This window comes from Diadema antillarum, unplaced genomic scaffold, assembly GCF_040938485.1.
Source record: "Diadema antillarum isolate AM-2024a unplaced genomic scaffold, OU_Dant_1.0 seq00000998_RagTag, whole genome shotgun sequence".
NCBI classification, from domain to species: domain Eukaryota; kingdom Metazoa; phylum Echinodermata; class Echinoidea; order Diadematoida; family Diadematidae; genus Diadema; species Diadema antillarum.
Genome location: NW_027271836.1, coordinates 617028 through 761206, shown reverse-complemented (window position 1 = coordinate 761206; position 144179 = coordinate 617028). Strand labels below are relative to the sequence as shown.

Genomic DNA, 144179 nt, shown 5'->3' with positions numbered 1-144179 from the left:
TTTCACTCAACACTGCTTTGTTGTAATATGATTTATAATCATGGATTGCCCCTATTGATGTATTGATGATTTGTTGTTGTTGTCGTCGTAATGATTGTATTTTGTTCGTGTTTTACACATTGTATATGTAATTTATTTTGTCTCACTGTAATTTTATCAATGTAAATAAGACGCAATTCAGCCATTCGGCTGGAATCGAAGTTTGATTATCAATAAACCATTCATTCATATTCATTTATTAACTCAAGTGCAATTTGGTCTGTGGTTGCCAGGCATGTGATTTTAATGCCATTTATCTTTCTATTTATCTTTTTATCAAATGTTATTACAGTGAGGCTGGTTGGTGGATCAACCCCAAATGAAGGCCGAGTTGAGATATCGTGTAACGGACAGTGGGGCACGGTGTGTGACAGCTGGTGGGATATCAACGACGCGCACGCGGTGTGCAGAGATCTCGGCTACTCATCAGCTTTGAATTATTATTTGAGAGCTCGCTTTGGGCCGGGTTCTGGACCAATCTGGCTTCATTGGGTTTACTGTGAGGGAACGGAAAACTCTCTGGTTCATTGCTTTCGTTGGCCATGGAGATGTCATCAGGGCTGTAGTCACAGTGAAGACGCCGGAGTGAGGTGTGAAGGAGACCGTAAGTTTGATTCATTTATTCACGCATTTCATATCGTAACTTAGGCCAAGTAACAAAAATGGAAATAATAATGAAATAAAAATCAAGATGAAAAAAAAAATATATATATATATTTTGTAATGTATTACTTCCTTTCTTGACTTCCTGTGAGCAGGAAGAAATATAGAAGAATGTTCAAAGAGGATGAATTTAAGCATTGGTTATGCACTTTTTTGACTTAAGCAAGAAATTGATTCATTGTATTATAGAATTCACTAAAAGAAAATTATTTTAGGAAGACGAATAAGGAAAGCATTAAACATTTTCAAAGTGAGTTAATTATGATAATCAATGATATTTCTTTAAGATATAACAAGATACAAAATTATCATGTCAGTGGCTACTGCTTGAAAAACCTTTAATCAATTTTTGGGATTATCGCAAATAGCAGCATCCAAAATTACACGTGAAAAGTTACGCATTTTACCCCGTGAAGGATTGTCGCCTTTATTAAAGAGACTTTAAAATGCTGTGTGAGATGATAATGAAAAGATTATCCATTTCGTAGTCGGCGCCATTTCATACAAACACGTAGTATACGAGGGAGAGAGTATTATACAAGCGCCCTCAACTCTTTGGTATGAATTAGACATTATGAGTAATTAGACATTATGAGTAATCTACAATACAGAAAACAGCTCTTCGTATCATTTGTCACGAATCGTGGAGAGGTCATACTAATAATTTATTTCACAAAAATAATATTTTGAAAATTTATCATCTTTATCGTTTGCAATTAGGACAATTCATGTATAAACTCACTAACCATTCTCTCCCCCTTGTGTTTGATTCCATGTTTTTAAAGAATGAAACTGTTCATGACATGCACATCCAACCCGTCAATCCCATGAATATCATTTGCCTTTGACTAGGACGGTTTTTGCAAAATCTTTATTCTCCTTTTCTGGACCAAAATTCTGGAATTCTCTTGATAATAATATAAAAGAAGTTTTAAGTTTTAATATGTTTTCTTTCAAGTTAAAGAATTATTTAAAAACTTCGTATGCAGCATAATGATTCATTCTTTTTTTATACTTGTGATTTTCAAAACTGTTGTTGCTCGGTAATCTCACTACTCTTTGTTAATCAGTGAGCCCGTGCGTCTGTGCCTCCAGAGCTCTGGTTATAACCCATCGTTTCCCTCTCCTCTCCCCCTCCCTCCCCCCCCCCCCCCCTTGTCCACTTCGGACTTACTACCTTCCTCACTATCTTTCTATCCTCTCATCAATCCGTCCTTACAAGAGAGCCGCCTTGTGTTTGTCAATGTGCGTTGGTATGTGTGCTTGTGTATGTGTATTACTTTGTCTTTTTTTTTTACTACCGCTTAGGGAAATTGTTGTTGTTGTTTTTGCTAATGTCCTCGGCCTCCTTTTCGGAATCCATGATTTAGCTGTTACTAAGACTAAGTTGGTAAAGAGACTAACTTGTTAGACTGACAAGCCGGCTGACAAGTTAATAGACTTTGTTAGTATAATAAACTTGTAATAGGTCACCATCTTCATGAGATCTCGACCACGTGCGCGCATGGTGTTGACAAAATAAAAACAATCATTTAAGTCGACTTGGCGAGATAAGTTATGTCGCCATGACGACATGTAATTTTCTATAAGTCAACTTGGCAAGATACCTTATGTCACCATGACGACATGTAACTTTTTAGATGTCGACTTGGCAAGATATCTTATGTCACCATGACGACATGTAACATTTTAGATATCAGCTTGGGTAGATAACTTATGTCACCATGATGACATGTAACTTTTCAGATGTCGACTTGGCAAGATACGTTATGTAGGCATGGTTACTTGTTCATACTAAGGGCGACGAAACTTTATGCTAGCAATATTGATTTTGATATCAGAAACTGCGGTGGGCTGGGATAAGAATGACCTAATATGCTTTAAGAAGTTCTTAGGATCAAGTTTCAGACCCGGGTGTCAGAGTAATGGTCATGTCTTTTGGGGGGCACTTCCTAACTTTCTCCCTCATTATTCTGGGAAATATTTAGGAAGAAACTTATGAATATTTTCAGAATAACACCCCAGGACTCGTGCCCGGCATCACACTGGGCCTGGCGATCATTCTTGTACTTAAAGTATGTAGGCCTAGGGCAAGTTGTAGTTTCGCATAGCCTCGTATTATTATATTCACACATCTACAAACGCGCCCCAAAGATTTTACAACCTAAAACACATTATCTGAATATGTAAAATTCCTGCAGGAGTTGAATATTTCGGTTACACTTTTACCCATTGCGAAATAAGTCGATGGTTTGAATTGAAGCTCTGCGCTGCACTCAAACAGTTGGCCGCGGTATGGTAGTGTATATACACGTATACATGTACTATGATAGCATAGGTATACTCGGACCGTCCTGATATTCAGTCCTGAAGCTATTTTCCATCGACAACAGTCCTAAAACAAGATTAACAAATACTTGGTTTCGCGAACTCATGAGTAAATCAATTTTACGCCATGTGTCAAGTCCTCTTTATCAACCGTCCTTATATTGGAACACATAGGCGCCGGAAGTGGGGGGGGGGGGGGGGCGCCCCACCCCCCCCCCCCCCCAAGCTGTCCAGGGAACAAGAATATTGTACAACAAAATGATAAATAAATTTACAATTCTAGCAGTGCACAGGCAATAGACGAATTCCACAGTTATTACTGTTTTGCACGTAAATAACCATCAATTACCATCCTATTTAGTACCATATAGTTATGTATGAAACAGACATGAAGGCCTACTAGTATGTAATCCAAAAGGAATACGCTTATGTACAATGTACAACATGAAACGTCATCGGCCTAAATTGTTTAGAAATAGTTTTTTAAAAGACCTGTAATTGAACGAAAGCACAAATACCTGGATAATTATGATGATGAGGGATATCCTCAGTGACATCCGTACGATCAGGACCATTTGATTTACGGATATGAAATAAGTTAAAAAACAAATAAAATTGTCCAAATGGCTACCGGCATATACCTCAGTCATATTACATTGTTCTCTTAGCAGGTGTACAGTATGTTCCCCCCCCCCCCCCAAAAAAAAAAAAAAAAAAAAAAAAAAATACAATCAGAATTTCGCATTGATAACACCCAATAGGATTAAACTGTTTAAATGCTACTTCAGAGTCTTAAAATATACAATATCTTAGCTCTCAATCTGTTTGGTAAAGCGGTCACAGAGAAAAGTGGATTGTTGTAAAGCATGTCATGAGTCTGATTCTTCTTAAGCACTTCGACGATGCTCTTGTGTGAGATTACAATAGACAGAACTTGGAGGGAAGAGATTTCTGACATCCTCTACAAAACCCCTAATTTCTCTTAGACCACTGAAGCAAATCGAATGGGGTTTTCTGTAATACTAATGTGGGCAATGAGTTATAGTTTCATACCCTGAATTTGTATTTAGATTGATTGACTATTTTTAAAGATATCAATGCGGAGAGTCCCGTTGTAATTTTTTTTTTGGGGTACATACGGTAGAGTACGTCTTGACAATGTTACACGTCAGTTTCATATTGACAGAAAAAAATGGCATGTTTGTCATAAGACATAATACGTCGAGAGTTTACTTTCCTTGAACTAGGTGTGAATGGATGACTTTTATTGTTTAAGAGAGCAAGTATTAAGGAATTTGAGCATTTTTTACTCGTCAGTTGACCTATCTATACTTCATGGCAATACCCTGAGTGGTTATTTTAAAAATATGTGGAAAATCTTGTCATTTTACTATTTTCACTTGACCTTTGACCATCATGGCCAAAATCTTTCCCTATACGCGTAAACTGTGTAGTAATGATGGCATGCAAATACCGCGTTTGGTTTTAAGTTTTTGCATTGGGTAATCTCCAAGGTACGGAGGAACTGGGTAATAATATTTTAACAATAGATACTAGAATTTTAACATTTTACCTGACATTGATCCTTGACCTTTGGCCCCTCCCATGACCCCACCCCTACCCCCCCCCCCCAATAAATGAAAATAAATAAATCACAAGAGAATCATAGTCGCCGCAGTAAGTTTTGTCTGGAAATACATGTACTCACCTTCAAAAATTGCATGTAGATATGTGGGAAATAGTAATATTGTTTTAAGAATTTAACCATTATGTACATGATTTTGACCTTTCACTTTGAGCGTGTTTACACAAAAGTTTATAAGCTAAAGACAAATCTTCGTCCACTCACACATGCATCTTATGTCAAACAGTTTCATTACAAACGGTGTCCAAAAAATGATTACGGAATGAAGGACAGACAGAAGGACGGACGGACGACCAAAACAAATGCCTCAGGCTACACTTCGTAGGTTATGGCGGTGGCATACAAGTGTAAATCAAAGCTTGGGTAGTCTGAAAGACACCGTGAGGAATCCAAAGAAAACATATCATACAGTTTTCCCGTCGCACACTGATTTCCCACTTTTTTTTTTTCCTTCGTTTTGGATCTGTCGGAAAGCGGTGCATCATTACACATGAGTCAGGTGGTTCAAGCAACGCCATGCTGGGCAGGAATTTAGGCATGACAAATCTTCAGTTTTTCCGCAGAAACATATCAAAATAAAATCCAAAAAGTGGGGGGGGGTGGGGCAAAACGCATTTTTGCCCCCCCCCCCCAAAAAAAAAAAAAAATAATAAAAAAATAATAATAATAATAATAAATGAATAAACAAAGAAAATAAAATAAGTATGTATATATATATGAATAAAAGGGAAAAAATATGGCTACAAACGGCAGCTTTTGGACTGTAAAATGTCAAAATTTTCAAGCTCGCTCGCTTCGCTCGCTCGCATCCAGCAGTTGAGCCCGGTGCGCCCCCCCCCCCCCTTAATTTCTAAAGCGAAAAACATAGCTACGACGGTAGTTGTTGGACTCTAGAATGTCAAAATTTTCAAGCTCGCTCGCTTCGCTCGCTCGCATTTAATCGTTATGCCATTCTCCTAATGTTGCTGACAGTAATTGCCAGTAGTTGCGCCCAATGCTCCCACCCCTTAATTTCCAAAGCGAAAGATAAATATAGCTACAAACGGGAGTTTTGGGACTGTAAAATGTCAAAATTTTCAAGCTCGCTCTCTTCGCTCGCTCGCATTCAATCGTTATGCCACTCTCCTAATGTTGTTGCCAGTAATTGCCAGCAGTTGCGCCCGATGCCCCCCCCCCCCTTAATTTCCAACGCGAAAGATATAGCTACAAATGGGAGTTTTTGGACTGTAACATGTCAAAATTTTCAAGCTCGCTCGCTTCGCTCGCTCGCATTGAATCGTTATGCCACTCTCCTGACGTTGCTGCCAGTAATTGCCAGCAGTTGCGCCCGATGACCCCCCCCCCCTTAATTTCCAAAGCGAAAGATATAGCTACAAACGGGAGTTTCGGGATTGTAAAATGTCAAAATTCTCAAGCTCGCTCGCATTGAATCGTTATGCCATTCTCCTAATGTTGCTGCCAGTAATTACCAGCATTTGCGCCCGATGCGCCGCCCCATTAATTTCCAAAGTGAAAGATAAAGCTACAAACCCCAGTTTTGGGACTGTAGAATGTCAAAATTTTCAAGCTTGCTCGCTTCCCCTCGCATTGAATCGTTATGCCATTCTCCTAATGTTGCTGCCAATAATTGCCAGCAGTTGCGCCCGATGCGCCCCATTTATTTCCAAAGCGAAATACATGTATATAGCTACGATTAAAACTCCAGTTTTTGAACTGTAGAATATCAAAATTTTCAAGCTCGCTCGCTTCCCTCGCTCGCATTTTATTGTTATACCATTCACCTTATGTTGCTGACAGTATATAATTTGTCGATCGTTTCACACCGTCATTCCATAATCCATGTAAGGAAAACTTACAATGTTCCTCAATGACTGCGTTGTTGAATGTATCACATTCCGTAATGTATTGTAGTCCCATTATCACGCACACACGCACAAGCACACAGACCGTCAAAATTACTTTATAATGGTTCCCCCCATGTTTCGACCCACCGTACGCCACTTTTACATATATTCGATTATATATATATATATATATATATATATATATATATATATATATAATAAATGTGTGTGTGTGTGTGTGTGTGTGTATGCATGTGTATATTGTGTAACATATGCATGGTCTAATCTTGAGCCCCCTCCAATGTTTGCCCCCCCCCCCCCCCCCCCAATCCAAAACTGCTTCCGGCGCGCCTGTTGGAACACTTCCTTAGTGAAACACTCTTTTCCATCGGTATGATTACTTCTTCTTCTTCTTCTTCTTTGTCACTATAATTATGTACATTGTTTCTTTTATTTTTGTTAATATAGTTGGTGCATATACTTCATAGTGTTTAACGAACTGTCCTTATCAGATGAATGAAAGTCAATCTGTTAACATGTACCGGTTTGGATCATTTTTTTTAAGGAATTGGTAAAACTATTGAATTGAATATTGACGGTAATCGAAAGCTCTCCAAAATGAGCAAGGCCCAAATTTCCAGTGATAAATCTGAAATATGTCTAAGATAAATCCTCTGATGTTATTCAGACTCATTTCAGTTCGTTGGTTTCTATTTTCCTTTGTGTCTCATGTAAAGGAAGCGATAATGTTGTCGACGAGTCTCTTACTTCGGGTCTTGACTACCGTATCAATCGTTTTACACATTACAACGTTCGTAGTGAGCTGACGTTTACTCCAACGGCAGCTGACAATGAGGGCGTACTTCAGTGTCGTCTCATCGCCAGTGAACGGTCCCTAACCCTGGAAGTTCAACGTGAGTATGTACAGTTTTAGTCACGGTCAGTATCAGGGAGGCATTTCATGAAGACCCAAACACCCTTGTGCAGACAGTTAATTCTGAGTTAAAAAAAGTATGTGAGTGGATACGAGCAAATAAGCTGTCTTTAAATATCCAAAAAACTAAATATATGCTTTTCAGTAATACTTTAGATAATTTGAATATGGATATTTGTTTTGGTGATGCTGTTTTAGAAAGTGTTTCCCACATTAAGTTTCTCGGAATTACAGTCGATAATAAACTCTCCTGGAAATTTCATATCGAAAATGTCTGTAAGAAAATTTCACGTAACATAGGTGTTATTAATAGACTAAAATTTTCTATTCCTCAACATTCGCTGTTTACATTGTATTCATCCTTGATATTACCCTATTTAGATTATGGAATTTTAGTATGGGGAAACACTCATCAAATATTATTGGATAGGGTTTTACTGCTACAAAAGAAGGCTCTCCGCATTATTTGTAACACCGTTCCATATTCTCATACAGATCCTTTGTTTTTTCATAATAAGATTCTGAAAATTAAAGATTTGTTTTTGTTTCAACTCGGGCAATTTATGTATACTTATAATAATAACTGTCTTCCGTCTATTTTTAACTCCATGTTCATGCGCAACCGGACATACCATGGATATCCAACCAGACAGTCAAATGAATTTCATTTACCTTTATTAAGAACCGTGCTTGCTCAACAGACTTTCATTTATGTAGGTCCAAGATTCTGGAACTCCCTTCCCATGGACATAAAAAATGCACCATCATTGTTTTCTTTTAAAAAGAGATTGAAGAGTTTTCTTTTGAAGTCTTATAATGCAACCGAATAAACATAATTCTGCAATGTATCTTCTTTCATCATAGGCAGCGTTCTCTTGAGGCATCGACCATTTTTTACCGCGTTTAGTATTTTTGTATTCCCCACGTGCCCTCATGGTTACAGTCTGTTCCGCTGGAAAGCAGCTCAACACTGTTTCACTCTCGAAAACGCGTGACTATTTGTCTCTGTGGGCTTCGCCCCGTGGTGTATGCATCAAAATAAGTTAGGTTTTCTCTCTCTCTTTCTCTCTCTCTTCCTCTTCTCCCCATTTTCTGTTCCCTATTTTCACACTTTTGCTTTCTTTTCTTCTTTCTTTCTTTCTTTTTAACCCGACTTTCCCAGTTTCCCGCACTCTTTGTAGTTGTAAGTTTTTCACCCCCTTTACTTCCCCTCTTTCCCCCTTTTCCCTCAGAGGTACCCACATGTTACAAGCATAGTCTTTTGAGTGGGTACCTCCACTTTTTTTTTTCACTGAGTGTATAAATGTTTCTTTTTGTACTAAACATAAAGACATGAACATGTTGTTATCCCTGTCTGACTATGTATATTATCAAAGACTCGCATGCCAAATGTATCATACTGTTTTTTTTTTGTACATTCTGTTGGAAAAAGAGTGAAAGTAAAAGTTTGAAAGTTTGAAAAGGATATCTAAAAAGTCAATCATATCCGACAAGTTTTGAGAAATTATTTAGTCTGATTGGCTGATTTCTCTGAACTTGTCGGATATAATTGACTTGTCGGACATTTTTCCGACAAGTTCCTTCATGAAACGCCCCCAGGTCTATCGGGACCTGCTTGTAAGGCAAAAGGATGTCATGCTTCTGTGTACGGTCCTATTCAAATATTGTAGAAGGCTATTCTGGTTGATATGCAGACACAAGATGATGACGTCTCGAGATAAAATTCATGAGAAGATAAGATATGCACTTATTGATAGTAACCTTGATCCTTTTGCTATAAAAATAGAGAAGAGAAATATCCACGGATATTTCTGATAATAAACTCAAACAAAAATTGTGTGACAAGTACGATCCTTGGGAATATTAAGTATCATACTTAATACATAGCACCCCCAGTGCCCCAAAATAATATTGCCTGGTCGTTAGCTGATAAGAAAACTTTGGAATATATGTGTCATTTCTATGCCTGGTTAAGCATTATTATTTTACTCTCATTCCCCGTTTGAAAACATTATGTACACTTGCCTGTAACATTATAGTTGAGTTGAGTTGAGTTGAGTTGAGTTTATTAACAATATACATGTGAATATGATAACATGATAACATGAAATTCCACAGTGTAAGATACAATAACATGAATTTTTTTATGAGAATACGATGATTTTGTACAAGGTTCTTACAGCTTTGCAAGCATATATTTTACATACTTATATCTACCTTAGATGAGAATACATGTGTTATAATAGATTTAGTTTTGCTGTGATACATTTATCACTGAAAAAGGCAAAGAGAATGAATAAGTATGTAATGTAGACATATATGCATAGACAGAGGTTATGAAAAAAGTAATAGAAAAAAAAATAATAGAAAAACAGAAGATATTGTTAAAGGGAGAACCAAAAGTTAGCACAAGTGCTAGTCGGGAATGGTTCTCCCATTATACATGTATATTTAAGCTGCTTATTGCAAGGTCTACTCTTTTAAAGTAACTATACTATAGAAGTACATTAAACTGAACACTGAAATTTCTTTTCATCACTAAACTTCTTTTAACAAGTGATTTTTTAGGTTTCTTCGAAATGAAGATCTTGTTCTTTCCTCTTGAACATTGGGCAAACTATTCCAAAACTTTGATCCGACAAAAGATATAGAAAATGTACCATGTGTCGTTTTACATTTCGGGAGTCTAAGCATGGAATGATCTTTGCCTCTAGTCCTGTATGCATGATTCATTGGCTCATAATATTGTGTTACAGAATGTGGTAAATGTCCCGTGTGTAGATCATATACAAAGGTTGACACTGCAAGCTTATGCAGGTCAAAAACATCTAACACTCCTAGGCTGGTGAATAATGGCCTAGAACCTGTTCTTAAGGGGGAAAATGTAATTGCTCTCACGGCCATTTTTTGCGCTAAAAATATAGTAAGTCCTACTTTTTTTTAACATGTCATTTATTTTGTTGATGTTTCTGGATGATTGGTGAATAATTATGGCAATGAGTTATTAATCTGTCATCTTATCCTTGTCATGTGACAGACGCTCCAGCAGACAATATCATCTTGATCAAGATTGTTGACAACGAGGACGGGCAAGAAACTAATGGCCTCAGGATCACGTGTCACGTCGACCCACGTGACCAGCCATTTCCACCAATAGAAACTTACAAGATTGCAGTGAATGACGTCATCGAGTCAGCTTCAAACTCCCCTTCCTTGATCCTTGAGTCCATTCCGAGTGAATGCGTTGAAATCTCCTGCACTGGTATCAACGACATCGGAATGACGAACACAACAAAGACTTACTGTCCAAGAAGCGACGGTGAGACGATAACATTTTTCCATAGTGTTAAAGTCCATTTGAGTTCATGCACACATTCTCTCACCAAATCTACATAATAACCACTTTCTCTTACGTATTGTTAATTTACTAGACAGATTTTTTTTTTGAAGATTTATCCATCTTTATCATCTACATACACCAGTTCTGTTTTAATAATGATAAGGGTAGCACCTTTATCGTTGATTCTTCCAAGTTGATTAAGGAGACACATTAGTACATGTTGCCTTGTGAAATTAAAAAAAGAATGAACAATAATTCAGGTCGCGGCACTTTGAATAGATTCATTTTTCTTTTGACATCGTTATTTTGTATTTACCCTAAACCTTTCGATCAATTAGCTTAAATGTCAATCGACCTAATAGCGGTAATGCAAGAGAGTTATTTTTTTTTCCCCTTAGTGCTGGAAGGTAGCTTGAATTTACAATTGTTTGAAATCGTGAATAATATTTCTACTGCTCATAAGTTTTAATAGGGCGGGTATTCTCTTTAGATGCATTGCACCACTTCCCAATATTTGTATTTCTAAATTTGTCACGTACCGCCATTAATCATAACTCAAAGAAATAAACAAACAAGCAACAAAACACTTTTTTCTCTCATTTTTGTATGTCTAGTTCAAGCACCTCCAGCGAGTAACATCCTCTCCATCGAGACCCAGGAGATCAATGGAGAAGGAAGCCAGGTCATTCTCTTTATCACGTGTCATATTAGTCCCGAGGACCAGCCCTCCCCACACCTTCACACATACACCATCGGAGTCGACAACACCACTCTCTCCTCGTCCAGCAGTACCTCGGCTCTCTTCAGACCACGCCCACACAACAGGTGCATCAATGTCACGTGCTCGGGGACGAACGGGATTGGTTGGACCTACACCAGTCTAGAGTACTGCTCGACTTTCGGCTCGGAGAAAGGTTGATATACTTTTGATATATTGATTTTATTTACCACAAGGCTGTGATGTAGAAAGCGAAAGAACAAAAAAAGAAAGAAAAACAAACAAGTAAACAATCATGCAAAAAAACAAAACAAACAAACAAAGAAAAAAAACAACAACAACGTAAGATTTTAATGTGAGATTCCAAGTAACGGCTCGGTGAAAGGTTAATGTTCTTCTGATACGATTTTATTCACCAAAGGAATATGATGTAGAAAGCAAAACAGAAAAAAAAAAATCACGAACAAACAAAATAACAAACAATCAAATAAACCAAACAAAGAAACAAAAAATAAACCCGCAGAACTAGAAGGTTACACGTAGCGAGGTTGGCGGAGACAATTTTCTCCAGCGTTTTGATGCAAATCAATTTCAGTTCATATACTTATTTTTTTTTCTTTTTTTTCTAGTCGCAAATTTGTTCACGTGAACAAACAAAATACTGCCGTAGTAGAGTAGGATTTGTTTGTTTGTTTGTTTGTTTTTCTATTTGTTTAACAAAATAGTAAAGTTTTAATGTTAACATTCATTTTTAAATGAGTTTTAAAGTGTTAATTAGGTGTTTTGTCGTGTTTTGTTTTTTGATAGACAACGCAAAATTTTACAAGCTTATTTGTCGAGATTGCGCAATGTCATCCAAACTCAACAGTGTCTGGTTTAAAATCTTCCTGTGATTACCGAGGATTGGAGGGGGATGTTTCTCATAAGGAATACTATCGTTGATTTCTTGACAAAAGCAAACAAACAAAACAGCAATAAAATAAGCAACATTACATATTATTACAGAGTTAGGTTTTTATTTTGAACCAAATATAGATCTACCCGCTTGAATTCACTATTATATTTAAGCCTTGTCTACTCGTTCTACTCGAACACTTACGACTGATCCTAGATGTTTTCGTCTGGAGTGTATTCTCTTGAGATGAGATAATCTTATGTTAGACCATTTTCCTATTAGTTTATTTATCAATAAATCAAATCGTATGGTGGTACCAAACGATGCGGCAACGCTTTAGGAATAACTGCCTAAAGAGAAAAGTGTGTGCAAGAACAATGACTAAGAGAACAATATGACTTATGGGGGCTCTTTAATTATCAATGACGGACATCCACTTCTTTGTGTGTTGGTTAATTCAAAATGAATGCAAATCTATTAAAAATTTAATTAGTAGTCGGTTTGGAGTTAAGGGCTCTCATCTTCACGTTGCAAGATTAGTAAACTTATTCCCCCTCCCCAGAAAAAAAAACAAACAAAAAAACAATCAATCTCTTCTTTGCCTCTCACTAAATCTAATAAGGAAAAGTCCAAGATATTGAATGTGTTGATAACGAATATTCAAGAAGTCATCCTACTCAGATCTTAAAGCCAGTAACAAACTATAATGATGATTATGAAGGACCAACGCTTTTACATTTTCATTTACCATTCTTCTGAAGTTGTTTACTTGTTAAATTCTGATCCTTCGAATTTTGAGTAGGGGGTCTTAATATTGTTTATCAACGATATTCAGGATTTGAGAAGAATGGTAAGTACCTGACACAGTCTCCCAACCCCCACCCCCACCCCCACCTCCACCCCCCCCCCCCAAAAAAAAAAATGATTGGTTTTTTATGTTGTTGTTGTTTTTTTTTTTTCAATCTTAGGTCACGCGCCTCCAGCGAGTGACATCCTCTCCATCGAGACCCAGGAGATCAATGGAGAAGGAAGCCAGGTCATTCTCTTTATCACGTGTCACATTAGTCCCGAGGACCAGCCCTCCCCACACCTTCACACATACACCATCGGAGTCGACAACACCACTCTCTCCTCGTCCAGCAGTACCTCGGCTCTCTTCAGACCACGCCCACACAACAGGTGCATCAATGTCACGTGCTCGGGGACGAACGGGATTGGTTGGACCTACACCAGTCTAGAGTACTGCTCGACTTTCGGCTCGGAGAAAGGTTGGTATACTTTTGATATATTGATTTTATTTACCACAAGGCTGTGATGTAGAAAGCGAAAGAACAAAAAAAGAAAGAAAAACAAACAAGTAAACAATCAAGCAAAAAAAAAAACAAAAAACAAAACAAAGAAAAAAAAAAAACGTAAGATTTTAATGTGAGATTCCAAGTAACGGCTCGGTGAAAGGTTAATGTTCTTCTGATACGATTTTATTTACCAAAGGAATATGATGTAGAAAGCAAAAAAAAAAAAAAAAAAATCACGAACAAACAAAATAACAAACAATCAAATAAATCAAACAAAGAAACAAAAAATAAACCCGCAGAACTGGAAGGTTACACGTAGCGAGGTTGGCGGAGACAATTTTCTCCAGCGTTTTGATATCTCTTTATCCCTACATGATTTAGTTTTGATGAGACTGAAATTTTTATGCGTGAGTTCACTTATATTAAACTTCCACCCGTTTTTTTAATGAATTATTTCAACCGTTGTGATGACATTCATTCAAAATACACACATCATCAATCTAATATTCATCCATTTTGTTTCTGAAGACTTCATGCCCAGAAACAGTCGATAAAGTTTCCTGGATCCAATTCTTGGAACTCCAGAATTCCTGAAAATCTTAAGCTGCCTTTGCATAATTTCAAGAAAAAAAAATGATATGTTTTTGCCTCCTCTTTATTCTATGTTATAATAATTTAATTATCAGGCCTGAGAGGTTCTGGTTGAAACTATATGCATGAGGCGACTTCACTAGTTCTATTTTGAAATAGTGCTATAATGCTACGTAAGACAACGAAGAGACATAGTTTAACCAGAACGTCGAATAATGGTCTGGTATATTTGTTTCATATCCCTCCCAATTAATTGAAGAGTAACAGCAAAGAGCGTGGTTGACTGGTCTAAAGATTCGAAAGTTTCACAATGTGGAAGTGTATAACTGTATGCATTGACTGTGGGATGCCCTTTATCTCTCGAAGCGAAGACGCAGTGCGTTTGGTGAAAAATCGTACTGTAACATGATGTATTATGCATTAAAATACGCGCTTGGCAAATACCCATCGCCATTGCAGCATGGTAATATTTTTTTCCCCCAAGGGAAATATTTGGGCTACGATTTTCATGACATAAATAATGTTTTGTCGCTTTCGCTGGCCTCAACCAATCAGGGGTCAAGAAATAGTTTTTGAGGAATAAGATATATTGTAGGTAAGGTCATATTTTACCATACAGGTCCAATTACTTGTCTTCATCGAGGAGTTCTTCAAAAGTCGTCGACTACGTACGCCCTGTTTGTGACGGCGTTCCTCATTTTGATGGCTAACTGTGCGATCGTGGTGATAAAAAGAAGAAAAATCATAATCTACTACATTCTTTTTCTTTTCATTTCACCGTACCTTTTCTTCTTTTTCTTTGACTGTTTCTATCATGCCTTCTACATCCCCTTCAAGTGTTAAAAATTCACCCTTTAACCTCTTTGTCTCTACTTTCTTCTTCCCACTCTTCCCTTACTTCTTCTGTTCATTTTTATTCGTTGTTGACATCTTCGTCTTTTTCTTCTCCTGCGGCCGTTAGACTGTCAACCTTGTTTAAATTTATACACGAGTCGATCAGTACTTCAATGGAAATAATTACGAAGAAAAGCTAAGGGTGGCAGTTTCTGGTTTGAACATTTTATTACTGGATAGGGGATGTAACTGTGTCCCCAGGTAGAACCGAGTCTCCGTGAACGGTTTCTATCATGTAGAGTAACAACAGCATTTTGAAACGTTGGTCTTGTGAGTGTTTGAACAATGTTATGTCAATAACAACAACAACAACAACAACAACAACTACAACAATTGTAACCTTTACTTTTTGAATATATAATTTGTTAGTTTTGCTGATAAGGTTGTAATCACAAGTAAATTTTGAAACCCATAATTTTATGACATTAAATAACATGTGACCTGTATGCCTCCGCTCTAGTAATGATTAAGCCTGTATACTATGGAGATTTTTCCCTTGTCAAATATGTCTTTATACTCTTCTAATAGCCAAATTATTTCTATTTTGTTTTGTTACTCTTCTTATAGATGGACAGCACAAACCGGAATATCGGCCTCATAATCAAGTTTGTCATTTTGTTCGGCAAAAAACAACCACCCACCTGGCGAATGTGACAGTGGATGAGTGTAAAGGCAGTAGATAATTTACCTCTTTTATTAAGCAGATGACAACCAGAAATTGATATTACTTCTATTCTAATACGGTATATGTCGATTGCATGGTATGTGCACGGAAATAGGTAAGAACAAGTATTATCTTTAAGCGGATTTTTTTTTTTTATCTTGCTTTTTTTTTTTAGTCAGACCTTCTTCTCAGTACCTAAATAATTGGTGAAGGAAGAGAAGTCTAGTCTCCGACTCGAGGACAATTACGTGAAACCTTCATAGATGTGATTAACTGGTCTTTACTTTTAAAACAAACAATTTTCATTACATCCTATGTCCATTGTACGTCAAAATATAGGATCAAATCATATCCATTCTAATTATATAATATACCAAAGTGCGCACTCAAAATTCAAGTAAAATTCTCAAGCTGCTGGACATGAAAAGAAGACTATCGTGGCTTGGATATGTAACGTGTATCCACGTTCACACGCACAGACACACACCTTATGACTTGTGATCTAGTCATCCCTGAATCGCAGCATCACTGGGTTTAGTATGACAAGACTATCTCTCCGTAAAGACGTATGCGATGTTAACTGCGTGTGTACTGAATAAGGTATTATAATAATTGTATTCATGAGTAAAGATCTTCCCATCTTCCTATAGACCGTGTTCTCAGAACCTAAATCATTGTTGACAGAATAGTCTCTGACACAAGAAGACTTACGTGAATCCTTCATTGATATGATGTACTGGTTTTAAACCAGGACCATGTTTCATAAAGATGTTCGTAAAGTAACGAACAAAAACTGGTTTTCAGTTCAGATGTGCTATACTTATCAGAATATCAATAATTCAGCACAAGAACTGATCACCAGTCGTTAATAAGTCGTTCATAACTTTTCGAACAGCTTTATGGAACACCCCCTGGACATTTTCTTTGCTTCTATGTGTTCAAAGCATTTGATCAAATCATATCCTGTTTAGGCTTTATTGATGATATGATTACATCAGTCTTTATCCGGTAGTATAGGATTGTCATTGTGAAAGCATATCACTCAGTAAAGACTTCTTTTGAAGATCAATAACCACGTCTTTACAACACTTGTCTGATTTCATGATTGCATATTTGTCATTGTATCTTTTCTCCCTCTTTCTGAAAAGAAAACAGAATCTAAAATCAAAATCACAGTCAGTGACGGATAGTAGAACGTGTTTGTGAATAGGTAAGGATGTTTCTATTAAAGTCACGTGACGGATGAGCGGGAGAAGTACGCTGTGTAAAAATTGGCAAAAGTAAGATTGAGACACATGTATGTTTGTGTATGCATCATGTCCACGTGTGTAAGCATGAAATGGCGTGCTTATGTGCATAGGTATAGAATGGTGAACACAGACTACCCATGACTGTGTAAGGCAAACTGCCAGCGTTGGAGTTGAGTGTATCTGCGATGCTCATGACCTTGTAGTATGACCGTATAGAGAATGACAGGATGTTTGCAGAAAACAAGTTTGGAGGCAGAAGAAAAACACAATATGAGACTCCGCGTGAAATCGAGACGAATTTATATTAGTGAGTAGATGGATATGATTGTATGTTTGAAATGGATGGTGTAGTATCGTTAGAGATTAGGATGAGAGTTTAAACATTTTGCTAGATATCAAGAAATCACTCACAAAATATTACAGAGCATATTATTCTAACAGGAATTCTAAAATCATTTGATGAAAATCGGTTTATGGCTAAGATATCAACAACAAAAAAAATAAAATAAAACAAAGAGACCGTAATAAAAGGTTTGCCCCACCTTTTATTAGGATCAGTCTTTTTTGAATATCTCAGCCATATCCAAAACAATTTTTATCAAATAAAGTGGATTCCTTTTGGAATCACATATCTTTCATATTTCAAAAAGAGTTATTTCGTTATCTCACCAAAGAATGTTAGAGAGCAAACATAAGTATAGGTCTCAACCTATAAAAGTATATGAATGTATTTAAGACTATGTGTGTGTGTGTGTGTGTGTGTGTGTGTGTGTGTGTTTGTGTGTGTGTGTGTATACATAAATGACCCTACATCAGAAAACCAATAAAGAAGCCACAAGACATGGATTTTTTAGCGCGATCATGTTCTGGAAGAGTATCCAGACTTGAAACTTTAAATAATGCAAAACTCAACTCAAATATACTCTCCTAAGCTATCTAAACATTGGAAAGAAAGCACACACTCTGGAAAAGTGTGTTTCGAGAAAAGAGGTTCTGAAGTACAGCCTATTCAAGCGTTTAATCTTACCGTGAGCCGTGCTGTGTAAAACAAATATCGCAGTAGGGCAAAAAAAAAAAAAAAAAAAAAAATGATGTAAAACTTCATAGCAACGGCAATGAAGGGATTATCAAATCAACTTCTATTTTATCATGCTCGACTAATATGATTGACACATGTTGTTAATGTGTAGTACCAACTTTCGAAACAGTGCTATCAGCATCCTTTCAAAAGATGTAAGAATTGATCTTGAAAAAGTGTGTATAGATTTTTAAGAAATGAAAAAGGGGCTCTTCGGACACATCTAATCACACAATTCTGCTTGAAGTAAAAATAAAATAAACAAAACAAAAAGGAAACACACAAACGTTTCCAAAATAATATACAGTCTTCAAAGTCTTATTTCTTCATTTTCACTTCTATGTTTCATTAAAGCAGGCACCTATCCAGGACGGGGTCATAGATTTTCAAACGCAAAGAGCTTTATCAAAAAGGTATTGTTTTGTTGTTGTTGCAGTTGATGATGATGATGATGATTTTGGTTGGGGTTTTAATCTGAAATAAAACAAACTATTATGACAAACGCCCTCAACGACATGTTCTATAGAGCAAAATTCTATCGGAGGAGTCAGATTAGATGTCAACCTAATCACCATTAAGATTCAGGTCTTACAGAAATGCCTGAGATGGGATTGATCAGAGAAGGCCTATAATAGTGGAATATAATGCAGTATTGAAATTAAAAGAGTCTGAGGTTTTCCCACAATTCTAGATATCTCAACACTTGCTTATGATAAGTCACTCGTTCTTCAGCAAAATCGTGTCGGAGGAGGCCGCAGACGGAAGTCAACCTGCAATAAACCTCAAATAAAGTAATTTAACTAAAAGGTATTTGTAGTATTCCAGTATTAGAGTGTAATGAAGTGCTGCAAGTAAAATAATCTGAGGTTTTCCTACAAGTCGAAATATCTCAACAAGACGTGTCAATCTCTCGTTCTACAGTAAATTTGTGTCAGAGGAGGAAGACGGAAGTAAACTTGCAATGCAGTTCAATAATCTAAGTTCTACAAAACATTCAGTGGTGGTTTTGGTAGCATAATATACCATGGAAAGTAAAACAGTAAAATATTCCTACAAGAAGAGACATCCCAACAGGACGTCTTACAGTGCATGTGCCGGTAAGTTGTAACTGTGATGTAATATTGAGAACATCATGCATGAACATACGACCTGTTAAACTTGTAAAAGATGGAGTTATCAACACCTTATGCTAATCACATATTCCTAGGTTCTGGAATTCAAAGAGCATTACGAAGATTTAATAGAGGAAGTGCAGTAAAATTATTTTGAAATGGACTCGTCAGACTCCAACCGTCAAAAAAACAAACAAACAAAAAACACGGCAATTTACCCAAGCAGTGAAAACAAGAACAGCAAAAAGTGAGATCCTCTATCGATATAGCTTTACAGGGAATATCCATGAACACGTAATTGGATTTAGCCTGTTGCTTCATGTTGCCACATGTTCTTAACTTCATCACCAGCTTCCATTCCTTTGCCAGGAATGGTTTTTGACCTGTTAAAGTGGATTGTCTTTTACAAATTAATATGTATTATTACATTAGAATATCAAGTAATACGTGCATTGAAGATATGCCCCTCATGGCAAATATTGAAATAAAAGAAATGAAATAAAAATTGAAAAAAAATGATATCATTCATCACTGATAGTAATATGGAAGCTTGAATTTAAAGAGCAGACTTCCTTTGGTTGAAAGCAAGTGAATTTTGTTACTCTTTCTAATGGGTTCCTGTTGAATAGGTGAGTTTGTTGATGTTTCTTTGTTTGTTTGTTTCTTTCTTTATTTCGACTGACCTCTACGAAGTCATTGTTTATTTCTACTTCTATCTTCCGTGTAGATACCAGTCTCCTATCTTCAGTTACAGGGCAGTATATTTTCAAACAAAAGAGCTATTGAAAAACAATCGTCCTGGTTTTGTTTGGTTTGGTTTGGTTTTGTTTGGTTAAAAGCCATTTTGTAGTTCGACTTTGCGCATGAGCAAAAAAAAAATAAAAAAAAGTCATTTTATAACAGGCATTGCATCTGTGATGCCATGATTGCTCATGTAAACCTTAACAGTTCGTGCTAGCACATCCACCTGATAGCAGCAAATTGTTCATTAAAGCCCAGCATTTGGCAATAATAGTAGAAATAGTTTGCTCTGCATACAGTGCACACTATGAAATGATGCTTCCCTGATTGTTGATCGAGAGGCGGCTTCTCTGGTAACCAGTCTGGTCTATGCACATTTATTCTTTGTTTGAACATGAATTCCATAAATTGCTACGTCGGGCAACCGTATGCCTCATAACGCTTTGAAACAAAAATTACATGCCTCAACCAAATGAGCAAAAAGAAAGGTCATTTTCGGAAAGGTTCACGTGAGCTAATTACGAAAGTGCTGATACATGTACCCACAACAACTAAGATAAGCCCCAGTGCCGAATCTGATAAGCCACACTGATGAACTCCCTCAACGACCAGTTCTTCAGCAAAATCGTGTCTGAGGAGGGCAGACGGAAGTCAACCTGCAATCATGCAGTCCAGTATTACGTCTAAGGTCTCTAACTTTCACCGGTAGTATTGGTAGTATAACAAAAATCAAAGTAGAATATAATGGAGCATGGGAAGAAAAGAAGCTGAGATTTCTCTACAAGTCGAGATATCTCAACAGAGCGTATATACCACTCGTTCTACAGTAAAATCGCGTCAGAGGAGGCAGACGGAAGTCAACCTGCAATACAGTTCAATGATTTTTAGGGTCTTAAAGAACTTTCACAGGACATCGTACTATTAGAAGTATAACAGTATAGAAGTAAAATGTAATGGAGCATTAAAAGAAAAGATCCTGAGGTTTTTCTACAAGTCGAGATATCTCAACAGAGCGTATTTACCATTAGTTCTACAGTAAAATCGTGTCGGAGGAGGCAGACGGAAGTCAACCTAAAATACAGTTCAGTAAGTTTAGGGCCTTGAAGAACTTTCACAGGTGGTATTGGTAATACTGTATGTCCACTGAAAGTAAACGAATCTGAGATATTCCTACAAGTAGAGACATCTCAACAAGACGTCACAGTGCATGTGCCTGCTATAGTTGTAACTGTGGTAGAATATTGAGAACATCAGAACATAGTATTATACTAGTTTCTAAAAGATGGAGTTATCAACACCTCAATGATTATCACATATTCTTAGTGTCTGCTATATTCACAGATCATTACGAACTGTTAATAGAGGAAGTGCAGTGAAATAATTTCAAAACGGACTCGCAGGACCTCAAACGTCAACAAAAAACCGGAAATATGCCCAAGCAGTCAAAACAAGAACAGCAAAAAGTGAGATCATATAATTATCCATATAGCTTGACAGGAAATATCCATGAACAAATAACTGGATACATCATGATGCTATATAATACTCAGACCAGTATTTCCAATGCGCAATGCCGTGATTCCCATTTATATACATTGTAGTTCATTGATCAGTCTAAATTTGATATCTCAATTGTGAAAATTCGTCCATTCTCATGATTTAAACAATAAACACATGCTATCTTTGTCCGTTTCTCACTTATCATTATAACGGAAGTTCTTGGTACATCCTTGAATTCGTCTCTACGCCGTAGCAAATCTGTCATATTTTCTGTTTTTATTTATCTGAAGGTTTTTTTTTTTTTTTCAGCAATTCGATAACAATAGACATTGGTGTTCAAATATGCTTCAGAAGGGATTTGCAAAGACTCGTATATCTACGTAAATAGAATTTTAAACTCTAAAAGCTTGAACACAAGAAATCTGATTTTCACAGCATCCAAACCCAACTGAAGTAGAACAAGGAAATCAAGACATGTGTTTTGATCATGGGAAGCGAGAGACCAGCCTTCCAGCCCACCGCACGTTGCGCGGACGGATCTGGATCACGGAAGTTGTCTTTTCTCCATTTACAACTATACCAGACCGGGTGACGAATGATGTTTATAATCAAGTATTTCTTGAAATGTACAACACTCTCTCCTTCACATTCTCCAGGAGTGATATCAATTGTGAGTAGAGGCGAGTACAGAAGACTAACGAATGCTGAATTTTATCTTCCTCAAACATCTGGTATTTGCTATGCGAAATATTCATTCCTCTTTTAGAAGTCAACTAAATTAAGAAGAATTACTTTGTATCGATATCTTATACTGATTATAAGTTATTCATTTCTTTGTTTTCATTCGTCAGTTTATTGATATTTTATATCTATTTGTATTTTTGAATGCAATGTACTTAAGTTTTAATAGTATGTACTCACTATAGTATAGTTAATTATTTTCATTTTTATTTCATCCAGCAGGGTTCTCATGTTATCCAAGACTCACATCAGAATGATCGGCAACGGAGTGTTGGTTCAGGTCGGGATTCTTCTCATGAATATTTACCATAACGGTAAGGAGTATAAAAAACGTTAAATAGTCTGTTTATTATTTTGCACCATGGCATTATCCATTTTCGTGCAATTTATATACACTGACATGAATTTTACATTGCAGGCAGCTACAACGTGTGAAGCGGCGAAGAGATATGTGGGAAGTCGTGATGCAAATGGAATGTTATAAAATGTTATGAAAGACTGAAAATGACCATGTTTGGGTAAATTTTCATCTATTAATGTTGTGTATCATCAGGAGTCTGTATTTACCATTCCTTTCTTATCAAATTACTCAATGCAATTGCTCACTTCACTTATACATGTGTACTTTGTATTTAGGATAATGTAGAACCTAAAGTGTGCATACGAGTCTTTTGTATCTGTGTTAAATTCATTAAGTCATGACTCAGTATATCAATCCCCTTATAGATTTTCTTTTTGTTCTTTCAGTTGCAATGACAGTGAACCTCGAGGTACCCTTGACTCTCCGGGCTGGCCTTGAAGTCACAGCAGTGTGCTCAGGAAATGACATCCACGGCTCGGCTGCTCTGACCTGGTATTTGAACGGCGTCCAAATCACAGACGGCTTCACCACTACCAGCGAAATCATCCGAAGCGATGATTGGTGTACCTTCTTTGGGTTAGACTGACCGGTAAAAATTGTGAAAATGAATTTGAAGTACTTATGAGTTTGTGACGGACATAATCTGAATGCATGTGATTATTGGATATTATATTTAGCCTTGAAAATGTGACCGAATGGTTCATTAAATTGAAATTACTTACGTTAAAAGACAGACGATTTCTGCCATATTCATGTAAGGCTTATAATAAGGATTTTTGTCCCTGATAAAACGAGTATAGTTTCCAGGTCTGAAATGATCTCTGTACAAGCGAAAAAAATTCCTACTTTACAACAGCAGGATAGAATGTGTGACACATGTCGAGAAGCTTTATACAAATCATTTAGAAGACAATAAGGTCTTAGCACAGGGAGATATGCTTGGTGAAATGGAAATTTATCACACAGAATGTCGAAACGGAAAACAATGGAGTTGAGAAATCGGATGTCAACTTTTACCCACAAGTGCTGAAAATCAGGAAGGGTAGGATTTCAACACCATGTGAGATAAGTATTCTACTAAAATTATAGAGAAGGCACGGTGTTTGATCCCTTCATTTATCTTAACCGGGTTAAAATAACTCCTGAGGTAGGGTTTTCTGTCGATTACTAACTTTTTAACACCTAGAGGCAGTGTGTGCTGTGTGACGAATGAAATTCATAACATAACGTCCACTCTATACTGGATGCGGCGATAAGTGTGGAAACACATGTCCTGGTTATGCGGGTGAGTACCGGACGCAGGGGCGGATCCAAGAATTTTGTAAAGGGGGGGGGGGGGGGGGGGGGGCAAATGATATTTCTGGTGCCACTTCCGGGTTTCATTTCATTTTTTTTTTCTATTCATTTCTTTTATTCTTAACGAAAAAATAAAGGGGGGGGGGGGGGCGTGCGCCAGTTGCGCCCCCTCTGGATCCGCCACTGGGACGGGTGCACGCCACTTGATAATTTGACTACGTTCCAAAATACACAGTGGAACAGGCACATTGTATTATAAATACGGTACACTAAGCTTTGTGCGCGTATATCAAAGCAAAATGAGTATGATGAGAGGCGGTACCAATGGATAGGCCTATAGTTATTACGTGAGTATATACAGCTGACACACAATCACGGCTGGATTCAACTTTTAAAAGCAAATCTTGTTTCGCCTTATACTTCACTTTGCTTTGTCTTTCCCTACTTCTTATAGCCCGTTCATGGTAATGACTTTCCTCATCAAAAAGCCAAAGTACCAATGTCCTGTTAATCCCTGTTCAATGCCAAATACATGATGAAGTTTTTACCTCCTTTCCCACTGTGGCCAGGCCCTATTGGTATAGGGCAGAAAGCAAATGCTTGTTTTCCTGAAAAAAAAAATGGGCATGAAATCGTTTATTTGTATAGCAAGATATAGCAAGTATAGCAAGAACTGAATGAAGCTCGGTGTACCCACTTGACAGCTGCTTGATCTCCGGTCATGATTACTTCTTGTCATGGCCAAAATACGGTATTTTTGAGAATGCTTGAAAATATGGATTACAATAATAGTGATTTATTTTGTTTCGTTTGTATATGAGAGCCATGAATATCCCTTACGCCCTTATACATTATGATCATAATTTGAATATCATTCCTGTGTTTTGGAACTACGCGGTCGTCCTCCAAAACAACTGCATTAATTACAATAATTAATTTCATTAACAACGCCTCTATAATAGGAATTTTCTTGTTAGTTTTGTACGTTTTCATCATAATTTCATGTATTCACGTAAATTACATGTCAAGATGCCAACAGTTATATTTATAGACAATTTGTGGTTATCAACAATACCATAAACCTTCAGACTTGAGATTTCGGCAATGTATATTGCAGCCTGTCACAAATAACTCAGTAAAGTGCACCGTTTTCACCTTGTGCCGCCAGCACCGCCGTGGCTCCGGCGCGTGTGTGTATGTGCGGGGTGGGGGAGGGCACATCGGGGTTTCATGAGGTAACAAAAAAGAACACAAGAAAAAAAAAAATACGTGTGCAGAAAAGTAAAGGGGGGGGGGGGGCTGCTGGCTCATGACAGGGGTAGCAAAAGGTATTAACTTCAAGATTCTTCTTCTTTCATGTCTATCGTATACATTGTAAAAAAATTTCCACTGCCTATATCTCAAAAACATTCTTCTTTACCAATCACCACGAAATCTTCGTTCATAGAACTCACAAAGATTACAGCTTCACCTCGAATTAATTAGTTGAGGGGATTGTGCTTTCTCATACATGGGCCAAAAACTTTGGAACAGCCTTCCAATATCTTTTCGACCAGCACCTTCTATTGATGCTTTCAAAAAGAACCTCAAGACCTATGATTTGTGTATTTACATTGACAAAGAATGTTTACTTGTATATAGGCACCTATGAGTATAGTTTCTTTGTTTATTGTTCTTATATCTTCTGTGATACTCTGTTGTAACGTGATACATTTTTTTTTTTGTAGGACCTATACTCTTTTCCATAGAGCCAAGAGCATCGTTTTGGGGTAGAAATTATGTATTATAAGAGTCTCTCTATAAGGCCTATAATAAGAACGGCCCAAGTTCAAATTTGGCTGCAGATCGTTTTGTCATGAAAATCATGCACCTGCAACAAAGTATAGCCCGTATTGTTAATATAGATAATCATTCAAAGTTTAATTTTTAATTTGTTGGAGTGACATTCTCATTATTGAAATACAACAGAAATATAAGATGTAATCTGTCCTTTAAAAAAATATATTTCTCAATGTTCTTTCTTGTAAATAATGACAGTCTTAAAACTTTAATTATCATGATAGGGGAATGTGGGGGGGGGGGGCGGCACGGTGTTTATGCTGTGCATTGATCAAACTATAGAGGGCTCAATCTACATCACTAGGATCTAGTAATCATCCATTTCATAAATTCGGCATCACTTGCTGTTTGTTCATGGCTGGATGGTGAGTCGAACCTATGTTAAAGTGATTATTTGAAGCTGCATTTCATTGCTTTTAAATGACAATTAAGATAGGATTACTAGTGCATGTTCATTAATTCTTATAATGCTTACACTAATCAATCTTTACTCTTAGTGTAACATTTCAGTTGGCTTGCATTTGCCGGCTCCTGGCAGCTGCTAATGTCTGCGGGATTGCATCGCATTCCACTATCACAAAATACTAGTAGGTGTGAAATCACGCGCATAGTGTGTGCATGTTGCATAGTTTTGTGTGCGTAGTGTACATGTATGTGTGTTCGCTGAAAGCTTTGGCGAAAGAAATTCGGTTGGATAAACTTGTATCTACACCAAAGTTGATGACAAGTTTGGAGAAAGTGTAAGGTTACGACAGCCCGTGAATGTGCCAACTATTACTGGGATTAAAGGTTGCTGGAAATGCTATCGTGATCATGAGGGTAAGGTGTGATTAACACGTAAAGCTAAGGCCAATGTAAGAGGTAGAAACTAGGAGTAGAATGACCTAGCATTGATGATATCAGACTTAGACGTTACAGTTAAACTAACATTTATAGACGTAGACCTACACTAGGCCTACTACTACTAGACCATACCGTTTGCTGTTCCAGTTTGTGTGCCTGTTAAGAGACGCAAGACATTGTAAAATTCGTAAGTTTCAAGTCGCTTTGATTTGGTCTAAATCAATTTAAAAATATTAAAATCATTTCTTGTACTGTAGTGCTGTGATAGCTGCTAGTATACTGATAGTTTGATTATCATAAATAGTATTTTGATTAGCAGTACGGCATAGGCCTAATACCGGTTAGGTTAATCCTTCTTCCATAAGGTTTACTTTGTAAACAGCTTCTTCTTCTTCTCCTTCTTCTTCTTCTTCTTTTTCTTCTCGAGTCCTTTCTCTCCCCTTCTTCTTGGAAAGTACAGTCCACCATCAGGTGAACATGTAAAATAAGCCTATTGGTGTTCTATTGGCAGGTGTGGTGGATGTAACTAGTGACTTTAAAAACAGTTTTACATCGTATTCGTACTTTGTGCAGCTAAAAACAATGCTCTTCTATCAATGAAACAGGATGTTGTACATCTGCTTGAAGAGGTTTACAGAGGTGGTGGTGACTAGTTGCTCAGACAGAGTGTTTCCATAACCTGATAGCATCTGGGAAGGGGTAGGACAGACAAGAGTCCGTACAAAATTTATCTGGAAAATGCCTGGAGTGTCCACGGAGTGATGTTGGTACTCGGCATTCTAGGAATGTTTGATGTTTGATGTTTTGATGCCCATACTCTGGTCGATTACACGGTGTATCGTCAGCATCTTGCTCTGTGTCCTGCGTTCCTGTAGAAGTTGCCATTTGAGTTTGCTATAGCAGATAAGACTGTAAGAGATTATGAATTTGATTTGTTATTATGGTGTATTTATTCTCATTTCATGAGTTAGAGATGTTGGAATATTGAACGTTAACATTATGGCACTTTGGCAAGTGTTGAACAGACTTCTCTAACTAGTAGTTTGTGTAAGAGGCGTCGTTTGGTTGTCTCAGAAATGTTTGTAATTGGTTTGGTTTGTGATGTCGTTATTGTGCTGATCTGGTGAGATGTCACTACTAAACATCGACCTAAGACCCACGGGTTACTCACAACACCAACCCTCAGATTTGTGTCCGTGAATATGAAGATATTCACAAACGAATGAATACGATAAGCCTGCAAAAACAGACAAGCACAACATCGTATATGTGTGTATTTGAAGGGATTTGTTTCTTGGTTTCTAATGTTATGTGCATTTGCAGTTAAGTTTTTTATTACGAATATTTATTAACTGCGCCATCCCATAGGAAAGAAATCAGCCTGCCGCATACTGCTGCGGATGCCTTGCCGCAGATCTGCCGCAGACAGGCATCATTTTCACATGCAAATTACTCGTAGCTGCTGCCGCAGACTCTTCCAGGCCACTGAGGGAGACTGGAGAGTCTGCGGCAGATCTATGCGGCAGACTGTTAATGATGAATATTCATATAAGTACGATTTCAGGAAGAGCTTGTGGTAGATCTGCGGCAAGATTTCTACAGGTATGCAGTATTAAGTATTAAAGCGGCATTAGGCTGGGGCAAGTCAGCGGCAAGTCTGCAGCAGACGCCTATTAAATATGTATATAGATCTAGTAAATGACCTAACCTACATCGGCAAGTATGCACGAATTAGCTAGGGCTGCTGCAAGTAAGCGGCAGGTATGCAGCAGTCTAATGCTTAGACTCAGCTATAGTTCTACATACAATTGCAATGCATCACATGATTTGTATACCCACAAAAAATTGTTATGTTTTATGGCACGGTTACTAAAATAAATGTGGCAGATCTGCGGCAGATCTGCAGCAGGCTGATTCATAAGTACAATTTCAGGAAGAGGTTATGGCAGATCTGCGGCAAGATTTCTACACATGCAGGTATGCAGTATGCGAGAAGTCTGCCGCAAGTTCCTCTCTGTGGCAGCCTTCCCGCAGATCTGCCACAGACTGTTGAACCTGCCGCATACTAACAGTTAGTATGCGGCAGGTCTGCAGCAAAGCTTGGTTCTGCCGCATACCCCCGCTGCAGACTAAAAAGTATGCTGCAGACCTGCGGCAAGTCTGCCGGAGATCTGCGGCAGACTTTTCTTTTTCTTATGGGATGTGTTGATTAATCTGCCTAACGTACAATACAATATTAGGTTGCAATTCATGTGATTTTGATAAATGTCATTTATCTATCTATTTATCTTTTTATCTCATGTTTATTACAGTGAGGCTGGTTGGTGGATCAACCCAAAATGAAGGCCGAGTTGAGATATCGTGTAACGGGCAGTGGGGCACGGTGTGTGACATTGACTGGGATATGAGAGACGCGCACGTGGTGTGCAGAGATCTCGGCTACTCATCGGCCTCAGCTAGTTATAGGTCAGCGCACTTTGGGCAGGGATCTGGACCAATCTGGGTTGACTTGGCTTTCTGTGATGGAACGGAAAACTCTCTGGTTTATTGCCTTCGTTATCCATGGGGATGTCATGGGCCATACTGTAGTCACAGTGAAGACGCCGGAGTGAGGTGTGAAGGAGACCGTAAGTTTGATTCATTTATTCACGTATTTCATAATGTACTGAGTAACTCAGGCCAAGTTACAGAAATGAAAATAATAAAATAAAAATCTAAGATGAAAAAAAAAAAGATTTAAAATTGAATTAAAGAAGTTTCTCGCTCGAGTTTTGCTTCTTTCTTCATCTCTCTCCCTCTCTCCCTCCCTCTCTCTCTCTCTCTCTCTTTATCTTTAGCCAATTCATACAGTGTTGTATGTACGTCAAAATCAATGCACAATCTAGCGGGAGGCACAGTGCTTGTGTAGTGTAGTTCTGCATCGCCACGCAAATTTCAAACATGCACAAACTCTCCCTAAATATTTTACAAACGAAAGTCCCTACATCTGAGAATACAAAGTCTGGTAAAAGTTGGATATTTGCTGTTAATTTTGTCACTTTTAGACTCATTTAGAAATGACTGTACTTCGCTGCCGTGTACGTGTACACTACCGCACTGCGGCCAACTGTTGGAGTGCAGCTAGCGCAGAGCTTCAATTCAAACCATCGAGTTATTTTAGAATGGGTAAAAGTGTATCCGAAAAATTGAACTTCTCCAAGGTTTTTACAATTTCAGATGTGGTTTAGATTACAAAACATTTAGGGCGAGTTTGTAGATGTGTGAATAATATTATCATAATAAATATGAGGCGACACGAAACTACAACTTGTCCTACTTACTATACAACCACATGAATGATCGCCCGGCCCAATGTCGGGCACGAGTCCTGGGGTGGTATTCTGAAAATCTTCCTAAATTTCTTTCTAAATATTTTCCAGAATCCTAAGGCACAAAGTTATGAAGTGCTTAAAAAAGATAAGACCATTCAAATCTAACACCCGGGTCTGACACTTGATCCCAAGAAATTCTTACTGTAAATTGAGACATCCTTATCCCAGCCCACTGCAGTTTCTGATATCAAAATCAACATTACTAGTCGTCGCTTTTGAAAAAAAAGTAACCAGTGCAGTGACATTATTATGAAATTCAAGTGACAGCAGGTTAATAACAATTCGTGTTTTAATTTAACTGGAATACCCATGATACAGTCCTAAAACATGAACTTCTTACAAGGAAAGAAGCATTCAAAGAAAATGGCTGACTTTTTGTTTGCTTGTTTGTTTTGTACAAAAGTAAACAAACAAACAACAAGGGTTAGTTCTAGTCAGTGTATACAGCACACGTGTGTTAGGCTACGTTGACGGTATGTGGCCGGCTGACCGGCTGGATACATCCAGCTAACTACACGATCGACCAGCGGGCCGGCGGCCGAGGGCAGCGCGGCGGCAAACGCTTCCAACATGCCTAGTACATACATACGTCATTACGCCTGTTCGCTTTCCGTATGTAGGCTTACAGTACAGCGAGTACTGACTGAACGTTCATGGATTCTTTCAGAGAATTTTATGCACTCACATCAATTTGTATAGGAAAGCAAACACCCAACTTGCAGTCTCCATTACTTAGAGTAACAGAAGTAATTACTTACAATGTTATAATTCATACCAGAGAGAATTCTCTGCCTCGCATATTACGTGTTTGTATGAAATGGCGCCCACTACGAAATGTATAATCTTTTCATACTCACACAGCCTTTGAAAGTCTTTATAATGAAGGCGGCAATTCTTTATGGGGGAAACATGGGTAATCTTTCCTCTGTAATGTTGCATCCTTCTGTTTGCTATAGCCGCTGACATGATTCTTTGTATATCTTGCTATATCTTAGAAATAACATTGATTATCATGATAACGTACTTAGTACAGGTTTAAGGCTCTCCTTATTAGTCTTCCTAAAATTATTTTTTAAGTGCGTTCTAGAATACAATGAACCAATTTCTTCTTAAAGTCAGAAAAGTGCATATCCTTAGAATTCATCCTTATTTGAATATTCTATGTTTCTTCCTGCTTAGTTAAAGAAAGTAAAGAAAGAAATGTTTTCAGAATATCACTTAAGAAAAAAAAAAAATCTTGACATAGGTAGAAAAAATCTTCCCAGGAAGGTTTTCAGAATACCATCCCCAGTACATAATATTTTAAAACCAAGACAGCCTGGCTCTTAATACACCTGTACGAGTTTGTGGAACAACTTGTCCATTCACAACGTAATTGTTGATGCTTTCTAAACAGCTAGTAAATAGACACACTGTTATGACAATGCAAAGTGATCATACATTGCAAAACATATGGGAATTTCCGATTTTTCTCCTTTTTTATCTGAGGCTAAGAAAAGTAAATATCGATTTTTTTTTTTAATGTTTTCATATGTGATGTGAAAAAAATGGTGAATACTAAACAGCAACAACAGCAACAACAGTAACAATAACAAGACACCTGAATGGAAAAATCTGATGGGCGCTTGGATGAGAAACCTACCTTCTTCTTTTTTAGGCCTCATATTCATTGAGCATATAAAGGTGACAAATGTGTGGGTAGATTATTATACACTAGCACCAGATTTGTTGTTGTTGTTTCAACCAACACTTTTGTTACAAGTCGATTTGAGATACTATTTCCCCCTATTTCTTACTTTGAATACATTTTCGAGCAAATCTCGACAGTTCTGCAGTCATAAGAAAATAATGTTTGTCTTCAGAGATTTGAAGACACACTTGACAGCAATATCTCTTTTTTTATTTTCAAATTATTATAATTTGTCGAAGACACACCTATAAGGAGGTAACTATAACATCTTTTGTACTACGATATATATAACCCATTGTTTATGAGTGTCCTTAGTTCTGGCATGGCGCATTGATACATTTTTATTGCGTGATGAAGTGAACCACTATGTATAGTCTACGCCTATTGAGGTTAAGTTGAAGAAAGCTTCAGCCATGGTGTCTACCATGTAGAAGATCAAGTTGTTTCGTTTGAAACATCTGTCATTGTTTCTGGAAGTATAGTTTAGCACTACAAGAATTTGTAAAACCACAAACTAAATCATCCAGGGAACCTGGATGTTTATCATAACTTCTTGAATCCATTGCTGTCACACGCACACGTGCCATTCATTACTAGTAGGTCTACTTCCGTTCTGCTATTCAGGCCTGAAGCTATTTCCATCGACAACCGTCCTAAGACAGGATTGAGAAATACTTGGTTCAGATCAGTTTTACGTCATGTATGAAGACATCTTTATTACTCGTTCTTATAATGGAAGACTTTCTTAATTCTTCTTCTTTTTTTGTTACCGTGCATGACAAAGTTTGCATTGTTTATCATGTTCTTCTTTATGATATCGTTGGTTCATATACTTTTGTTCAAGGTACTGTCCTTGTCAGATGAATGAAAGTTAATCTGTAAATGTGTGCCGCTTTGAATCTTTTTTTATTCTTTTAATGGAAATGGATAAACTATTGAATTGAATATAATCGAAAGCTCTCTGAAATAAGCAAGGTCTAAACTTCCAATGATAAATGTACAATAATATGTCAAAGATAAATCTTCTGATGTTATTCAGACTCATTACAGTTCCTTGGTTTTTATTTTTCTGTGTTTCTCGTGTGAAGGAAGCGATAATGCAGTCAACGAGTCTGTTACTTCTGGTCTTGACTACCGTATCAATCGTTTTACATATTACAACGTTAGTAGCGAACTGACGTTCACTCCGACCACATCTGACAATGGGGGCGTACTTCAGTGTCGTCTCATCGGCAGTGAACGGTCCCGAACCTTGGATGTTCAACGTAAGTACAGCTTTAGTTCATTATCTGATCTATCGGGACCTGCATGCAAGTCAAAAGGATGTTATGCTCCTGTGTACGGTCGTATCCGAGTAATGTTGAAAGCTATTCTGGTTCAGATGCAGACACGAGATGATGACGTCACCACCTAAAATTCATGAGAAGATAAGAAATGCTCTAAGTGAGAGTAACCTTGATCCTTCTACTATTAAAGAAATAGAAGAGAAATATCCACATATATTTCTTATGATAAACGCAAACAAAAATTGTGTGAGAAATAAGATTGCTGGGAATTAGTATGAAGACACACATGGCACCCTCAGTACACCAAAATAATACTGACTGCTCGTTATCTGATAAGAAAACTTTGGAATATGTGTCACTCTTATGCCTGATAAGCATGTTTTACTCTCATTCGTTTGAAGATGAACAGTTGCCTGTTACGTCATGATGACTATTGTGACGACTTCATGATATACCCCGAAAGAAAATTATGTTAAAGTAAGTCCTGCTTTTTTGTTTTAACATGTCATATATTTTGTCGATGTTTCTGGATAAATTGTGAATATGAGAATGAGTTATAATCTGTCTACATTTTATCCTTGTCACGTGGCAGATGCTCCAGCAGACAATATCATCTTGATCAAGATTGTTGACGAGGACGGACAAGAAACTGATGGCCTCAGGATCACGTGTCACGTCCACCCACGTGACCAGCCATTTCCACCAATAGAAAATTACGAGATTGCAGTGAATGACGTCATCGAATCATCTTCAAGCTCCCCTTCCTTGATCCTTGAGTCAATTCCGAGTGAATGCTTTGAAATCTCCTGCACCGGTGTCAACGACATCGGAATGACGAACGCTTCAAAGACTTACTGTCCAAGAAGCGACGGTAAGACGATAAAACTTTCCATAATATTATTATGTTATGCAAAATTTCTTGAGACCACTGCAAAGAAAGGTCCATTTGAGTTCATACACACATTCTCTCACCAAATCTACATGATACTAGTAACCACTTTCTCTCTGACGTATTGTTATATTTACTAGACAGAAAGGTGTTTTTTTTTTTTAAGATTGATCCATCTCAATCATCTACATACAACAGTTCTAATTATTCTATTGATAATGATAAGGGCAACACCTTTATCGTTGATTCTTCCAAGTGAATTAAGTATACACATTAGTCATGTTGTAAACAATACAAAATACAATTTAAAAAGTCGTGGCACTATGGATATATTTATTTTTTTTTACATCATTATTTTGTTTTTACCCTAAACCTTTCGATCAAATAGTTTTAATGACAATTGACCTAATAGCGATAATGCAAGAGAGTTATTTTTTTTTCCTTTAGTACTGGAAGGTTGCTTGAATTCACAATTGTTTGAAGTTATGATAGGGCGGGCTTTCTCTTTACATGCCTTGCACCAGTTCCCAATATTTGTATTTCTAAATATGTCACGTACCGCAATTAATCATGAATAAAAAAAAACCAAATAAATAAACAAACAAACAAACAAACAACAAAACACATTATTTAATTTTTGTATGCTAAGGCCAGGCGCCCCCAGCGAGAAACATCCTCTCTATCGAGATCCAGGAGATCAATGGGGAAGGAAGCCAGGTCATTCTCGTTATCACGTGTCATATTAGTCCCGAGGACCAGTCCTCCCTACACCTTCACACATACACCATCGGAGTCGACAACACCACTCTCTCCTCGTCCAGCAGCGCCTCGGCTCTCTTTAGACCACGCCCACACAACAGGTGCATCAATGTCACGTGTTCGGGGACGAACGGGATTGGTTGGACCTCTACTAGTCTTGGGCATTGTTCGACTTTCGGCTCAAAGAGAGGTTAATCTACTTATCATATAAATACTGGACTCATTTTTATTCCACTCTGGACTGTAAACATGGTAAAACGGCAAGCGGAAAAAAAGGGTTATGTGGAATACTCTGTAGTATGGATGAAAGCTTCACTCTTGTATAACTATGAAAGAGTTGCGTTGGAATAAATGGGTGGCCCTAGTCGGTGTGCTGTCCACTGGGGTACATTAAAAAAAAAAAAAAAAAAATCACAAATACCACCGGTTAGTGAATATGTGCATGATGGTGCGTGATGAAGCTGTACACGGATATACGGGATGAAGTTGTACACATTATTTGTTACAAGGATTCCCATGATCCGAGCCGGGCCACCCTACTCACTCCACGGTTTCCCAGGCTAGAGGGGAGCTTTAATAATAACCATCATCCCTGCATGCTAGATTTTAAATATCATTGTAAAAATACATTTTTCTTTATTTGTATAAGCTGTAAGTACCTTGTTAGTAGGGCCTACCCAAACAATGTAACCGAAACAAATGTATTATTTTTTTCGTCGAAGATTTCACCTTCATTTTCTCACCCTTATCATATTGAATATAATTATAATAACATTATGTTTCATTATAACAATACATGACCGAGATAAATCACATGATAAATAGATGTGTGTGGAATTATGATCTATGGTCGTTTGCTTTCGAAAGTCCCTTCATTATGTTCTGTCATAATACTACGGTCATGATTTTGATCTTGCCATCCAGGTTCTGGTCCAGGTGTTCTCCAAAGGTCGTCGACTACGTACGTCCTGCTCGTCACGGCATTCTTCATGTCGATGATGACCTATGCCATCGTGGTGATGAAAAGAAGAAAAATCATAATCTTCTGAAGAGGTATATCTCTCTTCTTCTTCCTTTTCTACGACAATGTGCATCATCTTTTCCTCGCATTAATTTCTTTTTGTTTATACCGGCACTCCCCCTTTTTTTTACTTCCTCTTCAAGTTTTTTTTTTTGCAAATTATGTTAACCTTTAACCTCTTTGTCTCCATCTTCTTATTCCAATTCTTCTTCTGCTTCTCTTTTCATTCTTATTCATCGTTGGCATCTCCGTTTTCTTCGACTAATTTTAGTATTTAGTCTTGTTTAAATGTCCTTCATTGCCAATCATTAGATGCATCGAAGTAATCGCAAAAGAAATCTAGAGACGACATGTTTTTAAAATTCAACATCTTTATTTAATACTGGCTCATAGTGGCTCGACTGGTGAATAAGAGAAATTCGTGTCAACCTTAAACTACGTAACCGGTTTCTATCATGATGTAGAATAACAACACTATATTTCTCGCTAAAATAACCATGAAGAAATGAGTTGTATATTTCAATGCGACTTTCGTTCGGTTATTATTACAAATAAACATAAAAACCTATAACCTCCTGAGGTTTTAACTGTATATTTGAACACTAGAAAAGATAAAGATATTTTCCTATTTTCAAATGTATCTGTCTAATGATCTAATATATAGTCAAATTGTTTCTGTCCTTTCTTTGTTTACTTTTCCTATAGACAGAGAACATAAACTGGAATCGTGGTCGAATATTCACGGTTGCATTTCTTTCGACAAAGACAGTCAGCCCACTGACGGATGTGACAGTAGAGGAGTGCCAGTTCATAGACTCTTAGATCCTCATTTCAATCGAAATTCACATTTATTTAAATATTTATTTTTTCCTTCATATTACTGTCAACTCCACATCAGCAAATTGCACGAAAAGAAAATGATACTTCCACATCAGCATGCGAGATCTAAAAGCAGAAAGGTTGTCAAGATAATGAACAGAAAAACAAAATATTTCTCACATTTTTTTCTTTTTTTTGTGAATACGTAAGTGATGTCGACTGGATGTGGAGAGAAAAAAAAATTATGTACGTGAGATCTTCCATGTATTTTTTTTTTTGTTTGTTTGTTCAACATTTTCTGACGTTTTCCTTTTAATCAGGCCTCGGTAATGAAGGACAACTATATACAGTAAGGAGAGACGTTTATTCATTGGAATAACGACAGTTGAAACCTCCACATTTTTTTCCTGGTTTTAGACAGGACATTTCTTTGCTTCTGTAATGAAAGCATTGGATCAAAGTAGAATCGTTAAAGGGATCGTATAGTTTTGGTTGAGACATAACTTCAGGTTTATAACATTTTTGACTTTTTTTGTTAGATAATGAGAAACCTCTCATGAAATATGAAGGAGCATGTAATTCCATGATAAATTCAACATTTATTTGATGAAATTTGGTTTTGAAATAGCTGAGATATCCACAACAGAGCGATTGTAATAAAGTGTGGGACCCACATTTCATTACGATCGCTTAGTTTTACTTTGTTTTTGGATGTTTCAGTCATTCCAAACCCGATTTTCATCAAATAAACTTTGAATTCCTCTTAAAATGGTATGCTCTGTACTATTTCATAAGTGTTTTCTTGGTGTGTCACAAAAAGTAAAAATCTCAATTTTCATCTCGACCAATACTGTACCATCCCTATGCTTGGATATACAATAATAGATTCCTGTAAGTTGACTTTATCAAGAAATCAAACAAAAGAGCTATGGTTTGAGGGAGTGATACGAAGGAGGGTGAGTGACGGACGTGACATCGAGACGTTTGTGCGTTTGTATGTATGTGTGATATACGTATGTGTGATGATGTGCACATGTGTATGTTGGAAGCCGTGTGAGTTTAAACGTTGAAGTAGGCTTACTTTAAATACGTAACAATTCATGGGCAATGCCAACTGCTGCATTTCTATAAGGATGTCAGTTTATTGGTAGTGTTCAGACTTTGTAATTTGACGGCAGAGAATATTCTCTGAATTAATTAATTGAGAGAAATAAAGTGTGGAAGCAGAGGTAATATTAAAGAAGGTTCGGTGTGTGGTCCAGAAGAATGAATGGATGTTGATACATTTAGGTACATGAAGGACTGAACGTGTGTATGTGGGAGTCTATGTGTGTGTTTTATTTGTTAATTTGTAATTTTTTGTGCTACAATTAGCGCACTATTTATAGATATTGAGACTAAATTTTTCAATCGGTTGCGACAAAAAAGTAATACATCTTTGTGAACACCGTTTTGTTCTTTCGTAACACTATACAGCTATAATTCCATGTCAAAAGTTATTTCTTTTTAAAGCACGGAATTAACTTGCAAACTTTGTCTATAAACATAACTATGTAGAAAACGCAAAAGAAAGGAGGTAAAAGTAAATTTGTGCATATTCATCTAGACAGTTTGATTCTTGTCATAAGAAAAAAAAAGGAAATATTGATTTGCCATTACAAGCAGACAAAAGTGGAATGAGTCGGCCTTTCGAAATAACTCGATTTATTCGCTTTTATTCAAAGTTTGGATGATTGACCTCTAACACGAAATTTGATCCAGTCGATTTTGGTGGGTATTGAAAATTCAAAATCTACGGAACTCTATGTAATTCATCTCCTATTACAGTGAAACAAAATTAATACAAAGGAAATCACGCATGCGCGCACACACATGTTCGTATGAATTATCAGGAGCAAACTCAACAGAAACTCCTTTGAAATACAAGGCACATCTGGGAAAACATAATTATTTCGTGATTGTTAGATGAATGTTGAATTTTTCCGCAGATACTCAAAATGTACATTTAGTTGATTGTAATTATTCTCTTTCAATATCTTTTATCCTAATAATCTATTATAACAATAATCATTGGGTAGAAAAGTATAAATGCCTGTTAATTTCTCTTTCAATAAGAAATCAAACAGTATAATCGGACAAATTTAGGATCATACAAACATGACTCAAATATCATCCACAATACATTGCCTTTGACGTTTGTTTGAGAGGTGCAATGTAACACATGGCATCTCCGTGGGAGGTATATTTTCCCCCAAGTCCCGTAGCGCTCGGCGCGTGTAGGAAAGATTTCATTTCATTTCATTTCATTTCATTTCATTACATTTCATTTCATATATTTTCACTTAATAAAATATGAATACATAAAGATATGACAATAGTATAACAAGTATGATGTCAATGTGACAAAACAAGCAAACAACCAAACAAACGCCCAAAGTTATCACATGAAGGGGTTAATGAGAAGGCAATGGGCCTGATAAAAAAATCAACCCCTGGAAGTAGACACAGAGTTTTGTCTCTTCTTTTTATAAACTATAACTGATAAAAAAGTCGGCACTCGCACGCACACACACACACATATACACACACAATACAAAGACAAAACATACACCAGCTTCTGCAAGATGCCATTTTGAAAAACATACCCCTTTAATGCTAATTTCTTATCAATTCTGAATGATACTGATTACTTCGTGAATACCTTCCGTTGGAAATACGCGTGAAAGCTTTCATAAAACGTTTTACCGTCTTCTTACATTTCACATCAGTGTAAAATTTCAGATTTGAGGGCCTTGAAAAAATAAACTTTTTGCAGTAGGATGTTCGAATCAGCGGTGAATAAAATTTTCTACAATTTCTTGTGCCATAATTATGATTATCTTTGTTTTACTTGAAATAACCTACATAGCAAGGATGCGGATGAAATATCATTATAGCATAAGAACATGATACACAATACGGCATTCTGTAATACATTTATATCATACACACTTAAAATAGACAAAATATCGGCAAAGAAGGCGCCCTATATACGGTGAATGCAAGACTGTTTTAATAGCTCGCTTTTGTAATTTAGATGGCAGTCTCTGCACATTACATTTACTAGATTTCCCCCATGCTAAAATAGGTAATTCAAAGTGGCAAAATAAGGGTGTGATATGCAATAATGACAACAAAGATCTGTTGTATGACCATAGGCTGTTTAAAATCACGATACTCTTTGACATTTTGTTGCAGATGACACCAATGTGTTCCTCTCACGACAAACAGTCACTTTTTTTTTAACCCCAAGAAAATGTACATGAGAGGCAAGTTTTGTTCTATTTTCATTAACATGAATCGCAACATCATCGAAGGTAAAATAAAAGTCATCATTGCCAAGTCTATCCGCAGCAAAAGACATGGTAACATGTGTTATATCATGTTGTGCATGAATATATTTCATTTCATTCAAGGCCAGCTTGTCAGCAGCCAGTAAAATCCTGGAATCTTATTATTTTGCATGACGTCACTCCAGCTTTAACGATTTCGATCCTCGCCACATTAGTCACGTGATTGCATTGTGACCAAACAACTAAGTATTTCTGCAGCGCATTTCATTGAAGGTCAAAACAGTTTTTGAAGCACCAATGACTGTTCTCTCCACCCCCCTTCCAGATCTCGGCCGTCGACCGCGCGATCGCGACGAAAATTGGCACACACAATATTGCCTATGATGTATTCTACATAACCAAGAAGTTAAATTTTTTAACAAATTATCATTTATGCGAAATTATGTTAATTTATGCATAATCATCCATGAAATCAGACAATTTGGTATAAATCACTAAATAAAGCTCAAAATGGGCACATTTTTTGTGTAAATATTCTTTATAGTGTCCTGAGCAAATATAAGAGAAAAAAATTGTGCCATCAGAAAAACATTTCTGAAGTATTTTATTGTTTTTTTAATTTCTTATGTATTTCTCTGTTTTTTCGACTTTATGTTTTTCATTGTTTTTTCGATGAAACTTGTCCGCGACATTGTTCCGAACAAGAAAATATGTTATTAATTGATTTTGATTAATAAAACCCCCAAATAACCATGCTTTTATGAAATTTGCCTGTAAACACAGTTTGCATTGAAATTGTACACAAATTCACGTTTTTGAGCAATTTTTGGTCTGACATGCACGTACATATTTATGCGCAACTTCGGAACCGCGCGCCCGGGCATCGCAAATTTGGTGTCAAAAGATGCGGGAGACTCGAAAGTAAAAAGTCATGAAACGTCGCGGCAATAGCGTTTCGCGTTAGCGATACATCGCGCGGAACGTCGAGGGGGGGGGGGGGGACCTCGGAGCCCCCCCCCCCCCCTCCGGCCTAGTTAGGGTTAACTTCTGATACGCTTGCTCTTATATTTGGTGCTAATTTATTATTACAAAACCTATCTCGTTCGCCTGCAGGTATTTTTTTCTGATATTACACAACAAGATATAATTGTAATCTATGATTGTCAACAACAATGGTATTTCTCTGTGCTAATTTCTTCACATTAACATTGCATGACTTTGAAATTCAGCGTAATCATTATTGCAACATTTATACCAATTTCTCTTTTTTTCTGTCACTCTTCTTCATCTTATCAAAGACAGATACCAACAAACAGACTCTCAGATATTATGTCTTTCCCCTTTCAGTCTGTCTTCTCGTGCATGTGATCTTTAAATCTATCTACTTGATTATCTACCTATCTATCTGTCAGTCTACCTGTCTACATGCATCTATCAATCTATCAATCTGCCTGTCCATCTATCAATCTATCTGTCTATAAATGTACATATTTTCTACCTATATATCCATCAATCTGTTAATCAATCTATCGATTTATCTGTCTCACTATCTATCAATCTATCAATCTCCCTGTCTATCTATCTATCTATCAATCTGTCTATCTGTCTATTGGCATGTCTATCTACCTAATAACTGTCTATCTATCAATCTATCTATCGTTCTATATACCTGTCTATCTATCAATCTTTCAATCTCCCTGTCTATCTATCTATCTATCTATTCACCTATCTATCCATCTCTTTTATTATGTGATATTTCTTGAGCTAGGTATGTGCCTTTCCACAAAAATTTGTCACTGCCCAGTAGCTGGCTCAGCTCTTCGTTGGATCGCTGGTAAAAGTCTTTCAAGACGGATATCGTTTGTGGTAACATGTCCCCAACCTCTCGGAGCTTCGCCTTGTTGGAGTTTTGGGGCGTGGCTTCACAGATCTGAGCTGTGTGCTCCGGACTTAGATTCCCTACGAGGAAAAACATAACAAAACATTGAAGAAAAAAAAACAGTGAAAAAAAAATCGGTTAAATTTTGCTATTCCGAAGGTTCGACATGCCAAAAGTTCGGTAGTCCGAAAATGAAGTAAGGCTTATTAGTCCAGATATCATTTCATTTCGGACTATCGAACCGTCGGAGAAGGGGGGGGGGGGGGGCAAAAATTAATTAACTTTATTTCATTTTCGGGTAAACGAACCTTACTTATAGGGAACCTTTTGTTTCATTCATTTGAATAACAAATACTACAAGTGACGCCACAAATGTAAGAATTCTAATTCGCTTTTGGATGGACGAACATCTAGATACACAGATTTCATGTGTTTTGGAAAACGAGCCTAAGAAATAACGAACATCACCCAAAATGAAAATCTAATCCTCAGAAGAATGGGTATTTCTGTGTCTCGTAAAGATTGAGCAAATACACAGAGGAGATATTATTTTCCTTAGAAAGTTTAGGAGAATCATCGTTTCAACAATAAGATATGTCTTGCGCTATACCATCTTGCATGCAGCATGTAAAAGGAGATCGAAGGACAAATGATAATCCCGCTAAATAAACATTTTATCATTTTTTTATATATATACTGGAAAGTTTGACGCGTTCCTCTTCACACCCAAGAGCGTACACAAGGACGACTTTTCAGGAGTGCTGAATATACTCTGCTCACGTTTAATGCATGTGATATTAATCAAATCTGTAGAAAACGTCATATCATTGAAAAAATGGGTCAATGATGACGAGAAAGACACAGGAAATAAATGTTATAACATTAACAAGACTAAAACTTCACAGCGGCATGTAAATCCAAATTTACCTAGTGTAAGAAAGGAGAAGATATCGGTCAGTATCCCTGTACAGTTGATCTGCCAATCCTCCATCCTAACAATCTTCAGCTGCTCTCTCGGGAAGGCTCGCAACCAGTCCCGGGTGAAGACGGCGTAAAGGCCGATCAGGATTCGCTGCAAAAACAGATCACACAACTGATCATCTCTGTCATTATCACTTGGAAAATTTAGCAGCAGAACCCGACATATTCATCTATCAACTTGAGATATTTGAGAATGAACCTGGTAATAAACAAAGGAAATTATCAGAATGGATGTGATAATTTTATTGGTATAAATCTTTCTTCAAATATTTCTTGTTGTGAAGCGTGTGCAGCATCTTCGAGAAGAATGAACTCTTTCTGTATACTTGATGGCTCACTTGATAATAATAATAACAAGAAAAATGGCGCCTAACTCTTTTTACATTCAAACTGTTCACCTGGTACCAAAAAGCCATACAGTGTAAATTCTAATTTGGGTGGGTCACCATGGTAACTGTTCGCTTATCGTCTTCTCTCTCCTTCATATTCCATCACAGATTTCTTCTCAAGCTATTTTTTTTAAATTGCACTCAGGGTTGTTTTTCTCCATAATAGTATTGTTTGGGGGGCTTGTAAGGTAAACATTTCCGATCGGCCTCATGTCATTGCGATATTATAAAACATTTCCAACTTCTACTGGAGTATACACAAGATGAACATCTCAATAATTGTACACTGTCAAGTGACTTACTGCAAAGTTGCCATGATGAACCTGGTCCGGGCTGTAGGCGCATGCGCGGTAACTCAGTTTCTCTCTGCATGAGTTGAACTTACTTATTGCCATGGTAACCTCTTGATGGAAATGCTCTGGACTCTTTCTGGAGGAATCTTCAAAGTAGAGATAGCCGGAGTAAAGTCTGAAGAAATGAAGAAATTGATTGTAAAATTCCTAGACAATTGTAGAATAGGAATACTTCTGAGATATTCCACCGTGATATTGTGTTTGCACTCTGGTTATATTGAAATCCTCGGGTCCGTTGGTTTTCTTTCGTTTATTATATGCTTTTATGGCCAAAAAGTAAAGCAGAGATGATAACTTTGGGACCAGAATTTTTACTTCGTTGTAACGGGAGTGCACTGTATCAGACGCATATCTCATTATGAAAATGACTATTTTTAGTGTTAAGTAGCACTATAGTTACCTGTTCATTACTGTCATTGATATAATACTATTTTAAAATAATATCAAACAATACAATTACTGCAGACAGAGAAAACGCGCTCCTTGTATTTCAAGATTAATAAAAAAGAGAATAGTTTATGTAATTTTTTTTAAGCAAAATCTAGGAATAATAAAATGTTCAGTGTTTCTAAAATGGTACATTATGCTTGATTTCATTTGAATGTGATTGGTCTATAAAGTTTTTTTTTTCATTTTTTTTTTTTTTTGAGGAGGTATGTATTTCTATTCAAGGTTTCCTAGGTCATTGTTTTTGGCCAAAAAAAAAAAAAAACGTGTATTTTTTGTTATAGTTAAGAACAAATCCCCAAAGACCAAGTGAATTTGAAGTGTATACCGAATGCCATGCATGCACTGCAATAGTCTGAAATGCTATTAATGAGATGACCAGTGCACAATTAAGTTGAAAATATCAAATTATTTGAAGTTTTGATCGGTTCGATACGACGAATCACAGATGAAACATTTAGCATTCATAGATTACACGATTGGTCTTACTATCTTTTGTAAGTCTTCGAATAATTTGATCTATCGTCTGAGACTGTAGAAAAAAAAACCCTAAACTAAACTCAAATCAGGTAACCGAGAGGTATATTCTCGACTGCTGTGCCACCACAGAAAATGAATAATTTGATAGTTTGTTTATTTCTATGAGTATTCGACAACAAGACGACAAGAAACAGACAGATTAATAAACGCATGCAGTTTTATGTCGGTATTATTTCCTGATGTGGATGAAGTAAAAAAACAAAGAGATGAATACAGAATCAATTTTTACAGGGAAAATAAGTCCTACCTTGACACAGGTTCGCGAAGAATTACCAACAGCTTTGCATCAGGTTGTATAGCTCTCATGACGTCAGCAGTGACGTATTGCGGTCCTTGATAGCGATTTCTGAACCAAGTCTTCCAGTTTTGATTGTCCCAAAAAGTGCTTGGTGATCCGTCTCCTTAGTGAAGGCAAAGAAAAGAAGACAGTGAAGTCTTCAGAATAAGACTGATGGGCGGCACGTTTCTTACATGATTTTCAAAATGCACAGTGCAATTTTAAATGATTGTGTATTATCATATTTTACAAGCGAAGTCTTGCCGAAATTACATCACACGATATACACGCTGGCATATTCTCATTCTATCGTGCAAACTACTGCACTGCTACCTTTGCGTTTACAGGATTATGTTGATGTATCGATCAAATCAAGAAACGCTGTAGTGATTTCTACACCACCCCCCCCCATTATCATTTCTTGAAAAATAGAATAAAAATGTGTGATGTGTATATATACGAGTGATGTAGAAAGGAAATTTGAATTATACACTTCCTTTCCTTTGTAATGTTAAGGGTTCAGACAGCCATGCAATTAATAATACCTTACGAGATGAGAAAGGCATCTACAGTAATCAGTTTATCTCTCTGAGCTTTTCAAGTGCAAATGAAGTTTGACGCCCATGACTATCGTGATTATGACAATGCATCTAATCTGGTATTGTGTGTGTTCTGAGATTGTATATTTGACAGTGATGCGGGGCGTTGCTTGGGTACCATGTGCTACCCCTTGCTTTCAAACCATACAGTGACGTGTCAGATAATGTCATCGTTAAAAATATATAACACATTGATGTTTTCGTTTATAGACAGTCGGTTTTAAGATGAACCTTACACTTTATTCTTGGTACAATGTATTTGTTAAAAATAAAGAGCACATTTTTAGACGATTTCAGAGCCGGTTGTCTTAATTTCCAGAGTGGTATTTTTAAAATAAATCGTTTAACTTACACATCGACCCCAGCAAACTTGAGACATGTCAAAGTTCTTGAAAATTATCTGCGATTTTCCTCCATGTAATACTTACCGTATACAAGCCTTGTCTTCGTGGAGGGATCGTCGGTAAAACGTTGAACAAGTTGAGATGAGAGACTCGCGTAGCTTCCCAGAGATAAATCTATATAGTCGATGAAGACAAAAATCAAATTGTAAGTTGCATATATAGCATATTAATCGCAACAGGAATATCATGTATAGTTTTTGTTTTTTTTCGGCAGTCACATATTCCTTCTTTAAACAATGACCATGTCGAGAGAGAGAAAAAAAAACACTTTTACGATACTGCATTAAAATAAGGCATTGTGTGGTACTCTGAGATTGTGTTTAAAACAAAATCATTACTTCGTATCCCGGAGATGGATAGGGCAATGATTCAATGCTTTTGTGTTTATTAGTCGAAAGTTACTCTGATAATTTTGAATTGGCTTAAATGCGAGGTTGACTCTAAACTGTGAACAGAGATGAGTTACAGTATGACAACCATTGCACCTGTCTCGATCAACTCACGCTTTCTTCCCATCGTCCACCACTGCATGATCTCTTTCCTGGCGTAAACTACATCCGGGTGTTTTGTGATCTTTTCCCATAAGTCCGTTGTACCACTCTTTGGTGTTCCAAGGAGATAGAAGTATGGTAGACAGCGAAGGTTTGTCTTCTTCACATACCAGCATGAACTCTTGAAGCCGGGCAGGTAGCGTCTTGGCACACTTTGGAATACCTGCCGTTCAGAAAGAGAACGGAGCTAGGATTGGTTGATGCGAATCGGGGAAATTCACTTGACGATTGCGTCTCAGTGAACTGAAATCAGTGGAAACAAATGGTGTTCCAATCCGATAGTCCTTTATCGAAATCAAAGAGGTATCGGGGAAGTTTCGACAATTTAATTGAGTCATTCAACCTTGTATTAACCCCTTTATGGACAATGAGCTATATAGACATCACCTTGGTTGGATAATGACATCCGTTGGGTTTATTAACCCCCTGCATTGACATAGAAAACCCTGTAGCTTTACACTGTCCAGTGGCGGATCGGGGGGGGGGGGGGGGGGGGCAAGAGGCGCACGCCCCCTCCCCTTTATTTATCGTTAAAAACAAAAGAAATAAAAAGAAACAAAATGAAATGAAACCCGGAAGTGGCACATAAATAATAGTTACGCCCCCCCCCCCCCCTTTTACATGATTCCTGGATCCGCCCCTGCTGTCCAAAGTGCCTGGCACAGAAAGGGATAATGCGTACAGAGTGCGACCATGATTGAGATTCCTTTAAAGAGTATGGGACCGACATTGTATAGAAGAACGAAAAGTATTCCGAATAATGTCAAATGAAGATACTACATTTCTATATTTTGTTAAGGTGTATACAGCAATATAATACATACATATTTAGACATAGCGTAGAGGTTTCTTGGCAAGAATGCTTTGTTGAATTCTCCTCCTATCCGATATTGTGATCCAATCATTATTTCCGTCATCTGGGGGTTGTGTCCTTTCAAAGATAATTTACTTCGTTCTATCGAGTTGTTTCTCCTCCTAATATTCGCCTCGCCTTCAATAAGTCCTTTCAAGGTCTGCTGGCTGGTATTTCTGGGCCCAAGGTAGGTAAGCCTGTCGGGTCCGTGCTGGTATTCTGAAAGACCTGGTGAAACCAATTGAGACTGAACAGTGAATTACCAAGTTAATTATTATCCAAAGCCTACTGATACTCGATTTCTATTGCATTGATATGCTCATTTTTACGAATATAGGAACGTTCGATATTACTATTCTTTTTTATCGCTTAAATGTTCTTGTAAGTTTTCTTCAACGTTATTACTACTTAAAGGGATGACATAGTTTAGGTCAAAATGCAGCTTCAGGTTCCAAACTTTTGTTAGGTATAATGAGAAACTTCTTATGAAATACACACATATGTATAAAGAAGCATACAATTCTAAGAGGAATTCAGAGTTGTTGTTTTGTAAACATGGGTTTTGAAATGGCTGATATTTTATACACGTATTATTATGTATATATATATACATATATATATATATACATATATAACAAAGTGATAATGATAAAAGCTGGGACCACCTTTCGTTGGGTTTGTTTTGTTTTACTTTCTTTTTGGATATTTCAGCGATTTGAAAACCAATTTTCAAACAAACTTTGAATTCCTCTTTTAAGAATATTTTAGAACACAAAAGTTAAAAGCTGAATCCCTATCGCAACAGAAACTATACTATCCATTTAATGTATTTCATTATATAATATAACATGGATGTTATAATTGACTTTGTAAAGACAGAGAAAGAACGCCCGCATGGGTCATGACATAGATAACGAATCATTGATTAGTACAGTTTTCATAGACGATACAATAAGATAATTTACCAAGATTACATTGAGTCACAACCTTTCACAATCAGCATGTCGCGGGTTTTAACCAGTTATCATCAAGTTTGTGATAACAATGTCCGTTTATGAGAAAGTTATGGAAGGCAATGCGAGTGACGTCATAATGTCCTCACCTTTCCTGTAGGCTTTCCGAAGTTGAGGTATCAGGACCAGGCAGAAGGCTATTACACCGACCCCGACGCAGGTGGCGGGCTTCACTCTCTTAGGCATGGGGTCTGAGGATGTCAAGCAGTATCTGCTGTGACCTATAGAAATAGAAACATATTACGTATATCAGGGTATATCCTTGCATAGTAGACCATGGTATAACTTTACACAAAATGGAAACCAGCACTGCAACACTATTTAGCCGATAACAGTTATTGTTATCATTGAATTAAGATTTATTGTAAAGAGAGAGTTTTTTATGCGATTGGACCCAACTCTGACGTTTCGATCCGACATCGAGGTGAGAATAAAGTATTACACATCGCCTTGCATGGAGACTATAGTTGGGGTACAGTATGTTAGGTTCTATGAAAGAAGAACATGGAATAAACCTGAATTTAACTGAGCTGAACTGAATTGAATTGTATGGCATTCCGATAGTTTTAGATCGGTGTTCGAGGATCTGTAGGTCCTATACTTGCAACTTTTAAGACTGGGGTCGTTGAATGCCTTATTCTATAATCGTCATAATTGATTTAGCCTATACACCACCTAAAACCATGTATCAAGAAGTCTTCAAATCATAATTGGATCGAGGTTGAAATCAACACTATATGAGATAATAAAATTTCACCTCTTTGCATTGCTTACGTGCGTGCATAAAACAAAGGTGCAATCGAGAAAACAACAGGCTGCAAAAATGCACCTGAATCATGAAATACATAATTATTTGCATCATCAAGTTAATCCAATAGGCCCTTAATTATTGTTTGACTTATAACGCCTAAACACAATAGTCATATTTGATGACCCCCTAGCATTCCTTCCCACTCAGTAGCTTAATTACGTACACAGCCGAGACACACAGCATTATACTATCCTTGCCTTAAACGAGATCATTAAAAACTTTAAGACACATGCATGCATACCAGGCTTGTCCTGTTATCTTTTTACAAGTTGACTTGATAACTTTGAAAGACTGTGTGTACATCGAAGCGTCATCTTTGTGGGGAGGAGAGATTTAAGTCTTTTGGTTTGACCGATCTGGGCAGCTGATGGTCGGACTGTGACGGGCATGCCAAGGGTGCAGTCTGCGGCAACACTCCCATCAGCTGCTGGGGCTACGAGTCCACCTGTGTCTAGTCCATCCCTTATACATGAATGAGAACAGACCACGGGTTGTGTCCGCCGAGAAAGATACTCGACTCCTGTCCAGCGAAAATCAATAATGTCCCCTGTAGTCCCATTGTTCTGGACTTTTAGAAAAATCTTTACCGGCTTGGCTCATCCTGTTGTGTACCTTTTATGGAATGAGAGGCCGGGGGCCGCCACCATCCCCCCACACAAACTTTTCCCCCCATGATACATAGGAATGCATTATTATTTATTATTATTATTATTATTATTTATTCGGCAATTGCAAAACAATACAAGTGACAACAGAGAATTTAGGGTCTATCATTTGTCCCCCTCCCCCCTTTTTCCCCCTGGAAGTGACCCATCAGAAAAATGCGCTTTTACCTTTTTCTTTAATGTATTTTTCAATCAATTATTATTTTGTGTTTGCTTGTCAACTCTGCCCTAATTTGGCAAAATGAAGCAAGTGACATTTTTATGAATATTGACTATTTCATTGATTTGGCATATCTGAGGCATGCTCTATTTAACTGAAAAATCCAGAAGTTAAAATTTCGGCCCATTGGCAAAAGGGAGCAAGTAACATTCTTATGATGTGATTGTCACTTGCTTCCTTTTGCCAGGTTTTTCATGTTTGCTAAAAATCTGAAATACTTTGGCAAAAGGAAGCAAGCTATACAACCTCATGAGAATATTATGATTGCCACTTGCTTCCTTTTGCCAAATCATTTATATTTGCACACAGTTTAATATACTTTGGCAAAAGGAAACAAGTAACATCCTTGTATAATGATTGTCACTTGTCTTCTTTTACCAATATTTTCTGTGCTTGCTACAAATCTATAATACTTTGGCGAAAGGAAGCAAGTATAACATACTCATGATATGATTGTCACATGCTTCCTTTTGCCAAATTTTTCATATTTGCTACAAATCTATAATACTTCTGCAGAAGGAAGCAAGTTACATAACAATGAGGTTCTTTCTTATTCTTATTTTCTTCATACGTAGTATTTTGTACTCGATGTCACTCAAAATTCACTCCAATTCCACTCTAAATTCACTCTTTTCAGTTTCACTCCTCCAAAAGTGAATAATTATTTTCACTCGATTCTTTCAGAGTAGGTTACCATTAGAAACCCACACTTATTTTAGACTATGTCTATATACGAGCCTTAAAAAAGTCTCCCCTCCGCGAAGAAGAATAAGCAGAGAGGATAAGAATCTACTCCTATGCAGGTGGGGTGGATCCAGGAATTCTATAAAGGGGGAGGGTTTACAAAATTTCTTCTTTTTTTGTTTTGTTTTGTTTTAACAACATGAATTAATGAAATAAAGGGGACGCCCCTACCTGGATCCATCAGTGCCTAAATAGGGTAAGATATCAAAACGCCTAGTATAGACTGGTAATCATATTTTAAGAAGATTTTGTATGTGATTTATTAATATACCTTGTCGGAGAGGTTCTTCTGAAAACCTCCAAATCCCTGCACCTATAACCCCGCCTCTCCCATCAAAGGAAGAAAGAAAGAAAGAAAGAAAGAAAGAAAAGCAAAGATAGAAAGAAAGAAACAAACAAACAAAAAATGTCGATTTTTTTTTGTGTGTGTCTGTGTGTGTATGTGTGTATGTGTGTGTGTTTGTTTGTGGCCCAGCGGATAAGACAAGGGACTGTTGAACACAAGGTCGGGAATGGGGAGGGGGATAGTTTAGTGGTTGAACAAGTCACATATCTTCTGAAAGAAATTCAAATGAAGAACAAAAAATAAACTAAAATAAAAAAACAACAACATCATTGATTATGCAGCGAAAGTCTGCATTGAACGCACTTGAACATAAAATATTCACTTCAACTCCAGGTTCTCTTCTCAAAAAGTACAGAGTCACTAAAATATCTGCAATTTAGCTCTTTATTATTTTCATTCTAATAGAGGACATTGGACCTATATCAGCAGTAATTCTTGTTTAGCCAAATTAAGTTTCGACAAACTTAAAAGGCGTACATATGCAATTTCAACAATATCAGAAATAGACCATTGAGCAACACTTTGATGAATCAATAATGACAGATAAAATCGGGCTTTATCAGTTTATTTATCTTCCTGGATTTTGATAGATCTATAACCTAGTTGCTTTAAGGAGAACAAGCGTCTTACTAAACATATTAGGTTACTATACTTACTAGTAATTATGAATTGACATTCTAGGTCCTGCAGCCAGTAGCAGCTACCTTAACTATTATTGTGTTCTTATTCAAGTATTTAATTTTTTTTTTTTGAACCGAATACAGCACTGTAGTTTTTGTTTTCCTTTTTGGTGAACAATCGTAAGGTTCGAAAAGGGATTATCAACAGCGCCATCTGTAGGCATAATCAAGTAAATTATTAACAAGTGGTTGATCTTCATTCCGCTGCATCCCGCATAGACAGACACTGGTTGTGTGTTCAAAGCCGTACGTGATTCGCACAACCGCGCACCGGCCCGTACGAGAGAAGTAGGAAATTGTGCGAGGAAGAAGGGAAATTCGCTTCAATTTCATTACCGCTCATGCAAGCAATTTTGTGAGTCACGCTGACCTATCACTCCCTGTCTCGACGACATTTTTTGGCATTACGGAACAACCTTGCCTCAGCTTGAACTCAGGGGAGTCCCAATGTTTATAGCCAAATTAGTCGAAAAAGGATTGTGCAGACAGCAGCTCGGTTCTCCTGCAGCGAGCTACGGGAGGACAAATTCTGCAGCAGCCACTCAACTGACGGTCTGTAACCAGCAGACTGACCCTGATGTGCTTGAGCGAGCGATGGAGTAGAAGACGAAACCTGAGAAGGATTGTGCTTGTGGAACTTGGCTGAAGATTTGTGTGAGGAGAGGGAGGGAAGCCAACCAACTTTAAGAGGAAACCAAGTTTCCACAATATTTCTGCTTCGTTGGGAAACACAGGTTGACAAGCATGCCGGAGAAACACGACGATACAAGTGTTCGTGTGGCTGTGAGGTTAGTAATAGTATGAAACATAAAGGCAGTATTTTTTTTTTCAAGGTTCTATTGACCTGTAACACTAAACATTATGCACTTGTCAATTGTAGTCCCGGCCCCTGGGTACCCGGGGATGGCCGGGACTTGCATCCCACTTGCAATTTTGGGATGTTACACTACTCGGCCAAGTCCCGGCCAAGTCTCCGACAGGTCGGGCAAAATTTTCACAGAAATCTCCCGCTAAGTCCCCGGCAGGCCGGGCAAAATTGAAGTTGAAATCCCCGGCCAATTCCCCGACAGTCCGAGCAATATTTGTGCAGAAATCCCCGGCCAAGTCCCCGACAAATCGGGCATATTTGCGTAGAAATCCCCGGCCAAGTCCCGACCCTCAAGGCCTGGTCACACTGCCCAAAAGTAGCGTAAGTTTGCGTGAATCACACAAGAAATTTGGTTTTGCGTGCTTGTCCGTTGAGAATTTTCGCTGATTTACATGTACGCGATGAAAATCACCGATAAATTGCGCAAGAACTACGGAAATATCACTCAAAAATCACTAAACCACGCACTTTCAGCGCATAGGCACGCAAAGGCCCCAAATAGGGCGAATTCGTGGTTGTGCGCGACGACAGAGGTCCACGGAAAATCACGCATAATCTGCGCTTTTACCATATCACAATGAATTGCGTATGAATCGCACATGAACGTGATAGCGGCAACATTTTTCGCAAACGATCACTGATATTCCACTCATATTTCGCGCGTTTTTCGCGTAAGAACAACGCAAACTAAGCAAAAATTACGTAAAACAGCGCAATACTGCCTAAATTTTTACGCGAAGCCGAGTTTTGAGCTGCTCAAAAACCTGGCCTTTGAGGACCTGTCACACTGCCCAAAAGTCATGTAAACGCATGAATCACGTAAGAAATTTGAGCCTTATTTTACGCGATACATGCGCGATCTGCGCATTTCATGAGTTTGTCTACGACGATGAACCTTCGTACTGTAGTTGTCAGCCGCGTGCGCCGGATCGGCGCTTTACGCAATTCCAGGCTTTGAGGAGCTCAAAACTCGGCTTTGCGTAAAAGTTTATGCAGTATTGCGCTGTTTTACGTAATTTTTGCGTAGTTTGCGTGGTTCTTACGCGAACAATGCGCGAAATATGCGTGGAATATCAGCGATTGTTCGCAAAAATGTTGCCGCTATCGCCGCTCACCAACGACTCTCCACTGACGATTAGCAGACATAAATAATGACGCATGTTTCGCGCTTGTAACACCTACGTATCACTGAAAATCACTGAAAAAAAATATTGGCGTAGGCCTATGTATCTCTACACACAAATAAGCGCATACTTACGAAATATTGATCGATAATTCACTAATGTATCACTAACAACTCACGTATGATTGTGGTGCTATATTTTTGCGTGATCTTTCTGTAGTTCTTGCGCAATTCATCGGTGATTTTTCATTGCGTACCTGGTAAATCAGCGAAAATGGTCAAATTCTCGACGGACAAGTACACAAAACCAAATTTCTTAGTTACGTGATTTATGCGATTACGCAACTTTTGGGCAGTGTGACTGAGCCCGCCCGCATGGAATCGCGTAAAGCGCCGATCCGGCGCACATCCGCGGACAATACGATCGAAGGTTCCACGTCAGAAAAATTCATGAAATGCGCAAATCGCGCATGTTTCGCGCTAGGCTCTATTTCCTTACGTGATTCATGCGTTTACGCGACTTTTGGGCAATGTTACCGAGTCCTCAATAATAGCGGGGAATTGCTAGTCAAGCGAAATAATTTATGGTCACATTACCGTACTGGAAATGGTACAAGTCATGATCAACTCCCAAGCAAAATCTGGCTCAATCCCGGGCCAAAATTCCCGCCCCAAATGCCTGCCATTGTTGGTTGGAGCGAATTTCCCCCGACAAGCCCCGGTTTATTCCCCACCCACCGGGGCAAAATAAGTGAATCTCCCCCGACAAAACCCGGTCCATTCCCGAACCACCGGGGCAAAATAATTGAATTTCCCCCGACAACACCCCGGTACATCCCCGTCCCACCGGGGCAAATTAAGTGAATTTCCCCCTACAAAACCCGGTCTATTCCCGACCCACCTGGGCGAAAAAAATGCTGAAATCCCCGCCCAACTTGGTTGCAAGTCCCGGCCATCCCCGGGTACCCATGGGCCGGGACTACAATTGACAAGTGCATTACAACAGTTAACAACCTTAAGATTGCTGATTCGATTAGTGATTGGGTCAACGTCGTTACCATACCCGTGACTTCCCAAGTCACGAACAGATGGGTGGTGTGCCAACCAATGAATGTGTTTTCTTGTATGAGGCTGTGATTAGTGAACTCTTCCTGCTCCTTTGTACTGTTTCAAGGCCTAGCTAGGCCTAGAAAATATAATCGTGATATCACTATTATCAGTCTGGGAAAGCCGCTCACGGCCCGAGGCCTGCGCCTGCTCCCCCGTACGAGCACTGCCCGCCTCACGAGGCTTTCGGCCCGCCTCACAAAGAGCCTCAAGAAGCTCCCTATTCACTTTTTATTCATCTCACATCTGACATTATGTTGTCGCAACTTTGCACAGCGATTTTTTATTACACACACATGTCCACTACTCTTGCACTAGACCCTATCCATGATGAAAAGAAGAAAAAATTCTGTCTGTTTTTTTATTTTTTTTTATTGAGTTTTAATCAACCGATGAAGAGTGACCCATCAAAACACGGGCGCCAGCGTGTTCGCACAATGCAAGACTGCCACACCTAGCGGCCTGATCCGACTAAATATTTTTGGTGCTTTTTTCTGCGGCTCTCACCTTTCCGCGCACGAATCAGCCTCATAAAGCTGAAGTCTGACATCTTTTTACAAAAATTCATAACAGGAAAAATAAAATCAGTACTATTAAACCTGATAACGCGTGTGCTGACTTTTTTTTTTTTTTCAGTTACTGTAATACTGGTTATAGTTTGTAGAAAGAAGAGACAATACACTGACTGTATTTACTTTCCCCGGGGTTAGTTTTAAATAAGGCCCAGCGCCTTCTCATTAACCCCTTCACTTGATAACTTTGGTTGTTTGTTTGCTTGTTTGTCTATTTTGTCACTTTTCATGTTATATTTGTTATACTAATATTGTCACATTTTTATGTATGCATGTTTTATTAAGTGAAAATAAATGAAATGAAATGAAATGATCTTGTGCGTATATTCCAAATTACAATTCCACACTGATAGAGTAGGTGAGTACTCCAGTTTGTTAGCAAACTAATCACACTTTGTAGGTATGCCGAGTTCACTTTCTTCGCCAATTCCGTCTCCTAACCTTTGGGTGCTTTTTCTGGAATCATTCCACGACGCGACGTCACATCACATCATTATTCCACGTATCCAGCACATACAGACAGCGCACAAGCTGTGAGATTTTGAGAGCGAGCTTGCGCACTCACTATACTGTAGGATATCAGTATCCTTGGGTTCTTTTCGCAAGCTTGCTCTCAAAATCTCACAGCTTGCACACTGTCTGTTTGTGCTGGATACGTGATAATGATGTGATGAAAGAGCATATTTCTATTTCTAAGTGGAATTCAAAGTTTCAAGGGTTTATTTTATGAAAATAGATTTTGAAATGGCTGAGATATCCAAAACAAAATAAAGCGAATTGGTCCTACCTACATGCAATGAAAGGTTGTTTGGTCCTACAGCTGTACATGTAATGAAAGATGGGTCCCACCTTGCATTTAATAGGACCTCTTTGTTTTTTACTCTCGGCCATTTCAATACTTTCAATTCCTGTTAAGATTGAATGTTCTTTCATACAAGCTTACAAAGAAGTTTCTCATTCATATTTCAGAAAAAGTTTCAAATCTGAAGCTCCATCTTGACCAAAACAATAAAGATACGTCCCTTGTATGTCTGCTGGTTTGGACTAGGTGTGCAGACTGTCCTATCATGCCTCCAACTGAAGAAAGAGAGGAAACTTTTCAAATGTTATAAAATTCAGTGAAGCCCTTTAAAGTGATCTCCTAGTATTCTATTCCAATTTATGATGCGTTGAGGCTTTTATGAGAGATGTAATCTATTGCATAGGAGGGATGCAACTAGAAAAAAGCTCATGCGAAAGAATTTTTTTTTTTTTTTAAACCGATGGTCCTACATTTCCACGCTCCTTTAGACATGTATACAGTGTAAATTAAGAGATTTCTGACATCAGCGGAGCAGACCCAGGTCTGTGTGTTTAAAAGTCAGTCATGTGTTATATGGCTGGGGTTGTTATCAAACGCTGTCATGTTTACATATATGCATTTGGGATTGTCTGCTGTGTAGCCTTCTCTCCAGACTGTTGGAGGTTTTCTTCTGTGATATGAATGCCTATCAGTACTTTTTCAGAGCAGGATCTACAACATGGCAGTGTTGACATTTAGTGCAGTAATGAGGTTTACTGTAGTCTAGAGAGGGAACGTTAATAGTCTTCTCTCCAGACTGTCAAGAGGTTTCCTTCTGTGAATGCTACATGAAAGCCTATCAGTACTTTCAGAGCAGGATAGATAGTGTTGACGTAATGCAGTAATGAGGTTTAGTCTAGAGAGGGAACATTAATAGTCTTCTCTCCAGACTGTCAGAGGTTTTCTTCTGTGAATGCTACATGTACATCTGTACGTATGAGAGCCTATTGCACTTTCAGAGCAGGACCTGCTTGGCAGTGAAATCGTATGATTATGCAGTAATGAGGTTTAGTCTAGTAGAGGTGAGAGGGAATATTATAGATGTGGGTTGCAATGTTTAATCATGGAGCTACTTTAGCTCCATGGTTTAATCAAGACAAAAGCTTGAGTACCATGACTGAAAGGAGAGAATAATCTTCCCAGCTGGTCCGTAGCTGTGTAAAGAAGGCAGTGTGAGTGTTAGAGAGCCCTGGGGGTGTCTTAGGATGACTGTCAGTGACTCATACCCACTCCTGAGTCTACACACCAATCATGTGAAATGATGCATCCTATTTTCTTCATTCCCTTCCATCCCTAACTCCTTTTCTTATACATTTTTTTCCCCTTTGTGTGTGTGTGTGTGTATGTGGGGGGGGGGGGGGGGATGGGAGGATGAGCGGGGTGTTTTTAATAGCGAATGGATAGTCTTCATTTTCAGACATCATCTGTATATCAGTTGCAACATATCGTCGGCTGAGAATGAGAAGGGCGTTAAGTTGTCTCGAACACTATGGGTTTAGTGACAACTTAACGCCCTTATCATTCTCAACAGACGATATTTTCCCCCTGATCCATGAAGTACTGAGTACTGTAGAAGATGGGGATGTACAGTGTACAATGTATTACATGTATCTTAGTCTTCATTTTCAGACATTAAACAGTAACACCTGACTGCTGATGATGTTTTCCCTGTGGGGCAGTGCCAGGCAAACTCGTCAGGACTGTAAAATGACTGTACACCGTGGATCACAGTTCAATTTTGTATCAGACCAGGCATACCATGTACAAAATTTATTTCCCAACTCCTTAGGAAGCCTTCAAAGATTCCTCCTTTATAGAGAACTGTATGAATGCCATATATTTTAGTGAATCTAGTTTTTTATTTTTTGTTATTATAATTTTTTTTTTTTTTTTTTGCGAATCGGCTCTGAAATTGTCAAGTTCAAGTTACAACTGTATGAGAAAACTGTGAGATGTTTTCATGGGTTTTAGAATTTGCACTGGCCAGACATACAGGGTGAAGTGCAAAATGAGCAAAAATTGATGTAACACATAATTGTGTGTGTGTGTGTGTTTACGGTAAAATACATTGTAGTATGATTCCCGTTTTACTTTAATATCAAAAGATACAATGATAGATGATTGCAATTTATTTTGATAAACAAATAGTACCTACAGTATTGTAGGTTCTATGGTTCATATTCTTTTCTTTCATAAAGTCATTCATCCAGGCAGATTCAAAAAGAAATTCTACCAAAGTATCTGCATCATTTTGTGCCACAATTTCCGTACTGGTATGGTAGCGCTAGGATTAATTTTGGTAGTTTTCTAGAAACTCAAGTCTTTTGTTACAGTTATACCTTTTGTTGATTGTTTCTACCATGGAGGTCCATGTTTCTACCGTACTGTAGGCCTATTGTATATTGTGCAGGTTTTCACTTCATTTTGCATTTTACATGTTGGCCATTGGAAATCTTCCCATCTTTGTAGTCTCATTAAAACACTCGGCCTACACAGTAGAAGTGAATTTTGCTGGTACTCTGTATTTTGTCATCAGTCATAAAAATATCCTGGCATAACTATACTGTCATATGATTCAACAGAGCTATTGTATTCAGTGCACAATGACTTTTAAAAGATACTATGCACTTACATTGTACACATTAGTTTGGTATAGCTTGCTACATTGTACCATGCAGTTCAGTTGAGTGTACAGTGTAGGCCTATTGCACATGTATGTTATTTAGGATGGTCTGTATTCCTTGAGTGAACACGCCCCATGTACAAATGTACTTGTACATGTGTAGCTCTTTTGATAATGCAAGAAAGTAAAATTTGCACACATTATATTGTAGTTCAACCAAGCTCTCTGGCCAAGTGGGACCGTGGATTGGTGTCTGCTTGAGAGTAGGGGACTGGGGGGGGGGGGGGGGGGGGGGGGGTGAGCTTGGGTCTAGCTTTGAGCATCCCATCCCATGGGTTGTGCTCAGTCTAAATTATTTCAAATGATATTTTTACTCTCCCCATAGTGTAGATCATTGGCCTAGACCTTGGAAATGATCAAGTACAATTAATTCTTCAAGGAAATGAACTTGGGTTTTTGAAACATTCTGTTGCCTCGTGGTGTACAACACATACAGTACAGGTTGTATAGTCCTTCGAATGATTCGCTTTGTATCCTTACCACTCACAACATACTGTAGTAACTAGTATTTGAGTATCTGTTAGAGCATTTGAATATTTCAATCTGGTAAAGATGCAGATTTTGTCATGATAAACAAATACACTGCTGTACTATTGGTGGTACGCTGTGTGATAATGACTCGCACTCAAACTTTGCATCTAATATTTGGGACAAAGTTTGAATTTAACCACCCTTCATTAAACCTGTCTGTTGAGGACGGACTGACTTTGCTACACTGTATACAACACGCATTTCCCATAGACACCTGCCCAAGTACAATGTATAGTCGGACTCATCCTCAACGGGTTAAAGGGATCGTACAGTTTTGGTTGAGACTTTTTTAATAATTTCATGTTTCTAACATTTTTTGATGAGATAATGAGAAACCTCTTATGAAATATGAAAGAGCATGTAATTCTATGAGGAATTCAATGTTTATTTGATGAAACCTGGTTTTGAAATGGCTGAGATACCCAAAAAAGAATGATTTTAATAAAGTGTGGGACCCACACCTAATTACGATCACTTTGTTTTACTTTGTTTTTGGATGTTTTAGTCATTCCAAACCCGATTTTCATCAAATAAACTTTGAATTCCTCTTAAAATGGTATGCTCTGTACTACAACGTATATCATATAAAAGTGTTTTCTTGGTATCTCGCAAAAAGTTGAAAGCCCAATTCTCATCTCCACCAATACTGTACCATCCCTTTAAGAATGTCATGGTACAATGTATTTTGCACTTTGCGGTGTAATTTGCGTTGACATGATGAAATACAAATGTGTACTGCAGTACTCCTGTGTGTTTCACCATTGATGTGAATGCACTTACAACGTGTAGATTGAGATGTGGGAAAACCACCAGAAGGAAGCCTGTATACTGAGTTTAAGAGACTCAATCCAGAGATAGTTTTTAACCCATTGAGGACGAGTCTCGAGTATACTCGGGCAGATGTCTATGGGAAATGCGTGTTGTAGCAAAATCAGTCTGTCCTCAGTGGGTTAAAGTGGAGCTTTGACTTTGGCAACATGAACAGTTTCCTCATTCCCTCTATCCACTTTTAAGAGCGTGAGAAAAATTTGTGATCAGTAACATACTGTACCATGAGAAAAAAAGTTTTCATTTAGATGAAACAATTTTATTTACATTGTATGAATGTTATCACCTAGAATTATCATTAAGATCCCAAGTCAATAATTTCCTGTGTGGAGTTTGTTCAGCTATTCAAATCCATTGTTGCTTGAACACACACCAGTGGCGGATCTGGAGGGGGGGGGGGGGGGCGCAACTTGATCCAGAGGGGGCGCACTGGGTGCGCTCTCCCCTTTAAAAAAAATAAAATAAAATAAAAGGGAAAAAAAAAGGGATGGGGGCATGCATCCCCCCTTTGCTGCCTTTACAGATTTCCTGGATCCGCCCCTGCCTACCCCCACACACACAACCCCCCCCCCCCCCCCATTATGACTGATGAATGTTAATAAGTCTGAACTTGGAACAAAGTCATCACAAATAACCTCAAACACAGAGTGGGTCTCCACCCAAACTCATATCAAACCCCAGACACCTCAGTGGGGGAGATAATGCAACCACAATCCTGGTGATGTATCCGTGGAAACCTTCACATATGTAGTGGATGTTTTTGTTCACTTTAAACCCAGTCTATTTCATAAAATTATTCCTCTGGTATACGTGTACGTATTAAAAGAGGATCCCCTTTTGACTCAGAACTATGAATTTTCCAAACCTAGAACATCTTATTATGTGATTTTCATGCCAAGGAGATTGCTGGGAATTTTTCTCTGTACATTTATTTGTGCAAAATGTCAGGGTGGATTAGTGTCTACAAAGTGAGTGGGGGAAACAAAGGAAGGGGGGGGGGGGCAGTGTGAGTGGGCTGTGATTGATTCAATGTGACAGGAAGTAATCGGACAGAGAATGTCTAGAATAGTCTTCTTTCAGACTTTCTGATAAAACTGGTACTGTACTTCATACAATTGTATCCTATTGCGAGTCTAAATTTTCGCGAATCGGGAATTCCCAACGATTTTGCGTGTGGTTAAATTTGCAATTATGGAGTAGTTTACTGTACGGAGAAATCTGCGCGTACGTCACATCCACATTGGGATCAGAGTCAATATTTTCGGTTGTTTTTAATTTCGCGAATAGCACCGGACTTGCAAAATTCGTGAAAAATAAAAAACCTCACGAAATATTTGCCATATACAGTAGGTGGCATGCTATCACACAAAGTGAGGCAATTCTTCAAAGTGCAAAATTTGTGCAAACTACATTGTACATCTTACAGAGCTGTATTTTCTATTTTAATGCCTTGTTTTTAAAACTACAATGTGTGTTGAGCAAGTAAAGTATTAAAAAGGGGGAGGGAGAAGACTTTGAAAAAAAAAACGTACAGCTGTAGCAATGTTGTCTTAAGGTGTCACATTTTTAAAAAGTAACTACAGTCTGTACATGTGACACATGTACCATGATACAATACTGTAAAAGTGGATATTTTTGCGCAACTAATTTTCCGCGCTCGGCCCGGTAAGATGAGTTTCGCGTGTTTTTAATTCCACAGGATAAAGACAGTTAATACTGGAACATGTGGCATGCAAAAAATATGTAATATTTGCGTGCTTTTATTTTTGCACCTGTTTCTGGTAATTGTGAAATGTGCAAAAATTTCAACACTGAAAATGTCTACTTTTAGTTTGACAGTACTCCGATGCATTGTTGAGTGCCTTTGGTATTGGGCACGAAACCATGGACCCTCTTTTATACAATTTCACTATCAGGCAGAGGGCCTTTGTTGATTGCTCACACCACAATGCTTTTCAATAGCAAGCATACATTGTACATTAAAGGGATCGTACAGTTTTGGTTGAGACCTAATTTCAGGTTTCTAACATTTTTTGGTGAGATAATGAGAAACCTCTTATGAAATATGAAAGAGCATGTAGTTCTATGAGGAATTCAACATTTATTTGATGAAAATTGGTTTTGAAATGGCTGAGATATCCAAAAAAGAGTGATTCTTTTTAAGTGTGGGACCCACACTTTATCACGATCGCTTTGTTTTACTTTATTTTTGGATGTTTCAGTCATTCCAAATCCGATTTTCATCAAATAAACTTTGAATTCCTCTTAAAATGGTATGCTCTGTAGTATATCATAAGTGTTTTCTTGGTATCTCGCAAAAAGTTAAAAGCCCAATTCTCATCTCCACCAATACTGTATCATCCCTTTAAGTACATGGTGGAAGGGGGGGGGGGTGGGAAATGCACTCTGTGAATTATGGCAAACACATGTCCTGTGATCACACATGTGTTATTACAAGTTTGTGGTTTAGGAAAAAAACAACTTTTCTTTTGGATCATTGTTTGTCACCAGAATGAATGAAACTTTAAAGGAATAGTTGAGTATTGGTGGAGGTGAGAATTTGGCTTGTTGAGTATTGGTGGAGGTGAGAATTTGGCTTTTAACTTTTTTTGAGATACCAGGAAACCATGAAATAGTACAAAGGATACCATCTTACTATTGTAGGTGGAATTCAAAGTTTATTTGATGAAAATCGGTGTGGAATGGCTGAGACACCCAAAAAGAAAGTAAAACAAAGTGATCGTAATAAAAGCTGGGTCTCAGCTTTTATTAGGATCACTCTTTTTTGGATATCTCAACCATTTCAAAACCAATTTTCATCAAATAAATGCTGAATTCCTCTTAAAATTATATGCTCTATCATATTTCATAAAAAATTCTCATCTCACAAAAAAAAAAATGATAGAATTAGAAATCTAAAGTTAGGTCTCAACTGAAACTGTACAATTCCTTGCTTGTATGCTCTAGACCTATAGCTGTCTACTGTGTGGGGTCTGATTTTGAAGTGCTCATTTGTTGTGTGATTGCATAGTTTGTGTACGATGTCTTTATGTATAACATAGGGCCTGCAGCAGGGCTGCACACTAGCCCATTTTTTCAACTGGTCCAACCTGTCTGTTGGACCAGTAGGAATCCAGTTTTTCCATTTTTTACTGGCTCATTCCTGAAAAAGTTACTGGTCTGATAGTGATTTTTACTGGTCAGGAACCATTGGACCAGTGCCAGTGTGCAGCGTTGCTTGTATACTGGCTATTATTGTCTTAATATTATAGCAGTGTTCCTGTGTATTTTATAAACATTTGTCATAGGTATGTAAAATGCTTTCAAAAAGAAAAGCAACCTGGGGGTGTTTCATAACTTAGGTTCTTAAAGTTACAAATATAAGAGTGACTGGTGATCATTTATTGCGCTGAATTATTTACATTTTGATATCAGAATGTGTTCCATTCGTTCGTAAGTCATTCTTACAATGTGTGTATTCTTAAATTTAGGAACAGCTCTGTGAAACACCCCAATTACTACTGTATCATTACACAATGAATATCCAAATGATGTTGATACAAAAGAAAACAAGGAATGAAAACAGATTTTCTCTGTGAAGTACTGATTATCATATGGAGAGTTTTGTTTTGGAGGAAGAAAGGTACTCCACGAGGTAGCACTGTTGTATGCCAGACTAGAGTGTAGAAACAGGAAACTGTAATTGACAGATTAGCAGTGGTTAGACAGGGTTTCCTGGATGAGGGCTGAATACATACATGGGGCATTAAGAGGCCATTGTGATGTCATAATAACCTTGAATGTGATAGCAACCAGTATCTTACGAATGTACTGTGGCTATTTGATGGTACAATGTAGCAAGAATCATGGTTCACCTGTTGGTATGACACCTGTTGATTTTTTTAAAACATCTGGATGATGACAGGGTTACTGTACATTGCATTGAGTCCAATCAGGGGACAATACATTTACAATTATTTTAGTTAAAGATTTCATTTAAGTTTTATCTTTTATTGTGAAAACATACAATAAATAGAGATTGGTAACTCTGTATAGTGACATAATGTTGATAAAAGCTTTAATACTGGTACTGTGTACAATAGTTGTACCTGCAGAGTTGTTGTGACTGTTACACACATTGCTAAACAGCATTGCATGCTTAGTCTGACTGAGATAACTTCGCAAATTGTCAAGAATGATGTCATAAAGGAATATTTCCTGTCAAGCCAAGTATTATCAAGAAGTCCTTGACAGTGACCTTTAGTGACCCTTGTGTTGATGACTTCACAATACGCAGTGCATATGATCCTGTGATTGTGACGTGGACCACAGTGTGTGTCACTTTCACTAGACAGTGATTCAATCTTACGATCACCTGACACTCACTCAATGTGGTCTGTAATTTCTAGTAGATTACCAGCATTATCACTTAAAGTTGGACCAATTCCACAATGCCTAGCCTTGCTTTCAGCCTGAGTTAGCTGAGTTCTGGTTTTAACTCTTTATGTGCCACGGTGGAAACCCCCTGTGTGCCACGTTATTCTGAGACACGAAGGTAGTCATGCTTTGAGAAAGAATTCTGTTTTTCCAATTTGTATAACTTCTACAAATTTCTGTTAAGATGGGCATAATAGTAGGCAAAGTTAACGAGGAATGCCAAGCTTTGTTTCGATATAAATTGTATGACGAATCTATTTTCATTTTTTCTTTGAATGACCAGTTGCTACATTACTATAAAGGCATGACTTTTGCACATAGAACCGTGATAGAAACTTAGAATGTACGAGCAAATCTAGTTGGGAACACCGCTTGATAGTCAATCACCTCATAGAATGCATGCCGTATATGAGAGTCAAAAGCACGAGAAACGCTTTCATTGTGCTGCGGGATTAGCAGTGATTAGCGATTTATCGATCGGTCTTGGCGGCTTTGTTTGTTGAGCAGAATATGCGAAGTTGGCACGCCGTTGACTGAGTCGGACGTGCGAACGTGGCACATAAAGAGTTAAAGGGGAAAGGTGGTTCCTGGTAATCTCTCGTTGAGCAGGGCCTGTTAAAAGTTTTTTCTTTTTTTAATACCAAGTCTTGTCAGGAATTTCCTTGTCTCAGAATACTGTGAAATGAGGAATGTTCGCGTACATAATTTCGCAAGAGCCAAGATTCGCAAAATTAATGTATGCATGTGAACATTCTTGTCTACACTAGCTAGTATTACATGCATTGAATGTTTTTATAGGCAACTCGCAAAAATTTCATGGCGTGGGGAAAAAGGCTGTCGGCTCCAACTAGCGAAAATTCTATGCTGCGAAAATATTTTGTTTTACGGTATTAAACTGTAGATACAATTTGTACATTTTTTAGTTGGATTACCGGGCCAAACTGACTGGAAATGTATGACTTTAAGACTGATGTTGTTTGATGGGATGTTACGTGTGTATTACATGAAGAGTATACTTTAACTGTTTGGATTGACAGGGTGTACATTTTGTACATTAAATTGCCAAGTATACAGTGCGTAGCCCTCTTGCTCATTGTATGTAAAGAGGGAAGGAAATCAACTTTCCATTTGAGCATGAAATGCTTTAACATTTCACAACATGAACTGTGTTGTCATTCTGTGCATTCGATTCCTACAGATTGTACTATTGTGTTTTATCTACAGTTGTACTAATAAAGTTCTGTTGTACACGTGTATAAAAGATTGTTTTTAAAAGAAGCTTGCTAGTTTTGCTGTGAATTGTTGAGAAGTGAAAGTCACACATTTCAATAAATGCTCAATCATTGTGACATTGCAAAATCAAAACAAAACTTCATTGTCAAGTACAGTTTGTAAGATTACATTGTGTACCTTGAAGTTCATGGAGACCAGAGTTTTATTATGTGTAAAAGACTGTAGGGCCTACTGGTACAATGTAAAGCTGTATTAAATGCAGACACTCTCCTTTATACTTGCACAAAAGTAGTTTGAAATCACATGCCTGAGTACCAAGTAGTTTGGTTTACATTGCATGTTTCTTTCCCACTTTGAGCAGCTGTTACCAAGCCTGTAATAGTATCATGTGATATTTGATGGTCTCAATGACTTGAATACATGCCACATTCAATGTATAATAAGCTGAGGTGCTTTAAATACAGTGCAGTGTGATGTAAATAGTGGCTGACTAAACAGCCTTCATTTTACCGTCATGCATTAGACATGTCAGCCTCACCCTTGTGTGTCTCTAGAGCCAGCCAGCGAGGGAGCCCTATCAGCGTGGTTGGGTGTTGTCTTGGTTGTGTAGGAAGAATTAATTAGATCAACAATCACTCCAGTCTTCTCTCAACTCTCACTGTATTCATATTTAACTTCCACTCCACATTACAGTGCCACAATAGTGGCTGGGTTCCATCATTACAGCACACTTTTATCATCATTATAGAACTTTTTTGTGCTAAAATATTTAAACATATTTTCAGTACTTCAAGTTAATAATACTATATTGAGTTTGATTCATTCCATGCATGGCACACTGAAAGGCAACTTTACATCTGTAGCTCTCAGAAGAGTCTGGGAGTAAAAGATAACATGTCATATCACTTCATCAGATTACAGCCAGACTTGTTCTTCGGCAGTGGAAACAATGGAATTCTTTGTTTTTTCTTTCTTATGTAGATGACTCATGTAGAGTGTTGAAGTAGCAAGTCTGTACCGAAGTTTGACTATTATGAGCAGGAAAGCCCTGGAATCTTTGGATTGAAGAGGTGGAATTTGAATTTGCATAAATCTTGATACCTGTTTTGTTTAATTTGCAGTATACACACTTTTTTTTTTTTTTGGGGGGGGGGGGGGGGAGAGCAATCTCAACTTTACGAACCCTATTACATGTAACTCATTGAGAATGAGCTGATTTTGCTAAATGCGAAACATGCATTTCCCATAGACACCTGCCCTAGTATCGTATACTTTAGGACTGGTCTTCATTGGGTTAATGAAGCCCTTTAACAAACACCTTCAGAACCTTCTTACAAATGTAGGTCCTTCCAAGTTACAAAATGTACATGTAATAGAGATTATGTGTGTATCCTAGAAGGGAATTTTAGGAAGGAAATCTACATCATACAATCCAATGAAGGATAAAACTATTCCTGCTGACTTTGAACACATTGCGCCATAAGATTACATGGTCCTGCGAAGTACAGGGTGTGAGGTTAGAACTACAGTATACCATACACTCTAAGCATTGTACAGGGTTGTCTTGAGGATTTTGATGTTTGTCTAACATACTGTACTGGTACATTACCCTCTCAGAGTATGACATGGCATTGTCTATTCCTTGCATTTCCTTCCCCAAAGAGGATAAAATGAACATAAGCCAGACGTTAGAGAGGTGAGTGGCTGAGCATTCCTCTCACTGTCATAGTCTTGATCCGTTCCAACTACAGTACACGTACAGTGTGTATGACATATCTACATCTTAGATCTACAGACAAGGCATCAGGTGCAGTACTGTAGTTCTTGACGGAAGAATTCTCTTTCTTGAAATTGAATCACAATTTAATAGCAGAGATACAGAATATTCATTGAACAAAATGGAACATACCTGTAATTTTAACTCTATATACTTGTATATATATTATCCCAACATTGTCACAAAAATGAATTTTTTTTTCTACTAAACAGTCATAAAAAATGCATCAATACTCAAATAGGAAATTGCGATGTGATACTAGGAAAATTATTCCCTGGTCCCCGTTGCTGTCTTGCCTTGTATAGAGCTGATTGCTTCAACAGGGCTGTCTATGCTACAATTTTGTAGATACATGATATACTTTGTACTGTTTGGGCCCACAGGTCTGCTACATACACATTGTATTTCTTCCATTGTTGTGTGGAATTCTCTCCATTTAATCTCATTTAAATTGTAAGGAATGAATGAGATGGAACACTAGGATTAGACGAGAGGCATGCTTCATCTTGAGAAAGGCTCAAGATTTTATTTTTATCTCTCTTCAATTGATACTTTGGTTGCATTCACATTGATGAAGTATTGCGGTTAATTTCTCGAGAACCAAGATTTGCAAAATTAAGGTGCATGTGAAAGTTCTTGTCTGCACTATACGCATTGAATGTTAGAGGCAACTCGCAAAAATCTCTGCCACGAAAAAGGTCGTCGGCTCCCATTCGCAAAAATTTCATGCAGCAAAAATATTGTGTTTTGTAGTATTTTGAGCAGTATTTTGAAATGTGAACACAATTGAAGGGTGAAATGAATTATGAAATTTTGCAATATTCAGGGTGGTATTTCTCATTTCACACTCAATATATGAATGGAATATAAAGTCATGAATCTTGTCTACCACCAATTGTACAGCAGTGTGCATGACATTTCTGATGTGAGTTGTGACTCAACACGCTTTGTGTCTACAATCGTATGTATGGTGCATACAATAGTACCCAATACGATTCACACATTGTACTGTACTGTACTTGTGCCACAAATTATACCACATGGTATTTTGTGGATTAGAACAGTACTCAGTGGGTAGGTACAAAACAATATGACATGTACACACTGTACATGTGTACTATATCACCACATGGAACTTGTACCAGGTATTTTGCCAATGAGAATGGTGTTAACAGGTTTTTTAAGACGAGTCTCGAGTAGGCCTATACTCAGGCAGGTGTCTATGGGAAATGTGTATTGTAGCAGAGTCGTCCTGTCATCGAGGGTGTAATATTGTGTTTGAACACCACGCGGTACATCTGATGTGAATTCACCCATTAGTTGACACTTAGTAGACAATCTCCAAGCACCATTGGTTGTGTCAACCTCCAGCTAATCTCTTGTGTACACTGCCTTACAATGGAGACAAGATGTGTCGATACACCATAGAGATGTACATTGTGTAGAGTTGACACAGTGAAATGAGATTGGTTCAGTGAAGTTTTGTTAACTAGTCAACTGTCCATACACTTTGATGATACGATCTGAATTCATTTTCTTTTTCTTTTTTTGCATTAACTCATGAAGGCATTGTTAGATACTCTGTCAGATCTTTCTTAAACAAAGATTTAGTACAATATCTCATGTCATTTAAAGTCAATTTAGTCTGGTTATAATTGCCAACCGCATTTTCCATTGAGCACAAGGTGACTAAAGTTGCATCATGTACAGTAAGTTACATTGGTATGTCACATATTCCCTGTAGACACCTGCCTGCGTATGGCACTTGAGACTACCAGTCTTCAAGGGGTTTAATAAATAACAGGTGGAAAAGTCTTGGTGTAAATGATTAAAGGGTGTGTACAGTTCTGGTCGAGGTGTGGATTTAGCTTTTAACATTTTGTGTGATATTCAGAAACCACTCTATGAGATGTCAAAGAGCATGCAGTTCTAAGGGGTATCAAAAGTTTATTCGATGAAAATCGGTTTTGAAATGGCTGAGATATCCAAAAACAAGGTGAAACAAAGAGATCCTAATAAAGTTGGGGCATGTCGCCTTTTATTATTAGCACTTTTTTGGATATCTCATCCATTTGAAAACCAATTTTCATCAAATAAACGTTGAATCCTTCTTAAAACACTTTCGTATTTCATAAGAGGCTTTTCATTATCTCACTTAGGAATGTTCAAAACATGAATCCCTACCACAACCAGTACTGTACAGTCCCTTTAAGTGGAGGAAGTACAATACACATGTGGGCCAGTCTGTACATTAATGACAGGTGACCAGCAGTGTTTACATTGTACGTGAAGGAAATATCACCAAGTTCTATGGTGTCAATTCATCAAAATTACAATGTCTCTTTCTATACCCCTTTACAGTGTGTTGTCTGTATACCTTTTATGACCTTTTGATTGCTTGTTCCCCCCTGTGATGAACCCCTTGGTTTATGTATGTTCACCACTCAGACCCATACGTGACAGTAGGATTTTTATAAACTTACACGTAAATTTGTGTCTCCTGCGTGTAACCCCTATGACCATACATTGTTCAACACTATGAACCCTGTGTATTCCTGTATGAGCAGGGTTCGAAATTGGCGATGGTCCGCTGGCCATTGGCCACCCAAAATCACGTCGGACTAGCTAAAAATCATAAAATTCTGAAGTTACTAGTCCGTCTGGCTTGCCAAAATATTGCTTCAATGTCAAAATTGATTCTAAGTAGTCCGCCTGGCTAGTTAAAAAAAAAAAGTTAAGTGCGACCCCTGATGAGCCTGCATTGCATGTGTAAATCCCCCTTAGATGGCCCTTTTCAATACAGTATATTAATCTTTGATATCAAATTCTATGTTCAGCCCATTATCTCTGTGTATCATGTCATTGGCTCCTGAATCACTCTTTCCGGATCACTGACCACTTATCATATTCTTTGTCCATATCTGTAGGATCCGGCCTCAGCTGGCCAGAGAAAAGATCGACTCCTGCCGGGTGTGTACGGCCGTTGACCCCGATGAGCCACAGGTCACTTTGGGCCCTGACCGTATGTTCACCTATGACTATGTCTTTGACATGGACAGTCGCCAGGAATTTCTCTACCAGAAGACTGTACATCCACTCATTGAAGGGTGAGCTCTTGACACCAACCAAACAGGTGTAGCAGTGTGTGTGGGAATCAATTAGTTAACGAGAGTTCTATCACTAAAACCTGTTGGCTACAGTACCATGTACACGTAGGCCAACAATGTATGCGTACCCTGTATTGACACCCAAGATACAGTATGTATTTATAAAGTCTGCAGAGATGTCAACTGTTGCAAAGCATGTGCAGTGCGTATTTTGTCCTATAACAAAGATGTTTCCAAAAATGCTGCAAATTTAATAGAAAATGCTGGTAATCCCAAAGTCTGTCCACTAAATGTACTGTGTACATGTGTCTGTTGAAGGAAAATACTTTGGAAGGGAAGTGAAAAAAAAAAACACAACATCTTCCATTTTTAAAGACACAGCTTTCTAATTCTCAGAATATTGTAACAGATATATTTGCATCGCGATTCAAAACCCAATATGTCCTGCATGTACATTGTATATGAGTGTTACTATTAAAGATGCCTGTAGTTTGTAGAATAAATTAAGTCTTTAATGCCCTTTAGAAGTCGGTGTCCTACAAAGTGTGCTCCAAACTGCACCCATCAAGAGAGAGAGAGAGAGAGAGAGAGAGAGAGAGAGAGAGAGAGAGAGAGCAAAGCTGTTTGGTTAGCCCTCCTTTCTCCACACTGTCACACAAGATGACATTTCATAACAGGATGGCATTGAGGAAATGTCAGGTCAAAGTACAAGTTTGCTTTGGAGCTAGGAATGGAGGTATTCCTTTAAATTAGATTTCTCTTTTCTTTGAATGCTGTGGAAATATTTCACAGACTAATGGGTTCATTTGGGAGTGTAAATGTTGTAATGAGGCAATAAATCAAAATCTTGTTATAACCCCATTATTAAAGTTGCAGTGGATCCATTTCTGTTTATAATCTCTCAAAGGTGTTTAGGCCAAAGAATTGAAGTTTGAACTTCAAACAACCTTGCACTCATTATGTTGTGATACATTATTTACATTGAAATGTTTGTATGGTTTAATACTTCTCTCTGTGAAGTATGCCAAGTATTTTTCCCATTAGCTGACATTTGAATACTTTTCTGTTAAAATCAAGCGTCACAACGTTGCAAGGGTACAATTCTTTGGATTCTCAATATATGTTTGTTTTTTCCCACTTTGATTTTGGACATTGGTATTCATAACAGTCTTCTCATCCAGCTCTTTCGAAGGGTAGGTCATAACATTATCATTGTCTTTTCATCCAGGTGTTTTGAAGGATACAATGCCACAGTCTTTGCCTATGGCCAGACAGGAGCTGGTAAGACGTACTCCATGGGGACTGGTTTTGAGCCTGGTATCACTGATGACCAGAAAGGGATCATCCCTAGGGCTGTGAGACACCTGTTTACTGGTATCGAGGAGAGGCGGAGTCTGGCTGCTACCAAGAGTGAGCCACCACCAGAGTTCAAGATCTATGCAGAGTTTATGGAGGTGAGGATAGTCTACAACCACCACTGAATGTAGGGCAGATCCAGGAATTCCATAAAAAAGGAGGTGCCTTTACAAATAAAAGAGATGGGAGGTGCATGCACACCCATTTTTATGCCTCCGCCACGAAGTGGTGCCGGAGGCATTATGTTTTCGGGTTGTCCGTCCGTCTGTCCGTCCGTATGTCCGTACGTACGTCTGTACGTACGTCCGTACGTCCGTACGTCCGTCCGCTTTCGTTTACGCGATAACTTGAGTAATATTGACTTCAATTCTACCAAACTTGGTCCAAGTATAAAGTATGATAGGGCAATTAGTTGATTAGATTTTGGGTGAAATCCGCCAAAGGTCAAAGGTCAAAGGTCAAGGTCAAATCATGAAATTGTATCCGTTTACGCGATAACTCAAGACTGGATCGAGCAAATTTCACCAAACTTTGTGGGAGGATGATGTATGATGGGACAATTACTTGATTAGTTTTTTAGTGAAATCGGACTGAGGTCAAAGGTCAAAGATCAAGGTCAAATCCTGAAATTTATCTGTTTACGTGATAACTCAAAACTGGATGAAGCAGCTTTCACCAAATTTGGTCCAAGGATGATGAATGATGGGACAATTAGTTGAGTAGATTTTAGTGACATTGACAAGAGGTCAAAGGTCAAAAGGTCAAGGTCAAATGCTAAAAATGTTGCTATTTCCCCCAATATCTATGCAATGCCCGAAGGTATTTTCTTGAAACTTGGTGTAGACATGTACTACTGCATAAAGATTCTCCAGAGAGAGTTTCATGTCATAAGGTCAAAGGTCAAAAGGTCAAAGGTTAGGTGAAAATGTAATATCACTTTTCTCACAAATGGTTCAATGTATCTTCATGGAACGTGGTACATATGCATGTACTGACTGGCAGAGATTATCTAGGGAATTTAGGGGTCAAAGGTCAATAGTCATGGGGTCAAAGGTCAAGGTCAACTCCTCAATATTTTACTATTTCCCTCATATACTTGTATATGAAATGCTTGCATTATTAGTTTTCAAACTTAATATATACATGCATTACCTAATGGAGATTCTCCAGGAATTTTCCGCCAGAATGTCAAAGGTCAAAGGTTAAGGGTCAAAGGCCAGGTTTCAATGCCCCCCCCCCCAAAAAAAAAAAAAAAAAAAAAAATCTCTTTTGTACTGTAATTACACTCTTTCTTCATACCTTGGAAATTACTCAATGCATATACTTATAAAAGGGTCCGTCAAAATTCAAGTAAAAATTCTTAATTCCCCAAATATGTGTACCTGCACTCTTCGACAATTATAGCAAACCCAGTTCAAGGAAACTGTCATGGATCACACATTGTGAAGACATTGTACTATACGCCTATTGGGAGAATCATGCATTATGGCGGAGGCATCAGTCGCCGTAGCGACATTTCTAGTTTCTTTTTATTTCTTTGTTTTGACCCCCTGAAAAAGATGGGGCGCGCACTCAGTGTGCCCCCCTCTGGATCCGCCACTGAGATGGATGCATCCGAGGTCGAAGTCACAGTGCCATGTTAACCCGTTCCTTACGGGAATCTGGTAAACCAGGTTCCCGTGGGAGCAACTGATATACGGGAACCTGGTTTACCAGGTTCCCAAAATGAAGACAAGAGTGCCTGCTTTAGTGGCCAAATTTTTATGTTTCTTTGTGTTTTAATGCCCAGAAAAGTGGGTTTGATAAAAAGATCAGAGTTTATTCTATCAGCATTTGTTCTCTTTCTGTTTGGGAATTGCGTGTTTAAGAGATTTATGTACCTTTTCCTGATTTAATTTTTTGCTTGTTCTACTGTAAACTCGTACGAACACGTACATAGCGATCAAGGCTGAGATCAGTTAGAAATTTGGGTTCGCTGACCCCAGTCACCTCATTCAGGTACCTGGTTTTGTGTAGAACAAAAGATTCTGTGAGCTCATCAGCGCACGCTCTTTTCATACCTCGCACCCGATCGATATTTCCATTGTTCACTGGCACATATAGTTGACCGTGGAAAGGGGGATACAATGTACCGCTTGACTGCCTTCACACAGCTGGATTACCAACCTGTCTGCCCCTTTGTCGACGGGCAAAAAGAATCTCGTTTGAGGGCATTAAAGGCACTCAGAGAATTGCGGAAGCAACAGGTTAAATGTTTCTGTCCGTCATCAGTATCTGCACATTCACACATGCCCAATATCTTGTTTAATGGCATCCGTGTACAATTGTAGTTCAGAGGTCTTCCTTGTCTGTGACTATCAGGGTGGTCTACAAGGGGTTTCAGCATGTCACTGTAACATCCTCAACTCTTGTGCAACATCCTCAAAAGCCAGCAACATTTTGTGCAACATCGTCAAGAATTTGCAACAAGCTCAAAACAAACTGCATTCAAGGTTCATGTGAAAAACATGTGCAAAACACAAGAAACATCAAACTACCTGGTACTTAAATACCTGTGTGCAAAACATGAGAGAGAACATTGAATGTAAGCAGCACACAGAGAGATAGGCTATGAAATATTTAAGGCCAGGTTAAAAAGTAATCTCTTGAAGTAATGTATTTTCTGTTTGAATTTCCTGTATGCATGTCATTTTGTAATGCGCAGTAGAGTATATTATTATAGTAGCTGCGCAATATACATAAATGTCCTTTATTATTATTATTATTATTATTGCTTACTATGTGTACCTGATGTGCGCTCAATGTACAATACAATTTCTGCAATATTTTCAAATTCTGAGCTTGCTATAAATTATGTTCAAATCTCAAGTTGTGGACCACCTTGATGGTCAGGGTAATTTCAAAGAAATTACATCTGATATGATTCATTCCAAAGTCTTGAAACTTCCTACATGTGTAGTTATTTCATGAAGAAGTCAAATCATGATTGAACCTGACCATGCCTGATTTTGCTTTAATGTTCCCTTTTCTAACCTATTTCAATCCCATCCCTCCCTCAACCTACCTCAATCCCATCTCTCCCTCTAACTGCAGCTGTACAATGAGGAGATCCTGGACCTGTTTGACACAGCTAGGGACCTGGAGTCCAGTCGGGTAAGTCAGGGGGATTGCTGATTTCTGTGAATGTATATAGTTTGTGTGAAACAGAATGTGTGTCAAATCATTGCAGTATACAGTCAAACCTGCCTTAGCGGCCACCTGTCTATAGCGACCACCTGTCTATAGCAGCCACTGAAAAATCCCCCCGAGAGAAAACCCATGTTAAAGACCCTGTGTATAGCGATCACCTGTCTAACGCGGCCAGCGGCCACAAATTTTGTTTCCCGCTGTAGATTTTAACCTGTCTATAGTGGCCAAAAATCCAATGGAGCCGTAGCCGAGCCGATAAGTCAGTGTGCTTTTCTGCTTTGTAGCCGTGCGGGCAACGTTCAGTGATTGCCACCGCTGCATTCATCCCTCATGTAGTCATAACAATGCACTAGTGTAAAGCTTTCTTCATGACAAATTACACATACTGCTGTGCAACAATTTCATATACACCGGCATGGTTAAATGCATGAAACACACGGTGTGTGCATACGTACACACATGCATGTCAAGGATACAACGATGATACATGTGCTTGTAAGCAATGCACACAAAGTTGGATTACCTGTCTATAGCGGCCACCTGTCTATAACAGTCACTTTTTCTGTTTCCCTTGGGTGGCCGTTATAGACAGGTTTGACTGTATGCTCTTAGGGCTTCTATAAAAACAAAAATACAATCATTCTGACTCTTGTAATGAGGAATTTATGATGATCTATAGTGAAACAAAAATATGCACAGAATTTTGATATTTCACTTTGTGTAGTTTATACTACAAAAACAGGATGTCTGCCAGTGAATGACAAATCACTGTCTTCTTCCTATAAAAGCTGCTGATTATGATTTGACTTTATGACAGTTTCTAAGGTTTCTTGTGCAAGAAGTTGATTAAACAAATGTGATGAAATTTTATAAGAATAAGCAGTCATTTCATACTCGTACACTACAGTGGTTGTGTATCTCAGTATAATGTTGATTACCTTTTAATGGCAGTCTTGTGTAATGATTTGACAAATGGCCAGCTATAAACCAACATCATAAAATGTATGCAATATCCTGTGGTAGTCAACCAGAATATTTCAAACAGCAGACTGCTGACTATTAAGTAACTCTCATCTTACTTCCTCCAATCACAGAGCAAGAAATCTCACATCAAGATTCATGAAGATGCAGTGGGAGGGATCTATGTTGTTGGCGTGACAACGAGGACTGTGACATCAGAGCAAGAGGTAAGAAGAGGGCGTGGTCAGAGAGAGAGAGAGAGAGAGAGAGAGGGAGAGAGAGAGAGAGGGAGAGAGATAGGGGTGGATACCATGGGTGCGTTCGAGCGCTCTAAAGCGAACCAAAGCGAACTGAACTAAAGCGTACCGTGCCGTACCATGCCAATTTTGGTGCGTTTGAGCGCTCTGTGGAGAAAGCGTACCTCACGAGTTATTTTTAGAAAAGGTCATGCTTGTTTACAGCAAGAATGTCATTCACCTCTCGGTTGAACTACTTACAGCTGTCTCGAACAAAGAGAATGATGTTTTTGCATTGTGACGTATGCGCTTGATACGCGCATGCTTTACAACGAACTTTTGGTACGCTTTGGTACGCTTTTGGAGCACATCGGGAAGTGGTCCACTTTTGGCTCGGTACAGTACGGTACGGTACTCTTTAGGAGCGTTCGAACGCTCCTCTGGCATGGGTACGGTACGGTACAGTTCGCTTTAGGAGAGTGCTCGAACGCACCCCATGATATGACTTGTCTAGCGGTCAGGCTGCTGTTTAATAGTCTAACCCATTGAGGATGGACTCATTTTGCTATAACATGTTTTTCCCATAGACACCTGCCCAAATATTCTTGGGACTTGTCCTCAATGGGTTAATGTGATACGCAGCTTCTGTAACCCTAGCCCAATGCATTGTGTGTTTGGCATGAACAAAGTGGACATAAATAATAATGTCAGTTACATATGTATCATAGAAAATGATATCATGCCAGTCTGATTCAGAGAGAATGTGATTTCATATGATTTAGACTCGTCAGAAATCATATCACAAGTACAGTTTGTATGATAACAGACTAATTGTTAAATAGTGTCATGTAATATAACGTAAAATGACTTTCTAAATGGGTTATGTATTTGTAGTAGAGATGAATGTGCCTTCATTTAAGGGGAAAGAAACCCAAATAAAAGTGTATTGAGTGAATACAGCTGTATTTATAGAACACAATAAATTTTGAGGAAAATTGTCCTAAATTTTGAGGAAAATTGGACAATCTCTTCAAAAGTTAAGAATTTCTAAAGCATTGGTGCCGTCATTACTGGTTATATAATTCTGATATTCTTATCTTTACTCAATCAGTATATTTATGTGAGGAGAATTCCCCTTTAAGCTGTTAATGTATGTATGCAAATATCTTTATAAAAGACTTGCCTGACATAACAATTCCTTGTCTTGTCTTCCTTCCATCAGACCCTCCAGGCTCTACAGGCTGGGGCCTTGTCAAGAACCACAGCTAGCACCAAGATGAACTCTCAAAGCTCCCGTTCACATGCAATATTTACTCTACACATCAAGCAGCAGAGATTAATTACCATGGTAACAGCTTCTAAACAGTACCCCCTGTGGTGTCATGGTAGACTTGGGAATAGTCCGAGCTCTGCCTCAGGAGGCCTTGATAATTTGTATTTCATTACGTGACAGTGGTCTGGACTAAACTCTTAAATAAATCAAGTTCAAACACAAGTTGTGATCATGTTCTCTACATAGTTATCTACAATTTTTGTAGCTGCAAAGTATGAACTCACCATTGATTTTGATTGGCTTTGTCATGCTTCATTTACAGACTGAGTCTTCCAAGCTGTTGCACCATGTTTGTGGAATTAGTTTCCTGTTGATATCTAGTACTGTACGAGCTGAAATTTTCGCGGTGGTTTTATTTTCGCGATTTTCGCGAATCGCCTTTGAACCGCGAAAATAATAATGTCCAAATAACGAAGTTTAGTTAGAGCCTCGCAACCGCGAAATTAACAACACATGAAAATGACTTCAAGTAGCAATTCGCCAAAATATCTGTACGTGAAAATTTCAACTTGTACAGTATCTAGTTTTCAAATATTGGATTTTTTTAAAAGCTAACCTGAAAGCAATCCTTTCCACAAAAGCATGCAATATGTAACGGACACAAGTTTGTAATTGTCTACAGTTTATTACATTTTTTTCTCTCTAATATCCTCGCACTTCATAATGTGCCTTGTAATAGTTTTATCAGATAGATGTTGCAATATAGATGCGTTGTATTATCATTGTCACTATCATGGTGTGCCTTATATTCATGCAGTGCGCAATATTGAGTCATGTCTAATGACTCCATGGTAGTACCTCATTCTGAGTGATGTGTTTGATTCTTTCAGTCCAACGATGCTGAGGGGGAGGAGAAAGTGGTAGAGAAGGCGACGGACGGAGAAGTCATGCATGAGTTTGAAACGCTGACGGCTAAATTCCACTTTGTGGATCTCGCTGGTTCAGAGAGATTGAAGAGAACGGGAGCAACCGGAGACAGGGCCAAGGAGGGCATCTCAATAAACTGTGGGCTGGTAAGTAGACTATGGTATAGGTCCCAGGGGTAAACTGTAGGAGTTTGTGATGGAAGGCATCTCAATAAACTGTGGGCTGGTAAGTAGACTAGGTCACAGGGGTAAGCTGTAGAGCTCTACACAACATGTTAGGGATTGAGTAATGGATGGAATACTGGGTTATGGTAAACCTCCATAATTATCCTGCTATATCACTAGATACACACCAACACGTCTATGCCAGAAAACAGGTAAATTAATGCTGAGACCCCATGTGGTTTGCCACAGGTGACCAGCAGTAGTTAGGAAATGGTATCAACCTGGCACACTGCCGTAAATAAAGAAGAAGACAATGACTAGATACACAATGAAAAGTTATTTATTCTCAGAGCATTGTAGATTTGATAAATTCACGTAATATGTTTTTAACTTCATGCATCTTTTGCTTGATAGAATTTGAGTGTCCACATGTCATAAAAGCTTTAATGTGACTTTCACATTCTATTTTTAGCCTAGTGGCAATCATTCTGGAGCCCGCTGCACGCTATACGATCTGATCGGCTGTAGGACGTTAAAGGGATAGTGCAGTATTGGTGGAGATGAAAATAGGGCTTTTAACTTTTTGCGAGATACCAAGAAAACACTTACGAAATAGTACAGAGCATACCATTTTAAGAGGAATTCAGAGTTCATTTGATGAAAATCGGGTTTGGAATAACTGAAACATTGAAAAACAAAGTAAAACAAAGCGATCTTTAATAATGAAGTGTGTGTCCCACACTTTACTAGAATCACCCTGTTTTGGATATCTCAGCCATTTCAAAACCAATTTTCATTAAATAAACATTGAATTCCTCATGGAATTACATGCTCTTTCATATTTCATCATTAAAGAGGTTTCTCATTATCTCACCAAAAAAATTTTAGAAACCCAAAATTAGGTCTCAGCCAAAACTATACGATCCCTTTAAGACCAGAAGTTTGACACCATCAGTCTTGTCAGTTTCCAGTTGTGCTTTAATTCTCAATGGTAAAATGTACTGAAGACAAAACAGTCGTAAGCCTACTTGTAAGTTTAGGTCGTATAGTGTGCATTGGCTGGTCTTAAGACTGGGTCTTATGGTCTTAAGGTTGTATAGTTGTTAGTTGTACACTTGATTCTCTCTCTCACACAGCTTGCCTTGGGGAACGTGATCAGTGCTTTAGGAGACCCAGCCAAGAAATCTTCTCACGTTCCATACCGAGATTCTAAACTGACTCGTCTCCTTCAAGATTCACTGGGTGGGAACAGGTGAGGAGGAGTGGGATTAGGATTCTTGATATAAAACTTTGTTGTGTGATTGTCAATGGTAAACGCTATGATTTGATAGTAAGATGTTATGAATGGTGATGGGTGTGGGATTTTGGCAGTTTGACATAAAACTTTGCTGTATGATTATCAATGGGAAGATGCTATGATTTAATAGTAAGATGTTATGAATGGTGACAGGTGTGGGATTGAGGTTCTTGGCAGTATATCAGTACTGACATAAAACTTTGCTGTATGAGTAGCATTGGTAAGGTGTTCTCATTGGTAATGTTCTATCAATGGTAAGATGTTATCATTGGTAACATCTTATCAGTGGCAATATGCTATCAGTGGTAATGTCCTATACAGTTGAACCTCTCGTATCCGGACAAGTCGGGACCGGGGCTCATCCGGATAAAGGATTTGGCCGGATACGGGAGACTCAATGCTTTATACATGTACATATACATACACATGTACTGATGTAGCCCATTGTAGTACCACATGTAGTAATGTGTATACTGCAACCTCTTCATTGTTACACTCAGTAACAGACCCCAAAATAGAGGCTCGTGTTTGCAAGAATGAAATCATTTTCTTTTATAAATTCTTGGGATGATTTACCTAAATAATTATTAAGAAATGTATCAAGTATATGTAATTCATGTGTGTTTGTGTAGGAGTTCTCAAGGAGTTGGGAATCCCCCTTTCCTCCCGTAATCATTAAAAAAAAAATCACGGCGAGATTGTATCCGTATAATAGAGAGATCCGGATAAAGGGAGGCTGGATAAAAGAGGTTCAACTGTAACTGGTAATACTGTATGCTATCAATGGTAATGTTTCAACAATGCTAAAATGCTCTCAATGATATGATACTATCAGTGGTAATATTCCATCAATAATTCTACCAGTGGTAATATTCCATCAGTGGTAATTTTCTGTCAATGGTAAGATGCTATCATTGGTAATATAACATCAGTGGTAAGATGCTATTACTGGTAATATTACATCAATGGTAAGATGCTATTACTGGTAATATAACATCAATGGTAAAATGCTATTACTGGTAATATTACATCAATGGTAAGATGCTATTACTGGTAATATTCTATCAATAGTAATATGGTATGAATGGTAACATTCTGTCAATGGTAACATGCTGTATATTATCAGCGGTGCATGTAAGATGCTATCAATGATAATCCATCAATTATTTCACCAATGGTAATATTCCATCACTGGTTTTATTTTCTATCAATGGTGAGATGTTTTCATTGATGATATTCTGTCAATGCTATCAATAATTAGATGCAATCAATGTTTAAGTGATATCAGTGATAGTTAACATGTTGTCTCTGATATTTGTTTTCTTCAGCCGAACTCTAATGATAGCCTGCGTGAGTCCCTCAGACCCAGACTTTATGGAGACTCTCAACACCCTGCGCTATGCTAACAGAGCCAGGAATATCAAGAATGTTGTGGTAGCCAACCAGGATAAGACCAGTCGTCAGCTGGCTGTCCTCAGAGCTGAGATCAAGAGGCTGCAAGATGAACTCAACGACTACAAACAGGTCAGTTTTTCTTCTTACGCTGTTGAGAACGGACTGATTTTGCTACAACACGCATTTCCCATAGACACTTGCCCAACTTGAGTATACTCGGGACTTGTCCTCAACGGGTTAATAAGTATTATATTCCACATACTAAGAATGTTGCAATAGGATTGGTCCAGAGCTGATCACGTGATGAAGCGTAGTTTTGCCCATCACATCACCTGAGAAGAAAAGTTTGTTACACTCTATGTTGATAGTCCCTTTTGTTTCGCTGATCTCCACACAGTCTACACAGTCCTAACACAAGATGAGTACGTGTGAAATAAAAGTGCGTTGCACTGTGGACTATCATATGACCTAGGTCACTTGACAGTACACAGTGCAACGCACTTTCACTTCGGTGCCGGCGCGCAGCAAATTCATTGTTTTGTCATCTACGCGCACACGTAGCCGAGGCTATAGCCAAGGCTAAGCCATACTAAGGATACCTAAAGACAGCTAAAACTGTTTCAGATGTGGAATAAAATGGGAATTTCTAGGACCGTAGATGTGGAATATAAAGCAAATAATCAACTTTTAGTTTCAGGCAATGAGACAAACTATCACTTCCTCGGCGATCTGAATGTGTACGCTATCTTTCCTCAGCTGCGCTGCGGAAAGATAGCTACATCCAGGTCGCCTCGGAAGTGATAGTTTGTCCCATCACCTTCACCAACGTTGATTATTTGCTTACTATCCTCCATCGGGTGTATAGTCGTACTATTTGACAGGTCTGGTGTGATGTATTTACAGTGACTTTTTAAAAGTATTCCTACATCTTTAATACTTATGTGCAGCTATGAACATAATGCCATGTTGACCACTATTATTAGCTTTAAATCCTTGTGATTATTGAAATACTCAGCCTGAGGTTGTTGACATGGCTCAGTCTGACTTCATTTGAAGACAGTTCATGGCAGTGACATAATGACGTTGGAAGATACGTATCAAGCCCCCAGTATTCATAGGGGATAGCAGGAAAAGAAAACACCTACAACTGCACTACCTCCCCCCCCCAAAAAAAAAAAAAAAAAAAAAAAAAAAAAATGTAAAAGGAAAGGATTTCCTTCCTTCTTTAATTCATGTGTATGTGTTTTGTCAAAATCACTGCAACCACACTCTCTCCACCACAAATGCAAAAAGGAAGAATTATGTTTGATGTTTATCTGTTTTGTCACTCTACTAATGTGTGATGGTACAGGGTAAGAGGTCAATGAACTCTGATGGAGTGGAGGAGATCAATGACCTCTTCCATGAGAACACCATGCTTCAAGTAGAGAACACAAACCTGAGAGAAAGGATCAAGGCTTTACAGGAGACTATTGATGGACTGACGGCTAGGATTGCTTTACTGGTGGCTGAACAGGCCAGGTTTGGCATGTCGGCTTCTCCAGGTGAGAGCTACTTTGTTCTGTAAAAAGAGGAATATTCACATTCATTGTAATTTGTGACCGTGCATCTCAAAACAAACAAAAAGTCGCACACAGTGATTTTGTGTGAGGACTGAAAATAAGTGAAATGAGTCAACCGTGCCAATTTTTAGCTTTTCATATTTTCTGAAAGAGCAAGTCTTTTTCCATATCATATTAAAGTTTGGGATCATTAAAAAAAACAGGAACTTGTGTTTTCAGCAGTTTTTCTCGAACACTTTTTGGTGGAATAGTGTGATTAGTTGTTTCTCATAGAACCCTCTTCCCATTTCTCAAAAACCCTAGCCATACACTTCACTTTCGACTCCAATAACTTTAGAGACAATAATGCTACTGCATTGAAAGTTGGCATTTGTCATGTACAGAATGTGCTAATGAAGCATGCTTAATTTCAGCTTAATCTGATAACCCCTTCATTGTTGTTGCTCCAGTGGTCAACATCCTGTTTCTTTGTTCCATTCATCCCACAGCCAGTATAGCTTGGTAAAGATTAAGTGCTTGAATACACCCTGTACTTCAGAGCCTGTTTTCTCAGTTCACACTTTCCAGAGTGTGTCCTTTCTTACCAATACTTAGATAGGTTAGGAGGGTCCATTTGAATTGAGTTATACATCATTTTAAAGCTTAAAGTCTGCTCTTTCAGAATCTACTCTTAACTAAAAATCCATGTCTGGCGACTTTTTGTTTGTTTTGAGGTGCAGGGTCACATTTCGTGAACTTTGCCAGCGCCAACATTCTCAAAATTAAAATGCACGCGAACGTTCTTGCCTACGTACACAATATGCATTGGATGCCAGCAGCAATCTGCGAAAATTTCATGCAGCGATAAAGGCCGTCGGCTCCAATTCGCGAAATTTTCATGCCGTTAATAATATCGTGTTTTACAGTAATCAGAGCATTAGTCCAGCTGATATCAAACACAAGTTAGAATATCAATTATAAGTCTCTGAATACGCTTTTGTGATTGGCTAACATCTGACTTAAGTTTGATTATCTCTGACTTTTGTTTGATTGTAACAGTAATCTTTAGAGACAGATTTATCTTTACATATTTGTCTTTTTCTCTTAAGGCCGACATTTTTACCAGATTTCATTCAGTACTATTATTGTCATCATGGCACCGTGTGTTGAATTGGTTAAGCTCAAGTCTTTGAAAAGTTATAGTGCATCATTTGGTTTCTGTGAGCACAGAAAATCAAGTATAAAGTCTCACAATACGAAAGAATTCAACTGAGGTATTCCTGCTTTTAAAAACCTATATTTTTATATACTGAATGTATTGCCACAACTGATGTACTGATGATTTGTTGTTGTTGTCATAATGATTGTATTTCGTTCGTGTTTTGTATATGTAAGTTATTTTGTCTCACTGTATTTTTATCGATGTAAATCAGATGCAATTCAGCCATTTGGCTGCGAAGTTTCGTGATCAATAAACCATTCATTCAATTCAAAACCATTCATGCAATTCAATTGAATTCATTCATGTATTTGCCAAAACATATTTATGAAGAATGTGTCATGTTAAACCAGACATCACACACTACAACTGCTCATCTGAGAACATTTATGTATGGGTACCATAGAAAGATAAGTGAGATCTACTGTAAACTGTTTTATGACCTTTGACCTGACAGGACACACTGATGGTGAGATGGATGAGACGACCACCATGATGACAGGATACATCAAAGAGATAGAAGATCTCAGGTAGGACTACTTCATCTAAACTCTTTAGAGGGATCGTATAGGTTTGGTTGAGACCTAACTTCAGGTTTCTATTACATTTTTGGGTGAGATGATGAGAAACTTCTTGTGAAATATGAATGAGCAAGTAATTCCAAGAGGAATTCAACTTTTTTTTTGATGAAAATTGGTTTTGAAATGGCTGAGATACCCAAAACAAAGTAATCCTAATAAATGGTGGGACCCACCTTTTATTAGGATTGCTTTGTTTTTACTTTATTTTGGACGTCTCAGCCATTTGAAAACCGACTTTTATCAAATAAACGTTGAATTTCTATTACAATGGCATGGTCTCTACTACTTTGGAAGTGGTTTCTTGGTAGTATCGCGAAAAGTTAAAGGGCAATTCTCATCTCCACAAATACTATACCATCCCTTTAACACCCAGCTCACTGCTGCCCTTTGACTGTCTCTGTTTGCCTTCATTACACTCAAAGAAAATGTGCATGTAATCACTGAGAGGATGATGTTCACAATCGACCAATCAGATCACAGGAATACACTACATCATTTTATAGAAGACATTGCTATACAAGTTAACAATGTTAATTGGGTTCCAATACAGTTAACCCCTGGACAATTACCCCAGACCCTTCCCTGACCCTAACCCTAATCCTAATCCTGAACCCAATCCTAAACCTAATCCAAAGTCTAACTGTTAATCTAACCCAAACCCTAATTTTTACACTGAGGCAATCACTAACCGGTACGTATGTACACCGTAGCTCTGGAGTCATTGTCCGTGGGGGTAGTTGTGTTGATACAAATTTTAATTGGTTGATGTGTCACTTTAGTTTCCTGTGATCTCCAATGGAGTCCATGAGATTAAATGAGATATCTCCTTTCCTTCTTATCCCAGAGCCAAGCTGGTAGAGAGTGAGTCGATGAATTCAGCCCTACGAAGGAAGGCAGTGGACTCACCGGTCAGAGTCACCCCAAGACATACCCACAGTCCATCCCATGTCCCCCTCAGACCAAGCTCAGTCATCTTCAATGCACCCATGTGAGTATGGAACAACAGTCTAGTATGTAGTAGATTTTAGGTTGAATCTCCCTGTTATCTAAAACTCTCAAACGTGATTTCCCAATTTAAACTCAGACATCAAGCCTTTACCTCACTGGATCCCACTGGACATTATGTGAAGTCATTGTATGTTGAGAGCTCTTCAAATTAATGAATCCATCAAATTGTTTTAATTGCTACTGATTGACAAAGTCCGTATTTGATTTTACGACGACTTTGTATTCAACTCATCAAACTCTTATCCTTGAATTCTCTTTGGAGTCCAACATCAAGTCTTTACCTCATTAGATTCTGCTCTAACATTATGTGAAGTCATATCAATATACTTAGTATTAACTGATTGACAAATTGCACTACATCGACATTAATACATCAATGTAGGGCAATTTGTCTATCAGATGCGATGTAAATATATCTGGACCAAAGAATTTCATGAATGTGAACATATCAATGTAGTAGACTTGCATGTAATAAAATTTGTGTTCTCTTCGAAGTAATGAATCTGTCAAATTGTATTTATTGCTACTGATTGACAAAGTGCCCTTTGTTGACAAAAGCAACAGGATTTTTGCATTGCGATGCAGATCATGATAATTACAGATTTTTTTTGGTGTCCACACACAAGAATTAACAGTTTGTACATGGTATTACACAACTCGAGTTTCAAAAAGCATTAATTCAGTTGTGTGTGAATGGTACTTTTAATAGATGTATGAGTATTGAAAAAAAAAACAACTACCTGTGTTTTACATTTCAGTACCATGTAATAGTAGTTTGTGTGAACGATAGCAAATAAACATGAGTTTTGCATTGGGATGAGTAAAGATTTTTTCCTTTGCATGAATGCAGCTTTTGTTTCTTGATATTGACTCCCAGTTTCTTTGTCCCTCTCTCCAGATTTGAGAATGAGTTCCATGGTGATGAGGACACCAGAGTGGCCTCCGTCCTGGCTGATGCCAAGAAACAGGTGGAGAGCGATCAGGAGAAGATTAAACAGGTTGAGAAGAGGAGACATTCTCATGGGTACGTTGCCACATCTAGATCAGTCAGACTTGGTTTGTTTTTGTAAAGCTCCGATGAGCTCTCATCTTGTTTTTTTAGCTGCACATAGAAATTTCTGTAGAGGATTTTTACCTGCACACTGTACACCCAGCACTTGACAAGCACAAGGTACGATAATACGCCAGAGGCGGACTGTACCAGACTGGAAGAAGAAGAAGAAGAAGATCATCTCTAAGATACGGTAGCCGAGGATATGTCATGGTTTGGGAAGGCTGGTCCAACTTAGTTTTTGAGAATCTTCTGCCTGTAACAAGTTGTGTACCGCTTTATCAGTGATCTCTGTGTAAAGTACATACAAAGTACATACAAAGAATCTCAAGTGGAATTGAATGTTACCAATATGAGTACTGCAAAACATGATATATTCGCGTCATGAAAATTTCACGAATTGGAGCTGATGGCCTTTCTCGCAGCTTGAAATTTTTCATGATTGCCACTGGCATCCAATGCATATTGTGTAGGCAAGAACTTTCGTGTGCATTTTAATTTCGCAAATGTTGGCACTTGCGAAATTTGCGAAATTAAAATGCACGTGAACATTTCTCGTTTTACAGTACACTTTTGTTACCAATAAAGGTGCACTTCTGCTACTAATGATGGTACTCTTCTGTGCACATATTCACTGACGGGGAACTCTATTCTAGCAGGCCTGCGCTAGTTGTGGTTTTCGAATGTACCCATGTGGGCAGCAAATTAGAAGACTTCAGATCAATCAAGCCAATCTTTTTCTGGGCAGGCTACTGGGTCTGTAGTGACAGTAAAAGAAAATGCTGTGATGTATTTGCCATAATGTAACAATGAAGAAAAGATAAATTTTAGACATTTGAATTTTTATCTCAGGTATTTGAGATTAAAGCTGCCAAAATTAAAATGAAGGATATTTCATCATAACTTTTGAAATATTCTTTGTTGTGTATTAAACATGTGAGGTGATAAGGACATGATCTCATAATCAATCTATCTGATAAATAGACTTAATTCAAATGTTAAAAAGTAGCACCTTATTTCTTTTGCTATCAAACTCTTGTAATTTGATCATCCATCCAGTGGCAGCGAGAAGGACATAGAGTCTTGTGAAGAAGTGACTGATGAGAGTCATGACTCGGTGCAGGATGCTGAGATGGAAGGAGGGAAGGAAGAAAAGGAAGATGAGGAGAAGGAGGAACTCGATGCCGATGATGAAGACGATGATGACAAGGACTCCAGTAGTAGCAGTGACTCAGAATCTGATGAGGAAGGTGAGCTTGTTCTTGAATTCTTTGGTTTCAGTTTGTGACACAGCTTCACAAAACCCACCAAATGTCGCCAGACATGGATCTTGAATTAATGGCAGATTCTGAACAGGCAGACTTTAGTACTTAGAATTCAATTCAAATGGACTCTCCTAACCTATTTAGATATTGGAAAGAAAGTGCACACTTTGGAGAAGTGTGGTACTAACAAGAGAGACTCTGAAGTTTAAAGGGGAAGGCTAGTAACTGATCAGTGGGAATCAGTGGAAATGCTGGGATATGATTGTTCCAATCCTTATGAGATTCATTCAAGAGTTCATTTTATATCTATTGTTGTGTGAAAATGATTTGCTTCAGAATGGCCTCATATTCAAGTAATGTGCAGTTTAATGCTTCCAGGTTAGCGTCCCTGGTCAGTGACGGAGCATTAATCTGCACATTACTTGAATATGAGACCGTTCTGAAGCAAATCATTTTCACACAACAATAGATATACAATGAACTCTTGAATGAATCCCATAAGGATTGGAACAATCATCTCCCAGCATTTCCACTGATTCCCACTGATCAGTTACTAGCCATCACCTTTAAGGTCTATTTAAGCACTTAATCTTACCAAGCTGTGCTCTGTAGTGATTGGGACAAAAAACAGGATGTAGTGCTCCATAGGGACAACAATGAAGGGATTATCAGATTAAGCTAGAATTGAGCAGGCACTGGTAAGACATGCCATACATGACAAATACTGTGTTTCAAAGCAGTAGCATCATCCTTTCAAATGTTTCGAGAGTTGGAAGTGAGGTATGTGAAAGGGTTAGAAATGACCAGATATGATATTGTAAGTTAAAAACGATGAAAATGGGGCCCCAAGACATACAGTTTTGGACCTCATCACACTATTCTACAAATGTATTACAGAAAAATTGTTAAAATTCCACTTTCCATTGATTTATTTTGTAATCCCAAACTTTAGAAAAAGAGGGGGTAACATTTCTCTTTCAGTAAATAAGAGCCTTTTATGAAAAAATTTGATGTAAAAAAAAAAATGCCAACATGCAACGTGTACTCCATACCATTGCTTGGACATCCAATCCAAGAAGTCCTTGTTGACCGTGAATACTGATGATTCCCTTTAATACAGAGACGTCCCAGCTTCAAGAAAACCTGGCGGAGCTTTCGTGTGAGATCAACATCAAACAGAGACTGATAGAGGAGCTAGAACTGAGCCAGAAGAGACTCCATGCTATGAAGGCTCAGTATGAAGAGAAACTTTGCTCACTTCATGACAAGATCAGAGAGACAGAGAGTGAACGAGATAAGGTCCTGGAAAACTTGGGTGAGTAAGACCCTGGGTATTATGATTACTTCAGGAACACTTCTGAAGCACTCCTACTCTGTTTTAACCTATGAAGAACTGGCTTCTACAACACACATTTCCCATAGACACTCTAGCCCGAGTGTACTCTGGACTTGTATTCAACGGGTTACCGGGCACAGGCTCTGAAGCCCTCTAAACTCTGTATAAATGGACACCAACATTTAGAATGCTCCATATTAAAGTGGTATACAGTGCGTTCTGTGCATGTACGTGTAGTTTGTACAGTATGCCAGAAAATGTCTAACAAGTTTAACAATTCAGCTCATGAAAAAACATGTCGAAGTAATTTCGTTTAAAAAGAGTTGCCATACAGTTTGTACTATGTGTTACAAAAAAAAATATTTCCCACTTTTGATCCTTAATAGTTCACAAACTATATATCAAATAACACTGACATTGCTATGAGCAATAGCGGAATAGTGTACAATTTTGTTGGAGGTGATTTTCACAAGTGGTTGTGGGCTTTCCGTCCATCAAACTACAATATAATGTACTGAAATCAGAACGGTTGTAGGCATAGCTCTGTAGTCTGATCATACGTATAGTGTGCGATGTCGAGTCGTGTGACTGGTCATATGACTATGGTCGCATCTCTAGTTGTGCAACCGATGTGAGTGTATAGTGTGTGCTTGGCTTAAGACAGATTGTGGAATGAGATTTTTTTACCTTGGTCACTTTCTTATCCTTGTTCACCAGGGTCAATGGCTGAGTCAAGAACAAAGGACAAAGCAGATAAAATCAGGAAGGAATTTGAGATCAAACTAAAGAAGTTGTCAGAAGAGAAGGACCGCTTGCTGAAGGCTCAGAAGGAACACAGCAAGATTCTCAAGACTAAATCTCGTTTTGAGAAACAAATGAAAGGACTTCAGGATGAAGTCACCAAGATGAAAGAAACCAAGGTCAGAGGTCACTTTGTCTTGTCTGCATTCAGGTTATGATGAGTGTGGCCGAGAATGTGAAACTAGTGGTGATGCTTGTAGGCCTTGGCCCAAATTCATAAAAAGTTGATGTGATAGCAACTCTTGGTGAAATGTCAATTGTCATGGTAACGACAAGAATCCAGCTTCCTGATTGGCTGTTGCTATTGGAAGTTGTCATTCCAGCAAGATTTGCTATCCTTACATCTGTTATGAAATGGGACCCTGATGGTATGGGAAGACAAAGTTTGGGTTGAATCAAAGTTTATTCACTGCCCACCAGGGTACATTCAGGACTATGTAGTGCAGACCAGCTAGAATGTAATATGTTGGTCATCAGAAAATATGTGCAACGAAGCGTACTTTAGTGTACGCTTGCCGGTAATGTTCAACTCCAGTGGAGATTGTTCAACTGTTTGTGTGCTGCATATAAAACAGTACACAATTCATAACAGGGATTTTCAAGTACATGTATTTAAGTCGGGCCAGCTTCCTATGGCATGATATCCCCCCCCCCCCCCCCCACGTTACTTGGTCTTTAAGGATGCTACATTACTGATAGTCCAATTATAGATATTGATATCTGAAATGTCTTTTTTTTTAAAGATATCACAAGTTTAACAGTTTTGCTCTTTGTCATACAGCTTTCACTACATAATCAGGATGACCTGGAAGTACAATAGAGCTTTAAGACCTTTAAGAACTGTAAGAATTTTCCCCCAGATTGAGTGACACTCTCAACTTCAGGAGGTCAAAAAGTTTGTCATTGTCATGCAAGTTGAAGTTTCAAATAAGAAGTGCCCATGAAGAGTTTATAGTTTGGTTGACTGGTTATCCTGCTGAGTAGGAATCGGTCACTTTTGGTTCTTTCTCACTCTTTCACTCCCCCTCTCCCCCCTTTACATGTCTGTCTGTCTGCCTGTCTGTTATCAATCTGCTCTCTCACTCAATCCTCGTCCTCCCCCTTTCTCCATCTCTATGTCTATAATCATTCTCTCCTCCCTCACAATGTATGTTTGTCCATCTGCCCCTCTGTCTATCTATGATAATTCTCTTTCACCAAATCCTCCCCCTACAGGTGAAGCTCATGAAGCAGATTAGAGAAGAGCAGCAGAAGAGTCGTAGTCGAGACCAGCAGTCCTCCCGAGAGATCCAGAGACTAAAGAAGGAATCTAGGAGACAAGAGACTCAGATCAAATCTCTGGAGGCATCGGCCAAGCAGAGAGAGATTGTCTTGAAGAGGAAGCACGAAGCAGTGAGGATTTCTTTCTCTTCTCACCGACTTCCAAACCCTTTACTTGATTCTCAGTCTATTCTTCCTTACAACTCTCCCATCTCCATTAGTTCTACCTCAATGTCCAGCCCACCGCTGGCCGTTAACTGTCACTACAAGTATTGCCTTCCTTACACTCTCCCTGTGTCTCTTCCCTCCTCAGCTCTTCTCTTTCTAGGTTCTTCTTTCACCCACCGACAGTCCTTTCAAGGATTTCATACACATGGTGGTACTGCAAACCTGTCTTTCTCCTTTACTTTACCGTGGAAACTTTCAAACAACTCACAAAGAGTTTGAATGATTGCATTCCGGTGGTCGCTGAGTGAAAGATTGTTAGAGTAGGGCTGATACTGTAATCGTGTGTGTGCATGTTTTGTATCTAATGCTTGATAACAGATAACAACTTGACTCGTAAAGGATACGAATTCCAATTACTGCCAGTTGTTTCTTGCTGTGTACTGTGTGTCAATGTTTTATCTAGTAGCCTTGAATTACAAACCACTTCCTTGAATCTGGCTTCAAATGGAATATGTTACAGTATATCCATTTCAGTGCTAAGAAGAAAAAGACTTTGACGAAGGAAACTGCCCTGACAGTTTGCTTTGAGGTAAACATGGCTGAATGAGGAAGAGGATGGAATAATGACTTGTGTTCTTTACCTTGTTTCACTAATATGAAAACTATATCGAGCCCAACGATGAACTCAAAGTTGGAACAGATACACATTGTATCAAGTTGCGAGGGGGATTCATAAATTTCAGAGTGTATTGTAGAATATGCCATGGTGGGAGCAGGATATTGTTCCCAAATGATAAGTGAAATAGTTCCTAAATTTTGAGGATGGGTTGATCCCAAAATTCTCCCTAAGATCAGTTGTATACTGTAAAACAAGGAATGTTCGTATGCATTTTAATTTCGGGAATTTTGTGAGAGTCAAAATTCACAAAATTAAAGCACATGCGAAAGTTCTTGTGTACACCATGCATTGAATCTTAGAGCCAACTCATGAAAATTTCATGCCGCAAAGAAGGCCATCAGCTGCAATTTGCAAAAATTTCATGCCGCGAATATATCGTGTTTTACAGTGTAACATAGGATTGATTTTAGAGCCTGGTAAAACTGGTCCCTGGTGTTTCTCCGAGTTTTATCTTCTCTCTCTCTGTTTCAGCTTGAAGCCCTTCGTAAGAATCAGAAACCCATGTCAGACAAGGTCGCAGGCCGAGTAACCCGACCCACCAAGAAGCCCTCTAGTGCCCCGGCAGAGATAGGCCCATCGGGTCAAAGGTCACTGAGTCGACGAGGGATGGCCAAGGTGGACACGGGGAGACCAGCTAAGCATGGGAGGAAGAATACCAGTGAATATTCATCTCGCGCAGCAAGGCAGAAGTGGAACATGGTGGAGAGGAAGGTAGGAATGGACTAATCTTTTATTTGTCTTGGGCTGGACTTCACTCTGCCTATAAAGTTTGAAAAGTCCTTAATGCATACACTGGACACATTTGGAAATGGACATAGAACATTGATACAGAATGATGACATAGAACATTGGATATAGAAAGTGGACTTAGACAATGGGCATTGGACATAGAAATGGACTTAGAAAGTGGACATAGAATGTTGACTTAGAAATGGAGATGAAAAAGAAATGGATAATGTACAGCAGCAGGAATTATGTTCTGGAGATTAAACTGAATTCCCATTTTTTCTCTCTCTCTCAAGTCTGCACGTTTTGCTGTTTCCATTGTATCAGATTCACCTGAAAATGTTGATTTCCTGTATTTGTTTTTATGCCTCCGCAACGAAGTGGCCGGAGGCATTATGTTTTCGGGTCGTCCGTCCGTCCGTCCGTCCGTCCGTCCGTCCGTCCGTCCGTACGTCCGTACGTCCGTACGTCCGTCCGTCCCGTTTTGTTTTTGTCGATATCTCAAGAACCGTGTGGTGGTTTTACATCAAACTTGGTATGAGGGTATATCCTTAGGGGATAATACTTTGTGTGGATTTTAGGGTCACAGGGTCAAAGGTCAAAGGTCACAGGTTATTTTGTGAAAAAAAAATGAAATTTCATGTTTTTCTCCATATCTCGCAAATGGTTCAAGGTATCTTCATGGAACTTAGTATATATGCTTGTACCGATGGGCAGTGATTATCTAGGGAAGTTTGGGGTCATGGGTCAAAGGTCAGGGGGTCAAAGGTCGAGGTCAACTCCTCAAAATATCACTACTTTCCTTAAAATGCAATATGCCTGAAGGTTTTTTTTTTTTTTTTACTTGATGTATGGCATGTATTCCCCAATATATATTTTTGGGGAAGTTTCTTGCCTAAAGGTCAAAGGTCAAAAGGTAAAAGGTCAAGTGAAAGTGCTAAATTGCACTTTTTCCTCCATATCTCGAAAGTAACTCAAGGTATCATCATGAAACTTACATATTTATGCATGTTCAACCTAACAGTGATTCTCTTTGGAACTGTGAGGTCAAAGGTCAAAGACCAGGTTTAGATAATGCTATTTTCCCATTTGATACTGAAATTATACTTTTTCTCAATACCTAGAAAATTACTCAATGCATAAACTTATAAAAGGGTCAAAAGTCAAGTAAAAATCATCAATTCCCCAAATACCTGCACTCTTACATTTTAATCATTCATCCAATTGAACCTAGTTCTAGGAAAGTGAACATTCAGCACATTTGTGTCAAACCTGTCATTTTAATATTTTGCCAATTGTGTGAAACTGTCATCACACATTGTCAAGACATTGTACTATAGACCTATTAGGAGAACCATGCATTATGGCGGAGGCATATCAGTAGCCGTAGCGATATATCTAGTTTGTTTTTTGTATGGTAAAACCTCGTTATCAACCTTACAAAGGTGGATGTTTAAGATCCATGGAATGAAACTTGATATAAAATTCTGAGGACTTATATCACTTATTACAAAGTCAGTGATATTTTCATCTCATTTACTTTTTTGCTGCCCTCTTTCAGATCACAGACATCGTTGCTAGGAGACAAACCATCTCTCACATGGAGAGAGACATGGAAAGGTTCATCCATCACAGACACAAACTGAGTAAAAAAGTGGAGAAATATTTGACAAAGAGAGACCAAGCCGTGAAAGGAGGAAGCAAAGACCTGTCAGCTATCAAGGAGCTCGATGAACAGATTGATGGATTGAATGCTAATATTGAATACGTCCAGGAACAGATTACAGAGTGTCAGAGTGGGATCATGGAGGTGATGGAAGGAAAGGTAAGGAGTTGAAAATATTAAGATATATTGACTGGTATAAGGGGATAGGAATAGAAGAGATACAACATATATTTTAAAGATAAATTATACCAAGATCAAGATATATAGACAGGTATCAAGAGAAATGGAATAGAAGAGATAAACATGTAATATTATATTGGATGGCTGAATGCTGTAAATATTACATACATCCAGGAACAGATTACAGATTGGGATCATGGAAGTGATGAAAGGAAAGGTAAGGAGTGTGAAATATAAAGATGTATTGAGTGGTATCAGGTGTTATTGACTAGAAGAGATAAACATGCAATATATGTATGTTATATTGGATGGCTGTGAATGGGATACCAGGAAATATTGCATGAGTTAGGGCCAATATTGCATGAATTGAAGATGAGTGCAATATTGAACCTAACAAGTGCCTCATTCCCTGGTATTCCATGAATTAATGCTGTCAAAGTAATCATTACTATCTATAATCATTATGTACGTAGAGAAAGCATAAGCTGCACAAAAGTACCATACTTCTACTCGTCTTTAAAGTTGACTCAGCGCTGAAAAAGAAGTTAGGCCCTACACAACTGCATGAATTGAAATAAGATTTTGCGCACTAGTAGAAAGCGTTCGTGCAATCAGCAAGTGCTCGTGTAGCAGATGAGACAAGATACACTGTACAGTGTATTATTGAACAGCCAGTAACAATGGAAGTTTATGGGGAATGAATATACATTCGCCTGCGCATTTAACTCAATACACTCTCATATTGAATGGTAAAAATTGAGCAGACAACGACACATTTTTAATGCATGGGAGAGATAGACATGTACATTGTTGAGATATATTGACTCGTATCAAGAGATATGCAATAGGAGATATAAACATTATTTATGTCAAGATACTGTATCTTTGGCAGGTATTAATATATGAATATGAAGAGATCAGCATTTACTCACAAGAATGAAGAGATGTTTAGTGAAGGAGGGAAAGACAGGAAAAGATAAGTTGAGAACAAAAGAAAGGGAAAAAATGCAATACATATGAGTATGCAAGGAGTCAAAGGAAAAATCGTATTAGGAAATGGTTGCAATTGTAAGACTGACCAAATTTCTCTTCATAAACTTTTGTACTGTCCTAGGATGGTTTGTGGGTATGTATTCTGTTTGTCTGTAAAACATGTCTTCAGTGCATTGTACTGTCTGTACAGCTGTTTATACCACTGTTACCATGTTCTAGCAAGACAAATTATTTATTCAATGTATTCATGTTTGTAAAGTGTGTACAGTCAAATCTGTCTACAGTGGCCAACCTCCAGGGAGGTGGAAACAAGTGGCTGTTATAAACAGGGTGTTTGATATGACTTTCCGTTAGGGAATGGAACTTTTCAGTGGCCTTAAACAGCAGGTGGCCTCTAAGCCAGGTTTGACTGTATTTGTATGATAGATGTAATTGTTAGTTTGTGTTACATTTGTCTGCAATTCTAAGTTGTGTATATAAATTCTCCTTTAATTGAACTGAAGGAGAGACTTTACTTTGCTTCAATGATTTGCCTCAATGTTCACCTTGTTTCACAATTGTCTACCTTCATCATTCTCTCTGCAAACATGTTTTTTATCTCCTTTATTTCCCTCTTTATTCTCCCTACTTTAATCATCTGTCATTAAGTTTTCTCCTATCATTGATTTTTCTTGTCAGTCTCCAGTATGAAGTAAATTAATTGTTTTGTTGTCAGAAAGAGAGCCCTGTTTTACAAGCATAATTATTAGATGCTTTATATTATATGAGTATGGGTACCATATGTCCTGCAACTCTTTGCTCTGCTTCAGAAGGTCGGCTTCTAACACCCCACTCTGCTTTGCACTGTTTGAATGTAGTCTTATCATATAGTGCAGAACTCCTTTGCTAGATGTTTTCTGAGACTTGTCACATGAGGGAGCTGTTGCAAATTCCGCGATCTAGTGCACACTGTCAAAGAGAATATTTGGATGAATAAAAAAGTACCTTTTGTACAGGCTGGCAGATTGACATAAAAAAAAAAAGATGCTAGCAAAGTAGAAAAGTAGGAATATTACTAAACGTTATGGCGGGGGGGGGGGGGGGGGGGGGGCATGATTACCGCCTGTAAGTCATGCTATGTTACAGTGTGTCCATGAGACACTGGTTCTCTTTCTTGAAACTGTTATAACTGAGAGATTTAAGCCTGAGAGATAATTCTTGTTCTCATTATGTCAGCCATGTATCTGCTTTACTGAAGAAACAACAAAAAACTTCACATTAATTGATATAAAAAGGAAAAGAGAGGGAATTTCACTTTGCTGACAATCCATTTAATGTGATGTTCTTTTTTTTTTCTTAACTAACAAGGGGAATGCTTAGCTAGGTCGTGCAATTGAAATGAGAGTTATTTGTTGATAGAGGGCACTGTTTATTTTCTCTAAACAGGAAGAGATAGATGCTGTGGATGCAGCAGCCGTCATTGAGCAGTGTTCACTGAGGGAAGCCAAGTACATGTTGGAGCATTTCATCAACCTGGCCATCAACAAGGTACACTCACTCACTGTGTGCAGTTTTCTTAACTAGCATGCCATGGTTTCTTCTGGTAACAGAATACTAGTACAGAATGGACATAAATAATTGACATTTAGAATGGACATACAGATACATGCAGAATGTAAGTCATTCAGAATGGACATTCAGAGTGGACATTCAGAGTGGACATTCAGTATGTCATGTGTTGCTCTCAATGTATGTGTTTCTCAGTTATTAATGATGTAAAATAACATTAGCCATGTACATGCCATGTACGACGTACAGTGTATGTACACTTTTCTTCCCATAGAGTATTGTGGGTGGTTTTGTAAGGAAGTTGTAACTACTTAATGTTCCCAGTCTAAGTGAAATGCATACAAAGACTTCTATACCAGTAGGAACTTCAGTGCTTTCTCGCAATATGCCTGGTACAGATGTTTTATGACACATGTGAGTGGAGTGAAGTTTGCCATTATTTACCAAGTAGGGCATGATAACCTTCCTTGTTATCACAGGCATTTTATATCCAAAACTGTAGACTGCCCTCTAGAGGTGGTGAGTATATAACCTCTCTGAATACATATCACAAAATAATACTGTTGTGTGTTTGACGTACAGGGTCTGGAGGCAGCTCAAAAGGCCACCACAGTGAAGGAGCTACAGGCAAAGCTTCACCAGGAAGAGCAGAACAGCTTTGTGCAGCAGACTCTCCTACAACACATGATGGAAGGAAGACAGGGAGAGGACCCGGACTTGGATGGACTCTTTGACCATCCCAACATTGGTATGACTCTTTGACCATCCCAACATTGGTATGACTCTTGACCATTCTACATATTAGGCATGATCCTCACCCACCCTTTTGTAGGCATATCTCTTTGACCATCCCAATATAGGTATGACTGTTGACCATTCTACATATTAGGCATGATCCTCACCCACCCTTATGTAGGCATATCTCTTTGACTATCCCAACATAGGTATGACTCTTGATTATCCCAACATAGGTATGACTCTTTGACCATCCCAGCATTGGTATGACTTTTGGCCATCCCAACATAGGTATGACTCTTGACCACTCTACATTTTATGCATGACCCTCACCCATCCTTATATAGGCATATCTCTTTGACCATCCTATCATAGGTGTAACTCTTTGACCATCGTAACATTGTAGCTTTATTTCTATGACCATTCTACATTGTAACATAGGTTTGTCTCTTAGATGTCTCAGACATAAATATTACTTTTTTACCATGCTAACATAGGTATGACTCTTTGACCTGTCTATCATAAGTTTGATTTTTTGACCATCCTTACGTAGGTACTGTATATCACTCGTACCATCGTATGTACAAAATGTAACTGTGTCTGTAACCTTTAGACATGACTAATATATGACCTTCTTTTTTTCGCATTGCAGACAGTGGGAGTAGTACCAACAGCTCTAGGGCTCCCTCTCCAGTTGACATGAGGTAAGGCATACATTTTGGGGGTAATATTTTCTAATTTGCTGATATTTGATTCAGTCACAGAACTATGTCTCTGAAGGATTGCATAAACTACTAATTAGAGACAAATTGCAGCACATCAATGTTGGTTCACCACACAGCATCGAAAAGGCAAACATAATTCACAATCAAACTATTATGGTTAATACGTGTTTTTGTTTGTTTCTGTTTTTTTAAGTAGGGAACCATGTACTACAATATGTGTCATCACATTGAATTTTGAAAATTGGATGAGAATGTGCACATTTCTCACCGTGATACAATGTTGTCAGTTTGAGCTGTATTCGTAATGCCACACATTGCAATTCTCATGCACAAGTGAAAGGTAAGCATACACACATGCAGACTTTACACACTCTTTGTTATTAAGAAAGAATCATACACCATTTAGAGAGAGAGAGGGAGAGAGAGAGAGGGAGAGAGAGAGAGGGGGGGGGGGGGGGGTGAGAGAGTGTGCTTGACTGTGACTGAGAAAGAGTGAGTTGTGTCAGGTGTAATAACAGCTAGTCTTATGGGCTCCAAGATGAGGAAAGGAACTTTGTATCAAATGGATTTTTTTCGGAACCACTTGTTTGTGAAAAAAAAACAAACAAACAAACCAAGAGACAAACAAAACCCAACAATAATTCTTGTAAATGAAATCAAACAAAATCACCACTCAAATTAAGTCGTAATAAAGTTGAATAGGATAAGATAAAGATACCCAGACCTCCAAACCGTTCTGAATCAAAAGCTTGGTGATTTTATACCAAGTGATACTTATCCCATGCTTGTGCAGAACTTCAACTTAATCAAAAGTTTGATGAAATTTATAGTGGGTCTTTTATGTTTTACAGTCAGTAGTTTAGGTTTTTGCCATTTTTTCTTTGTCTACATAATATTATCATGTGTTTTACAGGCAAAATGGTGTCAAATACCAAACCTCAAAGTTACTGATTCATAGATCTCATTTAACTCTACTTTATACAGGTACCATACAAATCTAGTTTGGGGTTTCTTTTCCAAAGTTTCCATCAGTGTTGGTACTTTAATGTAGCAATGCCTATTACAATGCTTCTTATTTTTCTCTTATTTCACTCAATCCTCACATAAATTGATTACTACCTCATTGCTTTGATTTTTTATGACTCTGATTTGCATCCATTCATCCATCCAATGGTATTACTCTGTGTTCTGTCTGGTCTGCCATCATATCCGCTATCAGACCCATTTTGTTGTTTCTAGCATGTCTCATAGCTTTAGTCACCTGCTTCTTTACTTTCTGTTCTCATGTCATCCATTTAGTGAAGCAGAAAAATCAAAAGCTGATGAGAGTTTCTAACAAGAGGAAATTATCTGACACTCACAAATGAAAGTGAATCTTCCTTGAGTGGCTGAATGAAGCTGACCATTGAAATAGAAATGAAGATTTGATTGACTTGGAAGAAACATTGTTTCCATGATCTGCAGCATACCGTGTTTGTAGGAGAGCATAATTTTGGTCTTAGGTCTTAGGTCTTCCCAGTTCATGATAACATGAAGAAAACACACATCAGAACTTTAAAGTTGAGTGGATCATGCTAGATGTTTCAAACCGATCTTTTCAGTTTTGATCCTGTGCCTTTGTTGATGCGGAAAGCCTTCTTTTATGATTTCTAGTTTTGTCTTTTAATAGTACAAGTGAAGAGACGGTAATATCAACCATATCTAAGCACTGACACTGTGATTACTCTCTTATTTTGATGTCGGCATTTATTGAAAAAACGAGGGCAAATGCCATATCTATGACTGCTACACTTCATACTGACATTAGCAAACTTGGACCATGTAGTAAGTGCATGATGGAATTGTTTGATGTACATAGTTTGTTGTACTTTCCAGGAAACCTGTGTTATAAAGTGATACTGGATGGAGAATAATTCTAGCAGAGACTCCTTAGAGGTCAATCCATAGTGGAATTATACAACACACAGTACTGAGAAGTATTTGGGCATGAAATCATTTACCCATCTACTGAGTGTATGCATTAAGGAGGGACTTACCCCAAATATAGTAGTGGATTCAGTGAATGCAAAATATCAGAACACATGCCGAAGTTGGAGAAAAATCACAAACTGGATTAAAAAATTGTAATTTGTAATATTTTGGTGAAATTTGTATGCTGTAATTGCTGGATGAGTTTACAATAGTCTTTGATGTATCAGCTGACGATATCACAATAACATAAAGAATACACAGAATGACTCAAAATTTCTTCTTTTTTTTCTATACCTATTTTTTTTTTTACTGATGCCACCACCCTATTGGATTACAGAGACATTATGTTTTGGGCCGTTCATCCGTTAGTCTGTCTCTCTGTCCCAGATCTCAAAATAAAAAAAATTAGTGGACTAGGTTCTCTTGGTGCCAAGCCCAGGTATTCTACATGATGATGAGATGCATTGAGTAGATATTAGGAAAAACGTCTGAAGGTCAGAGGTCAGAGTCACTAAATTTGGCCAAAATGATCTTTTTCAGGTGTATCCTCATTTATGAATGTCCAGTGTCACTATGATATGATCGACAGGGGAGAAATATATAGACAGTTACTTGCCTGAAATCGAAGCAGCAAAATGCTAGATGTTATGAGTGAATATATATGTCTAGAAAAAGAAATAGAGGTCAGTTGTATAATAAACCATAAAGGAGTGTCCAGTAGTCATATAAGTATAAAACTTTGGTAGGAAAGTGAAAATATAGGCATTGTATTACTACATGAAATGGAAGTACTGTCAATGTTACAGGTCATTGTATGTTGGCTAGAAATGTAATTCTCCAACCATGACTTCAGCAAGGACTGTTCATCAGTGATATAGCATCTGGTAGAAAGGATAGCTAGGATTGAACAATCAATTACCTGAAAATAAAGGGTTGATGTCACAGTCACCTTTGAAATTAAGTTAAAGTGTTATTTCTAGCCATTATAGGTTATGTTTAAACTGTTCTAGTAGCATGATTTTGTCATTCTATGAAATGAAAAAATTAAACATTGTGTAACCTGTTGAAGACGAGTCCCGAGTATACTCGGACTTATGTCTGTGGAAAATCTGTGTTTTACAATGTAGCAAAATTAGCCTGTCCTTAATGGGTTAATACATGATTAAGTGCCATATTAGAATCACTGCCAAATTGATTAATTGTTTTATGTCTACAAGTGTTCAAAAACAGAAACAAAAAATAATAATGTAGTTGCTGCTAGTGGGTAGATAATATGTGTCAGGGATTTTTGTCAACACTGCTATCTGTACAAGAAAATGAATGTGAAAGAGGGTATATGTGACCGTGCACCTCAAAACGAACATAAAGTCGCACACACTGATTTTGCGTGAGGAAGAAAATAAGTGAAATGGGTCAACCTAGCCGAACTCGACTTTTTCATATTTTCTGAAAGAGCGGGTCTTCTTTTACATTATGCTAAAATTTGGTATCATAAAACGGGCAGGAAAGTGTGTTTTTATAGCAGTTTATCACGAACATTTTTGGTAGAACAGTGTCATTAGGTGTGTCTTTAGAATCCCTTTTTCATTTCTGAAAAACCTTGTCCACACTCTTCACTTTAAACTCTAATAACTTTTGAAAGGATAGTGCTACTGCTTTGAAAGTTGGCATTAATTATGGACAGAATGTGTCAATGAGGCATGCTTAATTTCAGTTTAATCTAATAATCCCTTCATTGCTGTTACTCTGGTGGTTTACTTCCTGTTTTTTGTCCCATGCATCGCACAGCCAGCACGGTTTGGTAAAGATTAAGCGCTTGAATAGACATTGTACTTCAGAGCCTCTTTTCTCAGTTCACACTTTTCCTGAGTTTGTGCTTTCTTTCCAATATTTAGATAGATTAGGAGAGTCCATTTGATTTGAGTTTTACATCATTTTAAAGCTTTAAGTCTGCTCTTTCAGAATATGGTCTTAACTAAAAATTCATGTCTGGCGACTTTGTGTTTGTTTTGAGGTGCACTGTCACATATTAGAGTTGGTTTTATAATAAAATAACACTGCCATGTCTTTGTTTCTGGAAGTGCTACAGTAATTTCAGAAGTTTTGGGGAACATGCAATACGTTATGTGCATGTGTGTGTGTGTGTGTGTGTGTGTGTGTGTGGTGTGTTATTTTGAATTATTGTTGGAAGACATTTGCCGTTTGGCCAAGTTGTCCAGTTTGTTTTGGGATAAGCTGGTGAGTACGTAGATGTAAATTAAGGTGAGGAGTGAGAAGGGTGTGGTCACCGCAGATTTACTGGGGAAAAAACAACAACAAAACCCTGAAAGATTCAGTTAATCCATAAAAGAATAAACTTGTATTGTATTTCAATTCAATTTATTGATTTTATAAGACCAGTACAGCTATTTTTTTTTAATGCATAATAATCAAATGTCATGGAAACATCTTAAGTGCTAGTGGCTTTAAGGTGATATTGTGATTCCATGGTATCACATTCTTCAAGCCACCTGGAAATGCAATGGGGCTACAATAAAACAATTGTTTTATGAATCCAGGAGGAAGCATGTTTCCTCCTCTTAGAATCGTGGCTATAGAAGGCAAACAAAATCAATGACACATTTTAGGTATTAAGCTAGCAAGGAAGGTACATAATGCACATTCAAACCTGTCTTAGTGGACACCTTCCTATAACAGCCACTCTTCTACTCCCATGGGTGGCTGCTATGGACAGGTTTGACTGTGGTTGTGAAGTCTTGGAGAAAATGCCATATGATAAGGAGTTTGATGCTTGGTGTAGAGATAACAGATGCAGTGAGAGAGAGAGAGAGAGAGAGAGAGAGAGAGAGAGAGAGAGAGAAAGTAAATGAAAGGATTTCGGAATGAGAGAAAAAGACATTTATCTGGTAGTCATGACAACAATGAAGAAAGTGAGATTTCAACATTTATAGATTGTGGTCACTCATATTATACTTTATGCTTCTAACTCACTTTGCTTTTTATTTTCTTTGTGCATATTGACCCGTCTGCATGACAACCCTCCATGGCAACCCTCCATGGCAACCTTCCATGGCAACCTTCCATGGCAACCAATATTGGCCTGTAACCTGTGACTGCATCACACTGCTGCAATCCATGGCTTGTGATATTTGGCTGCTCCCCGCACAGTGCCTTGACTGCCTCACTGAGTGTGCCTGATCACTCAACGATCCCATACACAGGACCAGCAAATTCAAGTACACCTGTCGTTCCCGTTCCCACTCAGACAAAGGCCAGGGACAAGGTAAGAAAAATTCCCAATGCTCAGGAAATACAGCAAGATTTCAGCAGCTACTTAACCCATTAGTCACTGTAGCACCAGAAAGCACCCGTCTTATTGCTCCCAAAAATGCCAGAAAATGACCGTCTGTGTATTCTTTTTTTTTTTTTTTAGTCTTATACTTTACCATTTAGAGTACGTGAAGTCATTTTCATATAGAATATATGATTATGTCAAGGCCAAAGGTCAACAAAAGTATGGTAGAATTTACTTCTGTGACACACACCATTCTCTTGGTAAAGTCATAATAGGCTTTCGAATAAACATAACTTTTAATATGATGGACAAAAATTATCATGCAGTGAGCTACATCATTTAGAAAGTTGTTGAAATGAGAGAGATATTGCTGTACCTTCCAGGGAACCAGAGGCCATTGTGAACGGAATCTTCAGTTGCTAAAGGGTTAAAGTATGTGACTATTCTGCCCTTGTGTCCCTTAAAGTGTACTCCCTTGATCCTATTAGAGCCAGGTTTTTGTAACCCATTTCACAGCTGGGGTGCGATTTGGCTGGACCACCTCCCCCATTATTTGTTTTTTCCTTTGTAAACATTTTTACCAGGTGTATAACAAACTGAAACTGGAAATCTGTTAAGTATATTTTTACTGTAGCAAACAATGCATGTTATTATGGCATCCCCTCCAGTGTTGCAGGTCCTGTGTTTGAGAGAGACACAAACCATGCACTTAAAAGATCTGGCTTGATTTATTCATCACAAAGAGCAGGGTGCATAATATCCTCATGACGAAATCTGCCCCTATTACATTCAACGGGACTCCATGGAAGACGAGCTACGTGGCTGTAGTGCAGCTGAATCATGGCTATCCAGCCATCTTACCAGATGAAAAGTGAAAACAAAACAAAGAAATACATCTTGAGAAGGGTTTTATTGCAAAATGAGCTAACTCCATTCTTGTCAAGTCAAGATATTTGTGAGTAAAAGCTGCTAAAAAGAAAGAAAGAAAAAAAATACAGGATGTTTTTAACCATAACTTCTAAAATATTCCTTGTTATGTTACAAGTGAGGTATCGCTGGAAAGGTTTTATTTTGCTCTATCTGATGATGGACTTACTATGAATGTTTAAAAATGGTGCCTAAACCATTCTGCAATAAAACTCTTCAAACATAACCCAGAGTAAAGAATACCAATGTACAAGTTGTATTTTCTGAACCTTGTCCACCACCAGGCACGTAGGAGGACAGCCACCCAGGAGGAGTTACTAGGGACCAAGGGACCAATGGAGTTCACTCCTGATCCTGGGATGGGGATGGTGGCTGAGTCTGATGAGACATCGTCCTCTACAGACACAGCCTCCATTGACCTTCCTCACATCCACCCTCAGAGTCACATTCCTATCAGGAAGGAACTCAGGTAAGATAGTAAAGAGTCAGTGTGACTATTGTGAAGAGCCAATCCACCTAAGTACAGTAGCACATAAATGTATCCCGTAGTCATTTAAAATCTTATGACATCCCTATCAGAAAGGAACTCAGGTAAGATAGTAGCGTGTGGTAAAGAGTCAGTGTGACTATTTTGAAGAGTCAATCCACATATGTACAGCAGCACATACAGTTATCCCATAATCATCTTAAAATCGCTTGACAACCCAATCTGAAAGGAACTTTGATAGGATAGTAGCATGTTATAAGAGTCACTGTAACTATTTTGAAGAGTCAATCCACACAAGTAAAGTACAGTTTGACATATCTCCAAGTCATCTTAAAATATCTTAACAAGCCCATCTGAAAGAAACTTGGGTCGGATAGTAACATGACATTAAGAGTCAGTGTGACTTTTGTGCAGAGTCAATCTACATTAATCTTCTTCTTCTTAATACAGCAGCACATATCTCCAAGTCGTCTTTAAGTATACCCTGACATCCCTTTCCGAAAAAGAGCTCAGGTAGGATAGCAGCATTTAGTGATTCTTGTCCTGAGTCATTGTGACTATTATGAAGAGTCAATCCACATAGAAACATTTCCTCATCCGATCACAACATGTTGCTGTACAAAAGGAAGCAAACTCATGGGAATGAAATTCGTAGCTTGATTATGATAAATTGATAGTTCAATTTCTTGTTATTTGCCTTTGTTAGAGAGTTATAAAAAAATATCATGTTTAGGAAAAATGATAATTCTGATCTGTAACTGCATGCAATTGTCAAGAGGCCTGTTACTGTGTAGGTAAAAATTGCCATGAAAAATGAGAAAACTTGTTTACTGATCCTTCTGTTGTCAGAGCGGAGCGTCTTTCACCGGCTTTGAGAAGAAAGAATATTGACAAGCTTCAAGCTAGCTCTAACCCTGGATCAGTGTAAGTACATCTCTAAAAACTCTTTATTCATTTTCAACTTTAGCAAAATTAGCTATCTTTCAAGTAGAGGATAGTGATTTACTTGTCAAATGCTTTTGCTTTTTTATTCATGTTTATATTTCCACCAATGAAAAAGACACGGACTCCATGTCGTAGTTGTGGATGAGGAGGCTGTGGGCACAAATTTCTGATTTTTATTGCCTGGTGTAAGTTATCTTAAAAACATTTTGTTATACACCAGCTCCATCCTTTTGGTACGGGATTATGTACTCAATGTAATCCTGTGAAAATCTGTAAAGATAGCATTCCCTGTTCACAACAGTTTACAGTCCTTCAAGACTCGATAAGAGGGGGAGACTGTGTATTGTGAATGTTTGCATCAAGATGTATTCAGGAATCCTTTTGAATTATGTGCAGTTTTATATGCAGCACACACGTAGCTGAAGAATCTTACGTCCAGTCCAACATTACGAATGATAATCTTGGCTGCATACACACCTGTATATATTCAGTGACCGGCAATTCTGTTTTACGGAGCAGGAGTGCAGGCCTGCAGATGAGTTCTTTTGATATATACGGCGAGCAGCGAGTAAAGATGAATTCTACAGGGCCAACCTTCTCTCTCTACGATGTATGCTACTGGGTCTTTAACCCGTTGAGGATGAGCTGGGTTTGTTTTGACATACGTTTCCCATAGACACCTGCCTGAGTATACTGAAGACTAGTCTTCAGCAGGTTAATATGACAACCCTTGTGCTGTGACTAAAATGATATGTTTTACTGTAGTTCACTTATTTGTGACTTTGTTGCAGTGACCACACCCCGGACCACACCCCACCCAGCTCACCCCCTCCCACCAGGGCAGGCAATGTCTTCTCCAGACTGGCTCAGACAAACTCACCAGCCACTCAAAAAGACAAGTGAGTCTACTTGATAACATATATTGAAAACATCATGTAAATTTAGCTTAGTTTGAGTTTTTGTTTGGAAGCCTTGCATACAGTCTACATCCAGTCTGAAAAGAGACTACACGTAGCTGCAGCTATTTGTTGTACAAATTGCAGTGGACTCCTAGATTTTGAGCCAAGAAGATTATTTGTGTAAACATACAAATAGAAAGATTTTTTTTCCTCTCTTTTTTTTTAATTTTTCAAAGCCAAGTGAATACCGTAAGTGATATGAATTGAAATTTAGCACATTGCTATCTTGATGCTTTACATGGATGTAATGAAAATCTAGTGCCTTTTTTGACAAATATTGAATTTTGCTGTATGTAAATGTGTCCGTTTTTATTTCAAGGGCAGTGATTGTAGCTGTGAGAGTGAAAGTGCAAAGTTGTGGAGATGTACTGATGATACTCTGTTCTTACACCAGTTGTGAAATAAAGTTGTAATTTTGATACTCTGTGTTTTTATGTACACCGCTTGTGAGACAAGGTATAGTGTGGATACTTTGTGTTTACTTTAATGTACAGTAGTTATCAGCAAGGTGTAATGGTGACACTTGGTGTTTGCTGACACCAGTTGTAAGACAAGATGTAGCGTTAGTGCTCTCTGTTTGCTAATGCTATTTGTGAGTCAAGGTATAGTGTGGATACTGTGTGGTTACTTACAATGTACAGTAGTTATCAGCAAGATGTAATGGTGACACTTGGTGTTTGCTTACGCCAGTTGTAAGGCAAGATGTAGTGTTGATGCTCTTTGTTTGCTAATACCATTTGTGAGTCAAGGTATAGTGTGGATACTCTGTGTTTACTTACAATGTACAGTAGTTATCAGCAAGGTGTAATAGTGACGCTCAGTGTTTGCTGACACCAGTTGTAAGCCAGTATGTAGTGTTGATGCTCTTTGTTTGCTAATGCCATTTGTGAGACAAGGTGTAATGATGATACTCTGTGTTTACTTACACCAGGGGTTCCATCATTCCAGTGATCAATAAACCCAGCACTCCCAGGGCCCCCCTGGTGTGTTCCTTCACTGCCGAGGGTCACAGTAAAGCTGTTCTCTCAGTCCAGGCTACAGAAGAATTACTCTTCAGTGGATCCAAAGGTAGGCTACAGTGTAGTCCAGACTAAAAGATTATTTCAATGGACTCGGATGTGGGCTAGAGTCTATTCCAGATTAAAGGGTTTTTTGCTGGATCCAAAGGTAGGCTAGGTCTAGTCCAGAACATGAGGCTCTTTATTAGATCCAGAGGTGGGCTAGAATCTTGTCCATACATAAGGACTCTAGTGGATCCAAAGGTAGGCTTAGGTCTCGTCCAGAGTAAAAGATTCTTTAGTGGACTCAAACATGGGCTATAGTCTAGTCCTGACTACAGGGCTCTTTACTGGATCCAAAGATGGGATACAGTGTAGACCAAATTAAAGGTCTCTTTAGTGGATCCAGAGGTATAGGCTAGAGTCTACTCTTGACCACAGAACTTTAATGTGTCCTGTAGGTAAAAAAACCTAACCTCTGTTTTCATCATTCATCGTCATCGTCTTCATCGTGGTTTAAGGTCCATTTTCCAGTCAGTATGATTGGACAGATCATTTCCCGAATGTATCTATTCCATAATATCCTGTCGGGTCAATACGTCTGATTTAAGACACCTTTTTGTGTTATTTGAAGGTTTCTTCCTACATCTTGCTGGGTCTCCTATACCATATGAATTTTCCCATCAGCTGGGAAATTTGCAATTCTCTAAAACCAGTGGGTCTTTCCTTTCTCAGTCACATATCCATTGAATCATATCAGTCATTTGAAATCTTCAGTCAGTTAAAAACACAGTGCCATAAAAAATTGCATAAAATGGCAAATTTTTTGTAGGAGTTGGTGTCTAGTACCGGTAGGCCTCTCTTCTGTACTTTCATACTGTCAAATGCTCATGTATCCCAGTCTGAGTATGCTCAGGTGTAGCTGAGGTGTAGTTTTTGGCGTAATAACTGCTGTAGTAATAACATTTTCTCTGATTGTTTTTAGATCGGACTGTGAAGATTTGGAAACTTGACTCGGCCAAAGAGTTGGCTACCCTCTCTGGACACACAAATAATGTCTGTGTTGTGAGGTACTGTGAGAGGCTACAGCTGGTGTTCAGTGTATCAACAGCTTTCATCCGTATCTGGGACATCAGGGATACATCAAAGTGTGTCACAACATTGAGGTAAGTACACCAGACTTTGTCACTCACCCGGTGTAGTATACACCCGCTGCTTGTGTAGTAACACTGCACTATTCATAATACTTACATTCATACCCTTTGTATCTTGGAACACTAAGATTTTGTTCAGTGTATCAATAGTATTCATATATGTCTGGGACACCATGGATACATCAAAGTGTGTAACAACACTGAGGTAAATACACCAGACTTTGTCATTCTCTGAGGTGTATACACCAGACTCTTGAGTAATAACACTACACTGCTTCATTTCACTCAAGACTTTCAACGAGAAGTGTAGAATAACACTGAATATTATACTGTCAAAGTACACTGATGTGACATTTCATCAGATTCAAGTAATGTACGGTGTACTCCTGAAAACCATTCATCACATCAAAAGGCAGACATGTACAGTAGGTATCAAGCCAAGTACACTCCTCCAGTCTATTTTTCTCCTCAGGTTGTTTTAGGTTTGTACTGGAATGATTCCCAACCTGGCATGGCTATCTGATTGTGCTGTCATCTTTCCATCTATTTACCTTGTGAAGAACCTTTCAATAGTAAGAAGAAGAAGGAGGAGGAAAAGAAGTAATCATCATCATCAATTGATTGTGAAGGAAGTGTAATCTTTATGTTATTATCAGGGACTCAAAATTGACTTTTCATAACAAGTTGCTGCCAACTTGCTATCCAACTGATCCTTTTAAAGGTCAAGGGCAATTACCCTCTGGGCAATTACCCCGGACCCTTCCCCTGGCCCTAATCCTCATCCTAACCCAAAGTTCTAACCATTAACCTAACCCTATTTAAAACCTAATATTTACTCTAACCTTATCACTAGCCAGTACTTAGCCGGGGGTTAATTGCCTTCGGGAAGTGATTGCCTAGATACACGCTTTAAAACTTGTGGTATTGAATACTTTTTAAAGTAATTGGTATAAATTATGAATGCTTCTCTCTGATTGGTCAACAGTTCATACAAATTATGAATGCTCCTCTCTGATTGGTCAACAGTTCATATAAATTATGAATGCTTCTCTCTGATTGGTCAACAGTTCCTCTGGTATGCAGCTTGATAGGACTGCAGGTAGCAGTGCTTCCCGTACCGTGGCCTTACCTCAGGGGGAGACTCAGATCAATGACATAGCAATCAATGAAGCTGGGACAAGACTCTACTCAGCAGCTGGTAACATCGTCAGAGTCTGGGATCTTAGCAGGTGGGTCACTAGGGGTGTGTCTTCTCTGGTGGGTCACTAGGGGTGTGTCTTCTCTGGTGGGTCACTAGGGGTGTGTCTTCTCTGGTGGGTCACTAGGGGTGTGTCTTCTCTAGTGGGTCACTAGGGGTGTGTCTCCTCTATTGGTTCATTGGGGGTGTGTCTTCTCTACTGGGTCACTTTGGATGTATCTGTCTTTTGTATCAGTGTAATTGTGTCTATATGTTGGGTCAGTTTAAGTCAGTGTGGGTTTGTCTGTCTGTTAGGTGGAGGTAGATTTGACACTCGGTCACCAGTGTTCTCAATTACATGGCATTGTTTGGTTGTCTTCCTAAATACTGCTACTCAATAACAGTCACTTCATCCTAAGTGTAAGATGATAGTATAATATTAGCTATGTCATGAATTTTGTCAACCTAACCCAACACTTTGTTTCACTCTAAATAACACCATTTCAGTACTAGATTTAGCTCTTCTACAGGTTAAGGAACAAATTCTTTGGAGTTTGTGAATCCAATCCATGCAGTACAGCTGTTTTATGATGCTGCTGGTTACTTTACATAAAAGATTAGATACTTCTGTCATCAGAGATTTGTGCTAGTGTTTAAGAAGGTTGTAGATGTCAGTCAAAGTTTGAGTATATTTCTTTACTGATTCAAAAGGTGATGTTTGGTTGCAGGCTTGTCTTTTCTCTCTAATGAAGCAGAATGTTTGGTTTATCTTGGCTTACAGTGATTAAGTAGACAGCTTTCACACACAGTCTAAACATTGGTCATCCTTTGTTTCTAGCATCAACAGTTTAAAAGAATGTTGATTATTCTTTGATTTCAGCTTTCAGTCAATGTGTAAACTATTTGGCGGGCCATCAGCTGCAGTGATGTGTCTGGAAGTCAAGACTACCAATGGCTTGGATCAGGTCTTTGCTGGATCTAAAGACCACTATGTGAAGGTGATTATTTTACATGGCAGGCTTCTCTATGAAAAAAAGGAGACTTCTTCTGTAGACTTGATTTTGAGTACCATGTGAGATATTAGTGATAGCCTGGATGACTCGATCAGCAAGCAGTCTGCATTCTTCTGAATTCATGAGCAGCTCTCTGATACAAGCTTGAGACTGGATTCCACTCTCTGTTTGACACTATAAAATAGACTTCAGTCTAACAAGTCTAACACTGTCAGTGTGTGAATCAAGATTTCACTTTCTACAAGGATTAATGACTCTTGCACAAACTTGTCTTCATTGCAGTCAGTCAAAAAATTGCCCTTCATGAGTGTGAATGATCAACAATTATATAATCAGAGACTCCAACCCCAAGCACCTTCTGATCTGGAGATTCTCCCGCCCGAAACCCCTAGCAAACGGGAGACTCCAAGTTGATGTGTGCGAAGTTCCTAGGGTTCAAGATGCTCTCTGGTGCTATCTAAGGCTTATTTTTTTCAACATACGATAGCAATAAGTGAAAAATTCTTTCCACCGGGAGACACAGAGCCAGGGCGGGAGAAATTAAATCTCAAGCGGGAGAACGGGAGATTTTGCAAAAATGGGTTTTCGGCGGGAGATCTCCCGTCGAAAACGGGAGAGTTGGAGTCTCTGTATAATATAAAAATTGTGGGCATGTTCAATCTGATGGGATTAGAATCCAAGGCCTCCTGATTGCTAGACAGACATTATATCCACTATTCTGCCTAGCTTCTGCAAAATAACCAGAAATAGTTATTACCCTTAAAGGGGTGTGTACTGCATATTTGTACTAATTATCGATTCAGCCATCAAGTTTGGCAATTTGTCAATCAGTTGCATGATTTGACGTATCTTGTATGAAGTGTAATAACAACCAGTCTCTGTTTGTCTCCAGATGTTTGAGGTGGAGCCTGGTGCATCAGGGTGTCTCACCACAGCTTTCAACTTTGACCCACCACACTATGATGGCATTCAGTCCATGGCTATTCAAGGCAACTCACTCTTTAGTGGGTCAAGGGATGCTTGTATCAAGAAGTGGGACCTGGAACAGAAACAGCTCACTAAGGTAGACCAAGACTTGCTCGACGATGAGGTTCCATTTTTAACTAGCTGCCTTATAACCCGTTGAGGACGAGTCCCGAGTATACTCAGGCAGGGGTCTATGAGAAATGCGTGTTGTAGCAGAATCAGCCCGTCCTCAAAAGGGTTAAAACATTTATTTGGAAACTATTATATGGGCAAAGGTGTAGAATCACAAGTTAAATACAGTGTGAAACAACAGAAGTACAATGTCTTCACATATGAATTACAATGTTATGGCTTTTGTAGGTTTAGATTATTGTGATGAGTAACTTTTATAAGTTTTACTTCAATACCAGGAAGTAACAGGGAGTCTCTTGCCTTCCTGCCACTTGTACAGCTGACTCCCATACTAATGAAATCCTCAGGTCGTGCAGTTTCTTTCTTTTCTTTTTTTCTTTATTTTGATATTTTGCAGTAGACGAATGGTATAGTATGTAGAGAAATATACAAGCTTGTTTAGGTACCTTAAGTTTAGCTTTGTTGTAATGAAAATTTCATTATTTTTGCTGTGTTTGTTATATTGAAGTCCTCACAACTTGCAGTTTTTGTTTTTGTTTGTTTTTTGTTTATATTGATATTTACTTGTAGCTGGACATTAAAGTATGTAGAGAGATATATGTGACCGTGCACCTCAAAACGTGTACATAAAGTCGCACACACTGATTTTGCGTGAGGACTGAAATAAGTGAAATGGGTCAACCTAGCCGAACTTGACTTTTTCATATTTTCTTAAAGAGCGGATCTTCCTTTACATTATGCTAAAATTTGGGACCGTAAAACGGGCAGGAAAGTGTGTTTTTTTAGCAGTTTATCTCGAACATTTTTGGTAGAATAGTGTGATTAGGTGTGTCTTTAGAATACCTTTTTCATTTCTGAAAAACCTTGTCCACACTCTTCACTTTCAACTCTAATAACTTTTGAAAGGATAGTGCTACTGCTTTGGAAGTTGGCATTGATTATGGACAGAATGTGTTACTGAGGCATGCTTAATTTCAGTTTAATCTGATAATCCCTTCATTGTTGTTACTCTGGTGATTTACTTCCTGTTTTTTGTCCCATTCATCACATAGCCAGCACGGTTTGGTAAAGATTAAGCGCTTGAATAGACACTGTACTTCGGAGCCTCTTTTCTCAGTTCACACTTTTCCTGAGTTTGTGCTTTCTTTCCAATATTTAGATAGGTTAGGAGAGTCCATTTGATTTGAGTTATACATCATTTTAAAGCTTAAGGTCTGCTCTTTCAGAATATGGTCTTCAATAAAAATTCATGTCTGGCGACTTTTTGTTTGTTTTGAGGTGCAGGGTCACATATATGATCATTTTAGTACCTGAATTTATGCTTCGTTGTAATGAGAATTTTATTGATTTCCATAACGGGATGGCATTGTCTCACTTTGTGTAGTGTTTGCAATTACTTATGTATACTTCTGTGAAGTCCTAACCCAGAAGACTTTATGTACCTCTTAACCTCTGCAGCCCATTACCAACGCACACAAGGACTGGGTGTGTGCTCTAGACTTCCTACCAAGTAACAACTGTCTCTTGAGTGGCTGTAGAGGGGGCTATCTCAAACTATGGAATGTAGATGACTGTAGTCTGGTAGGAGAGATGAAAGCTCACACTAGTCCCATTAACTCCATAGCAACCAACTCTACCAATGTCTTCACTGCATCCAGGTTAGTTTCCTCATCTCTACAAACTTTGGTCTCAGTGATGCTTGGTTTGCTCAAACCTGCATGTTGGCTGCCTATGGATGTGGATTTGTTTTGTAATTGTTTTACTTTACTGTGACTCTAATCAAGTTTCCATGCTGAGTGCAAAATGTCCCTAATCAAAATACTGTGCTAATTGTCTTGTTGCAAAATGTCCCTAATCAAAATACTGTGCTAATTGTCTTGTTGCGAAATGTCCCTAATCAAATCACTGAGCTTAGCGTCTTGTTGCAAACTGTCCAGCCTTTTCCCATGTCTTGCGGTTATTTTTCTTAATACTCCTTGTGGTTTGGTTTCATGGAGTTCTCAGTTCTGTATTGAAAAAAAAAATGGTAACCTTGATTGACCTTTTCATTTGCTACTGTGTCAGTGTCCAGTGTCTTGTGTTAGCTCCCTGAGGCTTTTAATCTCATTTAGCTGGTGAGGAGGCTATTTGAAAAAAGAGCATCCTTAAAGGGACTGTACAGTTTTGGTTAAGATCTGATTTCAGGTTTCTAACATTTTTTTGGTGAGATAATGAAAAAAATCTTATGAAATAAGAAAGAACATGTAATTCTACGAGGAATTCAACGTTTATTTGATGAAAATTGGTTTCGAAATGGCTGAGATATCCAAAAAAGAGGATTCTAGGAAAGTGTAGGACCCACACTTTATTACGATCACTTTGTTTTACTTTGTTTTTGGATGTTTCTGTTGTTCCAAATCTGATTTTCATCAAATAAACTTTGAATTCCTCATAAAATGGTATGTTCTGTAGTTTATCATAAGAGTTTTCTTGGTATCTCACAAAAAGTTAAAAGCCCAATTCTCATCCCAACCAATACTGTACTATCCCTTTAACCTGTCGGAGACAGACAGATTTTCCTGTAAGACACATTTTCAGTTCACTCTAACTCGGGGTAATGCGTTTGGGGAGGGCGGCACTGTGGCATAATGGATAGGACCCTTGGCTTTTCAATTGGAGATCCCTAGTTCAAGTCCTATCAAGTACTTATGTACTTGGACAAGATATTATTACCCGCTACTATTGTATGTCCCTCTTAACCCAGATGTATAAAGGGGTGGTTGGTAATGCTAGGGTAATAAATAGTAGGGTCCTCTTGGAGAGCTGTGTAACGCTGAAGACTTTACTTTGGATAACAGATACTTCATATAAAGATGAGAAGAGTGTCACGATTGTGTCATCCAGGGAGGGGATAGATACAATATACAGTGTCTGTTACTTAAATCATTGTAACGAATGATGACTATTTTCAATATGTGTAGGAAACATTCATATTGAAATATTTTAGAAACCAAGTGATTTAGGATGTACATGGGTGCAAGGAATATGTACTAGATTCTGTCTAACTTACTTATAGCATTTTAGAATCTTTGGACAGAATATCCTCTACGTTCCCCGCTCTGTTAGTCATTGTCTATATAATGTTACATTCTAAAATTAGTTGTTCCATGTACAATGTGTCTCAGCAAGCTGTAGTGGGGGGATAGTACAAAGCCAGCCATACATTAAGATTTGTTGAAAAAAAACCTTGTTCAAGGGCTGCGCAGTGAAATATGAACAATGTCTGATTGATGAACGTCAATTTTAGCATTTATACTGTTTTGTAATCCTTGTATCATTTGTTATGATCTATGTATGTAATGTGTAGTTAAAACCTTGTCATGAGCTTATTGTACTTTGTTATGATGTATGTACGAGTATGCAATGTGTAGTTTACTAAAATCTTGTCCTGAGCTCATTGTACTTTCTTGGCTTTTTCCCTTTCTCCTGCTGCTTCTTGTGCAAATCTTGATGAAAAATGGAAATATCATGCCGCAAAATAATGTTTTGATCAATGTGTAAAAAGCAACCGTTCAATGCCTTTTGATTTTCTCCCAAATTTTCCAAATGTCCCTTTCCTATTATTATTATATTTTTATTATAATGCACTTTCTTGTGAATTGCAATCACATGGCTGTATGATTATGCATGCTGGAATGATAATTCTCCTGTTCTTTATCTTCCATTCACCCAAAACATGACATTATTGACATGATTTCTTTCTCCTTATTCATAAATCTGACACCAATTTCTATTACATCATCTCTCCACTTTGTTGCAAGAAATATACATTTCATATCCATTTCACTTTTTTTTTTCTGAATAATTACAACATGTTCCATGGTTCTTTATGTCACATTCTTCTTTGATCTTGGTTATACCTCTGCCTACCTATTGCCATCTTCTTTCTCTCTTTGTGGTTGTGCATTTCACTTAAATTCCATCCTGCTTCCTTGCTGTCAATTTGATTTCCAAATCTTGTAATCAAACCACTTTATCATCTTTTGCATGTCTTTTTATTTCATATCAATCACTTAAATATTTGCATCTCATTTCCATATTGTGATTGTCCAATGTATATTTCTATAAATTCATAATTGCCTTAAGCGATCACTTACCTATCACTCCATCTGCATCAAACTGAGCTTCAAAATTGTTAATGGCATGAACTTGGGACTTGCTGATACCTAAAAAAAAAAAATGTTTGTCCACACTAACTATCCTGTCCATGTCCTTGCTGAAAATGTGTAACCGATAAATCCTGTGTAATCTGATCTGCCTGTCTAATCCCCTCTCCCCACCCTACCTACATATTTAATCTAATCTCTTTGTCTGATCCCCTCTCCCCACCCCACATGTATAATCTTATCTCTCTCTTTCTAATCCCCTCTTTCCATTTGACTAATGTAATCTACTTATCCTGCCTAATCTTCTCACCCAAAATATCTAATCAAATACCCTTGTCTAACACCTTTCCCACCTTACCTGTATAATCTGATCTCCCTTGGTAATCCCCTCTCCTCACCCCATCCTTGATATCTGCTCACCCTTTCTTATCCCCTTTCTTCACCCCACCTATGTAATCCTATATCCTGTCTAATCCCCTCACCCCACCCCATAAATTAATCCAATATCCCTTTCTATCTTCTTCCCCCACCCCACATGTATAATCTGACCTTCCCATTTAATCCCCTCTCCCCACCCCACTGGTAATGATGGTATTGTCTATGTCTGCCTCCCTGCTGCATATTTTGGTTTTCTGCCTTCACTTTGATGCTTCATGCCTACCACCTGTCACCCTGCTCCTCATTGCACCCCGCCCCGCCCCGCCCTGCTTGCCTCTCTCTACCCGCCCCACCCTGGTGTATGGATCAACCCGCTGGCCTTGTGTCTTCTCACTGGTTCTGGGAACAAACAGCAATTGTGTCAAGTTATGGCGCAAGTATGCATCTAGACATCACTCTCTCTAGGTCGTCACTAGATAAATGGCGCCCTCTATGGGTCAGCTCTCAGCTCCTATGCATGACTTGGTACCTAGTGGGTTAGTGCTTTAACATTGTAACCCTTGATCAAGTGTAAATCAACATTATTCGCATACTTTTTCACACTCCTGGGTTGAGATATAATGTCATATCTTACCGTGAACATATTACAGGCATGAGATATTTTCTTCTTCCCTTTTTTTTTTTACATGTAATTTTTGTAGATACTCTATCTTTATTAGAAAATCTTGCAAGGTGTAGAAATCAGATGTTTTTTACAAGCCTAGATGATTTAGTAGCTGTAGTGTTGCCAGCACATCCTTGAAACAGACACAAAAATCAGCAAGATAGATATTACATCATTATAGTGAATTCAGTGTGAATAAAATAAGCATCTCTTTTGCTGTTTTTGTTTGATATTACATATCGTGATAGCTGACAAACTATAAATATCTTGTCTTGATGAACCCTCATTTCATGTAAGAAACTAGTATAGTATAATCCTTGGGCATTCAAATGTATCCTATTGTATTTTTATTTAGTTTCTTTGTTTCATTTTTGGGGAGTTTTGCAGTAGTTATTTTTATCATCCAAGGTAGCACTTCCATACATATACCATGTTAAACATAACCACAATAGATAGTAAATTAGATAAAATGGGTATCTGCTTCTATTATTTTTGTTGTAGAGCAAGCTCACACATTTTTATTTAGTAAATTGGTGTATGTACCAGGGACAGTCATTTGTCGTAGTTGAAAATGTGAGTGGATCACTTTAATATGTTCAAGTTGAAGGTGCTCAAAGCATGGACATCCTCATTCTATTCTCACTAATCAATTGAGGAAAATCTGATTTTGCTATAGCATGCATTCCCAATAGACGCCTGCCTGAGTATACTTGGACTACAGGATGATTTAATAAGCCAATTCCTGTTTGTGTGTTTGTTTGTCTACAGTGACAGAACTGTCAGTGTGTGGAAGAGAAACGGAGACATTGACAGGACGTGACCTCTGGCACAGTTGACCTACTTCTAGGGATGAATTCTCTCGTCACCATGGCAACAGACATCATCTCATCTATACAGATTATTAAATTCAAACTACTGGATAATAAGTCTAGTTTATTCCAGCAATATTCTGTGCGGAGATAATATGTATCAGCTTGTGTGTCTGTCCACTGTCTCTTCTAACTTCTTATCACATGGAAATCCCCTCTGGGTCTCCTAGCAACCAAACTGCAAGGATTATACCAGCTTATATTCAGCTGAAATATAAGTGACCATTGACATGTATCTTATCAATATAAGGTGAACCCGATAGATCATGAGTCATGCAGAGTCATGTAGGAGGATCAATTTACATCCTATGTCTATTGTATTCACTGTTTGGTTGATTTGTGAGGGCAGTCTGAAAAAATGGAATCATATCAATTCTAAGGAAGAGAAATAAGGAAAGAAGATATTTTCAAGAAACAGAGAATGGAAGAGTGACAGTTTACACAATGATTTACCATGTCTTTCTTTAGCAGTGACAGCTGTGTATACAGTTTGCAAAGTTTCTCTTGAAAGAAGCAATATTATATTGTATAGTCTTCAAAGACACTGATTGGAAAATGATTTTGTTTAAAATGTAAATGCTACAATCATCTCATTATCTTGCACCATGTAAATTGATATGGGTACAAGCATTAACAAAGCTTCATATTGTGCATTAGTCGCGTGATAACAAACTACAGTCACACAAAGTAGGATTATGCTGTCGAGTACAATTTGCCTACAAAGCTTATGAAGAAAAGCCATGTCTTGCAGTGGACGGTCATGATGGGAGCTGTACCACTTTAATCATTTCCAATATTAGATATTTATCCTTTTGTGTTGGTATTATGGATACACGTTTATAATCATTTGAAGATGGAAATAGTAAATTATACAGATACAGATATATCAAAACAATGGTAAGTATCCTTTGGTTATGAAATGATACTAAGGAAATCATGATGGATGCCCAGCTTTTCAACATATAGACAAAGATCTGATATTGTATCCTTTTTTCTTTATTTCATTGGGAGGGGAATGCGGGATATGGATGCGACAAAGGTGTAAGATCGTTACAGTTCCAGAGTGTTGTAATTTTAAATATAGGAAAATTGATGATATGTTTATGAGCAGAAGTACATTGTATCTATTAGAAGTGATTTATAATGTACATCTTACAAGGCAGTGATAGCTATTCATTATATGAACGAAATATTAATATATGGTAAAGTGAAATATTGTCAGATTTACGCACTGAAGTATGTACAATTGTAGTATAATCATATCATAAAATGGATACCATACATAAGACGTTTATGTCCAAACCTGATAAATCTTGATTTAATGTGTGTATAAATTGCTTTGTCAAACAAGTGTGTTCAGCAATCTGCAGTCCTAGACTTGAATGTTATGATAGAAAGAGTTTATATATTTATTTTCAAAATCCTCCTCAATGTGATTAGTTTCTATGAAGTTCATTTACATATGTTGTTCATACTGTGTTGATGCAAACATGAGCCAAGCAGTTATTGTAGTATTTGAGTTATAATAGCAATAGTTGCCACGCTGTTTTGTTGAAATGTTGATATGATGAGACATTTTATTTTGATTGTGTAAGTTTTGTTGTTGATATGCCTTGTGAAGAATGTGGACATTGTGAAGGGCATTCACTCTGTTGTGTGATAGCTGCAGTGTGTAGGAATTTCTCTATTTCTTGCTGTATTGAGAAACTGAGCAGTGAGACAGAAGGTTACATTCACCCTGCCTATAGAGGGCGCCTTACTAGTAAGTGAACTGTAAGATTAAGAGGAGACGTTTATAGCATGCCCTGATTTGTAATGGCAGACTTCGCTTAACTTCCAAGTGGTTTGGTGCATTCACAGAAACAATCATATAGGTGGTATTGCTATTATGTTGTATACAGTCATTGGCTGCTAAGATGTTAGCAAAGAACGCCATCTCCTTGTGCCGCTCCCATTAATGGTGGTCCTCTTCCTGCACACCTACAGTATGATTCTACAGGATTATTACTAGTGAGCACGCTCATATCTACTCACAAATAACCTCTTTGAGTGAACGCACAGTTTGTGTAGATTGTGTAGAGTCATGAGTGGGCGTGGCCTAGTGATGGGTGTGGCCGAGTGATGGGCGTGGCCTATCTTTACCTTCTTGTCTCGTCTGGGATTCCATGCCAAGTTGAAGTGATACCATACTGTCTATAGAGGGCAGCAGACAGCTGATGTGTAGCTATCCAACCTGTATTAACTTAAATCTCAGAGATTTCCATGTCCTGAAGTGTGGTGTATCCCATCACTTCTAAACACAAGACTGCAACACAAGCATGCTGACTGACAGTAGATGTGTGTATAGAGATGCTCATAAGGCACAAATCTAGCAAAGTTAGTATTTTTCACAAACCCTTTCATCCAAAGACACATTTAACAAGCTTGCTGACTGACAATAGATGTGTGTAGGCCCTATAGTGATGCTCATAAGGCACAAATCTAGCAAAGTGAGTATTTTTCACAAACCCTTTCATCCAAAGACACATTTACAATCCTAACCTGTGGATATCTCTATCCCAGGTTACCATTTCCAAATTATGTTAAGCAATGTATGTGAGAAACAGATTTACACCTTGTTGGCCTCATGATTGTTCTGAAACCACTGAATTCCGTATCTTATAAAGAAGTGATGTAGAATCAAGCTGAACATTTTTTTTTTCATTTTTTGGCAAGATGACTGATTTTTTGTTGTTTTTGTTTAGTTGTAGTTATGTGCAATTGTCTTTTTCCGAATGTTTGAGAACTGACAGAAAGTATGACTATTACTTGTGCATGCAGTGAATGGGTGGTTGAAGTATTAATAGGTCCACCTATTTTCTCGTTGTCAGGTTTCTTTGCCTTTACTTGCAATCTTCCAAATCATTCTGACTTTACTCATTGCCTGATTTTTTCTATCAATCCAGGATTTTGTTATTTATTGCACTCTTTTGTCTATTGTGTTGTGCCTTAGTTGAATGTCAAACATATTGACATCTGTCGTATTCGTTTCTATTGATATGTACAAATTATGTGAATTCCACTGGTTGCCATGACAACAATTGTGCATATAACTTTGTGGTGTTTGCCTGACGTCATGAGAACAGTTAATGTAAAACATCTGGATTGCAAAAATGTAATGATGTAAAGAGAACTTAAAGTGGCTGTGTAGATGATATCAAGAAATAAATCTCTATGCCCACACCCAGCAGATCATTGTACATTGTATTTAGTAATACCCCTTCTCCTTGCATGTGTGTGAGATATGGGCCTCCGACCTTCCTCCAATATACTTAAACATGTATGATTGCTGCAATAGTGTTTAATGTTCCCACATTTTACATTGTAGCACACTTGGGGGTGTTTCATAAAGCTGTACGTAAAGTTACGAACGACTTACGAGCGACTGGTGATAAGTTCTTGTGCTGAATTATTGAAATTCTGATAAGTATAGCACTTCAGAACTGATCACCAGTCGCTCGTAAGTTGTTCGTAACTTTACGAACAGCTTTATGAAACAGGGCCGAGTTCGTTTCGTTTAGATGTAAGGCCTGCGTGATGAGAGAAAGGCACAAGATTTGAAAGATAACAACTTATCGTTTGGTTTGCAATGCCACTCGCATTTGTTACAAATCAGGGGTAGATCATTATTTTGATTATTGAGAGAGACACAGAGAGAGACACAGAGAGAAAGAGAGAGAGAGAGAGAGAGAGAGAGAGAGAGAGAAAAGCCAAATACGTACAGTGGACTCCCGTTATAACGAAGTCCTCTCGGGACAAGCAGGTTTCTTTCGTTATATCGAAATTTCGTTATTACCGAACAAATAAACAATACAAAAACATAGAGCTGATAATTTTGCGACCTGGATTTTTATTTTAGTTGTAACCGGAATCTCGTTATATCCGTGTTCATTATAACAGGAGTGCACTGTATAATCAAGCATAAGTTACTCGGAGTATAATACAGTAGCTATGTATACCCGTAGTAATGTGGATTAAATAAACGCAGAGATGTATGTATGAACATGGTACATGCAGTGCGATTTGAGGAAACGTACACAATCTGTTCAAAAGTACATAAACTATGTAAGTTTTGGTGTCGCCCTTGCAGGATAAAAAGATTACAATGATTCTAAATGCTCCAGGAGGATAAAGTTTAAAGGGATTGCAGGGGCGGATCCAGGAATTCTGTAAAGGGGGGGGGGGGGCGTGACTATTATTTCTGGTGCCACTTCCGGGTTTCATTTCATTTTTTTCTTTTTATTTCTTTTGTTTTTAACGAAAAATAAAGGGGGGGGGGCGTGCGCCGGTTGCGCCCCCCTCTGGATCCGCCACTGGGATTGTATAGTTTTAGTTGAGACCTAACGACAGGTTTCTCACATTTTGGTGAGATAATGGGAAACCTGTCACAAAATATGAAAGAGCATGTAATTCCAAGAAGAATTGAACATTTATTTGTTGAAGACTGGTTATGAAATGGCTTGGATATCCAAAACAGAGCAAATTTGATAAAAGGCGGGTCCCACCTTTTATTAGAATTGCTTTGTTTTACTTTGTTTTTATAGATGTCTCGGCCATTTCAAAACTGATTTTCATCGAATGGACTTTAAATTCTTGTTATTGCATGTTTTTTAAGATTTCATAAAGTGGTTTCTACGTATCTTGCATAAAGTTAAAAGGCTGAAACCTCATCTTAACAAATCCTATACTTGGTATAAGAGCATACACAAGTTTCATCTTTTCTAAAAATATACACATTACTGTACTTCAAATTGACATGTTGAAGGTGAAATTAGTCCCCCTACTTTATACCTTCAGAATGAGGTTAGCCACAACCTCTGTAATCATGCTAGAAAAACGAGATACATTTTACACCGAATTATTTCAAATTTCCTTTCGTTCGTCCTGTGGCGTCACACATTGCCATACTCTTCGTATTCGGCGAAGGCAATACCAAGACTGAAAATTCATAACCTGAAGGATGACGAAATTGTTTCCCTTGTGATGAAAACAGAGGTAGATAATAAGGAAAAATACAGTGTATAGCTTTCTTTTCCCTTTCATCAGTCAGGGAAACGTTTCCATCTCGTTCATAAAGCCCCTGTCACACATTGCCGGATAAGGCAAACGCATGGGAACCGAAGGTCAATATTTGGCATCCGTTGATATCCGTTAAAATGCGTTTCATGTCCTTTTTATCCTTTGGATGGACGTTTGTCTTCCGATCCTCCTCTACAACGGAAACTTTACACTTTGTCCATTTGAATGACGATTTTGAACAACGGATGAGCAAAATATCGCCCGGTTTTTGTACGGTGGGCCTATCCGGCAAAGTGTGACATAGAAGGGCTTAGATTGTGTGCGGACACTACGCTCATTACCAGATAGGCCCACTGCAATATGCATGGCTTGCACGGCAGAGCGCAGAAAGGTCGTTTAGTTAAAAGATTCAACCCTGGTTTATCTTTTATATTAATTAAGGCAGTGGCAGGATGTGAACTTGGCTCCTGACAATAGCGACTCTGAATAATAATTCTAATCATCACTCTTTGCCATAATAAAGCTACTATTCTAAATAGGATGATAAGTTTGGTGGATCCACTGAAAGGCCGTACAAACAATGGCGTCCTGGGGAAGCTCTGCTATTATTAATGAATCAACCGAATGCATTTTGTTGGGTTAACCTCGCTCAAGGACATAATAGGCCTACAATAGTCATGATGTTCTCAAACAGACAATCATAGCCGCCTCACGTGTGTATTAATCGGTAGCTGCAAGTTAACAGCTCCAGACGCAGTGGCGGATCCGGGGGGGGGGGGGCATTGAGCTTGAGCCGCTCTTTCATTGGTTGTTAAAACAAAATAAATAAACTGATAATATAGATGATACTCGGTTCAGTAGTAAATATATATATATATATATATATATATATATATATATATATATATATATATATATATATAATGTTGTTTGTGCCCCTCCCCCCTTTACGGAATTCCTTGATCCGCCCCCGAGACGTATAACTGCCTTTTGTGTACGTTCACCAATATGTCTGCAACCATCGAGGATATCTGAAATGTGAGCTGCTTCATTGTGTTTCTATTGATGAGAAGTTCATTTTTGTTTTCATTTCGTACATACCTGCCCTTGCTGTCAGTTTCAACTAAATTAGCCATTCACTCCGTGACTTCCAGCACAGAGCTCTATGCCATTTCATGCTATAATGACATCCTTTCAATTCCCCTTGGCCATCACAATCCACCCTAGCAAGGTGAAACGAAACGAACATGGACGATATAACCTTGTGTCTGTCAAAAGAAACCTTTCGAGTACTAAATTCTGTTAAAACTTTCATACCTAGTTGCTCAGCCAACATAGGAATGACGTTTATTGCAACCGATATTGACATCTTGTCCTTAATCGACGTGAAATTGTCAATCCCTTGCAATATGGAGAACTTGACGTAAAAATCATTAATTTGAATGCATGAATTGATGACTTTTTGCACACCCCCTTTTTCTGACGTCAAACAATGGTATATCACAAGCCTCTTAGGGAAAGGTCTTTATGGACATTCAACAAAATTTTGGTTGAACAGTTTGCCAGACTGACTGTTTGGACTGCGACCTCCTGAATTCCAAGTTTAAAGTCAATGCGTAGTTCGTCTATCATTGTTCTCCAGGATATCATTCAAGTCATAGCAATGTTGTTCTGCTGCATGGACAGAACACATTGTAACGCTGTGTAAATACATTTTGAAATCTCGTCACATTGTTAAATTCTCGTCACATTGTTAAGTTCGAGCGTTTTAACGTTATGAAGACACTAAATCATCATTAAAGATGACATTTTAAGACAAAACTTTCAGATGAAAATTCGCCTGTATGGACACTTATTCGTTCAGTTTACGTGAGGAAAAACGAAATAAGCAAACAAATAATGAAATACATGGTAAATCAAGTGACAAATAAGGACAGTAACGATCGGCAGATCTCCGACGAAAGTATCGAAATAGCAGCTGTAAAAGAAGACTACGAGAAGAAGCTTTCTTTGCGTAGTTCATCTATCATTGTATGCACTTTTAAAGAAATGGAAGAAAAACAAAACAAAACACGTAAACGATGGACTGTCATGACTATAAGGTATGATTAGCAAACTATGTGCAGTTAGCATTCTAAATTTATTTCCATCATTCACTGTAGGCCTACACAGTGTTTTCCTGGTCGATGAAAAGATAGTGAGCTATCAGTTTGTTATTTCATAATCAATCATATCAGCCTTGTAATATATCACAGCGAGACATCCATTTTGTGTTTGGTATAGTAGCTGGTGAGTTTATTCAATAAAACATTCATGTAGGCACAAGCATGCATAGCACGAATCACTCCTGTAATAACCTTTAAACCTGAAGGAGGAAGAACTACTAGAAGAAAAGGAGGAGGAGGAGGAGAAGAAGAAGAAGAAGGAGAAGAAGAAGAAGAAGAAGAAGAAGAAGAAGAAGAAGAAGAAGAAGAAGAAGGGTAGTCGTAGGTACTGTCACCTTGACAAATACTGTGACCACAGAATCAAGGCAACGAGCAGGAAAGTGTCTCTTAGATGTACCTCAGCAGTAGAGCCCTTGAGGAACAATTAAGCAGGAAACACTGAAATATTAATGACAGCCGTACACTGATTGTTCTGCCACGAACACTTGCTGAAAATACGCAGTCTTCAGGTCACGTGACATGACGCCAGTGTCTTCCTTTTTTATTCCCCCCCCCCTCTCAGATCTCTCTCTCTCCCTCTCCCTCTCTCTCTCTTCTTCCTGGTTTGTTGTCACGTGATACCTACAGATGTCTATCGTTCATCAAAATGATAAGTTATAGTAATATTTTATTATAGTTGTCTTTTAATGAAGAACATGCAATCACAGAAGCATTTATATTAAATTTTAGTTATTTCTCCATATCTTTATCAAATAACATGTTACACACACACCCAACAACACCAAACACTCCCGCTCTCCCATGCCTCACACAAGACTGTTTTTTTTCTCTCTCTTTCTCTCTCTTCCTCTCTCTCCCTCTCTTTCTCCCTGACACACATACATGCACATACACTCCCTCCCCCGTTCCCTTCTCACGTTGTTAGGGCCTATCTCTCTTTACACTCAACTATAACAGCCGGTACATCCGCAATAATTTTCCTTTTTCTCATGGTATTTTCACATTCTTCACCTGTTCTATAGTTGTTAATGTCAAGTTCTTTTTATTTTCGTTGTATCGTCAAAATGAGATTTATCAATATCAGCTCTTTAATATGAAGTATCAAGAAACAATTCACTTCGTCGCAAATAATATTTGAGATCATCATGCATGTATCTTATGTGAATATTGAAAATTATATGGATTAGTAGATTTTCCTAATTTCTTTTAACAATAGAAGAGGGAAGTGTGTTTGTGAGTTATTTAAACATAGTAAGCCAGTTCTTAAGTAGCTCATGTGCACATGGGTATAAATGACATTTATTTTCTCGGTTGCCTTATAAGCACGTTACTCGTTTTAAGAAATTAATGTCATAAAATTTGCACTTGACCACCGTTACAATGAATTTTATTGAATTAATGTCCAAACAAAGAATGAACTTGCATAGACCAGGTGACCAGAATGGTCCGTCAGTTTGGGAACCATCCGTTTCTTCTTCTTCTTTTTTTTTGCATTGCATGCTTTAACAAACCTTTTCTGTTAATCTTGTCAAAATGCCTGGCCTGTTGTCATGGGGGATGTGCATGCAAGCAGTATCAAAAGGATAATATGAATGGTCATTGCATCACAGATGCTTATATCAGTGAATTCAAAAACCATCATGTCTGTTGGGACAAATGACCCTTTTCTGCTCATGCTCAATTTGGAACTACGAGCCGGCGAATTAGACGGGCTGCATTATGACGTACGTGTCACGTGACCAGCGTCCGTCGACGCAACACTGTGATAGTGAGATCACTTTGAACTATAAAGCAAAAAGAGAGAGTCGCATCGTGTCCTGCGCTCTGTCCCAGTGTGTATGTACGCGAGACGCTGCAATCCTATGTGTATTCTGGGAACATGAGCAATTTGATTTCAGAATGCGCTGGGTCATCACTGTCTGTGTGAGTATAATATCGTCTTCAAAATCGGAGCTTTGGCGAAATTAAAAGTGTTGTGACTATCTCTGTATGAATAACTCTATATCAGCAATACCGTACTGAGCTCATAACCAAAGAAAAACTTCTATTGACGTTGATACAAGTATAGTATGCTATGCCAATATAGGGACCGCAGAACGTTTGTGTGTTTGGGTGTGTGTGTGTGTGTGTGTGTGTGTGTGTGTGTGTGTGTGTGCGTGTGTGTGTGTGTGTGTTTGTGTGTGTGAAGGGGGGGGGGGTGTTGTTGGTCCTCTCCTGATTCGATCAATGATTCCCCCCCCCCCATCCCCACTTTTGTTTATTTGATGGAAATGAAAAAAAAATGAATTTGAATTTGAATTTGAAATACGATTATCATTATCGCTATTGTTATTATTGCAGTTACGAAATTGCAGTAATAGCTAACGGTTTGCTTATCCCACTTGCAAAGAATGTATGGCTTGTACTCTTGCAAATTTAAGCTATTAATCCATTGTGATGCCATCAGTTGTAAGTCATGTGACATGACTAACATCGTCTAGGGTTGAATGTTAAGACTCAGATTTTTTTTTTTCTATGTAGAGTCATTGCGGCATTGATACATAGAAATATACGTATTAGTGATCATACTTCACCATCTCCCTCTCTTTTAGGTGCCTATAGGAGTGAGGTTGGTTCTCTTCCTTCTATTCACCACAGAGCTGTCTCTATCGTCAGTGGGTAAGTTGAACCAGGAAACATCTCCCTACTATTAACCTGAGGCAAGTTTAAGGGGTGGTGCAGTATTGGTGGAGATGAAGATTTGGCTTTTAACTTTTCTTCGAGATACCAAGAAACCACCTATGAATTAATACAGAGCATACCATTCAAAGATGAATTCAAAATTTATTGGATGAAAATCGGTTCTGGATTGGCTGAGACATCAAACAAACAAACAAACAAACAAAGTAAAACAACGCGATCCTAATAAAATATAATTTCGGTTTTGTTAGGATGGGTCTGTTTTGGATCTCAGCCATTTCAAAACCAATTTTCATCAAATAAATGTTGGATCCCTCTTGGAATTACATGCTCTTTCATATTTCATTTGAGGTTTCTCAAATATGTCACCCAAATATTAGAAACCTGAAGTTATGTCTCAGTCAAAAACTATAAGACCCTTATGGATCTACGCCTACATCTATTTCAGTGATATATGTATATGGGTCTATTGGTGCTGCCACTTTTGGTATTTTTTTATATTCTTATCATTCTGTAGCTTTTCCGAAATGTCAAAAGAGAGTATTTTTAACATCGTGTATAGTGTCCAATTTGTACCTGTGTATGGGCCATAAACATTTGTCACAATTACAACAAAGGTTGGCCATGACCATATCGATTGGTAAGTTATTTTTTGCCTATTCAAAGTGTGACGTACGAAACGAGTCTGTAATACACTGAGAGTAAGCGAGAATATGACACCATCATCTTTACAGTCGTGAAAAGATAGCAGGTGTGTTACGGGTGTCATAACAATACTTGCGACCCAACGAAAGTCAGATAAATGAGTAGTTTCTTTTTATACCCAGCAATCAAGAGAAAAGGGATATCTTTAAGTAGGCAAGATACTGAATCTTAGTGTATAAATCGTCTTACAGTCAGGAAAGCATACATTATCATATCCCCTTTGCTATCGTCTCTTTAGAGGTCCTACATAACTACTTGTTTGATGCCTCTTTTTTGTTTAGGTATTTGCGATTTGTTTTGTGCTCTTTTTTTTTTTTAGTATAGATTCGTTATCCATATGTTCCTTTGATGTTATCGGTAACTTTTGTTATTATTATTTTTTTTTTAGATTTCGTTCCTGTTTTGGCATGTTTTATTCTATCTGCGCTTCTTTTATATTGTTGTTAACTCATCATAATAATGGCATGTTAATGTCTAGGTTGCAATGTATATGTGTATGATTTGATTAAGGGTAAATTCAAGCCTTTGACTTTCGCTGAAAAGGACCTGATACATTTTGTATAAGCATTGTATATTGTATACCCAAACGATTTTTATTACTGAATAAATGTATGAATTGAAGTAAATTGAATTTTACGTTGAATGGAGGAAACATGTACAAGATTGTTTTAACGTTCTTTTTGAAAGCATGCATACATAATAGCCTGAGGCTGCAATATGATAATAAATGGTGGTTGTGTTTGGGGCAAAAAATCAATGAACATTGTCAGCACTCTGCACACAGTATGTTATCCCTGATAGTTTTCATGTAAAACAGTTGAACATTAAATTACAAAGAAATGGAAAAGAACGTCAAGCATATCATATTGGAATTTTCCACGAGACGGATGTCGTTTGGTCTATCAGAAGTTTGTCCTTGAGCTTGTCAGATCGAACTGGGTCGATGTCCGTGGCTTCCACTGCAGTCAGCGGCTGGCCGCAGAGTTTCCCTCCGCCAGCTACCGCTCGAGCGGACAGTGTGCTCCTAGTAATAGAGAGATACTCAGTTTAATCACACACTGCAGCCATCAATAAAATAGGGCAGTTTGTGGTGTGTTACGGGGTAACCATTGATCGGCAGAACTCTTCATTGAATAAATAACAGTCATGATATTTCCGATGGATGATAATTGATGTATTCCTGATTGTTATTTACCCTTTCCTTCCCACCATATTTAACACTTACTGTGCTAAGGACACTTCTTTCTGTTTTTTTTTTTGTGTGTGTGCATGGGTACATGTCCCCGCCCCCCCCCCTCTCCAGGAAAAATCAATAATACTGATGTATTGGTGGGAAATAGAGAAAAATAGTTGGACGTTTTTCTTTCATTTTTTTTAGTCTAATACGGCATGCATGCAATACGCATAGGTTTCATGGAACAAGGTAATAGAAATACGGGCTTGTATATCCCCCAAACAAAAAATAAACGTCCCCCTCCCCCCCCCCCCCAAAAAAAAAGAAGAATTCTTCCTGCTGCAACCTCATTTTGCTTTTCCGCAAACCAAAGTCAAAGCGAAGGAAGCATTATCATTTGCAATAGTAGGTAAAGCAAAAGCAAAGGAAGTTATGTTTTGATATTAATCGTTGTTTCACTATTACTTTTGATGTTATCATTGTTGAAATCATAATCGAACTTTCTCTTCTTTTTATCATTATCATTAGACATTTTCTTTTTATGGGGGGGGGGTGGGGTGGGGTGGGGTGCTATAAGTGTCAACAATTCTATCTTGTGACCTGAGCTTCAAATGATTTTTCTGTACTGAGGTTAATTGTATCATGCCATTGATAATCTTGATCTCGATTTATTAAATCTATAACTCTGAAGCAATAATATCAAGTCGCAGAATCATGTGATATACTTCACTCTCCTATATCAAACTTGTCTCTATCTTTTGCCTCAAAGTATGTCCACCAAACTTCAGCAATGTGGGATCGTCTTGCTACAACCTCAGCACCAGTTCAGTGAAAAGAGATGAAGCGAAAACAGCCTGCGAGGCCTTGGGATCAAACCTCGTATCCATAATATCAGCGGAAGAACAGACACTATTAGCAAGTCATCTCAGCACCGTAGCACCTAGCACACAGTTCTGGATCGGGCTGACTCAGGTAGATGCCTTTAGCTTCACGTGGATGGATGGTACCAACCTGACGTTTACTGACTGGGATGGAGCCACGCCTCATGACGAAGGGTCTGACTGTGTAAGGATGAGGGGTGGGGCTGGATGGAGATGGAATGATCAGGTGTGTACCATGAACTACCATGTCTTCTGTGAGATCGAAGCAGTAGGAGGAGGTAAGAAAAAACTTTCATTGTAATCTTTTCTGTTTTAACCGTGAAATTTGAGTTTTAAAGCTGCCTTTAAAACGTTGAGTTGAGATGAGTTTATATCATTTATATACACGGAAATTAAAGTCTGCTTTCAGCTGGACAACTGTTTTTCAGCAACCGTATTTCACATCGAATAACAAGGCACACATATGACACAGCGAAACGTGTGCTCATATAACTTCATACACCAAACCATCACCCAGGCGTCTTGTAAAGATTTTTCAAGCAGATGATTTGACGTCTTGATGACCGTTTTTTCGATGTTTTATTTTTGATAAAGAAATCACATACATTTAAAATCTACGTCACGAACCCGTCGACTTAATTATCAATACAGTATTTTACTTGTGCTGTAGAAAGAAAGAAAGAAGATGAAGAAAAAAAAATCCCTTGGTTCTTTTCCGAACTTTACACAACTGACATGAGTGAAACTTGTGTTCTGTTTATGTCCTGTGTCATTTGAATAAGTACATTTTCTCCCATAAGTCAATCTTACAGGCCTTCATTGACATCACTCTGTTTCGGAATATGAATTTCTCTTAATATACCCCCTAACTTGCAGTTGCTTATCAAAGCAAGTAATGCTCTTTGTGCTGTAAAATAATCTTCTTTCTAAGCGTAAACCTTAATGTAATTCTTATCAACATAAGCATATCAGGGTACGTAAATTTCCAAGACTGTTTGTTACCCCCCCCCCATGATTCTGATTCTATGTTTTTCTTCTTCAAGGTAAGATCCCCGAGCTCTTAAGCTCCAGTCGTTGAGATATGTTGGTAACCAATTATTCATGATAACTGATAATCGAAGTTTGGATATTTTTGTATCTTCTTATTTGTTTTGTTTTGTTTTGTTTTTGTTTTTGATTTTTTGCTTTGAAATACTTGCAAACATCGTGTCTAACATTACATGATTTTCCATAGTTTTTGTCCATTTTTAAAGGAAGGTGTTTGCATGGTGTAGTACATAAGGTACACTGGGTTTACGGTTCACCATGTATAGTCCTTAGAATGACTGTTGGAATGACAGGAGAAAGATAGAAAGGTCGATAAGAGGTAAGAAATTGAGTAAGAGTATTCCTTTTGGAGTGAGTGTAGTCCTGAAAAGGACTCTTTGCCATAAAGTAAACTCTTCTTTTTCTGTGGTTCACAGTCCTTTTCAGGAATACACTCACTCTAGAAAGAATACTCTTACTCAATATTTCTCACCTCTCATCCAACCTTTCTTTCTATCTTTCTCCTGTCATTCCAACAGTCATTCTAAGGACTACACATGGTGAACCGCAAACCCAGTGTATCGCACCTATTTCTTATTAAGTTAGCAATCAGCAGTATTTTTACTTTAAGTTGCTCTCGACTAAATACATCAATTAGACAAAGAAGAGTACTGGCACCTTTCGCCTTCAATAAATGAAGCTGGGTAACTCGTTTTGATTCGATATGTTGATGATGGCGTCTTTGATGACGATATCTTTTCATTACTCTCGCAGCATGTCCAGCAGGTTTTACCGATCTTTACGGAGACTCATGTTACATGACCAGCGGGACGGCGACAGACCGTGACTCGGCTCGTGATCATTGTGACGGATTCACAAACAGTCATCTTATCTTTATTGAATCGAGTGGGGAGAGGGACCACGTGATTTCGCTTGCTAACAGTGCTGGTAAGGTGACTCCATTGTACAACATAATGTAACACATAAACAGGTAATCAAAGTGATTCGAACAAGAAGAATTAAAATTATCATATCGCACGGGTCAATCAATAGACATGTTTGATGACCATAATAATGGTCACGGTTTGGTTTAGTTTGTAATTGTGGCTACTGTTTACAAGCTCATGATGAGCAAAGTTAGAAACTTTTCTCAGCTCATTTTGTAATTCGTTATTTCAAACTTTTGGTCTTTTTTCCAAGAAAGTTTTCCTTAAAAGTTGATTTCAGCTGTTTAGGAAAGGCAATTTTTGTGCTTGTACTGAACAAGGAACGTGCTACACGTTGTATTTCCTGATTCTCGTGAAAAAAAAGAGTATCCACGAATAAGATTTAATAATGTTTTCAATGTTTTTGTTTTTGTTTTGTTTTGTTTGTTTGTTGTTTGTTGTTGTTGGTTTTTTTTTTTTTTGGGGGGGGGGGGGTTGCCGCCATGAACCTAAACATTAGTATAACCTCATTTCACGTCGTGCTCAGAGTTATTTTCCTGATTGTAAGGTGACGGAATATTGAAATTTCAAATGTGGTACTTTGTTGAATGCTCTGTGTGCCAACTGCAAATGACTTTCATGACTTACCCTTCTTATGTCGTCATAGTCCACAAAATTCTGACTCAGTAGTCACGTGATGATAATTTGTTTGACAGGATACAGTGACGTGTGGCTTGGACTGACGCAACCAACCCGAGGCCAGTATCAGTGGATGGACGGCCAGACAGTGAATTATACTAACTATGGTTCTATGACCAAGGGTACAGACTGTCTCGTTATAGCGCCCTCTTCCTACCAGTGGGACAGTGTGGTCTGTAAAAGTAATTCTGCCTACATCTGTGAAACAGCCGGTGAGTTACACATTTGAGTTCCTGTGTATATCATACCATGTCTAGCATTTTATCTAATACGCCAGTTAAGGTGTTGTTGAATTGATATGCAATAGCGCCATCTTTGATAATAAGCAGTATAACTGTGACTTGTACCACTACCATGGTTCGTTGAATAAATGCTCCTCCAAGTATCAACAAACTAACGTTGTGTTTCTCCTTAATTGCGTGGTGGCAGCGCTGGAATACTACCCACAGCCTAAGTTAAATCTTGCCCATCACAGGAAGAAATTCTGCTGAAATAAAACAGCCAAGTCCACCGTAAACGTAAGTTTTTACTTAGGACTTCAATAGCAACTAGTTTGTTTGTACGGTACAGTCCCACACACCCACAATGGCGTGTGCTACGGCCAAAGTGCCAAAGCAATGGTGCTTGGGTAAAATAGAAACCATCACCTCGTTTGAGAGTTGGAGACAGAATCTCCTGTACACCCTAAATCTCGACCAGCACTTTGCACCCTTCCTAGGCGAGTCAGTGACATGGTCCAAAAAGACCAAGACAAATCCTAATCGGGGCTTTGTTGATGACACTAGCTCTGTCCCCACAGATTCTCGCAAAACAGCTCAGCAAAAGGCTGTCATGCTTGATTTAATGCTAGGACAGATTGCCAATTTCTGTCCTGTAATTGCGAGGAACTGTATAGTCCGCAGTTCCACTTCACTCAATGACATTTGGTCGAAAATTCGTCTCCATTACGGTTTTCAGTCTACCGGTGCCCATTTTCTTGATTTTTCTAACATCAAGTTGGAAAGTGATGAACGGCCAGAGGACTTGTACCAAAGGATACTTACCTTTGTAGAGGATAACCTGCTGACCTCAGGTGGAGGTATTACTCACCATGGCGATACCATTACAGAAGACGAAGAGCTCACTCCAACTATCGAAAATTTTATAGTGTTGCATTGGCTCCAATTGCTTCATCCTGATCTCCCCCAGCTAGTCAAACAGCGGTACGGCACAGAGCTCCGCTCACGTACCCTTGCTTCTCTTAAGCCTGAAATATCTCAGGCCCTCACTAGTCTCCTTGAGTCAGTTGAGTGTTCTAGGGCCATGCGTGCCGCTGCCCTTCCTCCGCGCAATCGCAATCAATCTAACCCTAGGCGCGCTCAACCACAATCTCGTGTTCGACCTCGCGCTAAGCCTGCTAGGTCATGCCCCCTCTGTCTCCAGGCTGGCCGCCCCAGCAATCACTTTCTTAGTGTATGCCCCTACCTCCCAGAATCTGATAGGCAGTACATGGCTAAAGCCCGCCAGGTTGCTAAGATTTTTGATAGTGATGAGATGCTTGCGGATGACATTGAACCCCAGGACACTCAGGTTGACCCAGATGCGGTGTCTGGGCCAGACTCCAGAGACTCCCCTGCTACACTCCGTGTTCAGGTGCGTCAGTCTCCTTACTTTGACGCTTTTTACAATCATCATGTTGTTCGTGTCACTGTTGACAGCGGTGCAACTGGGAACATGATGCGGGCCTCTACAGCGCATGCACTAGGATGTAGTGTGGCTCCCACATCCCAGTCTGCCCACCAAGCCGATGGATCATCCCCCTTGGAGGTCGTTGGTGAAACCCGTCTCACGTTGTCTCGTGATAGTCATGTTTTCCATTTTGAGGGCTTGGTTGTGGAGAATTTGGATGTTGAGGTCCTTGCTGGGACCCCATTTATGGAGCGCAATGATGTGGCTATTCGACCAGCTAAGCGGCAGATATCATTGGATGATGGCACTGTGTACTCCTATGGTTCCACTGGGAAGTCAAAAGTTGGCCATGCTGTTAGGCGTGCCCACGTTCTCCGAGCTCCTTCTAAAACCATGACTCTCTGGCCAGGAGAATTCCTTGAGCTTGCCTTGCCTCCCCAGTTTGCAGATGAGGAGACCTTTGTGTTAGAGCCTCGCACAGACTCTCCTCCTACTCCCTCCCTGCCAGAATTTTTCCCGATTCCCCAGGTGGTCCCGAGTATCGCTGGTAAGATCCGCATTCCCAATCTGTCTGAGGCGCCCTGTATTATTCGGCGCAATTCGCATTTGTGTCAGGTCAGCCCCATGTGTATGGAGGATACAGGTCTGTCTACCCCACCCATCACAGGTCGGCTTGCAGCGCCCCCCACCCCGCCCCGTGGGGAAGGCTCCTCTGCCCAGTCTGCTGAATCAGTGATTCTCGATCCAGATGGGATTCTCCCAGCACAGACTAGGCATGCTTTCCAGGCACTTCATGCCAAGTGTGACAGTGTGTTTAGCTCCTCTTACAAGGGTTATAACGGTGCTTCTGGACCATTCCAGGCTGTTGTGAACATGGGCCCAGTCCAACCACCTCAACGCAAAGGGCGGCTCCCCTTGTATTCCCATGATAAGCTTGTCGAGTTGCAGGATAAATTTGATGACCTGGAGAAACTTGGTGTTTTTGCTCGTCCAGAGGATATTGGTGTCACTGTTGAATATGTCAACCCATCCTTCTTGGTCAAGAAACCCAATGGCGGTCACCGGCTAGTCACAGCCTTTGCTGATGTAGGTCGTTATTCAAAGCCTCAGCCCTCGGTGCTCCCTGATGTTGATTCTACATTGCGTAAAGTTGGTCAGTGGAAGTACATTGTTGCATCAGACCTTGCCAGTGCATTCTATCAGATACCCCTTTCAAAGGAGTCCATGAAATACTGTGGTGTTGCTACACCCTTCCGAGGTATCCGGGTATACACCCGTTGTGCCATGGGTATGCCAGGCTCTGAGACTGCCTTGGAGGAAATGATGTGTCGCGTGCTTGGAGACTTGTTGGTTGAAGGCGTTGTTGTCAAGTTGGCAGATGATCTGTACTGTGGTGGCGACACACCACAATCCTTGCTGCAGAACTGGTCGCGGGTACTGCAGGCCCTAGCTGCCAATGGCCTTCACCTGTCCCCGACCAAGACTACTGTCTGTCCCAGGACTACAACTATCCTAGGGTGGATCTGGTCTGAAGGAACCCTCCGTGCAAGTCCACACAGGATGACAACATTGTCAACCTGCTCCCCTCCTACTACGGTGAAGGGCATGAGATCGTTTATTGGCGCGTACAAGATGCTTGCTCGTGTGCTCCCCAGCTGTGCTTCGTACGTGAGCCCCCTTGACGATTCTATTGCTGGCCTAAAGTCTCAAGACCGCATCCACTTGACAGATGAGTTGCATGGTGCATTCACCAAGGCTCAGTCCGCCATTCAGTCTTCACGGACTATCACTCTGCCACGCCCCTCCGACCAGTTGTGGATAGTCACAGATGGGTCAGTCAAGAAACATGGCCTCGGTGCCACCATGTATGTGACAAGAGATAAGAAACCCCTTGTGGCTGGTTTTTTTAGTGCTAAGCTGCATGGCCGCCAAGTCACCTGGCTCCCCTGTGAGGTGGAGGCATTGTCAATCGCCACTGCCACCAAGCATTTCAGCCCGTTCATTATTCAGTCACATCACCCTGTCTGTATCCTTACTGACAGCAAACCATGTGTTCAGGCCTATGAAAAGCTGTGCCGTGGAGAATTTTCTGCTAGTCCCAGAGTCTCCACATTCCTAACAACTGTGAGTAGGTACCAGGTATCCATTCGCCATCTAGCTGGCTCTGCGAATGTACCAGCTGATTTTGCCAGTAGGAATGCTCCTCCATGTCAAGAGCCCAAGTGTCAGATTTGCTCTTTCATTGCTCAGTTGGAGGGCGCCGCTGTTCACCGCAATACCATATACGAAGTTCTGTCTGGACGTACACGCATGCCATTCACATCCCGCAATGCGTGGGCACGGATTCAATCTGAATGCGCAGACCTCCGTCGTACACATGCCCATCTCAAGCAGGGTACCCGCCCTTCAAAGAAATTGACGGATATTCGCGATGTGAAGCGTTACCTACAGGTCGCTACCATTGCTAGTGACGGCCTCCTTGTTGTCCGGCAAGAACGCGCGTTCCAGCCACGGCAAGAGCGTATTGTAGTTCCCCGCAGGGTGCTTCCTGGCATCCTCACTGCCCTCCATCTCCAACTGAGTCACCCTACCCCACACCAGCTCAAACAAGTGGTGTCTCGGTATTTCTACGCCTTGGACCTTGATGCTGCCATTCAGCAGGTAAGCCTAGGTTGCCACTGCTGTCTCTCACTTCGGAATGTGCCTCATGCTGCCACACCCCAATCCACAAGTGATCCGCCATGTGTGGTGGGTGTATCATTTGCAGCAGATGTCATCAAGCGTGCACGACAGCTCATATTCGTCATCAGAGAGACAGTGACATCGTATACCTCATGCATGCTGATCCCGGATGAACGTGCTGGCTCCCTCCGCAATGCTCTACTCCATTTGTGCCCACCTTTACGACCGCTAGAGGGCCCTCTTGCTGTAGTGCGCACAGATCCAGCCCCGGGCTTTGCAGCCCTCCGGAATGATGAGTTGCTTCGTAGACAGGGGATTACCCTCGAAATTGGTCAACCCACAAACGTCAACAAGAACCCTGTCGCTGAAAAAGCAGTACGGGAACTGGAAGACGAACTACTCCGTGATGATCCACATGGTGGCCCAGTTACCCCCCTTGCCCTTGCTTTTGCTACAAATCGCCTCAACAGTCGGCTCCGTGGTAATGGCCTATCTGCTCGGGAGCTTTGGACTCAACGTGATCAGTTCACAAGTGAACAGATCCCTATCAAAGACCAAGATATCATCATGACTCAACACAACCGACGTCGTGCTAATCATGCTCCAAGTGTCAAGTCAAAGGCACCCACACGACCGCCCCCTTCACCAGACATCACCATTCACGTTGGTGATCTTGTCTATCTCCGCACGGATCGCTCCAAGATGCATTCCCGACCCCGCTACCTCGTTTGTAGTGTTGAGGATGAGTGGTGCAACGTTCGCAGGTTCGTCGGTAACCAACTTCGGTCCACATCTTACCGTGTGCGCCGTTCTGACTGTCTGAAGGTTCCGTCAGATGTCCCCACTTTACCTTCTCGGTCCCCTGAATCTGATGGTGATGATGTGAGCGACCTACCCAGTGTTGATGCAACAGATCAAGCGAGGCCCCCGCCACATCCTCCTGAGGTTTCTACAGTAGCGGATGATCACATGCCCCCTCTGCATCCCAGTGCTATCACTTCGGTGCAACCTGACCTCCGGCCACCGGAACCCCCCGATATCCCACATGAACTGTCTACCCCACACGATGAACCTATACCCCCACCAGCTCCTCCAGACAATTGTCAGACACCTGGTGTGCCCTCACCTAGCCGACGATATCCCCATCGCAGCCGACATGCCCCGCCTTACCTCTCCGATTATGTTCTCGAATAGATCAGTGCCTCGAGGCCCCCCCCCCCGGTTTTGTTCGTCAATGACATACAATGTAGTCTGAACTTTGTTGTTTTACACTATCATGTGACAACCCATGTACAGTTTGCGTAGTAACTAGTGCCTGGTGCTCATTCGATCCCCCAGCTAGTAATTTTTTTTTCAAGGACTGTGATTTTTGATAAAACATTTGATGTTATGTTTCACATGTACTATATACAATGTACATTCATTCTTTTGTTGTTTAATAGGTCATTCTGATGATATGTGCTAGCTACAGGCATATTTTTGTTCTATGGGGAAACTCTTTATATCAAGGTCCTCCAAGGAAGGAGACTTCTTTTTATTTGTTTTATTAGGTTGTCTGACATCATGCAGATTATGTGTGTTAGCTACTGGCATGTTTTTGTTATGCAGGGGAAATCTTTATGATAAGGTCCTTGGGACCAAGCTGTTTTGTTTGTTATCAGATATTGTACAATGCTAGTCAAGGCGAATTGTGCTCTTGTTCCCAAGTGCTGTATAGTACGATTTTAACAGTCAGTTTATATTGTGTCTTATACAGAGTATAATGTTTCACACATGTCTTTTATAATTGTTCATGCATCCCCCTTTTTCTAATCACATGCCTTCTTTATTAGATACACGTATGTCGGTATATTTTTAGTCTGTCACCTCAGTCTCTCCCATTCCTATGGTGCCAGCTTTATTTCTCTTTCAATTATGATTAATCCATTTTATATTCATGTTTGCCCGATGCGATCAGATGTCTTATCAATATTTTCAAGGTTTGGAATTTTTTTTGGTTGCACTACTAGGTGATGTCACAGACAACAAAAACAAAAACAATGATTTGCTTTGTTTTGAGATTTTGTTTATAATAATTGTTTGAGCAGCAGTAGTAAGGTATATTTGTATATGAAAGTTGATACAATGTAGTTTTTATGATACCGAGAAATGGCTATTTGTGCAGTGTGATGCTTGCAAAACATATTGTTCCCATGTTGAAGATTGTAAGCAGTTATTTCTTAAGATACAAGGTGTGATATTGGTTTTTTGTTACCCTACATGTAAGTCCTTTACGGACATAGGTACATGTATATGTATGTTGATTTATGATGTTAATTGGAGAAAGTATAGTGTAAAAGTTTTGTTTATTTGTTAGGTGACTTAAACATATATTTTATAGGATTTTCATATTGTGTTTGCTCTCATGTCACTATAAGTTTGTACTGTGAAGTTAGGTAAGTGTTGCGGTATGTAAAACTGTTAATTTTTGTATAATTGCTGCAAGGAGGAAAGAAGTGATTACGCCAGTTAAGGTGTTGTTGAATTGATATGCAATAGCGCCATCTATGATAATAAGCAGTATAACTGTGACTTGTACCACTACCATGGTTCGTTGAATAAATGCTCCTCCAAGTATCAACAAACTAACGTTGTGTTTCTCCTTAATTGCGATACAATCCCGACTCAGTGAACGGCGTCGTCTCGAAGTACGATTTCGTTCCAAGCTGACTTTAATTGATAATGATAAACCCTAGAAACTGATTGAAAGACATTTCATTAAAAAAAGAAAGAAAAAAAATAGATGTCATATCAAAGTTTTATAAATGAAGTCCTATAATTAGTAACCTACCTAAAAACAAAATGAAGTGTGAAAACATTGCCTCTGATGCCTCACATAATTTCCAAAAAGTGTTCATCGAACACATGGAAATATGAAAGAGTATGCTTTTATCCCGATCTTAAAGACAATGTTAATGTTTCGCCACATTTTCATCGACCAGTCTGCAGGAGAGTTGATGATTGAATCATCAGATATGATTTACATAAATTTTACAATATAGAATTTTCAAAGTATTCTGATTCTTCTCCTGAAATAGTGTACCGTTTTCATATGAATAAGAAGCAGCAATCATCTTGACAGCAAATGACTGTGTCTATAAGAATGGTGACAAACCCCAATATGATTTTACGACATTCGAACTAGTCCTTTTTAATGAACCAAATCTAAGAGAGAGTTGAGGAAGTGATCTCTTCAATGAAGTTTACATAGGATATGGAATTATACTTTGAATTGACGTTGTTTTGTAAGTATTCTGATAATTCTCAAGCAATTGTTAATCATCCTCCTCTCAGATTGTTGTCACAACATTGTCAGCTTAGTTGTTGCAACAAGAACATTTCAATAACCAACCTTAAAGGGATTTACATTTTTGGTTGAGATGAGGCATTAAGATTTTAACTTTTTGCAAAAATCATTAGATATGACTTGGAAAATATACACTGTATAACAAAGCATAATTACATTACCTTTTGTTGTGAATTCTTTGGTGTAGGTTATATCATTGATATTCCAAATCCAATAAAAACGCCAACATTATTACCGTTGAAAACATGAAAAGTTTCTTATTGCCTCACCCCCACAAAATGAATAAATAAATAAATAAACAAAAATAAAAAGTAAAGATGGAAAAAGAGAGAGTAAAAGATAGACCTGAAACTCCATCTCAACCAAAACTATATCATCCCTTCAATCTACATCACGTAATAATACTCCTCAAACATTGTACACTCACCAACCATTTCTTCATAATATTTCTTCATCTGCTTAGCCAGTTCCATTTCGGTCACTCGAATGAATATTTCACTCATTTTTTTGTTCGTATATTTGTTTATTTGCACTTTTTTTCTATCTAGGAGAGACGCCAGTAATTAAGAGACAGTTACAACAATATTTCACCTTGACAAAAATAAACACGGCGCCCTCACCGTCATCTGTCACCACACACTACACCTGTTCTTCTGGGATCCGCTGTGCTCAACGATGTCTCTCTACCGAAGACTGTCAATCATTTTTCTATGAGGCATCTAGCGGGCGCTGTCTCCTTGTTTCCACCACTGTGAATCTTGTATCATCTGAGGATATCAATCTATACATCGCTCTATCGTAGAGTGATGTCATAATGAAATAATTAAAGACAAGGTAACGTGGCAATATTATAAAATGGATAGGTTGGCCCAGCTCGGATATTCGGTGATGCCCGGAAGGTGTATTGTGTACAGCTCTAATTCAGATATCTATGTGAGTAAACACACAGCCGAAGAATCTCGAGAGCCTTCAACCATCACGGATTTTGTGCGTACGCTTCGATACACTTAATGGTGATGGGAAGTTCTATTCTAGCAGCCTGCTTTGTCATGGTTGCTGGATTATGGATTGATTAATAAGGAAACATGTATCTTGGCAAAATAAAGATCGTTTTGATCCGGCCAACCGTCGGATAGTGTTTTCAAGATTCAAATATGTTATTGTTCTTCGCGTAGATCCTATGCTATAAAAATGTGTTTTTATCAAATTCAGATATCATTCGCACACATCCTGGAAAGGTGAAAATGGATTTTCTCCACCAGCATGATCTAGAAGAACGCTTTTAGGAAGTTTCGATTTTTATTTCCCTCAATTGTACGTAAATATTACTCGAATAAGCTGCAAGCGGCAGTCGATCAAAGAACTGGCTTGATCTTTTCCTGCCTTTTGCAAGTGAGGTTTTGTTTAAAATTTGTACACACTGTACTTGCATATGAAGAGTTTGTTTGCAAAAACCGATAAGTCCATATTTGCCAAATAGAGATATTTGCGATTAAAGGTCAAGAAAAAGAAAGAGAATAATAAGAAAAGTTTCGCTTTTTTTGACCATTACTTAAAAAAAGAATAAACCTTTATATGTAGTGAACAATGTATCATTTAAAAGGAATTGTTTTGTACTTTATGACAGATATCGTACTTCAAAATCCTCAAAAGTGGACTTATCGGTTTTTGCAAACGAACCCTTCATATCATTTCGAAAGATTATGGAAAAAATTAATGTTCATAACTAACATGCAATACATGGTGTATGATAGCACAAGCCTTGCTGATATTATTCAAGGAATTTTCAGCGAATTATTATAATCATTTTCAGACCTACTTTTTTGCAGTGAATCTTGAACTTAATTAATGCAGGCATATTCCTGTTAAGGAAATCCAGGAAAAAATAAAACGGATATTACTTCCTAAATTGTATTATGTGACACTTCAATGAAGTATGTGTTTGCAAAACTATTTATGTGGACTTCCTTGTATGTGCATAATGTCTTCAATGCAACTATTTATTTGTTGTATGTTGACGGCCTTATTTTTTTCTTGTTGCTCTGAGCCTCGATATCTGTTTTCTGTTGTGTGAGAGCGCTATACTAAATCACGAGTCCTGTTAGTTCCTACTAACTGTTCAATCACTGACACTCATATTCTGTACAATAACTCACAACAGATTGCATTACCAC

At 38.5% G+C, this 144179-nt stretch overlaps 3 protein-coding genes across 3 annotated transcripts; 2 read left to right on the top strand and 1 right to left on the bottom strand.

The window, feature by feature from the left end:
* Window positions 1-30891: 30891 nt before the first annotated feature.
* LOC139742358 (uncharacterized) lies at window positions 30892-36463 on the top strand. Its single transcript, XM_071652937.1, has 6 exons — window positions 30892-30895; window positions 32761-32937; window positions 33551-33829; window positions 34497-34796; window positions 35531-35659; window positions 36333-36463. The coding sequence occupies exons 1-5, from the start codon at window positions 30892-30894 to the stop codon at window positions 35653-35655; spliced, it is 885 nt and encodes a 294-aa protein (XP_071509038.1). The 3' UTR covers window positions 35656-35659; window positions 36333-36463.
* Window positions 36464-41507: 5044 nt separating this feature from the next.
* LOC139742357 (carbohydrate sulfotransferase 15-like) lies at window positions 41508-48250 on the bottom strand. The gene is made up of 7 exons (XM_071652936.1): window positions 48154-48250; window positions 47023-47270; window positions 46151-46361; window positions 44615-44768; window positions 43330-43495; window positions 42585-42729; window positions 41508-41737 (listed from the first exon to the last, which is right to left on the bottom strand). The coding sequence occupies exons 1-7, from the start codon at window positions 48248-48250 to the stop codon at window positions 41508-41510; spliced, it is 1251 nt and encodes a 416-aa protein (XP_071509037.1).
* Window positions 48251-52100: 3850 nt separating this feature from the next.
* Window positions 52101-134538, top strand: LOC139742356 (kinesin-like protein KIF21A). The gene is made up of 36 exons (XM_071652935.1): window positions 52101-52318; window positions 70458-70637; window positions 71866-72091; window positions 75087-75146; window positions 76277-76369; window positions 77601-77726; window positions 78542-78724; window positions 79879-79994; window positions 81368-81563; window positions 82786-82978; window positions 84652-84724; window positions 85620-85763; window positions 86682-86807; window positions 87894-88084; window positions 89220-89414; window positions 90153-90355; window positions 91452-91628; window positions 92815-93054; window positions 94631-94894; window positions 97334-97435; window positions 98039-98204; window positions 98844-98895; window positions 104056-104170; window positions 105394-105578; window positions 106446-106520; window positions 107333-107440; window positions 108432-108568; window positions 109484-109664; window positions 110720-110881; window positions 111710-111827; window positions 112735-112905; window positions 114399-114598; window positions 130533-130630; window positions 131547-131936; window positions 133459-133632; window positions 134327-134538. The coding sequence occupies exons 1-36, from the start codon at window positions 52275-52277 to the stop codon at window positions 134536-134538; spliced, it is 5676 nt and encodes a 1891-aa protein (XP_071509036.1). The 5' UTR covers window positions 52101-52274.
* Window positions 134539-144179: the final 9641 nt, after the last annotated feature.

Coding starts and splice junctions, on each gene's coding strand:
- LOC139742358 (XM_071652937.1), top strand. Junction 32,938..33,550: donor CCGAACCTTGGATGTTCAAC/GTAAGTACAGCT, acceptor GTCACGTGGCAG/ATGCTCCAGCAGACAATATC. Junction 33,830..34,496: donor TTACTGTCCAAGAAGCGACG/GTAAGACGATAA, acceptor TTGTATGCTAAG/GCCAGGCGCCCCCAGCGAGA.
- LOC139742357 (XM_071652936.1), bottom strand. CDS start 48,250: ATGCCTAAGAGAGTGAAGCCCGCCACCTGCGTCGGGGTCGGTGTAATA. Junction 44,769..46,150: donor GTGGACGATGGGAAGAAAGC/GTGAGTTGATCG, acceptor GCCTTCACTAAG/GAGACGGATCACCAAGCACT. Junction 42,730..43,329: donor TTCATCATGGCAACTTTGCA/GTAAGTCACTTG, acceptor CTGTTTTTGCAG/CGAATCCTGATCGGCCTTTA.
- LOC139742356 (XM_071652935.1), top strand. CDS start 52,275: ATGCCGGAGAAACACGACGATACAAGTGTTCGTGTGGCTGTGAG. Junction 86,808..87,893: donor AAGAGGAGACATTCTCATGG/GTACGTTGCCAC, acceptor TCATCCATCCAG/TGGCAGCGAGAAGGACATAG. Junction 98,896..104,055: donor CCCTCTCCAGTTGACATGAG/GTAAGGCATACA, acceptor CTCCCCGCACAG/TGCCTTGACTGCCTCACTGA.